This window comes from Pteronotus mesoamericanus, unplaced genomic scaffold, assembly GCF_021234165.1.
Source record: "Pteronotus mesoamericanus isolate MK-2021 breed Mesoamerican mustached bat unplaced genomic scaffold, CSHL_Meso_final scaffold_31, whole genome shotgun sequence".
Taxonomy (NCBI): domain Eukaryota; kingdom Metazoa; phylum Chordata; class Mammalia; order Chiroptera; family Mormoopidae; genus Pteronotus; species Pteronotus mesoamericanus.
In genome coordinates this window covers 21,937,842-22,082,020 of record NW_026555312.1, presented here as the reverse complement: position 1 = coordinate 22,082,020, position 144,179 = coordinate 21,937,842, and the positions used below count along the sequence as shown (strand labels likewise).

Genomic DNA, 144,179 nt, shown 5'->3' with positions numbered 1-144,179 from the left:
TGGTAACCACAGTGTGGAGAGGAGGGAGTACAGTTGGGTGGGTGTGTGTGTGCAGAAATAAAGTGGGTGGGGTTGTGGGCTAAGTTGTAAGGGGCTTATTTTTCTGTGGAATGAAGTGAAGGTATGTGATTCTCTAAGGGTTCCCACAGGGACACAAGCCTGTGTCAACTGAGTGAAAGTTTAGAAATATTGTGTTGTGGTATACAATCCCAAAGTCTTTTGTGTTCAGAGTAAAGATGAAGGGAAAGGGAAAAACCTTCTTCTGTCTGCTTATTTCTCTTTCACTCTCCCAACTAGTCAGGCTGGCCTAGGGCAACTCTGGATGGAATGGAAGTGAATTCTCCTCAAAGCAGCCCATGTATCCTACTGAGGTACACACAGCACCACCCTCACCACCACCACCAGTTTTCAGCAGTGTTTATACAAGAGACATTGCAGGTAGGAGAAGGACATGCCAGAGGCCATTGATTGGATCAGGAGTTAGGGAAGAGGGAGGAGACAGAGACAGAAACTCTCGAGGCTGAAGGTACTGTTTAGAAGGTTGCGTGGCCTTCAGGGAAGCAGGGAGTTCAGAAGGAAGAAGAGATTTCATGTGGATGGGGTGGGTTTTGTTTTACACATGTAGAGCTGACAGTGCCAGCAGAATACTTGGGAGGAAATGCCAGTTTGACACAGTAAATGTGGGTCAGAACTTCAGAAGAGGACTAAAGATGTGGGTGTTAGTGGCATCTGCTTAGAGGCGAAAATTGAGAGTTTAAGAGGCGATGAGACTCCTGAGAGATTGTGATTAATCATAAAATTTGTATCTCTAAAATTCATGTGGACATTTTTAGGATCTATCAATCATCTAGCTATCTATTTATCTATCCATCCATCTATCTAGTTACATACGTTATGAACTAAATTGTGTGCCCCCAAATTCATATTTTGAAATCCTAATACCCTACTACATCAGAAAGTGGCTATATTAGAAAATAAGTTCTTAGAGAGGTGATTAAGAAATTTGGACACAAGAGACAGAGACACATGTGCATAGAGGAAGACCAGGTGGGGACTCCGGGAGAAGATAGCCATATACCAGCCAAGGAGTGAAGCTTTAGAAGGAACCAACCCACCAGTACCTTGATATTTGATTTCTATTCATATATAGAAAATCTTTTTGACTACAGCAGAACAAAAAATACCTAATAGTATAGTTGGAAAGGAGGCTAAATAACACAGGCTCAGAGGAACTACCTGGAGGCAGGTGATCTAACAAAGGTATCATATTAACACTGATGAGTTTTTAAATACAAAGAAAATTTAGATAACCCTTTTATATTTTTCATGCTGAGGAAGTTTTGTAAGGCCTAAGGAACAGATTAGAAAGCTTGGTAGATTGTTTTGCAAACTGCAAAAGTTTTGTCAAAACATTAAGAACTCTTTTATCGTTGGTTATAAATATATTAGGACATTTTAAAAATAGCAAAACTAGTATTTATTTAGCATATTATAAATTAAAACATTAGACATATTGATAATTAATGTTTTATTTCTTTGTAAAAATTTCAAGAGTGCTTGCCTACTTCTTTTACTGTAAAGCTTATAATATAGACCAAGTATCTTTCCTATGCCTTGGTGAATTGTCATACTCCTTTTCAAATTTGGGTCAGCTTCTAATATTTTGTTTTTTTTGCATTTATAATACTATAAAGTATCTGTAAGAATTCCTCTAATTTGAAATTTTTTTTTGCAGCATCTTCATCCTTTTTTGTCACAACCACTTTCCTCATCTATTTCAGTAGGTTCACTGTGTTCACATGGCTGCATATCTAGAATCTCTCGAACATCAGCATTTCTATGGCTGGGTGTTACTCTTGAACTGTTTGAGTCTGATTAAACTTTCATTTCCAGCCTTGTCACTTTTTGTTTCTTCTTTTGATTATCCATTTCTGTAAAATGTTATGTGGGTTTATCACTGGGGGACAAGGAGGCCACACTGTTGCGTGCTTTGCTGTCTGTGCGTGAACTGATAACAGATGCACAGTGACCAGTCGCTGACAGACTCTGAAAGATGTAACATGATGGGTCCCTGGTCCCAACACACATCTGTAATTTATGTAGTGATCTATGGCCTGAGAAGCACGCAGCAGAGTTGTACTTGATGAATTACTCACAGTTAAAGTATGGTAATGACTGATATTGGAACTGTGGGAGAGCTGGTGTTATTTAACTTCCGTTACCGTGGAGCAACTGAAATCCGTGCATGTGGGGAGTGTGCCAGGGGAGGTCTGCCTCTGTATTCCATAATGTGATGTGTGTCTGATAAAACAGGGCATAGATTATCAGTGAGCTTTTTTGTTATTCCTGACCTTTAATTTATAGATATTCTTGTTGATGGCATCATGTGTGAATGAGCTTTTCTCCTCCAAGAAATGGCGTATTCAATCCTTCTATTGAATCCATTGCTCAAAAGGTATCTGAGGGGAATTTGCTTGCACGAAGCTTCCTACAGAGGCTAGCTACCATGCTGTGCTCCTCAGAGTATGTTTCTGATGGTGACTGAACATGGAGAGCAAGTTAAAGAGGCTGTGGCTTTCTCAGAAAGTTTAATATGTTAATATGCATTGCAACTCTCCCTGAGACATATCATGTTTCCCAGATTGTGAAATGCTATCATTTTAACAGTGTCATTGGTTAATAACAGCTTTATAGGAAATATCTTAGTCTCTGGGGTTGCCATAATAAAGTTCTACACACTGGGAAGCTTAAACAACAGAAATTTATTTTCTCACTGTTCTGGAGGCTGGAAGCCTAAGGTTAAGGTGCAAACAGGTTTCTCCTGAGGCCTCTGTCCTTGCCTTGAAGATGGCTACCTTCTCTCTTTCCCTCCTGGTTTTCCCATTGTACACATACATCTCTGTGTCCAAATGCCTTCTTTTAAAGACACAAGTCAGACTGTATTAAGGCCATACTAACAGCCTCATTTTAACTTAATCAGCTCTTTAAAGGCCTTATCTCTAAATGGAGTGACATTACAAAATACTGAGGGTGAAGGCTTCAATATATGAATTTTTGGTGGGGAGGAACGTAATTCAGCCCATAAAGGGAAGTTAAGGGAACACAGCACACTAATTATAAAATGAATTCTGATTTATGAAATTTTCCCGAGCTAGAAAAAATGTGTGATAGGTTCAAGGAAATGTGGTAGTATACACTATTTGTCAAATTTGTTTGACCCCAACATACTTTTTTCATGAATCATGTCATTCAATGGCATTCTATGGATCATACTTAATATAAAATGTTGAAATGGCTGTTAAATAGGCAGTAGAAAATGACTCCCTCATTTTTATAAAATATAGATAAGTATATCTACTAAAATAAGATTTTGTTTGGGAGTCCCTGGTTGTCTAAACATGTTCATAGAAAATTTACCACAACCATCAGAGGCTTAAACTCTTGGTCTTCAAGTATAAGTTTAAGGGGCTCCTTAGCTGTTATCACTTGCAAAATGGTCCTGGCCAGTGAGCGTGATCCTTCCTTTCACAATCCTTACTCTGTGCTCCTGCTTAGTGCTCCTCACTTAGGATTCTTTGGGCTGCACATGCGCCTCCCCTCAGCTTGGGCTGCCTTTAGCTTCCCAATGCAGTGCTCCTAAACCCTGGTGAGGGGTATGTGCAGGACATCCCCCCAGCATTCAGATATGCTCAACCTGGAATTAAGGGCCAATGGGTAAATGCTCCTGCCACTCATCCTCAGGCAGATGATTCTGAGGTGCACTTCAAATACCCTAGCAAGATCTTTCTTCAGGCACCTGCCTTGGTGGCCCACTTTGTAACATCTCTTTGTATTATTGCCTTTTCCTCCTTCCCTCACCTGGCTCTCTGAACCCTCTTCCCAAACAAACTACTGCATGCAACACTCTGCTTTCAAGGAAAACCAGGCTGAGGCAGATGAGGTCTTCTAACTAGCCAGGCCCAAGTCCTGAGTCTTTGCTTAGGGTCCTCACATGGAAGTGGGCTAAAACAAGGTGCTACGGTTAGGATAGGGAAGGCACAAATGCCCAGTGGAAAGGAGTGCTGTTTCCAGGAGCAGGGGAGAAACAAGCTGCACAGACCAAAAACAGGAGAGAGAGAATGAGGCCATCCACTATATATAACGCCCTTGAGTAGCAGTTGAAACTAGACTCTTAAGAACACGGTTTCTGGAATGTCAGGCTGGAGGTTCACCCACAATGACGCCAACGTGGTATTTAGCATGCCTCCTCTGTTCCACCCATTAGAGGATACAAAACAGCTACATTTCCCAAGTTTTTTACCCCCCAAACACACATGTAGAAGAGGTAAGGCTATAGTTTTCATTATAAAGATGGAAAAACCAAGGTGAGTGATTAATTGATCTCCCAAAACCAGAAAAGAAAGTCTCTGCGGAGTTTGGGATTCTCTTTGGGCTTACTGCCCATGCCACTGAGCCCCACCTTTTACTGGAACTCCAGGGAAGGTTTGTTGGCTTTCGTGGAAGGCAGAGGTTTGCATTTGCATGCCCTGTGCTGGAGCCTTTAACTGGGTGCAGCCAGGAGAGTGTTGCAGTTGGTGTGCCTGAGGAAAGGGAAGGGAGGGTAACCATTCTGAGCAAGACAGGCTTGGTAACGGCTGTGTCATCACTAACCAGCTCCCATGACAGGACTTGCCACTGCCAGAGAAGTCTCTGACTACCTATGGACACCAGAGGACAGAATGGAGCTCATTTCTCTACAGACTTGAGTCACGCGAACATACTATTCGGTAAAAACAAAAAAACAAAAAAACTTTTTGTAGTGAAAGGCAAAAAAAAAAAAAAAAAAAAAAAAAAAGGACTGACTCAGTAGTTAGCTGTTATTTCTATGTGTTGGTGAAAAAAAAAATGATTTGCAGGAGGAATTGTGTACACTCAGGAATTCTGTGAAATACAGACAAAAACAGGCTTCATTTTTGTTGTTTTTTCTTATGGTGGTTCTGATTTATTTCCAGGCCTTGGTTTTGATGCCTGGGTCTGTATATTTAAGGAGGAATAAATACGGGACCAAAAAGTACTTAACATTTATTCATGGCATTTACATAGGTTACTTTATTTACTCCCATGAAACCCTGTGAGACAGGCACTATAATTACTCCTTTTGCAGATGAACTACCTGGATCTTAGAGGGGATCTATGACAAGAGCAGCACTGGGCAAGCTAACCCCAGTGCCACTACCTCACTGCGCCTGCCAGGCTTCCCGACTGCGCGGAGGCTAGCTTCCCGCTTCCCATGCTGCTGACGCACACAGTGACCAAGCTGCAGGTTTTCTGGAGTGTCTACTGCTACAAGGATCTCAAATCATGAAATCATGGGCATGGCCTGTTTTTTTCAAATGTATTTCCCCCTACTTTTTATTATAGGTGTCAGATTTTTCTCTTTCCTCAAAAGTTTTTATCTTTACTACACACACCCACACCCACACCCACACCCACACCCACACCCACCCCCACACACACACCCCATATCTGGGTGGGAGGAAGTGGAGACCCGACACAGCAAAAGTATATGTTAAATCCAAGTAACTGCATGCCTTAGGTTAAAATAACAAAGTACCATAGACTGGCTGGCTTATAAACAACAGAAATTTAGTTCTCACAGGTCTGGAGGCTGGAACTCTGCGGTCAGGGAGGTGGCAGGGTTAGGTGAGGGTCCTCTTTTGGGTCTCAGACTTCTCATTGTGTCCGCATGTGGCGGAAGGAGGGTGAGGGAGCTCTCTGGGTCCCCATTCATGAGGGCTCTACTCTCATGACCTAATCACCCCTAAAGACCTCACCTCCTAATACTATCATACTGGGGGGTAGGTTTCAATGTGTGAATTTTGGGAGAGACACAAACATCCAGCCCATTGCACCGCATTTCATCGGTTCTGGGAGGAACACTCTCTCATGCTTTGACTGTTCTGAAATCTCCTCATCTTATGCTCACTATCGATGAAGCACCCTCATGCCACAGGTGTCATTGCCACTGTAGGAGCATCCGCACCTGGCGAACGGATATCAGAGGCTTGGAGGAAAATCCCAAACACAGTAGTGGAGCACTTTTAAAGGAAATACAGCCTTACCAGAATGCTCCTGAAAGTTCCTGATGACTCACAGGATAATGGTGTCTGGAAAAATATGGAACAAAGTCTTGCATGAAAGAGTGATTCCAAAGAGGTAGATTCTGAATGAGAAACCATTTTAGTCACATCTTAACCAGTCTGTTTAGCCTATATTTCCTTTTTGTGTATGCATGCCAGTGACATATGATTTAAAAATTCTATGTGCAAATAGGTCTCAAAGAGCTCTTTCAATAAATTTAAAATAAAAATTCTAAGTGCTAAGAAAGTATTGTGATGCAGTTAGATACCAGCATTCTCGTGTTCTTAGTGTTTCTTGAGATAACAATGTATCTTACACAAGTGAAGTTTTAGATTCTATGAAATACGGTAGTATTTATGTTTGATGTTTCAGTACTCTTCAATCTGTTTCTAATGTATTCATGGAGAAATATGTGAGCCATCTTGCCATTAAACTGTTTTCAAAATCTCATGGAAACCTGCCAATGTTTTTTAAATTTAGCTAAGAAACTATCTTGGTCTTGGGAGGGGACGTTCCAATATTGTCTACTTGGGGGTAAGTTTTTGTTAATCCTGGCATTTTTTAAAACTCTCACCTGAGCACATGCTTATTGATTTTAGAGAGAAGGGAAGGGAGGGGGGCAGAAAGGGAGAGAAACATTGATGTGAGAGAGACATCAGTTGTTGCTTTGCTCTCCCATTCCCCCTGACTGGGGACCGAACCCCCAACCCTGGTATCTGTCCTTACCAGAAATCGAACCCATGACCTTGAGATTTACAGGACGATGTCCCAACCAACTGGGCCACACCGACCAGGGCTAATCCTGGCATTTGTCTAAAATAAAAATAAATAAAATAAAATAAAAGACAAGCAAAATGAAAATGTTTGCATTATAAAATGTAGAATCTAGAGAACAAAAGCTCAGTTGTAAACAGTTGGTGTGGCTTTGATGAAAGCATTTCAGTTCAAAAGCCTTGCCTCTTTGCTCCTGCACTGACAAGCTCATGGTGAGAGATATGTGTGTCCTTGAGTTGCCCTGGTCGTGCCCCATGGGTTTATTTTATTAATGTATTTGAACAGAAAATTTTAACCTTACCATTGGAGCTGAAGGTGTATTTATTTACACTATCTTTGCTTTTAGAAAAACACTAATATCGTAAAAATACTTTGACCTTACATTACTCCCCACATGCTTCAAGTTTCGTGCCGTGCATATCTAGGCATAAAGAGGAATCAATAGAGTCTGGCTTGAAGGGCATAGACTTCAGCTTTGTCACATGTTTAGAGATAACAAATGTCTCACAGAAAATAGATCTATTCTTTCCATTTTGCACCATCCTTTCAGTGCTGGCACTGCCATGCAGTCATTGTGTCTAGTTCACAGCTACTTCTAGGCCAGGAGGAAACTGCCTTTCCAAGAAAACAGAATGCAGAGCCCCCAGTTTGTGTGCACCTGCATTAGACACAGCTCCCACCTAATACCAGCTCCCTGATATGGGATCTGGTGCCATGTTCGCCCTTTGAACAAGCCACTTCTCTCCCTCCTCAACCCTGAAGTTGAGGTCCTGAGGGCCCCCCTCCTGCCCACCATGGCAGGAAGCCCAGGTCCTTCCTTCCATGGGCACTGTCTCCCTGCTGGCCTGGAGCCTCTGGGGTTCCGGGCTGGGGCCAGAGTTTGCTCCCAGTACCCCAATACCTTGAGAGGGAGAAGGGCTTAAGCCTTTGTGATCAGGTGGCTTCCCAGCTTAAAACCTTTTGACGGAGCCCCGTTGCCCCCAGGGAGAAGTCCAAAGTCCAACAGCTTCCAAAATCCTTCATCATCTCCTCTGGCTTCTGTGCATCTACTACATCAATCTCTGTTCCCTGGCCCTCTGCATCAATTCTGCCACTCTGACCTTGGTTCAGTGCCTCCAGACTCCTCAGCTTTCCCCCGTCTCCTGGTCTCTGCACAAGGCCTAGAGTGGGTTTGATTACTTTCCAGGGAGTCCTGCAAATGCACTGCCCCAAACATAATCGTTTCGATGGGAAAGCACATTTCAAACCACTTCAGACCAACATTTAGAGCTGGGGCCTGCACAGATTTTGTTAAACAAATCCAGTCGCCACCTCTGCCCCCACCCCTGCCCACATACACACATAGGGCCCCTTTTTAGAGCTTTGGAAGCTTCCACTCAAAAGTGTGATCCGTATGTGCCTGGCTTGTTTGGCATGGGAAGGCATTTGTAATAGATCTGGGCAAATGTTGAACTCCAAGGTGGCCCCGGTAAAGAGCTCAGGCTCTTCTGGGACTGCTGGCAAGAACAGTCAGCACACTCAGGCCCTGAAGCAAGGGTGAGTGACACACACACACCCAGTTCACCTGCAAAAGACACTGGGGGCCAGTGCAAGCCATGCTCAGGGGTCAATAGGTATGTAAATGGTATTTATGGGTAGTGCTCTTCACCGTGGGGCTTCTGTGAGTTCTTACCTTCTTTCTAACCTTGGCAGGACATTTTGCTTTCCTATAGTTCAAATATGTGCCAGAGCCTTGGCTTTGTCTCAAGGTTTCTGATGCCATATAAGGAAACATTTCTAGTCACTCTTATCAAACCAACAGGTGACATTTCTCTGGCCACAGTAAAAGCAGAAAACTCTTTGGGTGAGCCCTGGGTGGTGGGCCAGAGTCAAGATCACTGCCAAGTACAGCATCTGAGGGGTTGAACTGCAGGTTGGGCCCTCTGGAAGCAACTTCTGTGGATGGAAAAGGAAAATCTCCAGGGCATCTTGGCTAAAGCAATACTGTGACTAGGCCATCCCCATGACTTGTGGAAAAGATGGAGGAGGGACTCCCCACTGGTGTGTGTGTGTGCTTGCAGGGGTCTTTATAGCTCAGTGGGTAAGATGAGCTTCAGGGCTGGCTTAATTCTCTTTCATGACCATTTTCAAGGCAAGTCGCCGTGATACCTACTGTTTATTAAGCACTAACTACAGCTCAAGCTTTGTCCTAAGGATGGATGGATATGTGTGTGTGTGTGTGTGTGTGTGTGTGTGTGTGTGTGTGTTCCCATTTAAGCCTTACATCAATCCCTGCACCAAGTACTATTTCCTTATTTAACACATGAAGAAACAGTTTTGAGAGCAACACTGCTTTCTAAATCCTAAAGCCAAGTCCTTCTGACACTACAGCCCACAAGTATTCTGCCATCATTTGTCTTCCTGGGGACTATATGGAAATGGGGGCTGCTTCCCCTCTGAAGTGACAGTAGAGAAACTAAGAACACATTGCCAGAATTTTCCTCAGCATTCTTAAAATACGTTATTAGAAATACAATGAAAGTGGCTGGATGCTGAGATTCGGGGATAGAAAACCTACTTAACTTGAGACCTTCCTAGTCTTTTCTTCTTATTGCTGCTTCTAACTTCAGTTAGTCACCTTGGTCCCATGGTCCACAGGGACAGAGGTCACTCCTTCGGTGGCTTCCCAGGTCCTCCAGAACCCTTCACTGAGCAGGCACACCGCAATGGGGCAATGACACCATTTTAGTGAAACCTGTCACTGGAAACAATGTCAGACCTGTGTCTGCGTGAGCAAGACACTTGGGTGTTGGTGGTGGGAAAGCCCGTGGATGGAGCAATTCAGGACTTGGGAACAGAGTAGTTATTCTGCTTGTTATTTCCTGCAGAATCTTTCAGCTTGCTCAGCCTTCCTGGAGCTGGGACCAGCCTAAGCAGCTTGGCTGGGTCCTTCTCCTTTATATACCTTCCCAGCACCCTGATGGCCTAGCTAATCAAGTGCGGGGCTTCCCTGCAGGGGAGTGTGCCCACTCTGCTGTGTAAAAAGCGCAGCTGCGTTTTGCTGCTGGAAAAATATTTATTGAAGGTCTGGCAACAGCTGGGATAGTATGACAACTTGTGGGGCACAAACATTCTTTATCTGCAGGATGAGGTTAGTTTCTGTTTGGGCCTGATGTTTTTGTAAGAAGGAAATCGCTTTCACAAGCATCAGATTAGATCCAGGAAGCATCCGCAGGACAGCAAAAAGCTGATAGCGACAGAGCATCAAGATTTCTCATTGGTCACTACTGCCACCTCCTGGATGAATCTGTTAACTGCACAGTATGGGTTTAGAGAAACTAAGATTATAGTGCATGTTCTAATTTCCTCCCATTTTTACAAACTCAAGAGTGGTGCAAAAGAAAAAATAAGAAAAATTATTTAGGCACAGTATTTATTGGTATTTTTCATGTTAGAATAATGATAAAGCACACACAACGATGGTAAATAAAAACATTTGAGGCAGTAAGGAAAAAATTCATCTGAGCAATTTATTACATCTTCTGACTTAGCTTTGTTGAAAGTAAATGTTCAGCCTTTATTTGAGTTTCTAAAACCTCCTGCTTACTCTCTAAAGCTGCCATCTTAGCAACTTGAGGGCAATTTTAATAACCATTTTAGAAAATAGGTGCAAAATTAAGGGCATCGGTAAAATTACAACATAAAAATTACTGGGTCTAAGGCATGCCTTTAAAATATGCATTAAAATATTAGATTTGGTGTAAATTTGCAACGTTATTTCATATTGTTTTATTCTTAGGGTCTTGCTCTCTAGAAATTTAAATTCTAAGTTAGAAAAAGATTTACTGTAGCACACTTACAATACACATATATTGACAGAGGTAGAAGTTTTTCCTGTTATTTAAGTTATATTTTTTACCTTTAATATCAAATATGCTGAGATCACAAGCAGGCAATTTCAAAACTGTGTTAATGATTGCGGCAGAAACTTCTCAGAATCCTCTCTCTCCTTCTTCCTCAACAACAGAAACTGAAGATTCTCAGCTGGCCCATGGCCACTGTGTTAGTCTGGGTGTTATTAGAAACAGATGCTAAGAAGGAATTTTACATGCAAGGAACTTATTAGGGGGACCATCTGCTAGAGAAGATGGGAGGGAGCTAAGGAAGACTGGCAGGGCTACCAGACTACAGGGCAGGTCTGACCCCAAGTGCAGAAGAGAAGGAAGGAAGGAAGGAAGGAAGGAAGGAAGGAAGGAAGGAAGGAAGGAAGGAAGGAAGGAAGGAAGGGAGGGAGGGAGGGGGAGGGAGGGAGGGAGGGGGAGGGAGGGAGGGGGAGAGAGGGAGGGGGAGGGGGAGGGAGGGAGGGAGGGAGGCAGATCCTTAAACTCCACTGTAGTTCTAAGGAAAGTTCTGCAAAGCCGTAAGGCAGGGGTCCCCAACTCCCGGGCCAAGCACCACTTAGGAACCGTGCCATACAGCAGGAGGTGAGCAGCCTACGAGTAATCGAAGCTTCATTTGTATTTATAGCCACTTCAGATTGCTCACATTAAAGCCTGAGTTCTGTTTCCTGTCAAACCAGCAGTGGCATTAGATTCTCATAGGAATGCAAACCCTACTGCGAACTGCACATGTGAGGGATCTAGGCTGCGTGCTCCTTATGAGAATCTAATGCCTGCTGATCTGAGGTGGAGCTGAGGCCATGATGCTGTCATTGGGGAGAGGATGCAGATTGTCATTAGCAGAGTGGTTTGACTATATGAGACCACAATAAATCAATTGCTTGCAGACTCATATCAAAACCCTATCAGTGAGTGGCAAGTGACAATTAAGCTGCATCTGGTGGCATACCCTTCAGTCCCTGGTCCATAGAAAATTTGTCTTCCAGGAAACTGATCCCTGGTGCCAAAAAGGTGGGGGACAGCTGCTGTAAGGGATCCTTGTGACAGGCAGATTTCAGAGATGACCCCCAATGACCTCTGCCTCCTAGTACCCATGCCCTCATGAAATTCCTTCCCTTTGAGGGTGGACCCGATCTAGTGACTAGCTTCTAGTGACTAGAATATAGCAAAAGTGATAGGATGTCACTTCTATGATGTTGTTACAAAAGACTCAGACTTCCATCTTACTGGACTCTCTGTTTTGCTAATTTTGATGAGGCAAGTTGCTGTGTTAGAAAGCCCCACATAACAGGGGACTGAGGGCAGCTTCCAGCCAACATCTAGGAAAGAACTGAGGCCCTCGGTCCAATAGCCTGTGAGATGCTGAATCCTGATAACAGCAACTAGGTGAGCTTGAAAGCACATTCTTCCCTGGTTAGGCCTCAGATGAAACCACGGCCCTGGTTGACACTTTAATTTCAGCCTTGTGAGTGTTCTTGAAGCAGGGGACCCAGGTAAACTGCACCTGAATTCCTGGCCCACAGAAACTGTGATGCAATAAGTTTGTGTTGTTTTAAGCCACTAAATTCTGCTATAATTTGTTATATAGCAACAGATACTTCCTAGAATTCTCAGCCAATGCTGCCCATCAGTGAAGTCTTACGGACTTCTAGAAATGAGCCTGCGTTAGTTAGCATTCTGGATGTGCTCAGCACTGGCTGGGCACTGCCTGTGGAAAGCAGGATCTCACAGCAAATGTGGCGGTGGATTGAACAGTGCAGTAGGTGGGGCGTCTAGGACAATTATACTCCCTGCAGTCAGAGATCTGAGAGGAGCTTTCTCATTGCTGCTAAAGACACTCAGAACAAAGATTATGCTTCCCATCCTCCCTTGAAGCTTGGATGCCATTGTAATTGTGTTCTGGTCAATGTGGTGTATGTGCCAGCAATATATTCAGCTTTCAAGAAGGGTCTTTTAAAAAGAGTTATTTCACCTTGGCCCTTTCTTCTCTCTTGCTGACTGGAGTGTGATGAGATGACTGGGCCTGGGCAACTGTTTTGGACCATGAGATAGAAGCCATCTATGGAGGATGATGAAGCTATAAAACAAAGCAAACCCAAGCCCCAGTGATCATGAACTGCCTAGGTTCACTGGAGAAAGCAATAAAAGAAACTTTTAACTTGTATAAATCACTGCGTATTTTTCTATTCCTTGAAACAGAACTTAATTCTAATTGAAAAAAATCTACTTTTTCTATGTAAAGTCTGAAGGTTAAAAGAGTAAATATTCCCCAGAGGATAAATCATGGCACAAAGAAAAGTTTAATTACCTAGGACTATTACTGGAAGGTAATATTTATCCCTATGGTGAGGGGGACAGTAGACAGATTTCACCTTCCTGTTAGGACGGTTTCCCTCTTGGCAAGAAGAGAAAGAAACCACTTACGTTCATCATAGAGCAGTCTTTGAAAATGGCATGTAAGAAAGCAGCTGACCACCTCACCCCCATTCTGTGTGCCAGGCCAAGCACATTGCCTTCAGAGGTTAACAGGTTTGTTGAATGAAGGGGCAGAGAAAGGAAACTAGCTTGATTTTAATTGTCTCCCAAATCTGTTGAAAACTAACCTCCTCTAAACTAATTCCTTTTGAAGCTTTCAAAGATTGAGGACACTGTAAATTTTACCCTTTGCCAAACCTGTCATTGATTCACCCCAGAACCACGCTTTGGCCATGGCACAGGGGCAGGTATTTTCTGGAAGGATATGGTGGTTTTCTCTGAGGACTTTCAAAACATAAGTTTACTCACAAAAACTTTTTGGTCATACTATTTATAGCATTTCTAGCCCTCATTTGTATTTTTGATGTGTGGCATCTGAGGGTTAGCAAGTACCATGTTTGCTAGGTGTTGATAGGTTAGGAGTCAGTCAGTGTGGGGGATGGGTGAACACATGGGCCTGGAGACACACCAGCCCTGTCTGGCCTTGACTCTGCCACGGAACTGCTTGTGTCACCTTGGGCAAGGGCTTGATCTGTGAGACTGTTTCCTCATTTGCTACATAGAGTTAAAACAGTCCCTAGCTTATGGGCTTGCTGTGAGGATTAAGTTTAATAATGCATGAAAAGTATTAGAGGCTCTGTTGAGTGCTGGGCATGTTGTAAATACACAGTAAGCATCAGCTATTACTATTAATATTAACACCCAATCTCTAGTCACGTGTCATCCAGCTCAGTACCCACTGGTCACATGCAACCATTAAGCACAGGGAATGAGGGTAGTCCAAACTGTGCTGTGCTGTATACAATACAGACTGGATTTTGAAGACTTAGTATGAAAACAAGAATGTAAAGTATTTCCTTGATAATTTTTAAAAATAGTGATTACATGGTAAAATGATAAAATTTTAGATATGTCATGTTAAATATATTATTAAAATTAATTTCACGTGTTTCTTTTCCTTTTTAAATGTGGCTACTAGAGAATTAAAAAAATATATATGGCTTGACCTCAGACATGTTTTGGGTAGCCTGGGTCTGGGCAGGCAGATGGGGTGAGTGGTAAAGTGAAGCAGGAGCCCATGGTCCACGGGAGCCATACCTGGTAGTTATCAGGGGCTTGGACAAAAAAGACAGAGGTTCAGGAGAAGAAATCTACTTCCAGAGACACTGTGGATACTGATACAATTCAACTACACAGATGCCAACTGAGGTGAAGGGGCGGTCATCTGAGGAAGCTGCACTCAGTCAATGTGGGTCTAAAGACTGGCTGAAAATCCAGGGGCCTGGGCATTGTCCGTCTGGAGAGCTGCAAACTAGGATCCAGGGTGGAGCCTCAGGTTCAGGGTGGAGCATATTGTCGACAGAACGTAAAATGGCAGGGAGTCAGCGGGGACCCCGACCAAGGGGGCAACAGCTTAGGGGTAGGAAGTCCACCTCTCGCGGGTGCTGTTGATACAGACACAGTTCAATTCTGCAGATATTGATGAGCATTTGCTATGTTCCACACCCTCTGTTAGATACTGGAGAACACACAGTGTCTGCCTGCAAGGCACTAACAGTCTAGTAGGACAGGCAGTGGAAGGCAGGTGGACAGGTCACTGCAGCACAAGTGATAACCTGCTGTAATAGAATGCAGTGGGAGCTCATTGCAGGGAGAGTGAACCCATTCTCCGGGGAAGGAACAGTGTCCCAGAGAAAGCAACATCTCAACTAAGGTGTATGGGGAAGTAGGCAGGAAGGATGGGGGCGTGCATCAGGGTAAGGGAGCAGCATGTGCAAAGGCCGGGGGTCAGGGGAGCTCTGTGTCTCCCGGAGCCGCAAGGGGCTCAGTGTTGCTTCAGAGGAGAGTGAAAGGTGGGGATGGTGGAAGCCGGAGTGGGGAGGAGAGGCCAGGCTACGAAAGGAGTCTCACAGAGGAGGGATGTAAGGGCACGAGTTGGGGGCTTTAAAGAAGTTTAAGGAGGGGAGTGACAAGCCAGGTTTGTGCTTTAGAAAGATCTCTCTGATTTCATTGTGAGGAGGGGTTCTCTTCTGGGTAACATGAATTAAACACACTCCACCTTGCCTCTCCCACTGAATGAGTTCGCTGGGAAACCAGAACAGAAGGCACGAGCAGCTATTTGAGGACTCAGAAGGGTAAAGAGTAGCAAGTGGATTGGGGGAGAGGGCCGGCGTCTGACGTGTCCCCAAACCAGCGGCGAGTTTACATTTTCCTCTCTGGTGTTGTCTAGACTCAGCAGAGCCTGAAACCTGCAAAGTTGGCATCAGCACAGAAACAGGTCCAAGGGAAGCAGCCTGGGTCAGGTTCAAGGAGTACAAGAGGGGTCTTCTGGTGCTAGAGAGAGGGAACCTCTCATGGTACTTTTCCTTTTCTCCATTCTCTTGCATCCCAGCCCCTAAGCAGGCCTGAGGTGGCCGCAGGAACAGTGACAGCAAAGGGGACCCTAAAACTCTGAGGGTGGAAGACTTCCCCTCTAACTGGAGGAGCTATGGGCCCAAGGGCATGGGCTGAATACTTGTATTTCTTTCAGTGTTTAGTTCCAGGCACAGACTCAGTTGCAGCAACTGTGTGGCAGAGTGAGTAAGTAAAGCCCCAGCCTTATGGTTGGAGATGGAAAAGAAGACCCCAGGGGACCAGAAATAATGGGGAGACCATGGAGAGGGAGGAGCTCGGGAAAACTACCTCATAAATGTGCTTATGACCCTCAGGCTCAGCCCTGCATTGCACAGCATAGATCTGACCCTAGACAGTGTCAGAGGCCTTGAGAACTGAACTGTGACATAGACCACACAGTCCAGCACCCAGGCCACCCGCTGGGTGACACACATGGGGGGCACACCTGAATATCACTGTAAAAGCTTTGAAAATGGTATCAACATTTAAAGCACATGGACAGAAGGCTGAGTAGCACTTGCAGCCTGAACCCAATAGTCTGCTAAATAAAGCAGTTTTCCTGCCTAAACAAAAGCATCAACGTTGTCCATAGGTTTGAAATAAAACCTTGTTTCTTATAATTTAATATTCAAAATACCTAAGAAATAATCTAGCATTACTTAGTCTAGAAAGAACCAGGAGCACTTTAACTTGTATGGAAGAAGAACCAACAGGTGCCAAAGCGAAAATGTCACAGATGTTGGAAGTATCTGAGAAAGACTTTAAGGCAGCAAGGATAAGAATATTCCAAGAAGTAAAGGCAAATCCTCCCCAAATCAGTGGAGAGACAGGAAGTCTCAGCAAAAAAAAAAAAAAAAAAAAAACCCCAGAAAACACTAAGTAGAAGGAAGAATCAAATGGGAATTTTAGAAGTGAAAAATATAATAACCAAAATTCAGAAAACTGATTGGGCTCTGTGGAGATGACAGAGGAAAGAGTCAGTGAACTTGGCAATAAACCAGTAGAAATGATCCAATATGAATAACAGAATGTTCAGCTTCTGACATTCAACATTGATTTTTACAGCCGGACAATAAGCTTTGGTAAAGGAAAACATTTTCCTAATATATTTAGCCCCTGTTTAGCATCTTAAAACCAAGCCTAGGGGCTCAGATGTTAGAGGTCTTTGCATGGTATAGAGAAGATGCCTGTATTTGCTCTGAGGTTTACTGCTCTGCGTATAGGAAGGGAGAAAAATCCAGCCCTGTTTAAACTGGGAGATGATGGGAGAAACAAATAGTGAGAAAGAGGCAGGAGAGGTAGCTGGTTGGAAGTTTGTTGCAACTCTTATCGTTATGTTGGAGAGCATTGAGGGTGTCAGAGTGTCAAGGTGTGTTGAAGCTGGCTTGTACCAGCTCTCGAGAGTTGATTATTAAAATTTCAGGAATTTTATAGTCTGATTGTCACATACGCTGTTGACTGCTTGAAATTTGACCTTGTGGGAATATTTGTAACTACTTCAATGCCCTAGAGAGCTTGTCAAACTACCAGCACATCTCTGGTGACAGGCCCAAGGGAGGATGGCAGGGGCCTGTTCCCCCTCCACACCATTGGGAGACTGGGGGAAAGTGCTGAGCAGGGACTTGCGCTGGCAGGGGGCTAGCCAGTCTGGCAGGCAACGTGGCTGGAGAGAGAGTGGGCCTGGCTGACACTCTCAACCCCACCTCGTGTCCCACATGGCGTAAGTGCTGAGCTGGAAGCCACTGCGTCAGCCGTGGGGCCGGCTGTGGTGAGGCTGGGGGCCCTCCACAGGGCCTGGCCAGGCAAAGAGGGGCCGGGGTGGGTGGAGGGAGCCTTCTCAGTGTTATGAATCTCAAGAGGGCCAAGAGCTTCGCTTTCTGTATTTCTCTGATAAGAGATACTTTCCTGTCCCATTAAGAGAGTTTGAAACTGTTCCCAGCCTCTGTTAAAGGGACTGATACCCTTACAAAGAACAAAGCTTTTTGAGAACAATTTAAACAATGCCTCCGAACACGTTTTTATTATAACATCGATGTCTGCCAAAATTTTAAGATCAAAGAATTCTGAGTAGATTTATACAATGCTTTGCAAAAAAATTTAGTGAACGCTTTGCAAAAAACTTAGATTTTTTTGGAAGGGCATGTCCAGGATTAAATGTTCATGGTTCCATTTTTCTTCCTTGCCCACTAAGGAAAATAGTTTCAGGATAAACTTTTTTACTTAAAAAAAATTAAAAAATATTTTGGTAAACTCTATGTAACATAACATTAACTTTCACCACCATTTTGCAGTTTTCAGTGGCATTAAGTACATTCACTTTGTTGTGTACCCATCACCACGGTCCATTTCTGGGATGTTTTATCATCCTAAAAGCATCTTTGCATTTTTTAAGATGCAAGTTGCATGAGAGAATTTAGAGCCCACATTTTCTCGTGGACTGTATTTAGAATTGTTCCAATGTTCTGTATAGACATCACATGCCTGTTTGAAAGCAAGCAGTTAAAAGTGACTAAAAGGAAAAGGAAGGGAAGAGGAAATATGTATCAAGTGCCACCAAACTCGAAGTGTTGCATATTCCACACAAGAATCTGTGAAGCAGAAACCGTGGCCCTGTTTTACAGATGAGGAACCTGAGGCAAAGAAGAATTAAGCAGCTTGCCCAAAGTCATGCAACCAGGAAGTGATGGAGCTGAGACTCATCCCCCATCTATTTTTCAGTGGGACCATGCTCCCAAGTTTAGGCAACTTTCAGCACAAAGGAAAAGGAGAAAGGGTTTGGGTGAAATGTGAACTTTAGGACTGTTGTGTTGCTAGTTACTGAGAGATACTTCTAGCAAAGTATGGCTTTTGCTTTGCTGGAAATTTTTAAGGATCAATAGTGAGCTCTTTTCCTGCCTTGTGAATCCCAGGACTGAAAGGACCTCTGAAGGATTTCTGTTTACATTAAAATTGTCCCATTGCTATATGTCTTTGTGAAATAGTGACACTAGGGACAAAGATACAGAAGAGACGAGTATAGAGAGCTGGTGGCAATGGAATTCCATGGCAGAAGGGTGGATGTCTAGATGGGCCGCTGCTCCTAGACACCCCTGTTTTGCTCAGAATATTATATCTAAGCTGGAGCAGGCGAGTGCTGAAAAGGAAGCGGTGGCTTCTCCTTGGATACATGGATGGGCAGACTTTGACAGAGAAGCCTTATCCTCTCCAGAGATAAACTGGAAATGTAGGCCTTAGGTCTAACTGAATTCTGCTACTGTTCCTGAGGCTGTTCTTAGGAAGATGTAGTTAGAGTTATATTATGATATGATATTAGATACTTTTTGTCAGCCTCTGTAATAGACATTATATGGTAATTGTATTGCTTGCATTGTATCTCCAGATGAGACAAAGACTTAACAGGTGAGGGGATGGAGGTCACATGGCCCAGGCGTGGTAGGAGCAGGACTTCAGCTGGAGCCCAGCTGTACTCCACGTCCTTGCTCGTTTCCACCATGATGCTCTGATGTCTAGTGTTGAAGCCACATTCACGTGGGCACTAAACTTGCCTCCATAACTTACTGCCCTGTGCTCTCTCATTAAGTCTCAATTCTATAGCATCATGAATAATGGGAATTGTATTACCTGCTTCCCTGGATTGCTAGGAGGATTAAGTAAAATTATCCATATGAAAATGTTGGCTAGATTGTAGGTACATATTATAGGTTGAATTGTATCCCCACCAAAAGACATGTTGAAGTCCTAGTTCCCAGTACCTAAGAATGTGACCTTATTTGGAAATAAGGGTCTTTTCAGCAATTATCAGGTTAAAATGAGATGATTAGAGGGGGTCCAAATTCAATATGACTGATGTTCCTGTAAGCTGGGCGCACACACAGACCTGCCCAGAGGGAAGGTGGTGTAAAAGACAGCCAAGGGGAGGCTCTGTGGAGGTGGAGGACTGGAGTGTTGCATCTTCCAGACAAGGAATGTCTGGGGACACCAGAAGCTAGAAGCTAGGAGATGCACGGAATAGTTCTTCCCTGGCACCTTCAGAGGGAACATGGCCCTGTCAATACTCTGATTTTGGACCTCTGGCCTCCAGAACTGTGAGACAATACACTTCACACTTCTGTTGTTCGAAGCCACTCAGTTTGTGATGCTTTGTAACGGCAGGCCTACCACACTAATACAGCGCACAGTCAATGCTTTTGTTCTTCCTTAGACCATTCACTTAACAAATATTTAAACCAGGTGTTGGAGGTTTGTTCAAAGGTGAACAAGACCTTGTTTGCGCTCTCAGGATGCTTAGGCCCTAAGAGGGCAGACAAGAAGTAACCGATTGCAGCAGCCGAACGTGGTTGGTGTCATGCTTCAGTCAAGGCAAGGGGAGGGTGCTAGGGGAGCCCTGAAGGGGGACCTTGACCCCAGCCTGGGCATCAGAGATGGACAGCTTCTTGAGAGGAGTGATATCCAAAAATGATGTCATGGTATTTCAGATAAGAGCAAGGCTTTCATGGAGCAAGGTTGTTAATGACTTCTTGTTGTTCTAATGGAACATGCTCAGTTCCAAGTTGATATGAAAAATGACAGGGCAAAAACAAGATTAGAAGGAAGCCTGTGTGTTTGGCTCACTTAGCAATTTTGACTCCAGAATACATTTTAGCTAGGGTGTCTTCTTATGAAGTTTGGTTGGTTGGTAATGGTGGGTGGGAATTGGGGTAGGATAGGGTTAGAATGAGATCGGGGATCACCAACCAACAGGCAGAAAACAATGTCTTCCTGAGGCAGAATATTTAGCTTTCTTCAACATGTACCACGTGGAGGGAGAAGACCCCAAAGCTTGACCTGGGCACTTGGGGACTATTTTGTGGGGTGTGGACTGCACAAAGAGAGACAGGGGACTGGAATCCAGCATGTACTCACATACCAAGCAGTGTGTCTAGTCATGGGCCTGTCTACCCAAAGGACCAGTTTCCCTTTGCTTTCCATAGAGGTGTTACCTTCTTGCCAAATCATATGCTGCCAATTCTGGTTCCACTCAGAATTCTGGTTTCCGATTCACACAAAAGTATCATCAACCCTGGTGGTGGATCCAAGCATGGCACTTGGTCTGGCTGTATGACAAGGCATTCATTTCTTTGAAATTGAGTTTACTGTGAATGTTGACAGGCTGCCCGAGGAGTCCTTATTATGCAGTTAGAGACTGGATCCACGGCAGCTCCATCTCGTCAGCTAAATTACTACTTGCCAGTTTACTAGTCTGAACATTTCCTATATGGCTTTGGCTCATTCCCCTGAAGTTGAGACCATACCTGGTTTTTGTGGAGCCCAGAGAGTAAAGGACACAAGAAAGCTAAAGCAGTTGGTTAAAATGTGAGTTATACATATTGTCTGTGTAGCTAGGATGATCTCTAAAAATTTCATTCTTGTCATTTATAATAAAGAGGTCAATACTTTGCAGAGTACTCTGAGATTGGAACTTTTCCTCTTCTGGATTGCTCCACATATTTGCTTTGAGTAGGTGACTGGATATGTTGTGGGATTTGAGGGCTGAGCTTCAGTCCAGAATATAAACAGACAATGGGTCCTAATCTTATTGTCAGGAGGATGGTGAGGAAGAGACTCTGATCACAGCAGGAGCAGTACATCCTGTCTGTCTTCAAGCAGAAGGAAAAGCAGTATCCTGGGGACAGTGTAGAGGTTACAAGTGGGTCCCAATGGACGTCCCGATGTCAGTGGGGAAGCAGAAGGAGCTGGGGTGGAGCTCTTGTGAGGAAATGGGATTCCTGTTCTGCTGTGGCGCTGGGGCAGGAAAGTCCTGCTCAGCCGCAAACCTGGAATTCCTCATGTGCCGGTCTGTGGGTTCACAGGGATGCATTCTACCAATGACAGCTTAATAAATGTCCCTACCTTATCACTCCACTTGTGTATTACAGAATCTCTTCAGTCTCCTCTCATATTCTCCTCTGGTTATGTCTGGGCACCTTGAGTCAGCTCAAGAGCAGTTCTTTCCTATTTCATTCTGTAGCACGCTCCTCCCGGGCTGTGTGTTTGGGGTAGGGGAAGCACGGTGCTGAAGCCCAGGCCTGGCTCTCCATCCCCTCTTTGTACTGGGTCCCTTTTGGTTTATGGAACCAGGCAAGCTGTGCTGCCCCCTCTTGCCCCTGTGCCGCATTGCCATGGAGGCCCCACAAAACATCGCCCGGTGCCCTGGCATTTCTGGAGTTCTGTGGAAAGCCAGCTCCTGGCTCAGCTCCTGGCTACAGCTTCTCTCCCCTGGAGGCTCTGCCACACATCCAAGTGGCTGGGCGGGGACGTGAGATGCCAGGTCCTCCTCTCTGCTCCACCGCTGCCCCCAGGAGCTCACTCACAAGGCAAAGCCAACATCATCACTTCCACCCCAAAGTATCCAAAGAGATGACATGTGTGGCTTAGCTAAAGTAAGGACTGATTTCCTTCCAAAGCTGTGGTGAGTTTTAGTTCCTCATTTTTAGGGCTGCTTCTCCAGTCTGAAGGGCCTCTGGGAATGAGTTCCCTGGGAGGAAACACAAGTTCCACTGGCTCTCAGCAATGAGTTCTTGTTCCTTATATCAACATTCTGAAAGCCTGAATGTGACTGTGAAACACTGAAGTCAAAACACATAAAGTATTGAAACACAAAATCCAATTAAAAAATTGAACAACAAAACTAAAACAACTGCAACCAGATAGCCCTCAGGGTATGAAAGTGAAAGGGAGTTAAAACAACAACATGAACAACAAAGAGTTGGTATTGTGGGGGGCAACAGTGGCAAATCCAGTGTGATTATGAAAAATAGTGGCTGGCAACAAGGCAGGAGTGATAAGCACTTTTCTCTTCTAAGTGACTCCAGGTGTAAAGTCACCCAGCTGGTGAAGGGAGTCATTATGAAGAGCTCAGACTTGGCCAGCGTAGGCTTGACACCAGGTGACCAACAAAGGAATTTCTGCATTATGATGCCTTTCAATTCCTTTCATTTCATTACAAAAGATGAGCTGGAAAAAGAAATAGGAGGGAGGTATTTGTGTCCCCAAAAAGTCATATGTTGAAACCTAACCCCAATGTGATGGCATTTGCAGATGGGACCTTTGGGAAGTGATTAGGTCATAAGGGTGGAGCCCCCACAAATGAGATCAGTGCCCTCATCAAACACACCCCAGAGAGCTCCCTCCTCCCTTATGCCATGTGAGGACACCAAATCTGTCAACCTCTTGGACTTCCAGCCTCCAGAACTGTGAAAAATAAATTTCTATTGTTTGTAAGCTCCATACTCAATATTTTTGTCAGAGCAGCCTGAATGAACAAAACAGAAGGGGCAGTCATAAAGGCCCTGATCTGGACTCTGGTGAAAGTTATGGCTCCTGAGTATAATTTTTTTATGGAGCATCTCATCAGGCTCCGGCAAAGCAGTGGTGGGAAAGAGGCTGAAGGACCCAGAGGCCCAGTGGTTGTCAGCTCTGCTCGCCAGGCCTCCTTGCACTGGGCCCATGTTGGGGCTCCTGAGGGCTCCATGTCCGCTTGAATTTTTCAGCACCTCCTTTTCATCACCTTTAGAACAGCTCCTCCCTGCTCCCTGCCCCCAGCCCTCCAATTTCTGATCTCACGGAGCATTTGTTTGGGTTTCGATGCTGCCTCCTAGTTTAGACACCCTTCCCAGGCTGGCGTCCCCTCTCTCTCCTTCCCTGACTTGTCCCTTCCCTACGGAACCTTGCATGGACCCTTGCCTACCGGCTTAGCCCCACACCTTCCACCATGGGAGGGGAATCTGACTACTTGAGTCACAGATGAGAAAGGGTAAGGGGTGCAAAGGGGTTGTTCAAGAGGGTGACTAGTGGATCCTTTGGCAGGGGATGGACTTGGAGGGTGATCTGGGTCAACAGGGTATGAGCACTTGCAGATTTGTTGCATTTCAGGGATTGCATGTAAGTATTCACAAAAAGGCTTGTGCTTGGGTGAAAGTCTCTTTTATTATATGCTTTATTTAGTATAAAATGGAATTCACTATCTAATGGCAGGAGAAATGCAGTTGTACTGGTCCTTAGGAACAAAACGCCAAGGTTGAGAGGTAGGGAACTGCTGTGGGGCACTACGCGCATCACAGGCACCAGGACCTCCAAGGCGCCATCCATTCTTCGAGGTCCAGCACCGTGCACTTCACCTCCGAGCCAACACATCTGTCAGGCCCACAAAAGCAGTGTCTCCTTCTTCTCTTTTGTTATCTTACCATGTGCTACCACTATGAGAGATTTTTGAGACTTTCTTTCTTCTCTTTTCTTAAAATATAAGCTGATTTTGGGCAGGGATTATAATATATATTTTTTACTTTCATATTCTATGTTCTAGATTTTGTATTTTGTTCAATGCAGTAGCCAGCAAGTAGTTGGTACTGAACAAGTATGGAAGGAAGGAAGGAAGGAAGGAAGGAAGGGAGGAAGGGAGGGAGGGAGGGAGGGAGGGAGGGAGGGAGGGAGGAAATAGAAAGTGAGAAATACAGACTATCCCAGTCCATTCATCCAGGTGACTTTGGGAGCGAATGGTCCAAGGTTTAATAGTTGAAGAGCATTGTGGAGTTCTTCCAAATAATGAAACTCAAATCATGGTGGTTGTTTTTTTTCTGCTGTGCTCTCATCAGCGAATTAATCCCACCCCTTTTAGCCTATTTCGTTTTTAAGCCTGTTTGCTGCTTGACTTAAATTCTGCAAGCCCACAATTAAAACCATGAAGTGTTCCTTATTCTATAGCCTCCAATCAAACAGCCAGGACAGCCTCAGCTAGTATGAGCCTGGGACAGAGTCAGACTGATTTGAATCCCAGCTTGCTGAGCACAGGAGCCCAGGGAACCAGGGGGCCAGTCTCCTCCATTTGCTAACCCCACCTTCCTCTCTTGCACCTGGGGTCATTGTGTTACCCACCAGTGGGCTGTTAATGAGATTAAGTATTGAATGCAGGTAAAATACTTCACATAGTGCCCACACATAGCAAATGCTCAAATAATTGATAGCTTTCAAAAAAGAAAATTGTTGCCATTATTGTTGTTGTTCTGCCTTCTTAGATGTTGTCTTTCTACAGCTCACGCATCTTAATCGCTTTGGTCTACCTTCATGTGGAAAACATTTACTGTCCCTTAGATCATTTCAATAATCTCCTCTGGCTTCTTTTCAAATGTTCTCCCACCATTTCTGAGTGGAAAAGAGGCAGGGAAGCCACAATAAAGTGACACTGGGTTTCATGACAAGAATGTGTGTGTGTGTGTGTGTGTGTGTGTTTCCCTCCATCATTTGTTCAGTTTTTCGGGAATCCATAAAATTAGCCTGGGGAAGAACTCATTGTTTTCAGCTAAGATAACATTGATGCATACATTTTTTTCCTCCAGCAGTGAGGAGACTTGATATGGGAGGAGAGGATTTCATCTTTCACACATTTTAAAGAAAAGCTGGCTTAGAGGAAAGAAAAAAATTTTAGTCTGGGATATTTGAAGGCAGCTGAAGGCTTCAGTTCCAAAAAAGAACAACTGAAATTATTTACTAACTGGATATAGAAGAGCTCTTTCCCAGCTCCTCTGGAACCACTGTTTGCCAGATAGAATAATTAGGAAATTAGACAGAGGAACTTGCTTTGCTGACTGAGAAAACTGTACCTGATTTAAGCTTGAAATTGAACTGCTGAGTTGATTAGCTCTCTCTTCCTAACAAGTCCCCCTAAAATCAGGATGTGGCCCTTTCCATTCTCTCACTAGCTATTTTGGGTTATTTTTTTTTTTTTTTTTTGAAGGCAGACGTAATTGTTAAATTTGCAGATGTTACATTTAGTTCTTCATGTCTTGGATCTGTATCTTTTTTTTTTTTTAAACAGAAAACAAGTTTAATTAAATATTACACACATTTTCTTTTCTAAGCCCTTTTGGCCTGATTATAATGTTTCTGTTTTGGGGAAAACTTGTAACTGCATGTTTGCCTTGAATTCTGAGTTAATGCTCCAAGCATATAGCTCAGCAATGTGACCCCACCCCACGTCTAATAAAGCTGCACTTAAAAGAAATCAAGGTGCCAAGGAACCATTTCAGGACTTACAAAGAAATGTGGGCTTTGCTGGAGAGCAGGGCCCCTGGAACATTTGCCTGATAGTGCAGGAGACGTAAATAGGAAAGAGGGCTTCAGTTCCACCGGTGAACCACCCACCTCTTATGGACTGAACGCTTGTGTCCCCTCCAAATCCATTTGTTGAAATCTTACTTCCCAAAGTGATGGTATTAAGAAATGAGCCTTTGTGAGGTGATTCGGTGATTAGCCACCTTGTAAAAGAGACCCCAATGAGCTCCCTCACTCCTTTTGCCACGTGAGCACACAAGCAGATGTCTAGGAACGAGGGAGCAGGCCCTTGCCAGACACCACTTGATCTTGGGCTTCCCAGACTCCAGAACTGGGAGAAATAAATTTCTATTATTTGTAAGTCACTCAGTTTATGGTATTTTTGTTATAGAAGCCCAAAGAGACTAGGCACCACTTTATAATAATAATTCACTTTGGTTGAGTTACAAGACAGGTACCGTTTCAAACATTTCACATTCTTTTTTAAAATTTGTTTCTCACAGGATTTCTATAAGGCAGGTATGATTATTGTTGACATTAACAGATGAGGAAACTGAGGCTCAGAGAATTTAAGGCACTTGCTGAGTTAATATCTAGGGAAGTTAGAAATGAAAGCTGGCCTGTGTAATTCTAGATGTGTTCTGGACTCCTAGCTTCCTTCCCCTTTTTTCACTTTAGCCCTTTCACAGCCCCAGTTTCTGCTTAGGGGACTGTTGTGGTTCCAGGGGGACTAACTTGAATCCAGTGCTGGGGTGGGTCACGTGACCAAGGCTAAGACAATGAGGGCAGGGCCAATGTGATTGGTCAGGAGGGGTCATGTGACCCAAGGCATTGCACTCAGAATAAATGGCAGGGTTTTGAGATAAAGTTGTCTCTCATTTTTTGTATTTTACACAAGTGTGAAATTATTTGTAATTATAGAAAAGACTGTTTGTGGTTGAAGTCAATATTCAGGGAGGTGAGAAATAAAAGAACTGCAGAAAAATAGAGGTGAAGTGCTGATGACAGTGTGAACCTCTACAGCAAACCAGGGCTGATGCCTGAACCCTAAGGCTCAGCAGTCACTGGGATCAATGAGGTCCCCATATGCAAAAGCCAGATTGAGTTGAGTCTCTGTTTTTTATAGACCAAACATTTGAGTGATGATGTGATCACACTATCCCAAATGATTCTTCAGAATTTTGCCTGGACCCTAGCTGGGCAAAGGTTCCCATAAGCACTGGCATTTCCTTAAAAAAAAAAAAAAACACAGAGAGGTTAAGATTGTAGGGGGAGGAGAGTGTGTGGAGGTGGAAGAGGGTATAGATGTGATAAATGGTGATAAAAAAAATAAAAGTATATTGAAATAAAAAATTTGTGTGTGTGTATAGGCTTGGGGCACCAAATGACTGCAGCTGGCTGATTTCCCCAAGAACTTCTTTGGTTCTGTAGGCATAGTATAGTCTTGAACCAAACTGACTTTTTGGGGAGGGATTTTATTGAGGAGAAATTTTTAGGATATTTGATGATGATTTTGAAACAGTAGAAAACTCTGTTTATGAGAAAATGAGAAGTAAATTAAGTTCTTTTTCTGAGCACACTCACCTCCACCCCCAGGTGCACACACAGACAGGAGCGTGCCTGGCACTGCCCACCTCTTCAACACCTCCTGCTTCCTGCATGACAGTTTCAAACTTCATCCTAGTTACTATGTTCTGCCAGAGTGCTAAAGAAAGATAATGACTTGGCTATTTTTCCTACCAGGAATGTTTGTATTTCAATAAGAGACTTGTAAACAGTAAGCAATTTTCTTAACTTGCAAGAGTAAAACTCACAGTGCAATTAAAGGCCCATAACAAGATGCTAAGGACAGACGTCTTTGAGGCCAAAGAAACACTTTCTTTTTCTCTCAAATCATGCACCCTTAGTGAAACTGTTGTGTACTCAGTCATGGTTAAGTTTAGCCCTGTATGCGAACATCCTTGTTTAACTCAAACCTATGACACCTGAAACTCTGTCAATCACACACATACACATACACATAATGTTGAATTTTTAAGAAGAGGGCAAAGACTAGGGAAAGACACAGCTGAGCTGTAGAAAAATAGAAAGTGAGCTCATTCCCTCCTCCTCGCCCTGTTGTTGGAAGGCTGTGACAGCTGTCCTGAGCTGTTGAACAAGTGTGTGCCCAGAACCTATTCAGGGCCTTTAGTAGAATAGGGGGGTTTACCGAAGAGGGAGCAGGGAATGAGTCTTGCTAGAGGGAATGGTGAAGGATCAGAAACTCGTTTTGCTGTTTTTTGTTCATAACAGTATCACCCTGTGCGCAGTCAGAGGTTTGCTCCTGAGCTTAGCATGGCCACAGCTGGTCTTTTCTCCTGAGCACTTAGGAGCATAGGGGAGGACACTCCCATAATTTTGTCTGTTTATAACCCAGAAAACCTCAGATTCTGGTTTTAAAGTTTTGATTCACCAGTCATTTATGGGCTGCTATACTAGGTAGTTTAATTATATACAGACAGTAATTAACAGCAATGAACATTTTTAAACTATGCATGTTCCCCCTTCTTTTAATCTGTAATGCAGTGGCACGTTGGTGGGTAGAAAAGACCTGAAAATGTTAAAGTCAACCCAGTGACCCGATTCTAGTCCCTTAGTAGGAGCAAAAGGGCCAGACAGACATTGGGCCCCAGGGACACTGGAAGGAGAGGGGTGAGGAGGAGGGCACAGAACGGCAAAGAGGCTGTGGAGCCCACCACTCGATTCTGCACATCCTGGGAACCGGAGAAGGCGGGGCTGCCAAAATGGCTTTAACAGCAGACAGGCAACTGGCTCATTGCAGAGGGCATTAAGGTGCTTCCATATGTGAAAGATGTGTCCACTGTCTGGCGTGTGGCTTTTTACTATTTCAGGGGACCGCAAGTTCCATCATGGCGGGAACAGTGTCTCTTTTGCTCCCTGGAGTATCCTAGTACTGAGCGTGGGGCCTGGTTCATACTGTTCAGCAGTTATCCATCAAGTAAGACTCCGATGTCACTCTTTGTGAGCTTTTATCGGCTCTCCCAGCCTTGTGGTCCGAGGGTGCAGGGTTTGCCCAGAAGGAGGATGGGCAAGCGTCCCCAGCACTCTGACTTTAGCAAGACCACCATCCTCCTGAATCTCTTAATGTTATGTATGCTGTGCCAGCCCCTGGCCGTGTCTGGAGGAAATGACATGATAACCTTGGAAGAAACACGAGGAAGGATTTTGGGCCAGCTTTCTTTATTCTGGGTAAATGAGGAAGTGCTCCTAAGGAGCTGAGAAGCAGGGCGTTTGGTGTGAGGTGACCACTTAGAGAAGAAGGATGGACCCTCAAGATTGCTCAGTGAATACTAGAAGCCTCCTTAGAAGCAGGTAATTTCAGGTGCTTCGCTACACATGCGGAGCCTGGGGCCCCCAGTGCTGGGGATGAAGTCAGCATTGGCACCTTCAGCAAGCTCCTTGTGGAGGCTCTTTTTGTAGTCGACTGGTTCTTCTTACACAGTAGGTTCAGGCTGAGGAGCTTGCAGTTCTCACAAGACAGATCGCTGTGCTTTTGAGCTGCTCAGGAACAAATGACGGTAGCATTGGCACAAGCCACCATGGGATGGTTTTTATTATACAGTTTCAGCAAAACCTGGTATTCTCCCTGAAAGGGACACAGGGAAAGTGTGAGGTGCGTGACCGATAGAACAATCAACTGTTCAGTAAATAGTTATCGAGCACCTCCTATGCGCAGGCACTGCTCTAGACACTGCGAATAAAGTAGAACCCGGCAAACCAAATATCACCCCATGAAGCTTATGGGTTCACTGGGAGAGGCAAACAATGCATGTGACAATTAGCTGTGTTTGTGGTATGTCACATGCTGATGTTATAGAGAGAACTCAAGCAGGGGAAGTGTGGATGGAAGTGCTTGGCAGGGCAGGGCAGGGCAGGGCAGGGCAGGGCAGGATGGGATGGGGTTAGAGCCAGCTTGTGATTTTAAGTAGGGAGATCAAGGCAGGCCTGGAGGAGAAGGTGCAGGAGCTCGCCATGCTGCCCTGAGGGCTGCTGCTCCTATGTTTCAGGAAGAGTGAAGAGGTCAGTGGGGTTCCAAGGAGAGGGAACCGGAGGAGCAGGGAAAGGAGATGAGGTCAGGGATGGCCTCACTGGCCATGAGGATGCTGGCTTTGACTCTGAAAGGGTCAGAGGGCGTTGGTCAGTGTGAACTGTATTCCCATGCAAGCTAGGGCCTGGGAGAGGACCAGTAAGTCTTGGCTGGAACACTAGTAATGCGGAGGCAAGCAAGACCTGATAACGACTTCGAGGACCCCTGGGGGCACATCAGACTTAGAGGTAAATGACACTCCTTGGAGCATGCTTTGTTTCTCCCTCAAGCTCTGTTACTCTTATACCAGATAACCAGCTCAAGGCTGGGAAAGAAATTTATAAAACTCTTGGGCTCTGACCAAAATCCCACCTGGCATCATAATGTTTGCTCAACTTGGACCCAAAGCAGTTTGGTGTGTTCCTGCCATTGTCATCTTTAAACAACATCTATTCCCTGTAAACTTAAGCTACTGATGTAATTAGATTACCTATACATTCCTACTACTTATCCCCCACCTCTAACTCTCTCAATAAAAGCCACTGAGCACAGGGGCTCAGGACATTCTCCTTTAGAGAATCGGCTTCCCCTTTCCTTAACAGGCAAACGGTGTCTGGAACGATTCATTCTTTCATCTGCGCTGAATCGGAGGACTCCACAGGATGGAGTCCCCCATAAGTCAGGACAGTGTTTTCCCCAGAGGAGGACCCCTGTGGCTGCCTTTAACAGAAGAGAGAGAGGGTGGCAGCAGGAAGAGCAGGTAGAGGGTGACTTCAGGGAGACAGATGTGAGATGGTGAACACTTGGAGCAGATGGTGGAGAGGGAGTGGGGATTGGATTCTGGGTAGATTTTGAAAGAGTTGATATGATTTGCTGAGGAAACCCACGTGGGTGAGCGAGAAAGAGAGGGGTTAAGGGTGACTCCAAGGATTCTGACCTGAGCAACTGCAAGAAGAGTGTCATTTGCTGAGACAGAGAAGACTTCTGGGGGAGCAAAATTCGACTACATGAAACCAACATGCTCTATCGCTGTCTTTTAGGGTTCCTTTCTGGCAACAACACTTCACAATGGAATTCTGTTGTCTGTGCTTAGTGGCTGCTGCACAGGCCTCTGTGGAGTTGCAGAAAGAACCCGGGGGTTGACCATTTCCATTTTGTTCCCAGCAGAATCCTGCCCAGCCCTTAGGCCCAAGTGGTAAGTGTCTGTAGACTCCGCAGTCTGGAGAAGGAAAGCCCAGGGTGGGTGACTGTAGCGCTAAGCAGGGAAAAGGGCCCAAGAGAAAATGATGCACAAGACTCCTGGAACACTTTTGATGTGCCTGTCGCCAGAGAAAGGAAAGGGATTTCATCTGTGTAAGCCAGAGGGAAGAAATAAATCAGACAACTGGGTAGAAGTTGCATGAAAGGTAGTTTTTGTTAGAAGAGAACAACTTCCTAGCAATTAGCAGAGGTCCCAGAGCAAGCCGGTTCCCACCACTGAAAACTATATTCAAGACACCCAGGTCCTGTTCAGGATGGTGCTTAGGGTGTGAGGATTGATTAGAGCCCCGCAGGTACCATTTTCCTTTAGGACCCTGTGATGTGCAGGCTCCCGTGGGTCTGATTGCTCAAATGCCAAGCAGCTGAGGTTTCAGAAGCCGTGTTAGTTAACCAAAGAGGTGTAAAAGTTAGAGGAAAAATGATAAGACCAGCTCAGACTTGCATCTGATTATGTTTAATTATCATCATCATTGTCTATTTTTCTTTTAACTGTTCCCATGCATTTAAGTACATACTCTATAAAATTATTGAAAACAAAATGAAGTTTTTGTTATTGTTTTATAAGCCTAAGCAAAGATATAGTATTTAAAAGAAGGGTTTCTAGATTATGTGTTACAAGATATACATACTCTGGTTTAACTGGCAAGAGTATTGAGGTGACTGAGCCCAATTCTAGGCAGGTGGAAGGACATACTAGAAGACAGAAGGGGCAGAGTAGGGACAAGGGACAGAGGGAGGCGCCCTTTCTGCTGCCAAAATGAGCACTGAGTTTGTGAGTTAGGAGTTTGTAGTTCTTGGCACTTAGACAGTTCAGGCTGTTCCTACAAGTTGTGCGTGTGCTTTGGAAGCTCAAGAATCTCAAATTCTAATTCAGAAAACTGCAGTCGTAGATAGACGCAGCGCTCTAGGCAGGGCTGAAATCTGGGTCAAGGGGCTGGTTCTGTTAAGAAGGAAAGAATATCAAGACACTGAAGATTGACTGCTGAGTGGAATAGTTTTCAGCCAAGCGGGTACAGAATAAGCACAGAGCGTCTCTGGGGGATTTGATGGGAGGAGGGGATCTTTTAAAACCAAAAGGTCTTGCACTGTCTCTGTCCCATATTAGGAAGCAAAGTCTTTGAGCTTTGCTGGCTGGCCTTCAGCCAGGGAAGCCTGAGCTGCCTGCATTGGTCCTCGGCCAATATGGGAGCCCATGTGGGGATTAAGGCCTCCAGCTGCCTCTGCTGCTATGTGACAAGTTGCACGTGTCCCACTCGGGTGTCAGCAGGCTGGGGCGGGATCAGGGCTGGGGAGGTTTCTGCTTCCTGGGCCCAGACCTCAAAATGAGGAGAGGCAGGAGGATCAGACAAAGAGAGTCTGTGGATGCTTAAGTACCCAGACCCGGATCCAGGAGACCTGATCACATCTTTGCCCTCATGTGGGACAGCAATCTCATGGAGCACTGTTGTTGGTTGAACACAGGTACTGTGCTCACCCAAGCGTCCTGGCAATAAAGCTTTTTATATCTCAGGTAAATTTTCTCTTAAAGGGATTTTATGCCTATAAGAACTTCTTCCCACGCCCGCCCCCACGCTCCCACCCCTATTTCATAGCAGTTGCTACAGGGAACTGGTTTTTTTTTTTTTAAAAAAATTCAATAATGCAAGATGAAAATCAATAGTTTGCACATTTTAAGTCATTCTCCAGAATGTGTGTGTGTGTGTGTGTGTGTGTGTGTGTGCAGAAGGTCAGAAAGAAAATGAGGACAGAGAAACAATCAAATAAAGATTTAAAGAAAAGTCTATCTGGAGAATTTGGGCCCCACCTTCTAGAAGTGATGAGAATTTATAAAACTTGTACTGAAATTTATAAAGCTTATACTGCTCTTGTGGAGGAAACTCTGGAAAAGAACCCCAGAGGGGGAAGGGAAGGTAGGACAATTCCCAGCTGCTAGTCCTGGTGGAAGTCCCAGACGGTCCAGAGACATGATGGCTTTGACCTTAGGAGCCCAGAGGCTGGGATAGAAAGGAAACACATGCAAAATGAAACTAAGTTAAACAAATTCTTTATGGAGGAGACCCTTTTCCAGAGTCATATATGGGTTTTGGAAAATAGAAAGGATGACATTAAAAAAATTAAAATTATTACATTTTGTGATTATTTCTGCATTTTTCCATGAGATTCTCTCAGGAATAGCATATTGAAAATGTACTGCTTATATCAGAGCTGCTTGAATCCATCCATCTAATAAAGTCACATTATTTTGAGAAAAATGAAACTAGAGCAAAATTCAGCTCTTGGCTGTGAGGTTCACCAGTGAATGCTCAGGACGTGGACATTTTATTTACTCAGTGGCAGCCCATAAATAACAGTGCAAGGATGGTAACTGGGGGACGTTTAAGCTCTCATGGTTGTGTGTTTCCTCCTTTCTCCCTCCCGAATGGCCAGCCTCGCTGAGCGCTGACAGCAGCAAGCCTGTGCCGGCCTCCCACATGCGCGGCAGCTCCAGCCACATGGAGTCCCCGCAGACACAGTGATCCTGCAGGGACAGGATGCCTGCATCCCTCTAGGTGAGGGTGTCTACCCAGAGGATCCCCCCAGGGTCCAACATGACATAAAATGTTAAATACCAAAATGACAAGACAAATGCATCAACCATTTGAAAGTGCCCGCTGTGCGGTATCAGGTTTAAGGAGGAGCGGGTTTTCTTGCTGATGGCCTACGAAGGTTTAACTGTTTAGTTCCCTGTTCCTCCTCCTTCTCCCCCTTCTTCTCCTTCTCCCCCATCACCTTCACCTTCTTCTGCTTCAAGAAACTGCTCAACATAATACTTAAGTAACAAAAAAAATAGAAAACCAAAACCTTACCTTGGGAATATCAAATCCAGGATTATTGACAGGGCCAGCATAATAAATCTGTTCTGAAAAATATACAAAACACACATAGTGTTATTCAACCATTTAAAACAAAAATGGTGTCTTATATTTTCTGTGTTCACTGTACGCTGGGGATCCAGTGATGAAGAAAAAGCTCTCTCTCCAAACATTGTTGATATTCTAATGAGGAGACTGACAGTATGTAAAAAGATAAACAAAACAGTAGCTAGATGTAAAAAGTGCTAGAAGGAGACGCGCAGGTTATAAGAGTGTGTCAGACGGTGCGATGGTTAAGAGGCCAGGCTGGAGCTGCGCTGCGCAGGGTTGAACCCTGAGCCCCTCCCTGATAGTTGTTTAACCTTGGACAGCTCTTGTCTTCTTGGGCCCAGTTTTCTTGTTTTCAAGATGGGTATAATAATGATAATAACACTGCCCACTTAATCCATCTGTGAAAAACAAAAGAATTGATCAAGGTAAAGCACTAATAACAATGTCTGGGAAGCACTCAATACATGGTGAAACTATAAACTGGGGAGATGCCATGTTTGATAGGATGGCTGGTCAGGGAAGGTATCTCTAAGGAGATGACCTTGGAGCTAAACCTGAGGAAAACGAATGAGGTAATTGTTTAAAGAGCTGGGAAAAGGGAACTTCAGGGTACTAGAATAAAGATGAAGGCCCTAATATGGAAAGGAGTTTGGGAAGAAGGAAGGACTGAAGGGAGATGAGTAAGCTGAAGCACAGAGAACAGAGGAGCCTGTGTAGAGAAGGGACTGTGAAAGTTGAGAGCAGACAGATATTTCAGGACCTTGAGGACACAGTAAGGAGAAAGGCGGTAAGAGGCCAAATGACAAATGTGTGGCGAGGCCTATGGTGGAGGCGGGTGAGGTAAGTGATGGGCTGGTGAAGTGTGCTGGTGCTGATGGAGAAAAATTAATAGAATCATGACTATACCAAGAGATAGGACTTCTTGATGAATTGCATATGAAGAGTGAGGGCAAGGGAGAGTTTTGGCTTGAGCATCTGGGTAGATAGGTGTGTCCTTTACTGATATTGGAGCCTGGGGAGGAAGAAAGTATGTGTGTAGGGGAGGGGCAGTGATAAAAGAGCTCTGTCTCTAGGTTCTTGGGAGCAGTTGGATACACAAGTCTGGAATTTTAGGAAAGAGGTAAGAAAGAGAGCTATGAATATTGGAGTCATTAACATGTATATGATGATAATGCCATGGGACAGTATGAGACCCCCAACCAGGAAAATAAAATTAATAGGTAGAGAATGGAAAAGGGCCAGAACCACTCCTTTCAGGAGTGGAGTAGAGGAGGAGAAGCCAGCTGAGGCAACCAAGCAGGAGTGAGTGTGGAGAAGAGGGCAACCAGAAGTGGGATCAAAGACGTCAGGAGATGAATGTTCTTCGAAAAAGGAGGGCATGATCAACTTTGCTGAGTGATGCTAAGAGTTTGTTTAAGATGAGGACAAAAAAATGCGCAGTAGAGTTGGCAACATGGGTGTCATATAGTGACCATGACAAGATCATTGGAGAAGATAAGGACAAATGCCCATATGGGGTAGGTTGAAGGCTGCTTTGGAGGTAAGGAGGTAAGAAAGTTTTTCTATAGAGGGAAAGAGGGAAAAAAAAAAGAATGAAAACTAGAGGAGGGTGTGGGGCTGAGTGGTTTGTTTCTTTAAGATGAGAGATACTGCACCATGTTTGTCATTTGAAGGGAATGATCTTGTAAAAAGAGAGTAAAGATGCAGAAGAGAGGGAATAACTGAAGGAATGAAATGTTTAAGAAGATGGGAGGGGATGGGAGGGCAGGGATTTGCCTTTGAGAGGAGCACAAAGATTGCTCCCATAGTCATGGGAGAGAAAAATAAAGCAGAACAGGTCCAGAGGTAGATAGAGTTTTAGATTGGCCAGTGAAAAAATGACAGGACACTGATCTGTTTAGTTCTGTGTTCTTAGTGAAGAAACTTCACTGAGAAAATTTCAATGAAGAAATTTTCACAGACTCCGGGGCCAGACTGTCTCAGTGAAGGTCATGGGCAAAGACATAGGGGGAACTGAGGGTGAGGACTCTGGTCCTTTGAGGGGTGAGAAAATGGCATACAATAGTTATGAACAGTGGGGAAGAAATTTACTTGAAAAACATAGTAGGATTGCTAGGCAGTATTGAATACTTCTTTGAGGTTTGTGGGCATAAATTTAAAGACACTCTGATGATCTCAGATCTGTGTTTTCTCAGTGATATTTAGTAGTTTTGATGCATGATTAGAGATGGTAGATAGCTGGGTAAGAGTTTTGCTGGACAAAAATGATAAGGAGAGAAAGGCAAGGCTGCTAGGAACATATGCAAAGGAAAGCTTATAAAAGCAGGTCATGGAATCTAAGGACAGTAGGGAAGAAAATGAAGGCAGAATGAGTTGATTAATAGCAAAAACAGTGGTGGAGTTGGTTGAATGGAGTTTCCAGTATTGCAGTTAAGGTCCTGGAATAGGCAGCTGGAGAATATGGTGAAGCATGAGGGCAGAAGGCTTGACAATGAGATTTCAGAAGCGGTGCCTTTACTGGTGATGATAAGATGCAGAGTCGACATGGGAGACAGGGGTAGAGGTGGAATGATGGAAGTGGTTGTTGAAAGTAAGAAAGTTAAGACACTGAGGCATCATGGTCCTTGGCGAGCCACCCATGTCACTACTGACATCAGCAGAAAGGATGGAACCATGTCCAGCTCCTCAGATGGTGATGCCTCCTCTGTGATTCCCCAGTGCCGTGCACATAGTGTATTATAGGCAGAGGCTAAGGGCACAGGGGGCCAGACTGTCAGGATGGGCTTGAATCTTGGCTCTCCTTCCTACTAACGGAGCAAGTCATTCAACCTTTCTATCATAAAATATGTTTTTCCTATCATAAAATATGGGTGATAATAACATCTACTACACAGGGTTCTTGTGAACATCAGTGAGTGAGTTAATACATGTAAAACTTTTGTAATAGCACGGGGCACTTGGTAAGCACCGAGTAAGCGTTTGCTGTTAATATATTCATCCATCAATCCACACTACTGGGGTTCCATCTAATATGTACCAGGAACTCCTCTAGGTGCTGGATACAATAATAGTAAATGAGAATATTATGTGAGACTTTTGAACCATTGACCACTCAGAATTGTAATCATTTGTTACAGGGTTGTTTCCTTCACTAGACTGGGCTTCCGTGCCTTCTTGTTTGCATAGTTCCCAGTATATTGCACAGAGTCTAACACATAGCAGGGTGCAATGTATGGTTATTGAATGGGGTTATTGAATGAGGAGATCCAGGGTCAGGACATGGGTTTGCCAGCCAACTTCATTCTCGCTCCTCCTATTGCTGTCTTCTGCCAGCGGGAAGGGCCCGGGCCTGGAATGTGCTGACACCAGAGACTGTACTAAGGAATGAGCCAGTCTGTAATGAGGGTGGAGGGATGGTGGAGGAGGATGGAGCTGAATAAATGATTATTGGTGGCAGCTACTGAGCTCTTTTAATGACAGAGTGACTTCCTGCTTCACACAGCACCTGTTCAGTAAATATTTGGAGACAGACCAAACTCTCCACATTAAAAGGGGCTTTGGGCCAGGGGCAGCATGGTTGGTGCATGTGAAGTTGTCTACATAGAACAATACTAGGAGTTTGAGGATAATCTGTCTTTAAAAAGGCCTCCCCAGGTTAATCTGAGATGGAGCTTCTACAAGTAGACCATTCTCAGCATAGACTTTGGCTTCTGCTAAATGCCCGTGTATGTCCTCAACGAATCTATCCTTGCTTCCATGGTCAGTTCTGGGTACCTTGCAAGGACAACATGCAAACATGGTGTGTGCCAGATGGCTGGTGTTCCTATTTCATTGCATTGTGTATATCGGTCCATTCATTTTTAAAAGGAAATACATATTTGGTGGTGGATATAATGAGCTTTATTGACAACTCCTGCTCTGTATGATGTGGTGTTAGGAATAGAAATGTTAGCATTCTGGATTCCATCTTTAGGAACCTTCCAGTACACCTGGACAAGATGCAATAACTAAGCGATACAGAAAGTTACTTGTGTGAGGAGTGAGTGGTGTGTGTGGGCAGTGTATCTAACAAGTGTAAAGCATTCAGAGGGTCTGCCTGGGATTCATTTGTACTGCTGGTGTGTTGTACAACCTGAGGGCATGCAATTCACATTGTAGTCTATATGAGTGGTGTCCCCTGGAGTTGAGCAACACAGTGCCCCAGCTCCCAGTACATGATTTCATTTTAGGAAATTATCTCTTTCCCAATGGTTACACTCTGACCCAAACCAGGACAGTCTGAGCAGAGGGACAGAGACACAGAACCAATCTATTCTGGCAAGAGATGGTTTATTTCATTTCAACTCACCAGTCTCTAGAGTTGCCCATTTTTCTCCTGGCATAGCAGCCTTCCCACTGATTTTGTGACTCCTTTCGAGAAAATGCCTTTGCCCTTGTTGAGTGGAATAGATTTCTAACTCTTGAAACTCAGGGACTTTGACTGCTGTCAGCATGAACAGCATGGCTCAGGAGCAGAGTCCAAGGCTGGGAACTGGGTGTTCCCATCTGTGTCTGGCCTGACTGGGTTCTCTGGGACATGTGTTTTACCCCCTTTATGTTTCTACTTATTGTTCGAAGGTTGCATGGTGCAAATGACTTTTTCTAGGAAGCGCACAGACTTGGGATCAGGACCCACCTAGCTAGCTACTCACTAGCTAGGTGTTGGTGGGCAATGTGCTTAGCCATCCCGTGACTCAGCTTCCTGACTTGGCAAAGTAGAAATGGAAATGCCTGTCCTGCCGGGCATTAAGAGGACTTAAGAACTTGTCCTCTTAACTCACTGAGTGAACTCACTGAACACAGTGGGGTCCCCAGTAAGGGTAGAAACAGAAGTCATTAATTGTATTATTGTTCACTGGAAATTACATAGAGAAAACTCACTTGGCAGATGCTGAAGAACAGCCTGAGTCTAGCTTTGGGAACCTTTATGCCAAGCCAATGTGTACAACTGCTAAGATATGTTGCTGCCTTTTTTTTTTTTAAATTTTTGCTTAAGAAAAATGGATGAGTATGAGTCTTTGAAGAATACCACTGAAATGATATTGAACATTTTATTATGCTCATTTAATGTTCAAAGATGCGCTAATTTGTGCTCTTCCTTCTTAAGGGGCCCTTTACTGGGGTGAGAGGGTGTCATTAGATCAAACACTTCACATTTTCAACAGGAGCTATTCTGGGGGCCCATGAAGTTCCTGAGAATTGCTGTAAGCAATGCATGAAACTTTTTTTTTAAACCTGATGAAACAACACCTAAAATTAAATTCCTGCTCCTTCCTTTTTCAGATCCTCTCTGATTCTGAGATTTTCTTTAATTAACATTCTCACACTCCAGTACTATAAAAAGAGCGCCAGCATATCTGTACCCACTTCTTCCTTTCTTTCATTTAAAACTTTTATCAGTTTTTAATGTGCAGTGGATTAAAGAAACTCACCTTCTTGGTTCTAAACACATGAAGTCATTTCTGTGAACCAATTTTTTTTTGACCCAGATCTTTGTGTCGTTGGCACATAGTGTCTTTTAGAAAGGAAATTAAGTTAAAAATTGTGGAAATACAAGGTCCCAAGGGTTTTGGATTACACTGATGAGACTCAGGGCTGCGGCTCCTGCCCTCTGTTCTCGGTAGCCGGCACCAGAAGCTGGCCTGATCGAGCACACGGGTCCTGTGAGGCGTCCTTCCCATCGCTCCCTAGCCCTAGCGAGTGTGTTATTGAAATTTCCTCCGTTTTTCTTAATTTACTACATAACTGTCCAATTTTTAAACATTATGAGAGTTCTTTGACAGGATAACATAGAGTTTCAATTTATCATAAATAGGTTGATTAGTATATTCAGAACAATTTTTAAAAAAATGATTATCATTTATTTATTTACTCAGTATTTGACCCCTTTCCTAGCTGCCCTGTCTGGTCCAGTGAGGGGCTGGGGACATTTTTGATCTAGAAGAACAAAACGCTCACTCTGTCCTCCAGGGAGTGGGGCTACCTCAGGACCTGGGAAGACCCCATTACAATGGCTCCTATGGGCAGTGGTCCCACAATGAGGAGGGAGGTGGGGAGAATGTTCCAGGCAGACCATGAATGTTGTCTCTGGAGTGAGAGGGAGCAAGTGTATTACTTCATTTGAGTGAGCTCTAAACATAGTCTTCCTTCCTCTCCCTGCCTGATGGTATTTCCTTAGAGACTCAAATGTGGCAGGTGGCGAAGTTCCAGCACCCAGCTCCTTGTCTCCTCCTCTCCAATGTGAGCTCTGCTTTCTTCATTCTGACCCTGAAGGGTGTTGTATTCCTCATCCCTCAGAGCACAGAGCCAGTTGTTGGTTAGGGCATCATTTAAATTAATAATGAAATTGCCTACGGCTGAGGACTTGGAAGATAGTCCATTGCCTCCAGGGTGAATGTGCCTATAGACAGAATTCCCGTGGGGCCCGAAAACCTCGAGGTTTCAAGATTTCAGTGGATTCCAGGCAGTGTGAGTAAGGTAGCTCTAGGCTAAGTCCAGGCCTTGTTTTATTTTTTATTATTATTATTTTTTTAGTGTGTCCTCATTTGTCAGTTTCTTCATTGCCTGGGCCATTTTACCTGTTATTATCTAAAGCATCTCTTTTTTGTCTCTCCTGAATGGAGGCCACCGGAGGACTTAGTGTCATAGGTGTGCTTGTACCATCTTAGAAGTGATCCTGCAGCCACACTGCATACAGTCACACACCCTGGGCCTGGCTGAACCGGTGAATGGGGAAAGAAATCCAGCTCCTGCCCAACTGGGCCAAGTGGGGCCCCCGGGGGCTAGGCCGGTCCCACCTGCCGAGAGCTCTGATACCTGGGCACATCCCCTTGCCCACTGTGAAGTCACAGCTGCCGTGGTGAGCATCATCCCGGGTCAAGTGCCTGTCCCCTCCACACTTGCCTGTTACAAAGCCCCCATGGGGGGCAACCAAGTAGTATAGCTACTTGATCCTGTGGGGAAGCCCTCAACCTAGAAGACTTGGAATCAAATGCCACAGACTGCCACCTCTCAGAGGGACAACTCTGAGACACACACTTCAGATCTCCAAAAGTCTCAGTGGGGCAGAGCCCAAGTTCCCCACACTGGTCACCAGCTCTTCGATACCTCATTTCCCGGCTTTTCCTCTTGCCCTGAGTCCCTCTTGTTCACCTCTCACTCCTGCTTCCTGGCATCACATCTCATAGTAACTATTCAGCCCCAGATCTTTGTCTCCGACTTGGTTGGGGAGACCCTAAACTGAGAATGCTTCCTGGTAGAAGGTGCACCTTTTCTTGATTTGAATGAAGGTCCATATAAACTAGTGGTGGTCCTAGAAAGCAGCTGATGTATTTGGACCTGTTTCTGATGATGGAGCCACCCAACCAAGAAGGTAAATCTGAACACCCTGTAATCTGTTCTCTGAATTTTGCTCCAAAGAGCAGGAAGGAGAATGAATGCCCTGCATTGTCCCTGTGGGACAAGGAGGTGAAGACTACAGCGGTGCCCAGAAGGGGATGAATAGGAGTGGGTGGGTGGCAGTGAGGGAGGCAGTGAGTTTGAGAGGAGAGAGAGAGGGAGCAAAGAGGGGAGAGGTACACAGCTAGCCCCAAGGTCTGCTTTCTTCATTCCGCTGGGTGGAGTTTTACTGTCACTGAATAGTGAACCTGCCATAAATAGAGTATATGCTGATAAACGGTATTTGCAAACTTTGGGATTCCTTGCCTTGTCAGGTGATCCTTTTATTGGTAGGATTATTTCTGTTGCTAAGAGGATCTCAGTAGTTAGAACACGCTCAATTTTATTGCCAGTATTATTTCCATCTTATCTGGCCCCTTTCGCCATACATAGGGTCAGTGTGTTCTGGGAATCGTTGCTTTGGTCCTTTTCAGAATCACAACTGTACTTGGCAGCTCATGAGTATCTAATTAGAGTTCGGTTTACTACATGAATTATCTTAGCTTTGCCTTATGCTAACTTGTCCATTCAAGCAGGCTGGTGAGATCTTTTTATGCTCTTTCACTACTAGAGAAACTTCTGTAATTTAAAACATTCACTGTGTGCTTGTAATGGATCTTCCATAACTATCAAATGAGAATCCTTCCAGGCTTATTCACTCATGGTCCTGCTACTTCCACCTCTCCAGCATGATCTAGGGTTTGAACAAAAGGGAAGGTACTTGTACCTACAGCTAGGCTAGAGAGTAAAATTTCTGCATAAACATTCACATACAAGTTCAGGAGAGACTGTTAAAAAACATTTAGAGCAATACAGAAACTACTATGTGAGTACTGTCTAATGGAGCATTTTGCAAACATGGGCTCTTCTATACTTGCATTGTCAAATGTGGTGACCACTAGTCACATGTGGCTATTAAGAACTTTAAATGTAGCTAATGGGAGTGATAAACTGAATTTTAAATTTAATTTAAATGTAAATGAATAGCCACATTTGACTCGTGGCTACCATTGTGGACAGTGAAGTGTTAGGTTTCACTAATAGAAATATAATATGAGACACTTAATGTAATTTAAATTTTTCTAGGAGTGACACTTGAAAAATAGAAAAAAGAAACAAGTAAAATTCATTTAATAATGTATTTTTAACCCAAATATTATGGATATTATAATTTTAATAATGTAATCAATATAAAAGGTATTAGATATTTGAAAATATTGTTATACTTTTTTTGCACAGTCTTCAAAATCCACTGTGTATTCTACACTTAGAGTGCATCTCCCTTTGGACTGACCACACTCTTGGTGCTCAATAGCCATGAGTGGCCAGCGGCTACTGTATTGGAGAGTGCCTATTATTGAGTTATTGAAGAACTGAGGCTCAAAAAGTGAAATGATTTGTTTCCAACTTTTTTTCTCCTTCTGCCTTTACTGCCCAGGTTCCCTCCAAGAGATCCATAACTCTGGCAATAAGAAGGGAAAGAGAATTCCAGGTTTTGTTTTATTTTTTTTCTACCAACCTATTTCTGGATTTCTGTGTATAAACACTTACCACAACTCTCAAAATACAACTTGTGAATTGGTGGGTTGAGTGGATTCCCAGAAATGGAAATGAAGACGATGGCAATGGGAGGAAAGAGAGGAAATTGAACTGATCTCCAGAAACCTGGGGCAGTCACAGGAAAGAGCAATGTGATTGGAAACACTGAATTCATTGTGACAGAGAGTAGCCTTTTCAGACTAGGGGTCTCTGGGGCCCATACACATCAGAGCTCTTGGGATGTTTGCTAAAATGCAAATACCAGTGACCCTTAGGCTCAGAGTGTTGGTGTGATATGGAGGAGCTGGGAGTCGACCTCCTTAATTTGCTACCTAATGATCATTACACGTGAGTCATTGAGCCAGACTTATGAAATTCCATAGGAGGCCAAGAATTTGTGTTAAAAATTAAAAATGCTTCTGGTCCTAGGTCATAATTAGTCTCAATATGCTGAACTCAATTAAAATAGAGTCTTCATTGATGTCACAGGCCAGTTTCACTGTACCATTGGCTCTTACTGATAGGTTTTCATTTGAGGAAGGAGGGAAAGCTCCCAGGACAATACAGGATTCCTTAATAGGCAATGTGTTTCCTTTTATGTTGTTATTTTTATTTATTTATTTGTTTGTTTGTTTATTTAGCAAGAAGGTCCTCTTTTGCTTGGTCATTACTGGTGCCCTCTCTACAGTGACCATTGCTTCTAGTTCTCTTTTTTTGCAGTGGAAGAGTGGGTGTTTTCTGCTAATTCAATACTAAACCACTGTTTTTGTTGATTCTCCATGAATTTTTAGTAGTGGGAGTTGCTGGCAGCTGCCCAGCAGGCACAGGCAGGAATCCACCGCTGCTTGAAATAGTTTGAAGCATGCAGACAAAGAATAAAACATGAAGAGGAGAAAGGCTGCAGGCTGCGGAGCTGGTGCTTCCACTTTCCAAGTCCACAAGAAGTTGCAAATGGGGCTCTGCCCAGAGCTGCTAGTGGGCTGTGCAGACCCTGTTTCATCAGCCATCAGGGAATATGCAGCTTGGAAGAAAGTCAAGTTTCTGCTACTTCTGAGGAAAAAGGCCTCAAAAGCTCTATTGCCTCTTCAGGCCTTGTTAAAATGCAGACTTCCACTCTGAGATGGATGACTGCAGGGACTCAGTGCCCTTGCTTGAGAAATCCGTAATCGGCTGCATGAAGTAGCGACCATTTATCACGTATTCACTACTTACTGTGTGCCAAACTCTGTTCTAATGGCTTTACATATATTATCCCATTTTATCTTTATAACAATCCTCCAAGGTTATTTGTATTTTCCTTTTCATACAGATGAAGAAACTAAGGCTCAGAAAGATGGAGTAACTTGCCTGAGGTCACATAATAGTAAGTGGGAGTAAGGGTCAGCTCTGCAGGTCTAGCTTCAAACCCTGTGCTTATTGTGTGCTAGGCTGGTGGTTCTCAAAGTGTGGTCCCTGGACCAGCAACAGGAACCTTACCTGGGGGTTTTGTAAGAAAGCACATCGTCAGTCTCCTATCGAGATGTACTGAATTGCACACTAGGCGTGGGTCCGACAGTGTGTGGTCGAACCTGTCCTCCAGGTGATGCTGACCCATGCTCAAGTTTGAGAACCACTGGGCCAGGCTAGGCCCCTGCTTTCTGGGTGATGCAGCACTGCAGTGTGACTTGGCAGGCACCAGAACACTCTTTAAGAATAATACTGGTTTTGGTAGCATGCTGCCTACAACTACAAAATGACAGTGCCAATGGTGATGGTGGGAAAAACCCTGCAATTTCCCAGGTGACAGAGGTCCATCACTCCCCATCAGGTTCATTGAGTCACCCATGGAAAGTGAAGTCACAAGTTCCCAGCTAAGCCACTTTGTCATCGGGGCTATGAGCAATGGTTGATGGAGGATAGAACCAGAAGCTGGGATTGAGAGAGATTGAGAATAAAGTGTAGGGACCAGTGCAGCAGGAAGCCTGAAACAAATGAGCCTGTAGAAGCAGATGGTCTAAAATGGCCCAGAAATCAAAAGTGAACAAACAGGTAGGACTGAGGTGATACCCCCATGGAGATGCGCTTTAAAATTGCAGCCTCAGATAAAGCCGCTTATTCCCCTTCTCTTATAGCGGAAACCATGACCACACTCCTGGGGCATGCATTTGTTAATGTCTATGTGGTGGATGTAAAACAGATGAAAAGCAAGGCCCACTGTAGGGGTGTGTGGCTCTGGGTGTGCTTTATGGAGGTTGTCAGATTGTCGGCATGGATTAGCGGTGGAGCTTCTTCAAGGTAGCACTTGCCTGGAAGGTGGCTTTTGCCCTGTCTTTTACTAAATCACTGCAATGTGTAAGGCATTTTGCAGAGAGCATTTATGGGAATTTTTCCAATTCGAGGCAATTTCCCAATTTCCTCCATTTTATAGACCTGTAAAAAGGAGCACATAGGAAGAGAGATAGCTAGGGCAATAGAAATCTAGCCAATGAAATCTGAATTACTAGTAGGACTGAATTTTGAATAGTTACAGATGGCGAGATGGAGGAGGCTACACAATTAATGATACTTTGAGGACAGCCAGGCACATGTGTTCAGCATGAGCCAGGACAGATGAGAAATGCTCTAGCTAATAAAACGGAGATAGCCAACGTGAAGGTCCACTATGCCTTTATCTTTCTCTTATTTGTATATGTAAAATCAGTGAGTATTATTGCAGAGTCTCTTAGCTGCTGTCAGAGATAATATCTGCCTTGTGGGCAATGTCATGTCAGACTTTAAATATAGTTCTCAGAGGATCTACTCTGTCATATAACGAAATTCATTTAATTATGATATATTCCCCACTTTGGACACACACTTCATGTAGGAAAGTTCATATTTACACAAAAGATAAATCAGGGAGCAATTCTTTTTTCAACTAAAAAATTCTTCAGCCAGCAAAAATGCCACTGTAATATTTAATTACAGCCTTTCCAGAGTCATTTAAAATTAAGCCCATAACCAGTTTTTTTCTATAACTTACATGTTGCATGAAATGAAGTATATCAATATCTGGCATATGTATTTTGTAGTAGATTTTTCTCCTACTGAAAGTGGTTAGTGAACATGCACAGAGTTAGGTACAGCACACATCAGCAGTTCTCGTAGGGCCTGCTGTCTTCTGTATCTCTCTGGGATTTTGACACACATATAAGATCAAGTCCTCTCAGGTTTTCATCATGTTTCAGTCATGTCAATCACAGCTGTTAAGGGCTCAAAGAAGAGTCCTTGACCTACAGGTCTCCTGTACTCATATAGAGTATAATCATACTCTATATATCCAGTGTACACACACACACACACACACACACACACACACACACACACACACAATTTACTTATTTAACTCCTCCAAGCCTTTAATTTCAGTTGGTTTTGGCAAGAAGGTATGTACAATTGAAAGTCAATCCATAAAACAATAAATAAATCATTTGTGAAAACCAACTATTACTTAGTGCTGTGAAACCAATGTCTTTTGCCTCGGTTGACCTACCCTGGCTAGAACTCATAGCAGCTTGGGCAGAACCAACTTTAACAGTTGATGTATCTTTTTTCATCAAGAGTGAAAATCCTGTCTTCACTCTACTTGTTTTATTATCTTAATCTGGGTCTTTGCCCAAATCTCCAGATTCATTTCCAGTTGAGAATCTCATTTTTACATAGCCCTACACAATATATTCTAGACAGTCAAAACATGAGCCACCCTATTCTTTGAGCAATTCCCCCACCCTACATGTTTTACTTGGGTAGAGCATGTCCTGGAGGGCCTTGTTCCTACTTCCTAGGTTGTAAGTCCTACAACATTTTTTTTGTCCTATTTTGACCTCATTTTGTTGAGAATGGACATCAAGGTGTGTTGAACTCCTGATAAATCAGAAGAGAATAAAAGAGACTGGGGTGAACTCAACTCATTTCCCAGCTAGACGGGCCTATGGATGCCTCATTTGTGGTGGTGTTTAATGCTGACAAACCCAGACTTTAGGAAAAGTCCCTATGTCAGACTCTAATGGGATCATCTTTTTGGGGCCACGGGGATAGACCTCACCTCCATGGATAGATGTCAGGTTTACCTGAAGTGGGTGGACATTCCTATGGTCACTCATTCTGAAAGGCAGTCAAGCCAGGGTCAGAAACTGAGAACTTCAGGGGCTAACCTTAGACTGAGGTGAGGAAACAAAACAGCAAAGAAAGACACAAGAAAAAAAGACGTCAGTTACCAGTCAGGAAATCCCGGGATCCTGAGCAGGTTGCCAGAGTATTGGGCCAGCTGCCCCCTGGCTTCGAGTGAGCTGATTTAAGCCAATCCTCACCTCTGGCTTCTTCCCATGGAAGATCCTAGACCATGTTTTCAAAGCAGCTGTGGGTCACTTAACTTGCTCCGCCCCCTGTCTTAAGGTTCCTCAGACTGGGGAGGAAGCAGAGACACACCATTGCCATGTTTATTGCATGCTGTCTAACATGTTATATCTCTTTTCATGTTTAGTTTTCCACTATTACCCAATAAGGAATTACGGTTATTCCTATTTTATAGATGAGAATCAGAGATTAAGTGATCCTCCAGAAAGATGGGGCTCTGTCCCCAGCCTGTAAATGGCAGCTGTGGGGAGGGGAAAAGACCATCTATCCTGCTCTCTGGTTATTTCACAAGGTGCTCTTTCTTCCTGGCTAGGTGACTCTCATCAGCCTTTGTGTTAAGTCCACTTCCTTTGCTCCAAACCTCATTTGTTTACACTGACGGAGCGGAGTTAAAGCAAAGTTGTTACCTTTTCCTAAATAACCTCTGGATCTGAATTTTTCCTGAGCCTCAGGTTGGTGTTCACCAGGTAAAAGCCAGAGGGTACCTGCACTCAATAATTGTGGTTAAGAGCCTTGATTCTCGCTTACCTTAGAGCAGTCTTTCTCAGATTTAAGATGCAATAGAACCACCTAGAGCAGGGCTGGCAAGCTATGGCCCGTGGGCCAAATCCCACCCAATGCCTGTTCTGAATAATGAGCTAAGAATGAATTTTACATTTTAAAAGGTAGACAAACACTCAAAGGAAGAATAATATTTCAAGACATGGAAAAATGATACGAAATTTAATTTCAGATAATAGTGTTCATAAAGCTCTGTTGGTACACAGCCACACCCATTCATTTCCATATTGTTTGTAGCCCCGTTCACCCTGTAACAGCAGAGTTGAGTAGAGACTATACGGTTGGCAAAGACTGAAATATCTATTATCTTGCCCTTTGCAGAAAAACTTTGTTGACCAGTGACTTAAAGGACTCAGTAAAATACAGAATTCTAAGCCCCAAGCCAAGAGTTTCTAATTTCCTAAGTCTGGGTAGAAACTAAAATTTGCAGTTCTAGTAATTTCTTGGATGTTTCTGGTTTGGAGACCACACTTGGAGAAACATTGCCTTACATAATGGCTGGTTATGTCCAAAGATGACGATTTGATTTCTATAATTTGGCCATGCCTTTTAAGTTCTTTTTCAGCCCTGGTGTAGGAATAAAATAAATTATACTTCTCTAGTAGAATTTTCTTTGTGTTCAAAGAAAGCATGTAGCATACAAGTTAAGAGCAAGTGTCTGGAACCCAGCGTTTTGGAGAGAAACCCAACTCCACTGACTGCTGGCTGTGCGACTTAGGGTAAGTTACTTAACCTCTCTGCATCTCAATTTTCTTATTTGTTAACATGAGGCTAATAACAATAGTTTCTATATGTCATAAGGTTGACATGAGCAGTAAAGTAATTATTACACATTACATGCCTGGTAAGGTCCCTGGCACATATTAAGTGCTATGATAATACTGGTTGTCATTGTGAAATGCCTGCCTGGGGCTAAGGTCCTAATCCTTAACCTTGGCTGAATGTTGAAATGACCGGGCTTGAGTCTTAACCTAGAGATTCTGACTTGATTGGTCTGGGTGTGTGGTGTTGGGATCTTGGAATTTTAAAGGGAGATTATTATGCATCATTGCCCAATAGAAACATAATGATGATTACATGTATAATTTTATGTTTTTAATATGCATGTCCAAATAGGCAAAATTAATTTTGACAATATAGTATGTTTTATTGTTGATAAATGTATTAATGATATATTTTATTTAACTCAATAGATCTCAAATACTATTATTTCAACTTATAACCAACATAACAATTTGATTGAGATATTTTGCTTTTTTTCATATTAAGCCTTTGAAATAGAGTCTGTATTTTACACTTATAGTACATCCGAATTTAGACCAGTTATGTGTCCATGGCTGAGTAGCCACATGTGGCTAACTAATGTGTAACCACAACAATGACATGGGACTAGCTAATGTGTAACAAAGATTGAGATCACCTGGGGAATTGGCACAGCTGGTGATTGTGGACCAGGCCAAGGCTAACTAACCACACAGAGGCTCTACCAGCATTGCTGCTTTTAACTTGAATATTAAGGAAGTTTACTGCAGCTTTCTTCCTTAGGGTTAGTGATTAAGTGTGGTCATTAAGGACATTCAATTTAATTCCAATTTAGTCTTAAAAATTAATGTGGAGCTGATGGAGCCAGTTTAAAAGCACAAATATCAAGCAAAGCCAATTAATCTATATGACCAGAAAACAAAAGAAGAGACCTAAACTAGCACTAATGGAGTTGGAAGTACAACAGTAGCCCATTTTGATTCCTTCTCAGTGAACCAAGGTACAGGGGGCTGGGGGAGTCCCAGAGAAAGGATACAGAATGCATAGTACATGATCCCTTGACATTCTATGCAACTCTTGGATTCAGAACTTTGTTTAATTCCAAATATTATTAAATATTAAGTAAGTGATGATTTTTTCAGAACTCTTATTTACTCCAAAGAAAAAGAGGATTCATTCTCTCTAGTCTTCTCTACAACTATCAACTAATATATAAAGGAGTAACCACTTAAATTTATTATGAAAGCAAAAGAGATTTCAGGAAAAAGACAAGAATAAAGATCTGTAGTTCTCTTATCGGGAGATAACCAATATTGAGCACCTAAGTGTATACTATCTGAGAGGTGTTTTGGTATATACACTTACACACACTTAAGTAAAAACAGGATGCAATAGTGATTACTCTTTTATAGCAAGCTTACTTGATACTTAACAATATCCTTATGAGTTTATTTTCATGTAATTTAAACGCACAGCATATTGGACTTTTGTTCGGCTGAATAATAGTCTATTTAGTTAATCACCTATGACTGGACATATATGCTGTTACCCCAAATTACCAATTACACCATAAATGATAATACCAAAAGAATATCACTTGGCCTTCAAATGCAATGTGCTCATCATGCCTTAGAACGAGCTGGGGAAGATGCAGAAGAAAAGAGAACATTTTGTCCACACAACCTCACTAAACATGACTCATTTTGTAGTTCTATCTGGCTTGGAGAACAGCCAGTGGGGATACAGGTTGCAGAGGAGTGCATAGTAATGCTGTGGAAATATCAAACAATTCAAATAGGACTGACACCATAATGGGCTGCCCACAGTGGATGCCAAGTTTTCTCACTGCTCTGCTAAGAACGACCTGCAAACCCCAGAGGGACTTTGTTCTATGCTTAATATGTCAAAGGCAGCTTGTGCTTCAGTTTGGATTAACTTCAATTCTCCTTGGTGTTGTGTTTTTCTGTTAATTCTAATCTTAGAATTCATCACTTCTTTTCAATAGCATCATTCCTGCAGTAGGTTGGTAAGTGGGTTTAAAAAAATTTAGTAACCTAAGAAGCCTCAGAATTTAAGGTTTTAGTTTCCCTAGTTTAGTAGTTTATGTAATTATTTGTTCATGCAGCATTTGTATATCACTTTTCTGATCTTTTTTGCTATATGAAATTTCCTGGCAATTTCCCAGTTTCTGGCTTATCACTGCCTATGCAGCTATCAACTCCATAGCAATAAAGCAAATGAAGTTCTGAAGGGCTGTCCAGCATTTGAATAAGGCAAACAAGATATTTTTCAGCTGCTAGACTGAATTGGACACATTAATTTAGGTGGCAATATCTCTTCTCTTTTATTAATTCTATTAAAACTACTCACAGAGAAAAAAAATAGATTTTCTTAAACTCAGAGAATTAAGATAATTTACTATTTGCTGGGTTCTGATGTGCCTGTGTCTTTGTGGCACACATAAGCATCATTAGATAGTCGCTTTTGAGGTGGTATATTTGCATTCAATCTGTCACATGCAAATGCAATAAAACAAATTTTATTGCATCTTTACTCTGTGCCAATCTCTCTTTGTCTGCAGAGTCTGCAGACACAAAGAGGAGCAAGACATACTCCCATCTTCAAGGAGTTCAAAGTTTGAAGTGCCTGCTTTTAAGGGGCACACATGCACACATACACACAATAGAACTATAGAATACAAAATGTAATTATGGCTGAGATAGGTGGGAGTAGATGCTTCAGGGATATCCAGAAGGAACAATTCAGTGGCTAGAGGTTGGAGGAAGTTCTGAGAGAAAGTGATACTTGAGTGAGATCAGGATGGAAGAGAAATGGGGACCAGGCATTAAAAGCTAAGGGAAGCCTCAGAACAGCACCATGTGTTAAAACACAGGGTGTGGTCAAATGGTGGCAAATGACTTGATGAAGCTGTTGCTAAAGATGTGTGTGAGCCAAGATGTGGCTGGAGAAGCTGATTAGAGTTAAACCTGTAATGAACTTTGGCCACTAAAGAACTTTGGCTTTATTCTGTAGAAATGGGAATGCGTGAAGTCATTTGGGAAGGGAGGATGACATGATCAGAAAGGTGTTTGAGAAAACTAACCCCTTGCAGCAGTAAGGAGGTAGAAAAACCACTTAGAAGGTCATTTCTATCTTCCAGGAAGGAGACAGGGAGACTTTATCCAGAGAATAGAAGGAAGTAGGAACTAAGCTGGTAGTACTTTCAAGCATACCAGTTTGGGTTCACAAGTATTTATTTTGGGGAAAAGTTGAAAAGATAAGCACACACAGGAGATAGGACTGTAGATGGGGGCTCTAGGTGGCAGCCTGTGAAATTGTCAGTCTTTCTCAAGGATTAGTACTTAACTATTAACATGCTTGAGTTCCTCAAAATATTCTATAAAATCAGGAATGCATGCAGACCACCAGCATTATGATAATATACACAAATAAATGCTGAAAAGCCTGTAACAGGCTTTCAAATAGCTTTAAGGCAAACAGGAAAATAATTTTATATAATTTCCCAGGCTTTCCATATTCCAACAGGTTGAACCTATTGGGGATGAACTATACCTCTCAAGTTTCCTTGGCATTTTGTTTGTATCTTTTTAAAGCACATGCCATGCACAGAAACTTGGAAGAGTTGTTTTGTGGATCTTTGATCTCTTCCAGGCCATCATAAGTGTCCTTGAAGGGGGAAACTATTTTTGGTTCATCTTCAGATTCCCCAAAGTGCTTGACACACAGTGGGGACTTAGTGGTGAAGGAAGGAAGGAAGGAAGGAAGGAAGGAAGGAAGGAAGGAAGGAAGGAAGGAAGGAAGGAAGGAAGGAAGGAAGGAAGGAAGGAAGGAAGGAAGGAAGGAGGGAGGGAAGGAAGGAAGGAAGGAAGGAAGGAAAAAATGGCTAATTGTGAGGTAAGGAGTTTGGATCAACAATGGCTGAGGGCAGGTAGAAAAGATTAAATAGGGGCCAGCTAATGAACAGCTCACCATGTTGAGGAAATAAAACAATGAACGTGATTAATCGGAAGTATTTGCAGTAAGTTCAGAGAAGAAAACTTACTAATCATTCTACGGCAGGTTAGGTGGGGAAAAAACAATGTTCCAAACTGAAATAAAGTCAGATTACTGGTTAGAAAGAGTTTTTGAATAATGATTTTAAAATAAATTCCTGTCCAAAAGGCACATTCATCCATTTGTTGTTGTTGTTTCTTCATTGCGTGGAAGTTAAGATTATGGGCCCTGGAGCCAGCTTGGCTGGGTTTGGGCCACGGGTCTCTCATCAGCTCTTTGACTTGGTACAAGTTCTTAAAACTCTTCTTCAGTTTTTGCATCTATAAAGTTAGAGTATTCATAGTGCTAACTGTTAAATTTGGAGTAGAAAGTAAATGACTTACTGGATATGAAGCTCTTAGAACAGTGCCTTGTGTGAATGGTAATACTGTTAGCTTTTTTATTCTGTATGTTTGCTGTACTGAGCACTCCCTATGTGTCGAGTACATTCAAAATCCTGGGAATAAAAAGATGAGGATATGAACCATCTTCAAGAAGCTCATGGACTATTGGGAATAACAAGTGCGAATAAAGACTATAGATCAACATGACAAGTGCCATGATAAAGTTATACATATTTACTCGCTTCTGAGAGAGAAGGGTCAAGAGGGAGGGCTGAGCTGAACTTGGTCACCTATACAACACGGTAAGTCCATTTGGCTTCCTCCAGCCTCCATTTTCGCAAATTCCCTGTTTTCTTTTCTGGCACAGACAGACTTCCTTTGTCTGCATCTTCACTATGGGCAGGGGACCCCAATTTCCTCTAGATCCTTTGTTTTAAAAGCACAATTGGGTGATTTTCCTCTGACTGCCTTGAAAGAGGAAATAGATGAATATCTCTTGGGTGTGTGGTTAGGGACACATTCCCCTTAGGCCAGTGGGAATAGGAAGGAGATGCTGGGAAGGAGGAAGAGAACAATTTCTGGGGAGGAACAGTCACAGGTCAGACCCAGCTTTTGGATTAATAAACAGAGGTATCTCAGGGCCTCAGTGAAGACACTGGGTGAGGACAAGGAAGAGAGGAAAGGTGGAAACAGGCTGGAGTGGGGTTCCCATGCTCTTCTGAGGAATGTATGGCAGGAATGGGGAGCTAGGGAGTGCAGAAAGAGGGAATAACACATTGGGTATCATACTTCTGTCCTTTGAAGCTAGCCACAAGAAGCCCCATCAGTCACTAACTCAGATGAGAAAGACCACAGTAAAAACAATGACATTTAGAAATCTTATTTTTTAATCCCCTCTTTTTCAGAGTCCATTGCTCTATTGAGGAGACCCTGCGAGTAAAGAAATTGTGGAGGAAAAACTTGGAAACAGTTTGAACAGTCAGGGATTTGGGGATGCTACTGGATGCTACTGGCTTGCTCTGTTGCCAGTTCTTTTTTTTTTTTTTTTTTTAAATATAAAGACACCACCACTAACACGATGTTCTGTTTGTAAAATACCTCATATGCATGTTTCATTTGATTTTCACACCTACCTTGTAAAGTAGGCCCTGTGGATGAACGTTATGGTTATTTTTATGTAACAGCTTATGACACAGCACTTAGATGCTGACCAGTGAGGTGAAGCTTGTCCACAGGTGAGGGGCAGGACCAGACTTTGGCCAGAACATCCTGACCTCAGCAGCAAGCTCCTGTTCCTGGCTCTGAGCAAGCAGTGAGCCAGACAGCTTACCCCCTTTCTTTCTTCCACAGAAAGAAAACTTGGGTAGATCCTCTTCACATATGGGATAGGAGTAACTCAAAATGGACAGGCCTTCACTGAAGAGACTTAGGTCGAGAAACAACTCTTTGATGTCCTCTCCTAAAGGAAAAGAGAAGATCAGCTTTGTTCTCGGTGTGGGTTTTGCTGTCTATGAAAGCATTCACAATTTTAAAAAGTATGAGTCCAAAGAACTTTTATTTCCACAAGTCTGTGCTGTCTAGAAAATAGTTTTCTTTTTTTCTTGGCAAAATAGCATTGCTACAGAGCATTATGGTGCCAGCCCTGGGTATGAGATGAAGCCCTTTCACAAACACTATCTTCTTGGAGCAAGGGAGTTTATCTGCTCCCCTGCCCTGATGCGTAGCCTCTTAATGTGATGGCTGCAGGTCTGGCTTCTACCACTTTTCAGCCACATTGTATTAGATACCTCCTGATAGAGCTGGAGTGCGGGCAAGCCTGCATACCCCCGCTGTTGCTAGGCAGATACTGTAGCATAGCTACACAGGAAGTTACAGGGTGCTCTGCAGTGTTGGTTTTCAATTCTTTCTGAAACTTTTTTTCCATTCCTTCCATTTATGTTCTGCTTACCCCTCCTTCCATTCTGCCTTTCTCTCTTTCTTTCCAAAGCATTTTTGAGCTGCTACAATAGAGTCCAGATATTGTGTGAGGTTTTGGAAATACAAAGATGCCCGAGAGTTCTTGGATGCCAGGAATGCTCCCTCTGTTTCAATGGAGTGATTCCACATGCTAAGTTTATCAAATCCTTCTGCTCTTGTTTTAATAAAACCCTTTTAGGAAGGATACATTCCAGTAGCTATAGCAATATAATGACTAATTTGTAAGGGCATGGTCATATAAATATAAACAATCAGAAAGTATTCTAGCTCATTGATTGGGGTGTGTCAAGGTATGAGAACTTATATTAGCTATTTGAGAAATGAAATAACGCAAAGGCAAGTGATGTTGCTGGTAGTAGACTTGTTTGTTGCTGATAACTAAACAAAAACTCTCTCCTGAGAAGACATCAGTACTCAAGTTCAAAATTCTTTCTTTGCTAGACATACTGATTCCAGGTGTTTATATCATCCCAATGGGTGCCTAGAGTTTTTTCAGTACAAAAGGCATAGCATTATGTGAGAGTTTTACTCTATCTGGATAATACTCAAGGGGAGAACTGAAGAAGAATATAGAAATAGAGTTAATTCCCAAAAGTGATGGGGAGCAGTGGCTTATAGCCTGCCAGTGCAGTTAATACAAGTAATTAGGTTTGTGAACCAGGGAGAGGCTGTGCAATGTTTTATTTCATGTCAATAGTTTTTACTTACTCAGAATGATTCCAAATCTAATATTGAGATTTGATTTTAAATGTCTGGAACACTGGTCAACAGAAAAGCCAAAATCTTGTAATGGATCTGCCAAGAAGAAAACAACAGATTAGGTGTGAGTACCCTATATGCTCTGCAAGCTCATATTAAAAATTCACAGCAATTATATTATTTTTTCTATATGAACTCCTAAAATTGACACAAAAACATCCTGCCCAATACTCCTTTTCCATAGTGTCCATGGTACTGTCAACAGCTCCTCACAGTCTCTGCAAAAGTCAGCACTGGTCACTGTCATGTTCAGTCCGTAAAATGGGCCGTATTCTTGATGGGTGGGTTGCATCTTCACTTGTTAAACTTTTATCATTGTTTGAATCTTTTTATTCCTGGCTTAGATTAAAAATTGCTCATTTATTGCACAAAACATTTCACCAAGTATTTATTATTATAATTAAAACAGAGGGAAAAATATACAAGTTTTCTAAGTTAAGACCTGACTTTGCAGTTCTATCCCATTCTATCCCATCCTATTCAAGGTAATACTTTTTCCAAATATTTCATGCTATGTAAGGTATTGTGTTACAAATACCATATGATCTCACCCATAAGCGGAACCTAACAAACAATGCAAAGATGCAAGGAAAATATGACCAGCAACACTGAAAGGAAAAGAAATCAACAGAGACAAGAGGGAAGGGGGGGCAGGGAAAGAGAAGGGAAGGGGAAAGTCAAGGAACATATAGCAAGGACTCATGGACAAAACCAAAGGGGAAGAGCTGAGGGAGGGAAGGTGGGAGGGGGCAAGGGAAAGAGGTGGGGGGGAGGCAGAGACAAATGTATTTAAAAAGTAAATAAATTAAAAAAAAAAAGAATGATGAGGACTGCAAGGATAATTATTTTACATGTAATTTCTACTTATTCTAAAATTTTCAACAGGTCATCTATGCCTTCAAAGAGAGTCAAGAAACAGTCTACTGGCCCCATCTTCCATCCACTATATTACAAATCCACCCTCCGTTCCTTGAGATCAGGGCTGCAATGTAAGCACTAGGGAAGTTCCCACTGTGATTGAGTTGCTCCTGTGCTTCCTTCTGTTTATTATGGTCTCACTGCTTTGGGCCATTGTCAAAATACTAATACTTCCCTGATAGTCCTCAGAATATTTGTTTGCTTCTCTGAGTTCTTAAAACAGCTATGTCTGATTTAAAGTGTACAGGCATGTATGACTTTGTACTTTACTCTTTGACTTATCCTGTAACACTTTATCTAAACACGGAACTCCTAAAAGGCAGGTGTTTTGTTGTGTCTTGTTTGTTTTCCATTTCATTTTCTTTTAGGTTTCCCACTGGGCCTGAGAGAGGACAGCTGGGCCTATGTTGCACTAGTCACTGAGGTGTACACTCTAGTTATAGGAGTTTTCCTTTTAATTCTTCAGACTCCCAGTGTCTAGCAGAATGCCCCTCAGTCCAACACATAGTAAGCCTTCCATAAATGCACACAGGTTGAATGATCCATGTATTAATCTATTGTCTCTCAGCTCCAAACCAACTTATATACTTGCTAATACTCGAGAGTGTCAATGGGTGATGGCCTATCACCCTGGCAGTGGCAAGTGATTCCAGTGGCTCTCTTTTGCACCCTTCCAGAATCAGCAGTGGCTCAGCTTTTTGACAACAGTACTGCAGCTGCTGTGATGACAGTCCCTCAGAAGCTGTCTTCCCTTCCCTGGCAGTCTTTGTGTCAGCTCCAGAGGACTCTTTTTTCAAGCTTCTAGGTTCTAATAGCTCCAACCTCCCCACCGCCACCTCCCACCCCGTTCTTCCAGCCTTAGAGGGTGGTCGTTGCTCCCTCACTGTCCCTACTTTGCTTTTTGATTCTCTAACAATTGTATAAACAATTCCCTATGTTAAATTCTCTCTGCTAAAATAACTTACATTGTCCTGTATTTCTGACCAGACCCAGGCTGCTACAATAAGTAACGACCTTTTTTATGTGTATTATGGAGAATCTTTTTTTTAATTTAAATTCTATTTTATTGTTTATGCTATTACAGTTGTCCCTATTTTTCCTCCTTTGCCCTCCTCCACCCCACCCCTCCACACCCTCAGCAATCCCCACATCGTTGTCCATGTTCTTGGGTCATACATAGGTTCTTTGGCTACTCCATTTCTTAGGCTATACTTTACATCCCCATGGCTATTCTGTGATGACCTATTTGTACTTAATCCCTTCACCTTTTTTGCCCATCCCCTTGATCCTCCTCCCATCTGGCAACCATCAAGTATTCTCTGTATCTATGATTCTGTTTCAGCTCTGCTTGTTTGATTTTTAGATTCAATTATTGATAGGTATTTATTGCCATTTTATTGTTGATATTTTTTATTTTCTTCTACTTAGAGAAGACCCTTTAACTTTCACATAATACTGGTTTGGTAGTGATGGACTCTTTTAGCTTTTTCTTGTCTGGGAAGCTCTTTAGTCTGTCCTTCGATTCTAAATGATATCTTGGCTATGTAGAGTAATCTTGGTGGTAGGTCCTTGCTTTTCATCAATCACTTTAAATATTTCTGGCCAGACCCTTCTAGCTTGCAAAGTTTCTTTTGAGAAGTCAGCTGTCAGTCTTATGGAAGTTCCTTTGTAGGTTATTAACTACTTTTTTCTTGCTTCTTTTAAGATTCTCTCTTTGTCTTTAACCTTTGGCATTTTTATTATGATGTGTCTTGGTGTGAGCCTCCTTGGGTTCATCTTATTTGGGACTCTCTGTGCTTCCTGGACTTGTATGTCTATTTCCTTCACCAAAGTAGAGAAATTTTCTGTCATTTTTTTCAAATAGGTTTCCAATTTCTTGCTCTCTCTCTCTCCTTTTGACACCCTCATGATGCAGTTATTGGTATGCTTGATGTTGACCCAGAGGCTTCTTACACTATCCTCATTTTTTTTCTTGCTGTTCTGATTGGTTGTTGTTTGCTTATTTATATTCCAAATCATTGATTTGATTTTTAGCTTCATCCACTCTACTGTTAATTTCCTGTAAATTATTCTTTATTTAAATTAATGTATCCTTCATTTCTGATTGGATATTTTTTATGCTATTGAAGTTCTAAGTTCATTGAGCATCTTTATAACCAGTGTTTTGAACTCTGCATCTAGTAGATTGCTTGTCTCCATTTTTTTAAAGTTATTTTTCTAGAATTTTGTTCTGTTCTTGCATTTGGGCCATGTTTCTTTGTCTCCTCATTTTGGCAGCCTCCCTGTGTTTAGGTATTAGGTAGAGCTGCTTCATCTCACAGGCTTGGAAGAGTGGCCTAATGTAGTAGGTGTCTTGTAGGGCCCAGTGGCACAGCATCCCCTATCATCCAAGCTGGGTACTTGAGGTGTGCCCACCATATGGGTTATGTACACCCTCCTCTTGTAGTTGAGTTTTGATTGCTGTTGGCACATCCAAGGTCAGCCACCACCCATGTTCTGTCCACGGTCACCAGTCATAATCTACCAAGTGATCTATAGATGGCTTCTACTTGTTCTGGGCTTAGAGGAGCCCAGGAGAGGCTAGGCTGTGAACCAAGGCTAACTGCTGCTAGTGCCAAACCTGGGGCCACTTAGCAAGTGATATGAGCACACTAAGTCCAGATGCTGCTTGTTTGAGAGAATTTAGGAAAATCTGAAGTATGAGCCAAGACAAGCCATTCATATGTAAAAACTACTAGGAAGAGCTTGGGTGGGCCTGAAAATTGGGTGGGGTGAGGCCTCAGGGAATCACCAAGGTGGGGAAATAATGTGAGCCAGTCGGAGACTCAGATATGGCATCCATCTGCCATCTGTTGGGGGAGGGCTCAGTAAAAGAACAATGGCTCATAGCTCACTTGTGTCTAGGAGAAAGCTGCCTCCTCAGCTCTCACCCTAACACTGGACAACTCAGTTCCTTCCCATATGTCCCTGGTGCCTGTTGAGCTGCTGCCTGCATGCTGGAGCTCAGAGGGAGTGAGTCCAAGAAAGTCTGTGTGAAGGCCCTGTAAGTGCCACTGCCTGGGACAGAAGTTTCTTCTCCCATCCACAACCACAATCCACATTGGTTTTCACAACCATAATTTATGGGGAATTACCTTCCTGGAACTTGGGACCCTAGGCTGTGGGGCCTGGTCTGGGGTTGGAATGCCTTGCTCCTAGGATACCCATCCTGGTTTTTATCTGCCACACATGGGTGTGGGACCAGCCTGTTCTACGTCTCCAACCGGCCTCATGTGGTTTCTTCTTTAGTTCCATAGTTGTAGGACTTCCATTCAGCTCAGTTTCTGGTGGTTATGAATGACGGTTGTTCTATAGTTTAGTTGTGATTTTGATGTGGTTGCATAAGGAGGCGAGCTGTGTTTACCGACACTGCCGTCTTGACCAGAAATGTCAATAAATAATGATCTTGAGGGAGGTATAATTTTCCCCATTTCAAAGACAAGAATATATAGGCTCAGAGAGGTGGTATTAATTTGCAGCATTAAAGTTAAAACCAGACCTAAAAACAAACACATAAATAATTGCCACCTAGTATTGTGCAGAAGCATTCACAAAATAGAGCCTCAAAGATGTATGTTAATTATTTGATTTGCAAGAATGCCTGGAATATTTTGTGTGCAGGCCTAAGGGATTTGGTAGTTCTCTTTCATAACTGGTTTCAATTTCAGCTGAGCTATGAGCTCATGTTTGCCAATGATAGTGTTCCAGACAGTTTTATCACCCACATTGCTGACCTGGAAGATGCATAATTGTCTGTGGTTTCTGCTGTGGAAATGATCACTAGGCAATTTCTGCCTTGCAAATCTAATCTAGTGCAGTTTTGTTTGATTGAGCCCCCTTTAATCTGGTCACTAACTTTTTTGGGGGTGGGGGAAGCCATTTTATCTTATGCTCATTTTATTTCTTCATAAGCATCTTTGTGCTGTCCCAGGGCTTCTTTCAGCTTGAAAAATAGGAACAGAGTGTAAAAATACAACTGTTTTTGTTACATACTTGGCACTCATTACTGAAAGAGTCCAACTAACAGATGTTTAGGAAAGTACATCTCAAAATTGTGAATAAATTAGGTTGCTATCTGAGGAAAGATAAGAGAAGCTAAGGGTGTGATGCACAGCTATTTAACAGTTACAGAATTATACTATATGTTTCTCAATCTTCAAAGGCAGAGATAGAGAGAATAAACTAAGGGTGAAAGAAGGAAATAAAACATCTTTTGAATCTGAAAAAATATTGTTAGAAAAACAATCTTAATTAGAAACAAAGTCACAGAGAAGGCAGTAGGTTGCTTCTTTCTGAAGATGTTTTTATAAAAACAGAAAATTAGATTGCTTAAAAAGTGCTTAGGGTTTTGGTGATCTTTCCCAGCATTTATTTCAATTTTATATTTGAGACTGAATATGCAGTTTGCAGTCATCTTGGGAAAAGTGACATCAGTTCCTCCCATTCCCCAATTCCATCTTCACAAACTCATCTCCTTTGCCCTATTGATTTGTATTTGCACTCAGGCACTTAGCATGGCCTGTATTACATTACATTTTCTTGTACATCTCTGTCATTACTCTACTAGATGCTGTAAGGTGGGCTCCCCAGCGTCAGGGACCAACATAATGTCTTAAAATTATACTAGGTTCCAAGTAATTGTTTGCTGAATGAAAAATAAAGTTTACATGTACATTTTTTGTGGGGCTGTCCTGTGTATTGTAAGAGGTATCTTTGCCTCTACTCACTAGATACCAGCAGCACCCCTGCCCCCCGTTCACATTGCCACAACCAAAAATGTCTCCAAACATTGCCAGATGCCCCCTGCAGGAAAACTTGCCCCTGGTGGAAAACCACTCTTTTAAAGAATTGCTTTGATTACCAGATTACCAACTGCCTGGGAATCACCTGCCAAAATAAAAGATAGTGGATTGTATTTTTTAAATAGTTCTCTTTTTTTAAAATTAGAACTGATCAGGGGGTGAAAGGAGATGTTCCCCTGGACACTTGCCTCAGGCAATTTTTAATACATAAAAATTGGATTATCTGAATTTGGATATTTTGAAAGAATGAATTGGAAAGTTAATGAGAATTGGTGTTCTTGGGCTTCGAAGGCAGAGAAGAATGTTTCTTCCAGTCTCTTCATTGTATAAAAAGTGGCAAACAAACTGAGGAAAGATGCAAAGCTTCATGGTGAAATACGCAACCTGTTCACTTCACTATTCTTCTTTCCTTTCTGAGTTATATGTTGACATGCATGGCTCCCACCCAAGAGAAGATGGTACTTACAGTGAGTGAGCCCAGCATGCTCCCTAATCACCCTGCTGCCCTCACCAGTGCTGTGGGTGGAGACTTGGCTGTGTCTCTGTGAGTGTGGTCTCAGGCTAGGTGTCATTAAGTCCTGGAGTCCATGGCATCACTGGCCTGTGTTGCTGGTTGGGTGGCTTGAGGGTTAGAGGAGGAGCCAACTCTCATGTTGCTAGTGTTGTTTTTGAATTTCATGGTTCTGCTCGAGTTTTATTTTAAACTTCCTATTTTCAAAAATTACATTCTCACAGAAAGTTTCAAAGAGATAAAGAGAGATTTCAGGTATCCTTTATCCAGCTTCCCCCCATGGTAATATCTTACATGTAACGCAGTACAATATCAAAACTAGGAAACTAATATAAATATAATCCACAACACTTATTCAGGTTTTAGCAATTTTACATAAACTTGTATGGGCACACATGCTTATGCATGCTCACGCATGTGCACGTACATGGGTTATAGTTCTGCTGCTTAGGTTTTAAAAACTGTTACAAAGTGGGTGAAGCATTGGCTTTCTTGCTCCAAAGGGGAGAGTGGAATTCTATAATGGTGTCATCCTGAAAAAGAGCTGACCCTCCTCCAGCCTCACCTCCACTAACCTCCCCATGTTTGTATCCAAGTTCACTCCCAAGCTTGTTCATGTCCTTGCTGTTGCATGAAGTTTTCCTCCCTCTCTATTCTCTTTCCCTCTCCTTCTTCTTGTCTCTTTCCTCTCTGCTTCTCCCTTCTCACCTCTCTCTTTTTCTCCCTCCTCTCACTCCTGTTTTTCAGTCTCTCCTCCTCCTTTCCAAATATCCCTCCATCTCTCACCCTCCCCTCTCTTTTTCTTTTTCTTCTTCCTTACCTCCCTTTTCCTCTCTCTTTTTCTCTTTGCACCCTTCCAGTGCTTAGATGGATGACATCTTATGATCCAGAATGCTGACTTTTTCCCTAACATACCTTAATTTTGAGGTCCATTCCCTGTAACTCATATTACTTTAGGAGCTGGGATTGCTTCCTGCATGTTCTAAGAGCAGAATACAGGTTGATTCCAGGGTGTTAGATATTATAAAGGATGCTTCATAGCAGGCTTCCAATAGAGACATAGCTTGGGGGGAGTAAGGAAGCACAATAGAGAATGGGGAATGCTTTACCATTAACGTACAGCTTAGATGCACTTACAAGATAACTCCAACAGTTTATGGAGAGAAGAAGAATTTGAGCAACGAGAATGTGAGTGAAGCTGGTTTGCTTCTGGTTACTTAATAAAATAGCACCATGGAGCTTCTTCTTATTAATAAAATGGGGTATATTAAGGTTCTCCAGAGAATGAATAAATATAGACATAGATAGATATAGATATAGCCTATTGCACATGTGTAACATATGTATTATGTAGAGAATGTACAGAAGTCAAACCATTGTTAATATAATGAGAAAAGTATGCTCGACATCAATGTACCCTGGAAGCCAAGGAGAGCAGACTGGAATCTGCATGTGTGAACAATGACAACTTCACTGTATTAGTTAATGGGGGTGGTAGGTGTCACTGAGTGAGCATGTGTACTGTGTGACCATTGCATTCAAAATGATCATGTAGAGCAATGAATCTGCATCAAATTTTGTTTTAAGTGTGAACATTCCTCCTCAGAAACCATTTATGTGATTCAGAAGGTTTTTGGGGACAATGCAATAAGTGCAGCACAAATAAAAGTGTGGCACAAATGCTTAAAAATGGTCAAGAATCTGTTGAAAGTGATTCATGTTCCAGAAGGCCTGCAACAAACAGGACACCTGAGAACATTGAACATGTATGAGCTGTAATCAACAAAGATCAGAGATGGACAGTGTGAGAACTTCAAGCTGATCTGGGGATTCCAAAAAATACTGTATCCAAGATTTTGTCACAAGATCTTGGCATGAGATGTGGTATGGCAAAGTTCATTCTGTAGCTTCTGTTACCAGAGCAGAAAGAACATCGTGCTGCAGTTGCTAATGACTTGATTCAAACTGCTACCATTCCTCAAGAAGGTCATAACTGGAAATGAATTGTGGGTCTACAACTGTGATCCAGAAACAAAGGCCCAGTCATCCCAATGGAAATCGCCTGGCTCTCCATGCCCAAAGAATGTGCGGCAAAGTTGTGGCAAATTTGCAGCAAGATAAAGACCATGTTTACTGTTTTTTGATTGGGAAGCTGTTGTCTATCATGAGTACACCCCTCCAGGCCTAAAAATTAATAAGAAGTACTACCTCAGTGTTCTTCATTGGTTGAGGAATGCAATATGACAAAAACGACCACAGCTATGGGCAACTGGTGACTGGCAGCTTCATCACAACAATGTGCCCACTCAGGTGTCACGTCTCATGCAAAGTTTTTTGGTGAAACATCAAATCATCCAGGTGACTCAGCTCCCCTACAGCCCAGATTTGGCGCCCTAAGACTTCTGGCTTTCCCAAAAACTAAAATCACCTTTTGTAAAGGAAGAGATTTCAGACTGTCAATGAGATTCAGGAAAATACAAAGGGGTAGCTGATGGCAATTCCACAAAAAAGGATTTTGGAGACTGTTTTGAACAGTGGAAAAGACACTGGGAGAACTGTGAGGTCCCAAGTTGCCCACTTTGAAGAGGACCAAGGTATCATATCCTTACGTACAATATTTCTCATATCTTGTGTCTTCAGAAAAAGCTCTATTTTTCATATCACATGGTGGCTGGATACTTTTTGGACAGACCTTATATATAGTGAATACATATACTGTATCCAATATATCTATTTATGTATCTATATGAGAGATTTACTCTAAGAAATTCTTCACATGGCTAATGAGCCTGAAATCTAGGACAGGCCAGTAGGCTGGAAGTTTGGGTAAAAGGTGATGTCTACAAGGTAAGCCAGCAGGCCAGAAACTCAAGATTGCATGTTGCAGCCTTCAAACTGAATTGTTTCTTCTTCAAGAAACCTCTCTCTTTTCTCTTAAGATCTTCAACTGATTTGAGAAGGCTGAACACACAGTATGGAGGATACTCTGCTTCACTCAAAGTCTATTATTGTAAATATTAATCACATCCACAAATGCCTTCACAGCAACATCTTGACCAAACAGTTGGGCACCAGAGACTAACCAAGTTGATACATAAAGTTAACCAACACAGGAGGTCTTTTGAGTCCTATATTTTTGTCCAAATCCTCAACAGCTCTTCTTCTGTTCTCTTACATGGCCAATGGTTACAGCAAAATTTAAATGCCTCTAAGTGGCTCCATATGTTTGTGGGATGAAAATTTTGAGCTCAGTTTATGGCAGAAAATGAGCTGAGTGCTTGGGATATAGAGAAAAAGCCACCTTTGTTTTCAGGAATATTACGAATAGGGATGTCAAGGTCCTGTGGAAGCACAAAAAGTGAGCCAATAACCTCCTGGGAGCCAATGATGATTTTAGAGAGAGAGGGCTATATGATGTGATCTGTGATTTCATTGCCTGCAATATTGTCTCTCTTTTCTATCCAAAGCCTGACTTCTAAGGGACATATCACTTCATCCCACAAGTTTCTTTCCTTCCATTCCTATGAACTTAAGATCTATGCAATTATTTAGCATGTAAGAGACTACATTGTATAATTATTCAATATTTCCTATGATAATTCCTTATCTCCTCAACTGTCTGATCCTCAAGGGCAAGACTTTTCTATTATATCTTATTGCATTATATCCTCTCATATTTTTGATTAATCTTCCCCTTTCTCATTGTGTCTGACATGCACCTTCAATGGCAGGTGCTAACTCAGTGTTTGCTGAATAATGGTTCTTGCTTTAATTCTCTACTTTTGGAAAACATGTTTACCTTTATTTGTAATGTAAAGATCAATTTGGACAATTTCCAAGAAATGTGTTTTGAGAAGTTTAGATCTCATATAGGAAAATTTGATTGCTTCTCTCTGATGTTTTATACCTTCATAATCCCACTCAACCACACCCCTCTCCAAGATGCCATCTTTATTTTTCTCATCTGTCCTTCCTCTTGTCTCTCACAACATGCTATATCTTTATCATACCTTTATCATACCTTTATCATCATGAATGTGGTAAGTACTGCTAGTTTGCATCTCTCATAGATTATACTAGGGTAGGAACTATGTTTTATTCATCTTCAGATAACCAGCGTCTACTCTAGTGGATGTCAGTTGGTTGGATAAATAGATGAAAAGGAGAGAAGGTTAGATACTTGGATGATAGCAGAAGAGAAGTTGAACTTTTACTTGCAGCTTTGCTGGGTGCCAGCAATTATTTGGAAAGCCTAAGTTGTGAGGCCACTAATATTGATCACTCCTCACACTTGGAAGGCTCTCTGAGAAGGTGCTAGTGCATTAGCTTTGTCATCATAATAGTGGGAATTTGCTTTGGCACTTAGGATAGAGTTTCTGAGCATGGTTGAAAACCTAGTCACAGGCCAAATGGTAGCAGACATTCCTCTGTCACCTTTCAGATTTCTTTCTCAGATAAAACAAAATAACAAACAGACCTTGCTTTTGACATCTTCCTTTAGACGGGATGATTACCAATTCTGAAAGCTTGTACTGTTTACAATGCAGGTCTAGTTGTGCATAAATCTGAAAATTAGCCATCTTGCATGGCTATGTTTTAATTGGAGCATTTTAATTTTCCTTTGTGATTTATAGGATAACACCCAAGGGTCACTGTGAATCGCTAAAAAGAGGATGATGAGTAAGGCTTCAGTGAGATGCCATTGCTGGAAATTCATTATCATAGAAACAACAAATTAACCTTCCTTTTACCTGTCCTTGATTCCACTGTGGTGTGTTCCTTCTATGGCTTCCCTCATACTCATTCCCTGACTTTGAACAGAAAAAAATGACTTAAAATGTGGCAAACATATTCTAACTATGTTGTTCTGTTATTTCCTGATCTTTTCTCTTTTTTTCACCTGTCAAATCTTATCACTGTAGAACAGCACAGCCAGGACCTCTGATGAGCCACTATTTCAAATGAGCGGTTCCTTCCCATTCTAGTCTTTTAGGTCAGAATTTCATTGGGAATACACTCACACATTTAGGCCAGGTATGTGATTTGACTTCTTGTATGTTCAAAATGCTTAACTATGTTCTTGATAGTGACTACAACAAAAATGGAAAGGGCACAGTGGATTATCTATTGTTTGTAATGTAAGAGGGCAAGAACAAGAAAGTTTTGCAGGCTGTCTGGTAAGCATAGTGAATTCATTATCGAGTGCAAAGGTATGTTTGTGCTGCCAAATTCAAAATTCTAGATCCCTCACTTGTCTGTTTTTAACTGGAAAAGAAATGGAATTTGGTAGAACTCATTATTGAGGAAAAAGGGGTATTTACCTGCAAGACCCCCTTGGCCTCTGAATTCCACTCACCCAAGAATAACCTGAGCTTGGCTTCCATCGGCTTAGGAAGAGATGGTTTTTGTATCATGGTGTAAGCATTAGAGACCATAAAGAGATAAATGAAGACATGCTTTCATCCAAAATATCTCGCCAAATGTCTTTAAAGAAATGGGGACCCATTAGAGGCCGTTATGCTTGATTTTCTGCATCTTAGGAATAGATAAAAAACAAACACTAAATGCACAGTTGGATTGTGTGTTACCAAAGGGGCACCATGGTGCCACCTAGCACAGAATCTTAAAATGAGGATGAGAGAAAACTTGAATCTGTCTTATAGGTGACACATAGCAGCTTGAGAATGGAAATTCTAATTTGGCTTCTCATTCATTTTACTGAGTATCTATCCGACATTTTTCAGGAAAAGCACTAGGCCCTGGGAGTACAAAGACAAATGCTTCAAAAAATGCTTCTGCTGTCATCTGGATTGCAACACTTCCATCATCTAATTATAATACTATACAGTTGAATGATAGATACATTAAAAGATACTTGTATACTTCAATCTCTCATTTTAGAGTCAACCTATATGGTCTACTCTGTTCAAGGTGTCTCCCATGGACTCACTTCATTCTGCCTGGCCTGGTCCCTCTTCCATCTTAGTGACAGCGCTGCTATTCATTATTTCAATAGCTTTTATTAACTGTGTAGTATGTACCAGACACTACTAGCTACTATGGAACCAGCAGGGCAGGAGGCTCTTTACCAGTCCACTTTACCCAGAGCCTCAGAATTGGTTAAGTAGTGATGAAACTACCAGGTCTCCCCCAAGTCTAGAAGCATCTGGGGAAAATGCCAATTCTGTTTGGTATTAATGATTGTTTAATTTTCTGTTACTAATCTGGAATTAGTCTGTGTGGGATAGGAAAACTAAGAAAAGTTAGCTTGTTTTATTTGTTTTTTTGTTTGTTTTTAATGGATGAGAGAATTCAGAGCACATGTCTGCACTGCACTTCAAAGGGGGCAGGATTCAGTTTCACTAGCAGGCAGACCCCCTTACAAGGGAGGGATCTTTGGTGCCTCCATGACTCATGGGCTTAGGAACAGTGGGAACGATAGCAGTATTCGGTTGCATTGAGACATGACCAGATACACCTGTCATAGCTGATTTCTGCATTTCATGCAAATTTGCTCATCTTTTGACAGGGCCAAGAACTGGGCCATGATGTGCAGGGTGGTTTACTGGACTGGGTGTGGTGGTGAAGAAGATCTCTGGGGTGTTTTTGATAAGACTGGGGATGCTGAAAAGAATCCCCTCTTGCTTCTGCATGTTATGACCTGGGTATAGTTTAACACACACACACAAAGCTAAGGTATTAGTCCTTGGCATCTGGTGCTGTGGAATATGACACACAAGTGACAGACTCGTAGACTGGCTGGGAGGGAACATGTGACAAAGCAGCGCTGGCTTTGCTCATTTAGAGAACTGGGTTTGAACCCAAAGTACCTAGAGGTTCTAAAATGTGCTTGACACATCAATTCTCTCCCAATTCCATGAGTGGCCAGGACATTGGGTATTAATAATATCTCCATTATGTGAGGAAGGCGCTGAGCTCCAGGGCAGTGACGTGACTGTCTCGTCTCCACACTCAGCCTACGGGGGCTCTCAGCACTGCTCCGTGCCCCCAAGGCCCCGCCCCCCCGTCACGTGGGAGAGACAAAGGCAAGTGAGGACAAGACAAGAAAGAAGGAGAGCTTTGGACAGAGGCAAAATGAGTCTAAACGCCTGTGCTGAGCCCCTCCTTTTACGTTGCAGGTTGATCATGGAAGTAACAGAAACCCAGATTCCCAGTTTTGCTAGGCTGGCTAGGATCCTATACGTCACTGTTACTCTGCAAAGGAACAGCTGTTTCTCAACTGGCCTGGTCGACTGAAAGGCAGAGGCACTGGAAGGTTTTGAAAGGAATTAAGATAAGTAAATTTTGTAAAGCATCTAGGCCAGTGCTACACCAATAGTAGATACTCCATAGTTGGGTAGTAGTTTTTAAAAAAAGGGTGAATTTTGATAAAAGGGCAATATTGACTGTTTTCATTGCAGCTATGGAAAATGAAACCAGCTTCTTTTAGAAATTTTCTTTTAAGCATCAGAGCACTCTCAATTTAAAATAATTTAGTGAAGTTCAATAGATATGTCTGAAATAAAACCTAGATATCAGTGAGGGCCTTCCAATCCTTGAGGTATAATAAGATTGCATGGAGCACAATTTGTTGTTGGGGAGATTCACCCGCCCTGGTTCTCAAACTTGACTGTAGATTGAAATCACCTGGGCAGCTCTAAAAATACCGATGCTGGGGCCCTACCCCAGAAGTCTGGGCACTGCCTGGGAATCAAGATTTTTCAACGCTCCCAGGTGATTCTATTGTTCTGCCTCACTGGAAAACCACTGTTAATGAACCACACCAAGTTCTGTGCTCATTCCCTGGTGCATGAGATTGTCGGGGCTCCCAGATCTATGATGCATCTCTCCACGCAAAAAGTTTCTCCCCCTTCCGAGATTTCTTCAGAAGTCTGCTTATAAGCCTGTTCACAAGTTTCATAGCACCTATGAAGATTGGGGGCTTCAAGGAGGCATGCCCCACCCCCTGCCCCAAGCTACCTGTCACCCTATTCCTGGCTCCCTTCCTCCCTCTTTCTTTCATCATCTCTCTAATTTCTTTCTCTAGAGAAACAACAAAATATTTCTCCTGTCTCAGTGAAGAGAAGGAAACCACACCAGGCCCCCTGGGGCCTGAGCAGCTACCAGAGTGACTTGTTAAGGAATTCTTTCAAGAAAGCAGAGCTCTACTTAGTTAGAATTCTTATAACAGCCCCTAAGGGAATTTTTCTTTGTTTCATTTCAGAATTATTGACTTTGTGCCAAATACTAACCTAGGCACAGAAAGGTTTGAGATGGGGGTCCAGGCATGAAGAGGGTAGAGCTAAACGATGGACAGTGAGGGCTGTTGGGGGATGGCTGACAGGAAAACAGCACGGGCATAACACACTCCAAGTGAGGGAAGAGCATGCCAGCACCGCAGAGCCGAGTGGGAGGCCTGGGGCCTGGTGAGCTGGGCTGGAGGAGCCCTGGGGCCTGTGTGGGGGTGGTGCCCCTGCAGAGGCTCAGTCAGACCTCTGCACTGAGGTGCAGAGCAAGTACTTGTGGGTGGGATCAAAGCAGTCCCTGCAATTAAACTAGCACAAAACGACCTGTGATTGTAAACGAAAGACCTTCAGTCCCAATTAAGAATATAGCTGGACATTTCTTGCATAGGAAGTATTATTATTATTACAATAAGTTATTGCAATAAATTCCGTTTACTTTGGAAAAAAATAAAATAAAAGTATTAATCAAGGGAAAAAAAAAAGAATATAGCTGGAGACAGCAGTGTCTTCTGCAGCCTGGTCAGCTTTGTCTTCCTCTAACCTTTGTGTTCATGGAGGTGGCTAAGGTGCACAGTCTGGGACTTTGGGTGCCTTTCTTCCTCCAGTGGTGACTAGGGCAGAGTATGTTGTGTTGTGTTGTGTTGTGTTGTGTGTATCCAGTGTCTCCACAAATCTCCAGGACCTTTGGGAATAAAATATCAACTCATCCATCTACTATTTTTCTGAACATTATTGTACTTCTTGAGAGGCTGCCTCTGGTCCTGGACATAGGCACAAATAGAAGGCTACCCAGAAAGAACTACTTTTGAGAGAGAGGTACAAGGGTTTAAAGTATACATTCTCTGAAGGACAATTCCTAAGAGTTTGAGAATGGAAAAAAAAAAAAATCCAACACAGTCCTTTACTATTTCTGAATTCCCCAGTCTGACAATACCTTGTTTGGCTCATTTCACTGTGATAGGTGCTGGATAAATGTTTGTTGAGCAAATGAAGGAACATTGATCAACAATCGGATAGGGAAAGTTAGGGGCCATATCTTCTTAGCAGTGATTGAATTGACTTTGAAAATGGCCTGTGTCCTTCTTTATCTCCTCAAATATTTTGGTAACACATTTCCTTTTTAATAAGTCAATTAACCTTCAAACACCCTCTGTTTGCCCTCTGCTAATACAAGGGGATATAAAGATTACTTTTCATAGTTCTCGGTACTCAGATGGGGGTGGGGAAAATGCTCCTCCAGTTAGATTGTGTTTGGGACATGTTTGAAGTCAGAGCAGCAATCTGAGCATGCCGGCAGTTTGATTTTTCTTATTTTTGGTAAATGCTGAGGAAATAGAGTGGGAGATGCCGCTTTGACAGTGGAGACAAGAAACCTGATACCTGTTGTTAACTGATATCCGATCACAGGCGTGTTTTGAGAGCCCACTGTGTGCGAGCACTTAGCTACATGTGGGGATATTAGATGATTTAGTTTTAGGCATAGTCCCTGACTTTTCAGAACATAGAGTGTAGGAGAAAGAGAACATAAACACAATTGCCACAAAGAATACTTACGAGATGCCCCAGAACCCACGGGAGGCACACATAGCCCAACGTGGGCCATCAGGGGTGGCTGGTCGTGGAAATGACACCAGAACACAGCCCAGCAAGCTGCATAGTACCCAGGGGAATGTGAAGGGAGTGGTCACTTGTACAGTTCTGACCACATGCAGGTGCTGTTCTATGCACTGTACATACTTTAACTCAGATCCTCACAAAAGCCTTAAGAGAGAAATACTATTATCATCTCCATCTTAACAGTCAAGGCAACAGAGGCAAAGGGCGTTTAAAGAAATTGTCCAGGGTCACCCTTCTGGGGAGGCTGGAATATGGACTCTGACAGACCATCTGTCTCCAGGGTCTACACAAACTCTTCTCTGTGAGCCTTGGAGCAGAGAGAACAATGTACACAAAGACTGAAACTCAAAGAGCGTGTGATTTCTGGGAACTTCAGTTGTTGACAAAAGTCCTTGGTGAAATCAAGCCAGTTCTACACCTGTGGTGTTCACCTTGAATATTGTAAATGCAACCAGCTGAGGTTCTTCTTTGGAGACTTGAGGTCAGAGGTCTCCAACTGGTGTTTGCAGGGACATGCATGGGCCTTAAAGACCCTAGAGTTATGTCTTGAAGGATCCTGGTAAGACTTTCATGTTCTTTCTTCTACTGCTTAAAATGGCACCAGACAGGTAGATTTCCACTTTCTTCCTATATACTTTCAAAGGAGAGACTTCAGTGAAACAGTTTCCACTGCCATCATTGACCCACATTTTGCAGGTAAGCTCTAGCCTGCTCACCTTTTCTGACTGCTGATCATCTGCCCATCACATGGAATTAAATTACTATCTCATTGATGCTCATAGTTTATCCTTTGCAACCTTTTAATAAGCACACACATAGACTTCACAAATACAAAACAAGCCCAGCCCAGTCTCACTTTGGACTTCTAGGCTTATCATATTAGGATTGTCTTTGCCGGAGTGGTTCTAGGAATAGCTGTTTCCACGTAACTCAGAATTTAAATTAGGGTGATAGCTAGCAATCACCTGGCCTCATTGAGCCTCTGTTTCCTGATCTAAACAAGGAAACTGGTACCATTTTAAGCTTCACATTTTGTTCTGGTGCCAGCCCCGCAGATGCCCAGGGGCCAGGGCTGTGGAGGTTGGGGCCTGCACTGTCCACGGTAACCCTGCAAATGAGATGCAGGGTGTTAGGCTCAAAGCTAGAGGCTAGGACTTTAATTAACTTTTTATTTTGAAATAATAATGGACTTACAGGCAGTTACTAAAGGTACAGAGAGGTCCTGTGTGTCCTTTCCACACCTGCCCTCTTGGGAACATCTTACATAACTGGATATCAAAACTGGGACATCAACACTGGTGTGCTCTACAGACCACCTTCAGACTGCACCTTCAGCTTTTTGTGTGTGCTCTGTGTGTGTACATGCATGTGCATGAGTGTGCACATGCTCAAGTATACGTCTATGCAATTTTTTCACATGTAACTGCCACCATAATCAAAACACAGATACAGAGGATTTTTCTCATGCTGTCTTTTGATAATCACTCCCTACCTTACAACCCCCTTCCCATCTTGACAGTGTTGTATCAGTAGATCCATATAGCATGTAACCTCTTGAGACTGGACTTTTTTCATTTGTCATAATACCCCTGATATCTTTCCAGGTTGTGTGTATCAAGAGTTAATTCATTTTTATTGCTGAGTAGTAACCACAGTGTGAATGTACCACAATTTGTTGAATCATTCACCTGTTGAAAAAGGCATGGCCAATACAAATAAATTACAAATAAAGCTGTTACAATTTTTCACTTATAGCTTTTTGCATGAACATTGTTTTTATTGCTCTGGGGTAAATACCCAAGATTTGGATTGCTGGGTTATATGATGTGTGTTTAGTTTTATAAGAAATGGAGCAACTGTTTTCCTGAGTGGCTGTGCATTTTGCATTCCCTCCAGCAATGTTGGCAGGTCCTTTTAAAGAAAAACTCTTGTCAGAGAGACTTGTTCCCCAGGGAGAAATCAGGAGAGCAGCTTGTAGTCCAACGCTGGCTTGACAACTTTTATGTTCTCTCTGCCTTAGACATTCTGGCAAGACTCCCTCCATGACATGAGAAGAATCTTCCCATAAATGATTCCGATGCTAGGAGCCATGAAGTGCATAGCAGCCCTGTTTAATTGTCCTTAATGCCTGTACGGGGAGGGGGTAGCTCCGGTGACTGCGATGGGGGGTTCCTTACTTAGCCACCACCCTTCCTTCCCAGTGCTGCATTCAGAGCCCCTGATGTAATTTTGGCTACACTCAGCCATACATAGGCCTACAGAACAAGTGTCAATTCTTGATATTTGTTTCCCCAATGCCTTCTAGTATGAGAACAACCTAATATATTTTTCTTCCTCCCTGAGTACCGCTGTCCTGCACATGGTAATGAATCCTCCACTGCTGCTTCCCATCCTCCATCAGACTCACAAGAGGAAAAAAAGTCCATTTACACTTTTCCTCGGAAGAAAGCCTATAGGCAGAGCTGACGTGTTGTCTATCCAGCTGCCATAACAAATCACCCCAGTCAAGGTGGCTCAAACAATAGACATTTGTTTCTCACAGTTCTGGAGGCTGAGAAGTCTAAGTTCAACATGCTGGCTGATTCAGTCCCTTGGTGAGGACCCTTGTCCTGGTTTGCACAAGACCGACCATTCCACGTGTGCTGACTGGAAAGAGACGGAGCTCTGATCTCTTCCTCTAATAAGGACAGTAATCCTGTCATGGAGCTCCACCCTCATGACCTCATCCAACTCTAATTACTGCCCACAGGCCCCACTCCAAATGCCATCACTTTGGGTTTTAGAGCTTTAACGTGTGGATTTGGGGGAGACACAAACATTCAGTCTGTAACACATGTAAAGACCCTCCTCTCTGGATCAGGAAATGGGCCACAGAGTGATCCTGTGCCTGATTGTGACCACCCTGATTTAGGATGAGCAGAAAAGTGCCCCCACACAGAGGCACTGGAAGGAAGAGGAAGTGTTCAGGGAGGGTCACACACCTGTTTGTCTGGGGGCATGAAATCTACTTATCCTAAAGATACTGCAGAGATTTCCGGAGAAGGCTAAGGGGCACCGGGAGTTTCTACCAGGATATCTTGTACTAAAATCAGGGAAGCCGAATTCTTTATTCCTAAAACCAGCCCACCATTTCTTCCTGCATCTCTTACATTGTGAGATGGAGGCAGACAGGTGGAGTCTGCTGGGTGCCCAGCTCTAGTTGAACTCTCCCTGATTCCCTAATGGGAAGGAGAGAGGTGTTTCTAGGGGAAACTCAAACCTCTCCTTTGTCTTTTTCATTTGTGTCACATGGGCCACCTGGGAATAGAATCCCACTGCATGAATAATACCGAACTACAAGGTCTTCCCGGTGGATGCTGGAGGAGACAGGGACCAGCTTCCTGTGGCTTCTGCCTTCAGAAGCCTTCTCTTCCAGCAAATTAAATTCCAACTCAGGTAAAGGACTCATATCTCAGCTTTACAAATCAGCACGATCCTAGTGTTTTCACCCTGATTAAAGGATTAAAAATATTTTTGCAAAAAAATATAAAAAGAATTATATGGGAAGATAGCAAACTCACATGAAAAGTAAGATGAGAGACCTGACTTCAGATTAATAAATGGGAGTAGTGCACCTGCCAAATGATGACAGTCCCCTGCCCCCACCGACCCTGCAGGCCAGTTAAGCGTAACGCATGTGTTCATTGCAGCAAAATTTCAAGCAGACCCCTGACTCAATACTTCACTCTTCTGTTTCATGACATCATTGTCACCATTTGGATATTGTTCAGCCTTTTCTTGCCATCTGTTTGTGTTTTCAGAACACAACATTTAAGAACTGTTACAGTATGTAAACATTGCTAGACAAAACTGGTGATACTAAGAGGACTTCAGCTAAGTACCTTTGCCTGGGCTTAAGCTTCAGAGAACTGGGGGAAAAAAGTCTTGAACTAAGAAATTTTTTTTGATACAAGAAAACATATGTAATAGATGCTCACAAAAATTTGTAATTGTAAAATATTGGAAGTAACTTAAACATTCATCAAGAGGAGAATGGATACAATTGTCATCTATATACCTAATTATATATTCTGTAGCTGGGAAAAAAATTAATCAAAAGATACACATGCTGACTTCTGAAATGTTGAAATTGGTCCCAAAATAAATTGTTAATGCAACTCTTTTATTAATTCCAATACTTTTTAGATTAGGTTTTTCTATATAGATAATCATGCTGTATGCATACAATAATGTTGTGTTTCCTTCTTTTAAATCTTTAAACATTTTATTCTTCTCGTCTTACTGTGCTGGCTAGGGCCTGTAGTGCAGTGTTGAATGGAAGGGATGATGGTGGGCATTCTTGTCTCATTCTTAGTTTTAAAGAAATTGCTTTCAATATTTCACCAATAAATGTGATGCTCATTACAGATGTATGTTTTAGGTGCATTTCTGTAAGGAGCGGAGAGAACTAATTTTTAGAATTCAATATGGCATTCTTTTTATTGTCAGATTTCTTTAAACAGTTTATATTCATTAGGACTTTTAATATATTTGTAATTATTTCTCATTTATATTTGAGTTTTATTTCTTTTATGCTGGGTCTTTCATTGTTCTTTTCTCACCTTCTCCCCAGCATCCTTTTGGATTGATTGGAGTATTTTAAATTTTTTTCTTTTACTAGTTTGAAAGTTACATACTATATTTCTAGTTTTTAATGGTTACTCTTGAATTTCTAACATGAATGTTTTACTTAATAAAGCTTAAAGTTAAACATTATCTTTTTAAACATTTTTTTCCCTTGGCATTTATTTATTTTTTATTGTGGTGAAAAACATGGCATTAAATTTATCATCTTAATCATTTTTAAAGGCACAGTTCAGTAGTGTTAAGTATATTCACACTGTTGTGCAACAGAACTCTAGGACTTTTTCATCTTGCAAAACAGATCACTATCTTTCTGTTCTCCCTGAACGTTGCAAGGACAAAGACATCAGATACTTTTTGTTCCATGGTCAGCCCACCCTCATGTGCTATCGTTATCTTGAGGTTTTGTGCCGTATCATGGCCTGTGGTGAGGAGCCTCCAATACGGCCCCCAATGATCTCTCTTCCTAATTCACACTGTGTATGAACCTCTCCCCTGGAGACCATATTGCTGGTGCTGTTTAGAAGTCTGCTGTTCGTCTAAATATAATTTCCTGTTAGGTAATTTCTCTTGCCACTTATTCCAGTTGTTTTTTTTTTCTTTTGTTGCTACGTGGTTTTACTATGATTAGACTACTTGTGGAATTCTTTCTATGAATGTTCTGTGGAAATTGTGTTCACTGAATCTGAAGTCTCATGTCTTTCATTAATTTTAGAAAATTCTCCCATTTTTTTTCAGAAACTACTTTTCTTCCATTTTATCTGTTTTGTTTTTAAGCTATAGAACATATTTTCATCTCTTTATTTTCCTCTAATACATTTTGAGTATCCAGAACTTTCATCTAGTTCATTAGTTCTCTTTTCAGCTATTTTTTAAAATCTGTGTTTTAACCTAACAATTATTTTTTTATTTCAACAATTAAATATTTTATTTTAAGGGGTTCCATATTATCCTTTTTCAAACAACTTCTGATTTTTTTGATGTTATATTTTTCCTTGCTCATGTTTCAGATCCCCTCTTTAATTTCTTTAAACAAATGATATTTTTTTATTTTATATTTTGAATGTTATATTTTATAAATCTTAAATATTTATGGGTATAATTCTAGTGTTTGTTTTTTCTACTGACTCTCCCTCCTGGTGGTTTATTTCCTTGTGTTTTTAAATTTTGGGTTATGAGCTCAATCTTCGGAAATCCTGTGGATTGAGGGGGTGTGTCCCTCCAGATGACTTATATTTCCTTTGCCAATATTCCCCAGGTGTTCCCAATCAAAAACCACTTTAACTTAATTTCTAGGGCTGGAATGTTCTGGATCATGGAGATAATATACACATGGGTCCCAAACCTATGTGATATAAGGTCTGGAGCTACTATTCCTCAGGTAAGACTTATTTTCTCTAGAGGCTAGGTAGAGTTAGATAAATTTTCTTCCACTTTTGCTGAATAATATATATTTTTCTTACATTTTTTTTTTATTGCGGCTGTAACATGTTAAGTTTCTAGCTTCATGGAAGAATCAGTTTCCCATCTTGCACAGCACAGGACATTTCTGCCAGATTCCCACACAGCCGTCAAATTCTAAGTCATGGTTCATGAAGACACACATTTACTGAGGGTGGGCACAGTTTCAGTGTTGGCTTTCTTCTGTTTGGGGGTGTCCTCTTTGTTTTGGCTCCTGAAGACCTCCCATCCTTTTTTGCAAGCTCATCTAAGTATTTAAAAAGACTTGTGTCACACTATACCCATTCTTTTCAGATATTTTATAGCAAGGCAGTTCTTTATGCTCTGTAGACCATAAGATTGCCCACTCTGTACATTTTCCCTAGAAGCACAGTGTGCTCCATTTCAGTGTGCTCCCTTGGTCTGTCTTTTGCCAGTGTGCTGCATATGGATGCTTCAGTGTATATCAGAAATTCAAATGCACAAGGACACTGCAGCAGGACATTTATTCTCTCCAAAACCTTCATCTTGCAAACACCTATGGCTCTGCCTGAGGGCTGTGTTTGGATGTGGGCATGAGCTTGTCTTATCATGGTCAAGCCAGAAGTGCTGGGGAGTTAATGTCTCCAGGAACAACCACAACAGGTAAGAGCTGATAGATCAATACTCTAGTTTCTTTGCCCTTCGGATTTGACCACTCTAACTAATGTTTCATCACAGGGTCTCCCAGAGGTCCCCAGAAGGCCCAAGCCCCAGTTGCCCATAATGGTTACCTAGACTGGCTTCCTTTACTTCCTTGTCTCATTTCTTCACTCTATTTTGATGCTTCTTAGGATACTTTCTCAAACAAATTTATATTCAATTCCTGCATCAGAGACTATTTTTGAGGAAATTCTAAATTTAATATTTATAATGAGTATTGACTATGTATATGGTGTTATTAAATATTGTGGATTCAAAGATAAAGTCTAAGAAATAGTTTCATCTGTAGAGTGATATATACTCTAGGCTTCCTGCTTTCTTGCTATCTTTTAGAAATACACATTTTAGTGATATTTGTGGGTAGAGAGAAACATTTCAACAGATCTGAGTCAAAAATGGCGCAAAATCTAATTAGCAGTTCCTGGTGTTTAGATGATGGTGAAAATAGCATGAAGTGGACATACCTGAGTACTCAATCATTAGGCCTATAAGAGTACTCCACATGGAACAAGTGGATACCTAACTATTATATATTTGGTGGATTAATGTGGTGACATCACTTCCTGGGGAATCCATGTGGTGACATCACTTTGATGCAGAGGGTAGTGATGGTAAAACTGAAATGCAAGATGGTGTCCTAGAGGTGATTTGAGTGGTGACAAAACTTCCTCTCCCCTCTTCAGAAGAGGCTGCAAACTGCTAGCCCATGGGTTGCTTCTAGCTTTCAGATATATTTTGTTAGTCTGCATAATGTTTAAAAACACTTAGACTAGTTGCCATATTTATAAATTAGGAAGTTGTGTCTCTAGATTAGAAACTTGAGTTTCTTTTAAAAAATTAGACATCAAGACGTGGACACCAAAGGTCCCACAAGCCCACTTGAAGATCAGATGGAGAAGAAGTGTAGATTCCCTCTTGAGATGAGGCAAGTGCCTTAGTCTCTGTCATTTTCTATTGTATATTACAACTGACCACTTCATTTATAATTTGCCTTTTCCATGAGAGTATTTGAGATTTTGACCCAAGCTCTACATCTTCTGGAATGGATGAGAGGTAGAGGCCATGACTGGTTTTGGAGGAGGGTAACTGCAGCCTTCTCCCTCTTGATCGTTCTCCCGTCACTGCTTCCAGAATTCCGAAGGTCCATGCCCTGAGAAGGCAGCAATGCTGAGTCCCTGAGCGCTGGCAATATTTGCAGAGGAGTCTCCTGCTCACAATTTTAATCATTTGCTCTAAAACCTCAGACGCATTTTTGTTAGCAGCCTGTGCTCTGTTCAACCACTGGTTCAAATAGACCAAGAGCCTGGGAATTTTCTTCTCAGGTATTTTTTTTTTTTGAAATGTACACACTCACTTACATAATTTAGTTAGAACCAAAGCCAAGTGTGAGGCAGAAAAGCTATTGTTCATCCTGGAACAATAATCTTGCTGGTGACTTTCCATTCCACTTGGATTTCAAACAGCTCAGTGTAGGTCAGGCTGAACTTTAGCATCTCTGGAGAATTGAGCCTCCTAGTACTTCCCTTTTGAAAGATCCTCCATCCACAGACCAGACTGAGCCAGATGACCCTAGTAGTGGTGGTGGTGGGTGGAGTGGGGTCGTGGAAGGATTTGGTCATTTGGCTGATAGCTGATGTTTATTGTCCTTAGCAAGCTTTTCTACATATGAGAAAAGACCAGGAGATTAGGCTGCTGCCATCAAGCCTTAGGGCTGCAGGGGCCCAAGTCCCCTGTCATATTTTTGTCAGCTGTCCTCTATCATAGTTGTTTTCTAAACATTGTTAGAATCCAGAATGAGGCTCATACCACAGAAGAAGGCAGCTCTTAGTCTAAACAAGTTCTTGGTTTCACTGCTCTATGAAACTATGTCGTTTCCATGTAAACTCTGCCATGACAGTATATTTATGGAATTGTTGGTCTTCTCAGTGTTATCAATGAGCCCCCATAAAGCTTCCGTACATACAAAGGCTCTTGTTTTATAGGGGCCTGGGCAGGAAGGGATGTGGGCAGATTGCCTTAAGAGAAGCACTGCACAGAAAAAGGATCCTCTGCACTTTGGAGATGTGGATGTGGGGGGAGGGCCTGGTCTTGGTGTATGTGTTATCTTTGACCTGAAATTGTGTGAGGTCACTGCATGGCTTTTATGCTAAATAAAAGGAAGCAGAGTTGACCTGGGAAGACCCGATCAGGTTCTGCTGTCTTCTAGCTTTGGGGCTGTGGTTAGGCCACAGAGCCTCTCTGGCTCTGAGTTTCTTCTGAATAAGGAGACACTTGGACTGAAGTCTTGAGGTTCTGTCTGGCACAAATATTTCCTAATTCTGTAAGAGGTCCCTAGTCTATCCTGAGACTGTGGCCAGGGGCTGGTTTGATGCTGACTATCCCTACATGCCTGCAAATGCTGGGATTGTGGAGAAATAGATGGTTATGTGAGTCCCCCACCCCAGAACCAATTAACGCCCATTACCACAATAGGTGGCCACAAGGCTGACTGTCAGAAACTGATCTTTTGGTCTCACAAAGCATAATGATGTTCCCAAGAGCCATTCCAGCAACCTCACCCTGTGCTGGAACATTTTCCAGTCTCCTTAATTGCCAGCTACAGAGACACTGTGATCTGTTATCAGCTACACTGGCCATGGGATTGTATTGATAACAGACCGAAAGCCACATTAGTGTAGCCTGTTATGCTCGTCTCTGACTCAGAGGGGGCAGGGCAGGGGGAAACCACTGGAAACTTCCTTCTGTTTTGCTGGTTGGAGCAAATAGCATTAGCAATGTCAGGCAGAGACTGGGGATAGGAAGAAAGACATACTGTTGTTTTGAGCCCTTAAAGACCTCATCTTTCGTGATTCTGTTTTTAATAATTACTTAGCAAGCATTTCTGGGTGATGCAGCTAAACAATGACAGGAAGGAAGCTGGGTCACATCCTAAGCACTAGAGGATCACGATGCCTTGTTCTTAGTTATCTGGAGATCCAGAGTGTTTCCAACGTATGGATAGACCAGAGAGAACTACGCAGTTTTCTCTCTCTTTGTAAGTAGGTAGTGCTAAGGACAAAGAGTTGTGAATGAGCCAGAAAAAAATAGAACAGAAGGACTGAAAAGCTCAAATGGTCTCATATAAAAACCGGACAGAATGCTGAACAATAGTCAAATCAGCACCAGCGATCACATAAAATATACAAGTAGATAGTCAGTCCTAAGATGAGTCAGCTAAGTGTTAATCTATTTTGTAGACAAATTTTTTTTTAATCCTTACTTGAGGATATTTTTTGAAATTTATTTTAGAGAGAGAGGTTTGGGGGAATGGGGAGAGGGGGAGAGAGAGAGAGAGAAGAGAGAGAAACACTGATCATTTGGCTCAAACCTGTAACCTAGGCATGTGCCCTGATAGGGGATCGAACCCACAACATTTTGGTGTATGGAATGATGCTCCAACCAACTGACCCACCCAGGCAGGGCTGTGCAGATGAAATTTATCAACTCCTTTAAATAACATCTCTAATTATATTTTTGACATTACCATAGCAGGCATATGTTTCCAGCAATGCTGACAGACCAGGTTAGTGCATAATACCACTAGGACAATGATTTCCACTGCACAGGAATCACCTACTGGTTGCAGCCAGGTGGATATGCATGTGCTTATTTCCAGGTAAACCCAAGAGTGTATCTTCCAGTGATGTCCATGTGGATTCTCTGGGATCCCAGAACAAAACTACTAGATCAGGGGCCTGTGATATCACTTTATAAGGAATTTCAGAAAAGGACTGAACAACCCAGGTAACACTGAGTTCCTGGGCAAGTCACCTTTTTCTTTTAGTTAAAATCCTCACCCTACTGTTTGGGTTCTGGAGAGGAGTGCCTGCCCCTCACCTGTGTGATCCTGACCGCTGCCTCTGCTAAGGGCCCTGCACTGCTCTTATCAAGTTGCTGAGGGCTCTGTAAGTCGGATGCCCCTCTGTCACCCAGAGCCTGGTGGCTGCAGGCCTCTGCGAGGTGCTCCAGCTGCAGGAGCTGGGTCTGGGATGGGGCTCGCTTATCTTTGCCTTTCTTGGCCTCAAGGAAAAAATCTGCTTTGCTCCCTGGCATCCCCCTCCTCTCCCCATTGTGCTGGCCTGAATGTAAGGCCTAGCTGCCCAGGACCTCACACTGGCAGCTGCTCTGAAAGTGTGTTGTCTGTGCTGTAGTTTCTGCAAAAATAGCTGCAGACTTGGAAGACAGCCTTCCCCCATTTCCACTTCTCCAAAGATCCTCTTCCAAAACAGGAGCAAAGATGCCCATCGGGACTTTGCCTGAGAATGGAAAGACCTGGGAAGACATTTCCTGTCTGCATAGAAGAGGCTGTTTAGATTCACAGACTCTTAGCTTTTTTCCCTCTTTAGGTCCCTATTCATAAATTATTCAGCATCTCTTTTAAAAAATGCTTGGGAGAGTTAACAGGAAGGGACCCAGTGGCTTGGTAACAGAAACTTACCTGCATGCTTTGTTCTCTTCTAGGTCCTTTTCACCCTCAATTTTTTCCTGTTCCCATTTTTAAGAATCTACGTCTCGATGTTGATATAAATATACCAACACTGTATATATGTTGGTATATATATATATATAAAATATATAATTATATATGTATATAATTTTTTTGTCAACTTCTTGTATTTACATGTGGACTGAAAGGCCTCAGTCTGCTCAAGGCAGCTGGCTGTTTAATCCTGCATGTTCACTGTTAACCCTTTGGAATTGCATCTTTGTTTTTCTGTTTGTCTACTTTTAAAAAATTGCACTTTACTTATATCCCTATTAGCCTTGGAAAATAAACAGAGAGAAATACTTTTTATGTGCAATATTTTAAAGTACTGCTAAAGGACTACTTGGCCAGTGATGTTTTCCATTCCTACTGTTATTTTTCAATGTTGTTGCTATTTTGGGGTTTGTCTTATGCTCCATTTACTTCAGAATTATTAGGTTTTGGGAAAAGCAGCATTTTTTCCTCTCTCCCTTTGCTCCCAGGGCAATTTTGCAGAAATTTTCCTATGAACATTTTATCAACATGCCTGTTTGTTCTGCTCTGTAGCTAGGTCATTCGCAGCTTACCCTCTGTTTTGGAGGAGATGTTGCCAGTGTTGTTTTGCATTCTTAAAGTCTGATTAATTGTCCTCTTTGACTATCTTGATGGATTATTCAGGTGAACATGACCTGATTTTGACTTTGTAATTAAGGACTTTTTGGAGGTCAGGTAAAGTGCCTGCCCTGCAGCAAACTTCAGCAACACACAAAGACTGTTTACTCAGATATGGACAAGGCCACCTGCCTTCAAGGGGAGGAGAGTAGGTGTTCATTACAAGTTCAAAGCATGTGACAGAATGCCATGGTCCCCTGACCCTAGAACCTCCCAGGTGGTTGGCTGTGCCCCCTAGGGACTACCCACAGACCTCAACTTACTGCCAGGACAGGGCTCTTGCTCTGCACCCCATTGCTGCTCACTAATTTCTCCACAGAGGAAACTGCTATCAGGTGTGGGGGACATAGGGTTTCCTTATGCAATATGCATGCCAACTGTATGGAGGGGCCCTTACTGAAAAATTTGCTGTCACTAATAAGAGCATAGTAGTTGTCATTTTAATTTGGTAGGTGTTATTTCCAGACACCTTTGCAACAAGAGAACTTGGTATACATGGATGGATGAAAAATGTAGATGTGAGTGCTTCTTCCCCTCTATGGCTGCCGTTAGGACCCTGTTGCACACTGGGGAAGAACCATACCGGCCCAGCTCTGAGAGCATGAAGAGAGGGGGCCTGGAGTGGGCCAGGGTGGGCAATCCTTGAATCAGAAGATAAATCTCCTCTTTCACTTTCTCCTCTCCTCCTCTCCTTTTCCTCTTCCTTCCTATTCTAGTTTACAGAATACTTGCATTTTTTATCTCTTCATACAAAGACTTAGTTTTTGAAATGTGCCTTCTCTCTGTCCCTATCCTATGTTTCTGGGGTCAGATGGCATGAGTTGCTCACTGTTAGAATTTCACAGTCCAGCTTGAAGTCATTGGGTAGGGAGTCAGACAGTTAGGTTAATATCATGGCTCAGGTATGTTACTTAATTAAGATAGTTAATATGCATGTGTTTCAGCTTCTCTACCTGGAAAATGGAGATAAACATCCTGTATACCTCAAAGGGCTGTTAGTAAGATTTGAATGAGACTTTATAAATGAAGGGACTTTATAAATTGTAAAATGTTTTAAAGACACAGGGGTTTTTAGGGCAATAATAATTCTCTCAAAGGGAGCCTATAAGTTCCTTGCATTCATGATGGGTTAGGTGTCAAGTTCACTTGACCATATAGCCCCCCTGTGGCTTGAATCATCCAGAAGACCTAGAAGTTGGGGCTCTGGTCTGGTGAAGAGCTTGAGAAATTCCTTCCTAACCTTGACCAAGGAACAGAAAACTTTTTGTATAAAGGGCCAAATAGTTAATATGTTAGTCTCTGTGGGCCACATAGCCACTACCATACTCCTCAACAATCTCATTGTGGCACGTAGCAGCCATAGATAATACATAAATGAATGAGTGTGATTGTGTTCCAATAAAAACTTTATTTATGGACACAGAAATTTGAATTTCATAGTTTTCACATGCCACAAATATTATTCTTTCTTTGAAAATTTTAGCTATTTAAAAATATAAAAACCATTCTTAGCTCATGGGCCAGACAAAGCAAGGCAGCAGGTGGGATTTGGCCTGAGGGCTTCTCTTGCTGACCCCTGCCCTGCCCTCGTCCACTTACAGGACTGTGTGAATGGCCAGGATGACTGTGAGTGTCAGAGAAATTAAAAAGGGGACAGGAAGTCAATTAGGAATGTGTCCCATGTCCCCCTTACTTTTTATGACCTTCCTCTCTGCCTGGTTGATGTTAGAACATGTTAAGTGACAACAATGAGGTCTACACTCAAGGATCTTGCAGAAAATACAAACTAGATCTCTGCTCTCCAATCCTTGTCAAAAACCCTATAACAGCAACAACAATGGCAACACTGATGATATTTGTGGATGGCTGCTTGGAGTGCATGCAGCTCATCCGTGCCTATAGGCAGTCCCTCTGAGCATCCCAGACCTGCAAGTGCTGCATTTGTGGGAGGTTCTACTGTGGCCCATTGCAAAACTGATCCCGAGTTGTGTTTTAGTAATGAGTCCTTTGTCCATACTGAGGGGCACAATGAGAAATAACACACGTGAGTCACCTTGGCATCTCCTATTGAGATACTGTCCAGGATGCCATCTCTCCATGAGGAAATTTCTTTCATAGCTCATCCAGATACCAGGAAAAGCTGGGCATCTCCTTAAAAACTGGTTTTACCTTATAAATAATGCAATTTCCTTGTTTGATTTGGTATCAAGAAAGCTCAGAGTCAAATATACCTCTAGTGACCGTAAAATACCTTAAAAATGGTCAGCACCAAAGATTTATTGAGCATGCAGTACGTGATCAGCACTTTTCATGCAGTCCTTTGCACTTAATCCTCACACAGACCTGAGAGGTAGGTTAATTTATTATTCCTTTTGTATGGGAGGAATAATGACTTCCAAAGATATCCATGTCCTCTGTTGAATGGTACTTTAATTGGCAAAATAGAGTTAGCAATTGTGATTAAAGTAAGGATCTTGAGATAGTGAGATTATCCTAATCACAAGCGTCCTCCTAAGAGGGAGGCAGAGGGAGATTTGACACAGAGGAAAGCAATGTGACAGCTGAAGCAAGATGCTGTGTTATTGGCTTAGAAGATGGAAGAAGAGGCTGTGAGCCAAGGAATGCAAAGCATGCAGCTGTCAAAGCTGGAAAAGGCAGGGGAAGAGATTTGCCCCCAAAGTTTCCAAGACAGTGTGGCCTTGACCAGGGAAACTGACTTTGGTCTTCTGACCTCCAGAACTCTAAAAGAATAAGTGTGGGCCATTTTAAGTCACCAGGTGGTAACTTATTACAGCAGCTAAAGGAAACTCATATACCCTCTTTACAACCAAGAACTGGAGACTTAGAGAATATTGTTCAATTGTTGGAATGAGATTTGCTGACTCCAGACCCAAGATCTTATCCCATACACTGCCTCATCTGTTGTGTGTGTCCTGATTGCCCTGGCTTTACTATTCCCTTTGTTTTCCCTCCCTTTATCCTGCTTCTCTCACTACCAGTTCATCCTTCCATTATGAGTACTTTTGTAATCTACCTCATGTCTTGGTGTGGTAGATGCAGCATATAAATATCTTGGTGGACATTTGCGGCCTGTGCATGAACTTTTTCTAGGGCTTTTTCCTTGGGCTTTTTCTAGGCCTGAAAATTGTGTTATGATTTAACCAGAGAAAGATGCCTGACTACTTTTGTTCCCCTTTTGCTTTTTAAAGACTGTTGCTCTTTCCTTTACAGTAGCACTAACAATTGGACAGAGCAGGACTTCTGGTTTTTCAGAAATTTTCACTCACTTCCTGGTCATCATTCGGAGCCCAGTGAGTACATATGAAGCCCTTCGTTCTCAAGGATTTTTGTATTCAGAACAGTTTGTAGCCTAAGTGGAAGAACAGTTTGACCCCTTTCCATTAAAATTATAAAACAAAATAGAAGGGAAAAGTTAAATAGTAAACCTAGAAAATGATGAATCCTTTGTTTTGTCAGCTGACCCTCCCTTGCACATATTAGAATTCTTGAAGCCCCTAAACACCTAGGCTGGCCAGGGTATCATAACACATAGCCTTTGCACTATGTTATCAATGTGAAGGCCTTGGGGGGTGGGGAGGGACTGCCCTACTGTGCATCCAGCAGCTGACAGGGGACCATCTCCATCCAGAAAAGGTATGCAACCAGCTGAGTTCTGATGGCTCAATGGCTATCAAGACACGAAGCAGTGCCCATCTCCAGAGACACTCCCAGGACTCTGCTTTCCTTTCTGCTGACCTCAAGGTGTACCAAAGATGCCCTCTGCCACTAAGCCTCTTGAAATCATGCTGGGTCAGTCTCCCATTATTTCTTTCCTAAGTTACTGATTCCATAGACTACAAATCCTGCCTGAAGCCCCAGCTTTCAATCTAATATCCATGCTCCTGCCCATTACCTGAGGGACCTTTTCCGAAATGCATTCTCCTCATTGTCAAAGTGATACAGTGCAACCTTGTCTGGGTCTCCTGGTGTATTAGCCAGGGTCCTCCAGAGAAACATAATCAATGGAATTACTTAAGTAATATATGCATAATATAGATGCTACATATCACATATAATACATATATTTTAGAAAGAGAGTTATTTTGAGGTATGGGCTCCCATAGCTATAGAGGCTGAGAAGTGCTACCGGGGAGTCGGAGACACAGGAAAGCCAGTGGTGTAGATCGCAGGCTGGGGAACCAGGAGTATTGCAAGCAGGAGACAGGGCCCAGCTCAGCAGTCAGGCAGAGAGCAAACTCCCCTGCTTGCACCTTTTTGTTCCATATAAGCCCTCAAGAGCTAGGAAAATACCCATCCACATTGTAGAGGGTAACCTGCTTTACTCAGTCCACTGATTCAAATGCTAATCTCTCCTGGAAACACCCTCACAGATACACCCAGAAATAATTTTAACCATCTATCTGGGCATCCCTTTCCCAATCAAGTTGGTGCCTAAAATTAACTGACACACTGGGGCTCTGCCCACATCACCCACCTCATCTCTCACCTCTTCGTGTTTCATCCCTTCCACAGAGCTCTGAACTCTGCCTGGTCACATCGCCCTCCTTCACACATGCCATTCCCTCCTTCCCCATCTCTCTTCCATTTGCCTTCAGACAAAACAATAGACAGCAGGAGATTAAGAGCAAAGACTATGGAGTCAGACAGGCCTCAGATCAATTTATCTTAATTGCACAAATATTTACTTAGCGCCTTCTCTGTAGCCACCAGGGATGTAACTCTCCCTCTTTTGCTTGTGTGGCCTTGTAAAAGTTACCTGATATCTTTAACCCTCAGTTTACATATCTGTAAAACAACACAGAGAAAGCACTTGGCATGATGCCAGGCACATATAAATCTTTCAAGAACATGATGGTATAGTTATTATTTGTATCTTTCTTATAAGGTTAAACTCGAGCTTGGTGACCCTTCCTCAGACAGATTTAGTCCCCAGCCTCACTCTCTCCAACCACCATGTCCCCTGGTGCATGATGTATGCCTCTATTCCAGCCGTTTATACAGAACATTTACCCCGTTATTTAATGGTTTGACTCCCACTACTCTTGGAAGAGAACAGCATCTCCTCCATTCTTTTTTTCTGGGTGCCTACAGCAGGGCTTATGCCACATTCACTGACTCCCCAGAGCAGAGGGAGGAGTTATCCCCAGGGGGGTGAGCACCATGTTCCTGTTCTTTCCTTGATATATCTACCCCTCTTGCCTTTCCTGGTGGTGACTTGAAAGGCTGTACCAGGCTTGGCTGTAGGCTGAAGGCTGGTCAGGGAGAGGGACGAGCCATGGCAACTTTTATGGGAGGATAAATTGGGGAAACAAACCCTGAGCAGTCCATTCATCCCAAATCTTGCGTATAATCCTGCACCTAGAATGAATAGATACTAGCAGAAAGCATCCCATCCCCATGGGAAGAGCAAGAGTGATGAGATCAATACACCAACATTCAGCCATTCATTCTCTTTTGCATTAAAAAAAAACAATATTTTTGTGCACTTTACTGTTCCATGGTCCTTCTTTTTAAAGGAATAAAATTAAATTGGTGCTGTCTTCAGAGAGGCCCAGATAGTCAGCTCCTTGAGCGGTGGCTGGAGGGATTAGCTATCTGCTTGAGGGAGACATGTCCACTACTCTCCAGCTGAGAGTAAGGCCAACTTAGATGCTTAATATACATCTCCTTCCCACCTCCTTCAGTCCAAACAATATCTGGCCCTATGTCTATCTCCAAAATGTCGTATTTTACAATGCTATGTCTTTTCATGAGCCCGTCCCTCTAATTTTCATTCAAGATATGATCCTGTGGCTAGGCTCATTTCTCCCCATCCAGTCCCTCTTAGTGCACTGAATTGTGTCCCTCTACTAATTTATATGTTGAAGTCTTAATGCTCAATACCTTAGAATATGACTGTATCTGGAGATGGGACCTTTAAAGAGATGATTAAGGTTAAACGAGGTTATAATAATGGGCCTTAATCCATTATGTCTGGTGTCCTTATAAGAAGGGAGAGACACCCTGGGAATGTGTGGGCACAGAGGAAAGACCATGTGAGGACACAAGCAGAAGACAGCCACCTGTAAGCCAAGGGGAGAGGCCTCAGGAGAAACCAACGCTGCTGACACCTTGATCTTGGACTTTTAGCCTTCAGAGCTGTGAGAAATAAATATCTGCTTTTTCAGCCACCATATCTGTGGTGTTCTGTAATGACAACCCTAATAGACTAATAGAAACCCCAAAGTGTTCGTTCAGACACTGATTACGCCAGTTCCCTGCATTCTGTTCATTAGATTGCCATTTCTGTTGGTTTATCTGTTTGCCCCATTGGGATAACAACCAAGGCTCATTCCCTTTTGTTATGTCTAGCACTAGAGAAAAACCTGGCATTAATAGCTACAAGATAAGTTTTTGTCTAATTGATGAATGATGCTGCTGCAACAGAAGCTCTAGGAGTGTCTTAAGAAGGGCAAGACTGTTCTCTTTAGCCTAAGTGATCTTTTCATTCAACTCACAAACTAAATAAACTATCCAGGGATACCATTTTGCAGGGGGTGGGGGGTAGTGGATTGGAGCATCTTTTTCTAACTTTGAACAGATGAGGTTTCATGACTGGTAGGCACATTTGTCACTGTGTTCTTTTTCTGGCTGTGTCATATTAGTAAATTGCTGTATTTAGGTTCTTGACATATTTTTCTTGTCCTCTTTGTCACTCTATTCAGGCTCTACCCCCTCCCCTCCCTCTCCCAAGGGCTCCAAGTGGCCCTTGCGTACCTGCTGCAAGGGGAGAAAGTGTTCGGCCATTGGTCCCCACACCCTTTACCCACCACAACTAAGCTCTACTGTAGCCCATATTTGTGAGGCTTAATTTTCCCCAAAACACAAAATGATTTTGAAGGAACTTACCACAACTTTGGTAGAGCACTTCCAAGCCCCCGTCCTTGCAGACTGTGTGGGTGGGCCAGGCTTGGCTGCCACAATCCTCAGAAGAAATCAGAGTCCAGATGAAGAAGGCAGCGAACCCCTTCATGGTGAGGGCCTGTGTGTGACTAGCAGAAAAATAACAAGCCGGGTAAAAAAGGTCTTCAGGGTGGTTCTTCCTCTCCCCTCATTAACAGGGTGACATGCTCAGTTTCACTTCTCATATTTTATGCTCCTGGGAACCACGGGGAAAAGCAAAAGGCAGTTAGCAGAGGCATTTACATACTATTCCCCCAGGACCTTTGGCACTTGAATCAACAGTTGAGGCTAGCATGGGTTGGGGGAAGGTTGGATATTGACTTTCTGCTTTCACAGGGAGAAACTAGCAAGTGACACATGACCTTATGCCTCAGGTACACCAATACAGCCCTCCTAAGAGCCCCAACCCTAGGGGGAGCGGTGAACTCAAGAAAGGTAAGCCACAGGCCACCACTATGTTTTCCAGTGGCAAGTCCCTAAGTGTCTGCAGGCCTCTGTTGTGGGCTGTGCACTGGGGACCTGCCTGGGGCTGGCAGGCAGCATAGGGCATTGGGGATCTGGAATGAGGCTTTTGGCCTAGTGGCATCTGTCTCTCCTCTGGTCTCAGCTTCCCTCTCTGGATGAAGATGACAACAGCACCTTGTGTAGCTGCTAGCATAGTGCCTTTTCCTAGGAGCAGAAAATGTGGTCTCTGAAGATGAAGTGGAGAAGGAGCAGCCCTGCGACGTGAACTGTGTTCTACTTCTGGGTCCAGCTTGGTGGACAGGGTGGGGAAGGATGGGGAAGTGAGGGCCTTCCTTTTAAGAGTGGAGATTTAGTTATTTTGGTCATTGGCAGGATTGTTAATGTCATGTCTCACTTTCTTTTCAAAGCCAGGATTTTGTCTGCCTTTTCCATTGTTGCCCTGCCTCATGAGAGCAAGGTCTCTGAACTGTGATTCCACACTCCCACCCCAACTGCCCCTTAGCTGGAGAGAATGGGAGTCAAGGCCAAAGCCAGAAGATTTTAGGAGCAACGGAGAACACTCTTTCCCCTGGGAGGAAAAGCATTACCCTGAGCACACTGGGTAAATTGACTATTTCTGCCGATAGCTAAATAAGAATTAAAGTCACCTCAAAACTTTTTTTTTAAGTCAAATGTCATTGCCAATAAAGACAAACAAATATATTGACTTGATGGATGCTTTGCATTTCTTAAGAGACATCAGAGACTAGTCATTTGGAGAAGGGGCAGGAAGCCAGGTCTGGACTGATTTTTTTTTTTAGGTACTCATCTGCAAATAAGTATAATGATATTGGCTTTCAACAGTGGTTCTCAAAGTATGTTTCCTGGACAATAGCTTCAACTTCAACCAGGAGCTTTTTAAAAATGCAAATTCTTGGGCTACATGCAAAAGACCAATTGAATCAGAAACTCTGGGGTGGGGCCCAGCCAGCAATCTGTGTTTTAATAAGTTCCCCAGATGAGTCTGATCCATGCTCAAGTGTAAAAATCACTGGATTTTTTGGAACTCAAAGTGAAAGTTGAGCCCCAAAGAAGAGGTGAGTGAGTTGCTCTGAGGAGACAAGGTAGCATCATGTGGGTTATGTGAACAGAGGTGAGCAGTGCTGTGAACAAGAGCTCAGGTGAGAGCCAGAAGCTTAATGTTTAGAGTTGTGGGCTCTGGTGGAGCATTTAAGCACTGGTAGTTCATGACAAGGACATGGATCTTTCCCCTGGGACCTTTGAGCTCTCTATAAGTTGTTGAGAGAGCTCTGAACAGTGAGTGAGGAGAGCAATCTAGGCTTAAGTCATTCCATCCCTCAGAGCACAGCATGACCAGCAGATGGACTCAGCATTTAGAAATATTCAAAATGGATCATTGAGAGGCTCTGGAGGTGCACTGATGCCAGAGTCATAGTTAGCAGACTTGGGTGGGCATCAGCATCAGGTGCAGGCCTTGTTAACACACAGATTGTATGCTCTGCGCCTGGAGTTTCTGATTCACGAGGTGTGGGGCGGGGCCTGAGAACCTGCATTTATAACAAGCTCCTAGGTTGATGCTGATGCTGCTGGTCTGGGGCCACGGTTTAAGAATCTCTGCCATAGATTATGGAATTTGTGCCCTTACAGGGTGTATAATATTTTTAATCCTCTTATTAACAGAACATTCTTTTCCTATGTGATAGATAACAGTTTGTAAAACATATGACACACCCAAATAGGAAGAAGGAGTAAGCCACTTTCTTGAAGGAGTTTGGCTTACTGAGAACCAAGATTTGACTAAAATCACCAGTTCTGGCCCACTTAGTTCAATCAGTCCATGATGTCTTGAAGAGTTCTTTAGCTAGAAGCTTTGTAACAATAACAAAAGAGCTTATTGAAAATGTCCTATTCCATAACCATAGAATAAAATTAGAATTGATTTATGATAGTTACTTAAAATATTGTCTTATATATGTAAATGATAACCAAATACATTGTCAGTCTCTGATCCCGACTTTCAACATCTTAAAGAAATTGTGCTGTTCTGTCTTGTCCAGATTTCTCTTCTACTTTTTTGATAAATCTCTTCTTCTGTGCATCAAGCTGGTTTCTTTTCATAGAGTTTTGCTTGAGGATGGTGCCTATCTTTTTTTGAAGGGTAAAAATGTTATTATCAGGATGGCTGTCACTAAAAATATTCTTAAGAAGAAAACTCATGTTTAAGAAGAGACTTTAAGAATAAAGGTGAGATTCTGAGTACGAGTCCAACCACATAAGGAGGTAAAGATGAAGCTGCTCCACATGAGAAAATAAGTGGACTAGGTTTTGCTGCAGAGAACTAGCTGAAGAAAAGAGAAAGCAGTGGAGGAAAGAAGGAACGGGGAGCAAGGGGGTGAAAGTCCGCAGCGGGGTGGAGTGGCAGGTCTGCAGGTGGGGTGAGCCGAAGCTCTTCTAAGAACAAATTCTAGATTGTTTGTTGTGCAGTGTGTTATGAGACAGCCTTCTCCACTCTGTCACCCACAGTAGTTCAGTGGAGACTTACACACCCAAAAATGCCGTGTGTGTATGTGTTTGAGTGTGTGAAGTTAGAAAAAGGCAGAGTTTCATGTTTGCATCAAAGAGCCATAGGAACCTGGCTTTCTTGGAAAGTGATTCAGTTCTGGGGTGGGCACTGCACTTCTACAGCACATGGAAAGGACTTTTGGCCAATTTTATTTACATTTCATATGCCAGCTGATGGCATATCACCCTAATTGTTCTTTAACAGTGAACACTAATGACATGGCATTCTTTGTCTCCAACAACAGATGTGTTTTTACCATCTTCTGTGTTCAACTATGGCTGCTCTCCTTTACTGCCCCTCCACTATTTATTAGGCAACAATTACCCTTTGTGAAGTACTGCCACTTTGTGCCTTTGCTCTGTGGCCTGTCTCTATATTTCTGCCACATGACAGTGGGAAGAGGCAGGTTTGATCTCTTCTTTCTTCTGTTTTCCAGACTGAGTGCAACCTAAAAATAGCTCCCTTTGCATGCAGAAGTCAGGAAGCCATGTCCCTTCTTGTGTAACACCATTTAGCAGCCCCCCAGCAGACTGTGGAGGTTTTACTCTTCAATTACTTTCACACCTGCTGTTACATGGGCTACATGAATACCTGTAGAGTTGGTGCCAGCCTACTGAGCTTTTCAGTAGAATCATTCTATAATCTCCCAGACTTCTGGAAGATTCACCCCATGGAAAGAGTGAGATCCCCATAAAACCCATTAGATTTTTGGTATCATATGTTATGAGTATGTATCTGACAGAAGTATTGAAACAGCCTGCTTTCTACAAAAAACAGAAAAAAACTCATTGATTGATTTACCTGCTTCAGATTTATTCACTAATTTATTCAGCAAATATTTATTAAGCATTCCAAGCTGCCAGATATAATTCCATGCACCTGGAGTACAGCAAAACAAAGTCCCTGATCTCACAGAACTTACTTTCTAGTGGGAGAAGGCAATCAACAAATTTGTTTAGTACAATTGTTTAGTAAAAAAAAAGAACTTCACTTCTGGAAAAATTGCTTGTTTTCACATAGACAGTTAGCCGAAGATTTCTGAAATATTTTCAGCTTACTATTGCATTTATATACTAAACTCTTTTCTAAAAATTTTGTCCCAGACTAGTGGTTCATCAGGGCTTTGCAATAACTGTTTGCTCCTATAGATAAACTGTAGTAAGCCTATCTGAAATACTGCCTCTTTCAATTTACTTATTATTGACCCATTTATTAACATTAATATTTATTTATTTGGGGGACATAATATGCAAAGTACTGGGTTTCTAAATGTATCTATAAATTCTATGACAAACTACAAACAGAAATGATTTTTGGTTATTTGGAGAACACATAGGCTAGGTCAAGAAAGAAGTGGGTTTTATAGAACAGCCAGATCAATTTCCCAGTGATGAAAAGGGCAACGAATTGCAGTATCTGATAAAGGCAGAAGAAACTGATCTGAGATTCAGAGAGGGCAGGTCTAGTGTGAAATGACTCATGTGTAGTGTCTAAAATCTTTCTGCAGCATGGGAGAAATTAGCAACTTGTAGCTAAAACTCTCTTCAGATTGAGATGTTAAGATTTCATGCTATTAAGATTGAAGTGATTTTGATAAGCTGAAGAAAAAGCATTAGGGAGGAAACCAGAAGTGTGGTACAGAATGGGGAGAGCTCCTTTACATGGTATGAAGAAGGTTCCTAATTTGCTGTTGGAGCTTGAACTCTGTTGTAGCTTCAGGCTTCAGTATGTACCTCCAACTGTGGTTGGTACCAGATTTCTAGCTGGTCATTATGGGATTTGCAGTTGTCATATATGGGCCACATTTTTTGAGAGCATATTTTGCTGGACTGGCAGGTAGTGGTTGGAGTGAAATAACTTACCCATCGTTTGCATCAGACCCTAAGAGATTTTCTTGACTTCTCTCTCCTGGTGGTGGCTAGGGGAGCCACTTCGAATTTTTCCGAAGAAGTATCAGGGAGCGCTTTCTATTCCCTGAAGTAGTCAGCTTACTCAGCACTAATTTTCACATATAAATCATAATCTTTGAAGTAACCTGTGTTTCTTTTTCTTTTCTGGAACAAATAAGAATAGCCAAAATGTGCTGGATCCCTATTATGTGCCAGACACTTTTCTAAGCATTCAATACATATTCCTTCACCTATTTAATCCTCAAAGCAGCCTTACAAGGTAGACCTGACAACATGAATCCCCTGTACCACAGCCTTGGAATCCCAAAGTCATAAAAAGAGAGTTTTTAAAAATTCCTTTGGTGGAAAAATCTAATCTAGATGTTATGGTCTCATCAGTTTAATAGTCTTAATTCAGAGACTTAACTCATTACTTGAATGAATATTAATTTGTTCCACTGTAGAAATATTAATGTGATTGATTACTAGGTAATGGGTCCTATACTAATATATAACACCTCACTGGGAGTGTTATAAAATATAAACCTTATTACTTTTTTAAAATCAAGAAATTCTGAATTTTAGATACATCTGTACTAAAGATTTCAGTTAAGGAGTACTGGGCTTCTTCTGTGATGATCCTCATTATCAAAATGAGGAAACAGAGGCATAGCTGGTAACTAGTTTAAGATTGCACATGTGGTAAAGCCAAATTGAAATCGGGCAGCTTCTGGAACCCAAATTCTTGACCCCAGAGCAAACAGCCCCTTCACTACTGTGCCTCTGTGCTTGCTCATCCTCCTGTCTGGTGAGATGAAGGAAAATTATCCCCACTACTGAGAAAATCATGTCAGAGAAGATTTGCAACAATGGGAAAGTGGGTGCTGGCGCAAGGGCATGTAGAAGCAGTGCAGATAAAATGGGCTTTGTAGTCAGACAGGCTTGGCTGGAAATCTTGCCTCTACTGTGTGGTATAGGCAGGTCACATAACCTCTCTGACTGTAGGTTTCTTTACCTTTGAAAAAGTCAATAATAACCAACAAATGGTAACTGTTTTTATTAATATTTTTATTTTAAAGGAAAACAAGATACCAGGAAAGGCTTGAGTGAGACAGGCTGGAGAGTTTCTCAGTAACCTAGTTTATATACTTTGTTCTTTAGCCAAAGCCAGGCCCTTGACCCCATGGCAAGTTTACTAAATGAATGAGCTTATGTGGGACATAAATATCTTCTTATGAGGAACAGTATCTTCTCATCAGAAATGTGAAGTGGCAATGGGAAACAGGACCTTGATAGTTCAGAAAAGTGAGGCCGTGGACAGTGGACAGTGGCCAGTGGCCAGTGGCCAGCGAGAAGGGGAACCCCTGAGGGGTCTAATGATGGCACCTTTCCTTTCTCCCCTGGGTATCTCTGAGACAAAAGGTCAGATGACTTCACGGCAAGCCACTTCATATTGAGAAGTTGAGCTCTTTGCTTTTCCTTTAAAGCTTGGACATGTCAACTCCAATTGATGAAAAGGTTATTGATGAAAAAAAGCATTAAAAAAAACCCCACTTTGTACTTTTCAGGCAAACAGTGCTTTCCATGGCTGTGGCCTCTGCTCACCTGGAGTTTAATTGTGTTAAAAAATCCATGGCCGCGTTTTCACTTCTTGCTCAGAAAGCTGGTCTTTCCTTTGTTCATGCTCTTTGAATTCCAAGATTGGAGATGACCCATCAGGGAGTCAAAGATGAAGTCACTTAAAAACAGTCTGTCCATCACCATGTGCTTCCCATTTCACTGTGTGAGGATCTCATGTGTCTCTGTCTGGCCGTCCCTACTGCTGCCACCCTAAATGAGAGTCCTCATGATCTCACAGGACCCACCTTGGCTTCCTTGCAAATTTACTCCCCATTTGGCACCAGGATACCTGCTGTGATACAAATCTGTGAAGGGAAGCCCTGCCCACACCCTTCAGTGGTGCCCGTGGAGATGTCCACAGGCCTTGCCTGGTTTGGTCTCTCCTACTCCAGCCTCAGGCCTCTGTCAGTTCCTGCAGCACCTTGCTCTCTCCTGCCCAGGGATCCCCAGCATATGCTCCTACCTCTCCTGGAATACTCCTGTCCACTTCCTTGCCTTAATGCCTACACTTCCTTCAGAGCTCAGCTCAGTGCCTGCTTCCCAGAGAAAGCTGTTCTGCCAGGACTGGGAAACTCTCCCTAGAAGAAGCCTGTGCAGCCAGATGGAGCTCCTTCTTCCCAGCACTGCTCACAGGCCCTCATCAGGTAAGGTCAGATTCCCTTATAATAATCAGTAACTCTTCCGTCTGTCTCGCCTTCCCATCCTTCCTTTGTTCTCTCTCTTTTTTCCCCTGATGATTATATGTCCAATGCCTAGCACATAGAAGGTACTCAGTGAAACAATTTAGCCAGAATGGATGGAAAACAGAGGGTGGGTATGGCCTAACAAGTTTGTCTTCTTCTTAGCCTCAGCAAATATACCTCTGTGTTTAGTGGCCAGGACAAGTAAGGCAAAACAAGCAGCTCTCTCACGGGAGAGTCTATGATCCCGCAGGAGTTAACAAAGTATGACATCATATTTTCCCAGAAGTATTACAGTTTCCTTTTCTCTCTCTTTACTTCTGATTCTTAAAGTCATATATTGTATTTGAAGGACTTTGGTGTTATACAGGACGACCTGTTCTTGTAGGAAGATAGGACAAGGAAGCTGAAGAGGAAGAAAAAAATAACTTGTAATCTCAATATCCAAAGACAGCCACTATTGACATTTAGTGAAATATCTTTCTGGTCCACCCACGCACATGACAATACTGTGCAAACTGCATGTAGTGTAACATACTACATTACTTAACACTGGTCGTTTAGAATTCTTAAACAACATGATTTTTAATGACTGTATGGTATTCTACCATATGGATTAACCATGATATATTTAATCTTTATGCTTTAAACATTTGGATTGTTATTAACAGCAAAATAATAGGACATGATACAATAGCAAATTTCCTTATTGTTATATTTTTATGCAAGCATGATTACTTCCTCAAGGTGAATTCCTAAAAATGAAATACTTGATGAAAAGAATTACCAGATTTTTAAGTCTTTTGATACTTGCTACCATATTGTTTCCAGATATATTAATGATGTAACAATCCTACCAGCAGTTAGGCATTAGTATTTAAAAACTGTTTTTGTCAATTTAATTGATAAACAGTTGTTTCTCCTTACATTTATTTATATTTCTTTCTGCACTAATACAGTTGAACATTTGTTCATATTATTGTCATGGATCATTTGTATTTCTTCCTTTGTAAATACCTGTGCATGGCTGTTGCTTATTTTTCTATTATGATTTCAAATTTAAAGAAAAGAAACAGAAAGTGAGAGACTGCTGAATTTAGACCTTCATGAGACTAATGAACAAACATTTACTTTGGTGCTTTTCACATGGTGCTCTTTGTACTTGGATAAACCATGTTATGAGCTGGTGAAGGTAAAGAAAAGCCTGCCATGAGATTTGTTTGAGACTCAAGTTTACCAGGAGGATGATGCAGACTACTACTAAAATATACAGTACTTATAATGCAGATATAAATAAAAAGAATTCTTTAGATGAGATATTGTATTTGCTTGGGTAAATTCTTTATATTTGTAATTATTAACTTAGAAGCTGTGTGGGAATAGGAGATTTCTTTGGGTCCATTGTTCCACCATCGCTCTGAACTGGGAATACTGGGGTCCAGACTGCTTCTGCTGTTGCTACTGAGACTGGGAGGATATGACCTCCTTGGAGCACCTCCAAATGTTTGCTAAGAGCAGTTGAAGATGTGGGACAAATTCCTTACACTTTAAGCAAATAGGAAATACTATTGCTCAACAACTACTCTGTCCTAAGCACCCACCGGAGGAGGAACCATTGTAAGGGCGAGGTTGCATGGGACAAGTGGACTCATTCTTTCTTCTGACCCCACCACTTACCACTGTGTGAAATTGGCAGGGCACAGAGTTTCATCTGTAAAATGAAACTTGCCAAGCTCATGTTTCAGATTTGGAAAAGAAAACTAGAAGTAGGTATGGAAAGTGCTTGTTATATATTTGACACTAAAAACCTGGTAATCCTTATTAGGGAATAATTCTTTCATAAATTAGGGGCTGGGTTATGGACATAAATGACCAAAATACTTTTTTTTTGGTCCTTCTGTTTATTTCTTCTTCTTTTTTTAAAAAAAAATTATATTTCATTGATTATGCTATTACAGTTGTCTCAATTTTTCCCCCTTCCACCCTCCTTCCACCAGTACCCCACACTCCCTCAGACAATCCCCCCACCATTGTTCATATCTATGGGTTATGTGTATAAGCTCTTTGGCTGTTCCATTTCCTGTACTATACTTTATATCCCCATGGCTTTTCTGTAACTACCTATCTGTACTTCTTAATCCCCTCAGCAACTCACCCATTCCCCCACAACCGCATCCAATCTGGCAACCATCAAAATGCTCTCTGTACCATGATTCTGTCTCTGTTCCTCTTGTTTTCTTAGTTTGTTTTTTAGATTCAATTGTTGACAGATATGTATTTATTGCCATTTTATTGTTCATAGTTTTGGTATTCTTTTTCTTAAATAAGTTCCTTTAACATTTCACACAATAATAGTTTGATGATGATGAATTCCTTTAGTTTTTTCTTGTCTGAGAAGCTCTTTATCTGCCTTTCGATTCTAAATGATAGCTTTGCTGGGTAGAGCAATCTTGGCTGTAGGTCTCTACTTTCCATGACTTTGAATATTTCTTGCCAATCCTTTCTAGGCTGCAGAGTTTCTTTTTCAGAAATCAGCTTACTGTCTTATGGGAACTCATTTGTAGGTAACTAACTGCTTTGCTCCTGCTGCTTTTAAAATACACTCTTTATCTTTAACTTTTGGCATTTTAATTATGCTATGTCTTGGAGTGGGCCTCTTTGAATCCATCTTGTTTGGGAGTCTCTCTATTTATTGGACTTGCATGTCCATTTCCTTCACCAAATTAAGAAAGCTTTCTTTCATTATTTTTCCAAATAGGTTTCCAATTTCTTGTTCTTTCTCTTTTCCTTCTGGCACCCCTATGACACAAGTGTCAGACTGCTTGAAGTTGACCCAGAGGCTGCTTACACTATCCTCATTTTTTTGGATTCATTTTTCTTCTTGTTGTTCTGCATGGTTGTTTTTTGCTTCTTTACCTTCCAAATCATTGATTTGATTCTTGGCTTCATTCACTCTACTGTTGTTTCCTTGTAATTTCTACTGTTGTTCTTTATTTAAATTAGTGTATCCTTTATTTCTGACTGGATCATTTTTATGCTGTTGAGGTCCTCATAAAGTTCCTTGGCATTCTTATAACCAGTGTTTTGAACTCTGCATCTGATAGATTGTTTATCTCCATTTTGCTTAGCTCTTTTTCTGGAGTTTTGATCTGTTCTCTCATTTGGGCCATGTTTTTTTGTCTCCTCATTTTGGTAGCCTCCTGTGTTTGTTTCTATTTATTAGGTAGAGCTGCTATGACTCCCTGTCTTGGTAGCATGGCCTAATGTAATAGGTGTCCTGTAGGGTCCAGTGGCACAGCCTCTCCTTTTACCCAAACTGGGTATTTGAGGTGCACCCTCCATGTGGGCTGAGTACACCGTCCTCTTGTAGTTGAGACTTGATTGCTGTTAGCAGGTCAAAGGAAGGGAATCATCTAGGCCAGCCACCTGCATGGACTGGCTGTGACCACTGACTACCAACTTCTGTCCTCTGTGGAGGATCAGCTGTGTAGGGGCAGGGTGGTGGTGCTCTGATGTGCTCTGGAGTTGTCCACTGGTTACGCAGGCTCTGGGGTTTCCCGGGTTGTGCAGACCAAGGTCAGCCCCCACCTGTGTTTTGCCTGGGGCCCCCTGCCTGAGCTATAAAACAATGTGAGATGGCTGCTACTTGAAATGAACACAATATTTTGTAAAATGGTATCTCTAGGGAAGATATCAATAAAATGCTAGTTCCTAACAATATTGAGTAAGATTCAGAAGATCTGAGTTTCTCTGTGTATGATTAGAAATTACTCTTTTAGGTTAATTGAGAATAATTTATTCCCATTCACTGGTAAAATAAAGCCTATTAATTTTTGGAAACCGTGACTGGATCAGAATTATGTTCATAATTTTTCCAGGCTCTTTGGTTACTGTATTTTGCCAAGGAAAAAAGATTACACATCATAATATGAACACTGACATAGCAACATTTATATTTTTACCCTAGTGCTTCTCTTGGCTTTCTTACTTCAGCCTCAGAGCCATTTCAGTCAGCAGTCAGATACTGTGTCCGATTTCTCTGTCAAAGCAAAGGGCTTTGCCATTCACCTTTGAATTCTTGCTGCCTTGAGTGATGTCTAATCCATAGTCCATTGTCCTTAGAGTTTGTTGAGTGGATAGTACTACTACTATTAAACAACTAATATTTCTAGGGCTTCCAAGGTGACAAACATTGTGTTTTATGTGGATTTAAGGTAAGTATCATGTAATACCAATTATACAGATGAAGAAACTGAAGTTTAGAGCAATTCAGTAGTTTGTCCAAGGTCACATATGGTAGATCTGAGACTCAAATCTGGGGCTATTATCCAAGTCCGTTTTCTTAACTGCAATACTCTATTGCTCCAGTAAACAGATAAGTTATATGATAAATAAATGCAGGATGAGAAAGACTAGGTCTCTCATCTAAGTTCACAGAGCATACTAATGGTGGGTTTGGGACTGAAACTCTGCCTTATTCAAGCCTTCTTTTTTCCCTTGCCTGTGCTCTCTTCCATGTGGAGGTGATGAGAGATTACTGCTATACCTAGATATGTTATTCATTCTATTTATTCTTTGCCTTTTTTCTTCCATGCTTTCTTTCAGATTAATACGGTATTTCTTTAGCATTCCATTTTATCTCCTCTGCTGGCTTGGTAGCTATCCTTCCTTGTTTTATGTTGTTAGTGGTTGCTCTAGAGCTGTGCTGTCCAACATGCTGGCCATTAGCTGCATTAGCACTTGAATTGAAAGCAGGGACTCAAATGGATACATGTACATTAACGTTCATAGCAGCATTACGCACAATAGCCAAAAGGTAGAGACAACCCAAATATGCATTAACAAATAAATGCATAGATAAAATGGTACACGTGTAGAACAGAATGTTATTCAGCTTTGAAAAGAAATGCAATGTTGATACATGCTATGACAGGGATGCACCTCGAAATATTTTTCTAAGTGAAATAAGGCACACATTAAAGGATAAATGTATGATTTCATTTATATGAGGTTCTTAGAACATGAATTCATAGAGATACAAAGCACAATAGAGGTTACCAGGGGCTGGAGGGAGGGAGAAATGGGGAGTTACTGTTTAATGGTTACAGAATATCTGGGGTGAAGAAAAATCTGAAAATGGTGATGGTGGTTACACAACAATGTGAATGGAACTAATACCACTTAAGTGTACTCTTAAAGATATTTAAGTGGTTTAAAAATGAGCTGAATGAGTATTGATGACTTTCTATTTTGCAATAAATGACATAAGAAAAGAAATGCCAAATTAAAATCTACTATTGCTATAATTGCTCTTAAAGAAAGGATAGTTTACAATCAAAAAAGGAAAAAAAGGCATTCTTACATTAAAAGGAAGTTCTTTACAATCAATATCATTGGCAACTTTACAATGACATTAATATTGTTCTTATTTTGTTCATTTTGCTTGGGCCTGGTAAAAATGGTTCATGTACCTCCTCATGTCTGCAGGCAAGCATTTCAGAACCCCTGCTCATCACCTCAGAAAGGCTTTTTGAGCTGAATTGATGATACCAGCACTGTTTTATAGTGGCACAGAGTCACAGGTAATCCTATACATCATAGTCTAACTTGACACTATCCCTGAAATATGTACTATAAATTTTATATTGAATATTTACACGAAATTTTCCCAGCAGTATAACAACCTGTGAGAGATGGTAAAGGAAGGAATATTCTAGAATTACATTTTTATGACATTTGTATCTTTTACAATGACCAGGTAGCACTTGTACAACTGGAGAAACACTGTCTCCTGAGCATGCCCCAGTTACTGAATTTCCTCCAAGGACTGGGCTTCAGTTGGAGGAAATAAAGAATACAGATGTGGAAGCAGTATTATGATCACATTGTACTAGCTTAACCGCAAGTGTGACCATGGCCTGGCCCTTGTGGGGGAAAGGCAGAGTGACCCCTCTCTGGGAGTTAGGTATGAGGCCATGGGACTCCGGGTGGTCCTGGGTCTGCTCTCCTAGACTTTTCCTCACAGGGACAGAGAGGCCTGTTTTTGTTGCACATTTTTATTTAGAAGGTCAGTTACAACACAGAGGAAAAGCTGAAATAAACTGTTTTCTACAACCTTTTTTGCAATAGCTTTCATATCCAAGAGTGAAGACTCCATTGAATTCAAACTGGGAACAGATTTTTTAAATGTCAGGGACAGCTGTGGAGTGATTCTCTCATAGTCCCAGGGCTCAAAATAGTTGTCAGCCTGGAAGAACAAGGAGAAAGAAGCTGTCCTCCAGCTGCTAAGAAGTAGAAGATTCCTCCAAAAGATTCCAGTTACAACTGGCTACTCCTCTCCTTCCCCCACAGGCTCTTGGGCCGGCCTTTCTGGTTTCCATGCGAACACACTGAGAGGCAAGCTGTTTCCTGCTGCCTCCATCTCTCTCCTTCCGAGGCAGTGCAGGGCGTTGAAGGAGCATGAGACAGGAAACAATGTGCTCACAGGAACCCCCTGAATCCTGCCTGCCTGGTGGTATATTTACTCTGCTGAGCCCTGCTTTCCTTATACGTGTCATAGGGATGATGGCCTCCATTTTCCCAGGTTAGTTTGAGGATTAAGGGAAGTAGTCCATGAAAAAGCATATGCCGCATACTGGGCATTCAATGACACAGGGCAAAACGGAAGCCCAAGCAAGCCCCTCTCTCTTGCACTGTGCTTCAGTGCCACCTCCTCAACCCTGACCTGTGTTCCCTGCTCCTGAGCTGGTGGAGCAGGTTGCAGTCTGGTCTCCCTGGCTGGGGTCCCTCTTTCCAAGCTGTCCTCTGTGCCATGGGGACAAGGTGTTGTGTACCCCTCTGAACACTTGGCTTCCATGAACAGAACCCTTTTCATATTCTTTTCTACACTTAGCTGGTGCCAAGCCACTTGATCTGTTGGACTTCACAGCTGATTTTCCCCAAGTAGCCCCAAGCTTTCCCTTCAGGGCTTTTCTGTCTGACCTTCTTATTCACACCAACTGGTTGGCCTTCTGTCCCCTTTCAAGCAGGCACGTGTATTCCCACCTGCGTCGCTTGTCTCTCCCGCTCTTCCCCAACTTCTTTCTCCTGCTTCAGAGCTCCTTTTCCATGAGCTTGTCCCAAGCACATTGGCCCCAGGGGGTGTCCTTCCTCTGCCTCTCCACTCCAATGGCGCTTTGATATAGGTGTGTTCCCTCATCTGGACTTAGAGCTCCTTGAGGGGCTGTGATAGACATCTTTAGGCTTTCTGAATCTAGGGAAATGTTCTTCACAGAACCAATACATCTGGATTACTGAGAAAAAACAAAAGGGGCTGTGCAAAAGAAAGGTTCCTCCTGACCTGTCCCCTGTGTAGCCCTGTCTCAGATAATCGTTCACCATTATTCACTCATGGACTTACTTTTCATTTATTCTTTAAGAAGGTTTTATTAAGCATCTATAATTTACTAGGCACTGTGGGTACCATAGTGGAGAAAGCATTTCCTAAGTCCATTTGTTTATAGAAGCATTATTTCAATTCACATCAAAAATACTTTGAAAAGGGCTTGGGTAAAATTAGGTTTTATAGAGCCTAACACTTTCAAAATTTATGGGGCCTCTTGAAAAAAAATTGTAAACACATGAATATTTGTTACAAGTTATTTCTCAATATCAGAATAATTTCTACTGGCTATGTCGCTCATTTTTATGACTTTTGTTTTGTATTTCATTTATTTTTAGCTGAATTCAATATATTTAATGATAACTAAAATAAATACCTAAATTGGGACTCGCTAATTTGCCACTTGTTTTATTGATACATTCCAAAAGCTCTTGCCAAATTGCAAGTACAACAGTGTGTTCAAGCTTTATCAAAATATCTTCTCTTTAGAATAAGAAACAACACAAAAAAGAAAACGGTTTTGTTTGTATCATATTAGTTGAATCAAGCACATTTCTATAGGAGCCAACTTCCACTTTGACTATGTGTCTATAAGGAACTGAATCCCCCACTTACAACTATGAATGTTTGATGATTGAAAACATCCCACAGATTCTGTTTCAAAACTTGTTTTTCCCCTACAACATACATACTCCTGTTTGGTGCTATAGGCAGTCTGGAAGGCCACGGCCTCCAGCATGGAACCCTGTCCTCAGTGCCAGCTGGTCAGCTGCGTGTGTGGTGGGAGCACTCCTGATGCAATTCTTACACCAAAAACAACTGCAGTCTCTCTAGGCTTCATGTGACTGGAAACCACGAAGATATACCCCACTTAGGCAGCTAATGACAGCCCAGTCTCCAAAATGCCACTAGCCCTTCCATGCCAGCCAGCAAGAGGGGGAATGTGATAGGCATTTTGTCAGATTGTGGTCTTAACCAAACTGCTCCTAGGTTTTACAAGTTTTACCAATTATGACCTGTGTGAACACATTGCTGATGACTCTCCTAAGTCTCCAAAAGGGCCATGGAAATGAGGGCTCTGGGGACAACTTCATTTGCTTCATTGTAAGTCTACATGGCAAAGGACAGATGTTAGTGTTATGGTGACTTCCAAGGACTTGATTCCTTTAGAGAACAGTGTTTCTCAGAGTGAGATCCATGGACTAGCAGCATGGGGGTCATCTGGGCTTGTAAAGATGCCAATTCTCGGGCCCTATCCCAGACCCATTGAATCAGAACTAATAAGGTCTTTAGGCGCTTCTGATGCAAACTAAAGGCTTGACAACCATTGCTTTAGAATTATGCTATCCACTTGTGGCAGGCACTAGCTGCATTTCAAATTAATTACAATAAAGGAAACCTAAAATTTTCTAATGCTCAATAGCCACATGGAACTAGTTGCTATCATATTGGACAGTGCTGCTTTAGAATATGTATCATGTAGATTCCTCCCTATTCCCCACTCCTGCCTACTTAGAGCCCAGTTATATATCTCAACTATAGTATTTACACATTTTATATCAAAATTATTTATTTATGTGTGTACTTCTCCATCTATAAAGTGCATGAACTTCAGGCCTCTGTGCTATTCATCTTTACATCCACAGAGCCTAGCCTTGAGCCTAGTACATAATGGTAGTTTAAGAAATGTTTGTTTAATAAACAATAAGTGAGAAATACCAAGAAAAAGTATTCTTATTAAAGGGTCAAGACATTTTCTACATTTCTTCTGTAACCATAACTTGTGTGTTTATCTTATGTATGAATGTTCTAAATTTATTATGAATGCTCTGATTTGAAGAAAAGCAAATCTACTTTTCACTTGAGAAAGGCCACTGGCTTTACATTTACACTTGTATTCAAAGGGTAAGTGGGGGCACCCTCTATAAACATAATCTTCAATGAAATATATATATACATATATACATATATATGTATATATATATATATATATAAAATTTTTGCAGCAATCCCAGGTTGTTCTTGAAATAACGCAGGAGGGAAGAACATTGATGATAGTGCCATTCAGTCAATAATGCTAAGATAGCCAAACTACTCCACCTGTGTAAATAATTTTTATCTAGCTCATGAAAGAAAGATAATTTAATTTCAGAAGATTGGAAGCATTGATTGAGCTGTGAGTCCCTGAGGCGTTTATTAGATAAATGAGGCCAATGAAAAAGAAATGTGTTTTTCATCTTTAACTTCCATAAGAGATTTATAGCCAAACTTGGAGGAGCTGATTTTTAAAATACAACATTTCCCTAAAAATTGACATCCACAGACCATTGTAGATAAAGTTGTAGCAGTGGAGCTGACAAAAGGTGGCCCTTGGATTTGATACTGTGTCATCCCCTTCAAATCTGTAGTCCTTGTTATGAAGCCAAAGGCAGCAAAGCCTAGAAGCAGCCAGAGTTTATGTCTATTGTATTTTGAATTGCACAGGCCTTCAACAGATTAATTATAGCCATTAACACAGAGTGCACAAGCTACTCACAATTATTTTCCCTCTAGGATGGAAGAGATTTAAAACTTTTAAAAATTCACTTCTAATAAATGTCTCAATTTGGGCTTAGTGGAGATGAAGATGGAGGAGAATTTGTCTCACTGCATCTCAGCCTTTTTCTGTGTTTAACTATGAGGAACAAAACAAATGGCTTTATAGTATCAAGCTCCTCCTTCTTCCTCATTAGACTATATTTACACCAATGTAGCCACATCTTCATGGCAACACCACCCCATCTAGCTCTCTTCCAATTTCAACCACATTGATTTACCTGTATTTGCTTGCACCAAAGGTGAAGAATCTTCACTCTAAGGGTGGGCAAGGCTGGCAGAGGAACAGAGAGGATAACCACATGTGATGCCTGGACTGGGCTCAGTACGTGCCTCTAAAGAGAGGAGGCTGCAATGGGCAGGGTGAGGAGAGGGACTCCTGGGTAATACCCAGTCAGGTAGATTGCCTCATCTCTGCTCTTTGAAAGAAAAGAGGATTTTCTCATGCTTTGAACTTTTGGTCACACCTTCCCTGGTTTTAGTCCAGATGCTTCACTGCTACCAAGTTTCAACAAGGAAGAGAATATTAAAAGTGAGAAGTAAGGCCAATTTAGTTCTATTTCTAGGATGTGTGTCCTCCTGACTTCAAAGACAGAGATCTGGACCCATTCATAGGAGGTGGGACGTGTATTGGAAGAGGCATTCATTCTAGGGACAGGAAGACCTGGCTTCAAAGCCTGGGTCTGCCTCTCAGAGGCTGTTAACGAATCTCCCTGAACCTCCGTTCCCTTTTGGTAAATGCTGAAGTAGTATAATAACGGTTATTGAAGTTTATAACTCTTTCAATGTGATGACTCTCTTTTTCCTCTTAACTAAGGGTTTCCCATTCTTCTCTTGATCCACCAATCTATCCTAGTAACCCATAGGTCATGCTGTGCTATTAGGCCATTGGGTCACTTCTAATTCCTTTCTTTACTCTGTGAGATTTCTTCAATGTGTGTGCACAGCCTCCTATGTAAACACAATTACAGTGACTCTTCCAACCCATAGACCCTCAGTTTGGAGTCTGGGCATCCCTGCTTAACTCTCTGCATGCGTCCAAGGGAAGGTTGTCAAGGCGTTGAATCCCCTTTTTCTGTGCTCTTCCTCTGAAACACAACTATAAACTCTGAAAATAATGTAAGACAGAAGCAAAGGAACATTCTGAAAGAAAGAGATGTATGTGTTAACAATCCTGGGGCTGGAGGAACAACAAAGAGACAGGGCATTTTACAACTCCTAACCACAGAAAAACAGCTACCCAGACCTAGTATTACTCCCCTGCCCCTCAACCTAGCAATGGAAAGTGGCCCTGGGAGGTTGATTCCACCCCGATATAGAAGAGGATTCCCTCTGACTACATTCAGTGTGCCCCATACCTGGTCTTTAGGAGTCCACCAACGATGAGCAGCGAGAGAAACAGTTTACCCTGAGAGAAGAGAGAATCAAGGAGCTTGGGGACAGAACAATAGAATTCAGCCACTATGAACAACAGAGAGGAAAAATAGACTGGAAATAAATGAACAGAGCCTCAGGGACTGCGGGGCAATAAAAAAGATTCAACATTTGTATCATCAGAGTATGAGAAGAAGAAAAAGATTGGATGCAAAGAGAATTTGAAGGAATAATGGCTGAAAACTCCCCAAATTTGTCAAAGAACACAAAATGACAGATCCACAGTCATAAGAAACCCCCAAACAGGATAAGCTAAAAGAAATCCCTGCCAAGCATGCCATAATTAAATCTCTGAAATCTAAACAATTTTGAAAACAGACAGAGATAACAATACATCTATAGGGAAACACTAATTCAAATGAGAGCAGACTTGTTGTCAGGAACCATGGAGGCCAGAAGGAAGTGACACAGTATTTTTCAAGTGTTTAATGATAAAAACTGTAACCACAAATTCTTTATCTGGTGAAACTCCCCTTCAGAAATGAAGAGGAAATAAAGATATTTTGAGACAAAGGAAAACTAAAGGAATGTGTTGCTATTGGGCGCATTGTTAAAGAATGGGTAAAGAAAAACTTCAAGCAGAAATAATAATAATAAAAAAATAAATCATGAATCGTCAGGAAGGAATGGAGAATGATGGAAAGAGTAGAAATATAGGTGCATACAGTAAACTATCTTTTTTCTCATGAGTTTTGTAAATTGTGTAGTAAAGAATTAACCTTACCTAAAGAGAGGTCTGGCCTTTGCACGTGGCTCCTGGGAGATAATCTTTAACTTCTTGGAATGTCTTACCTGATAAGAGTGTTATTGTTTACCTTGGAAACTTGGATTACACCAAACAGTCTATTTACAATGTGGGCAATGGGTTGCTTAGTATCAGCTCAGCTTCTGGAGTGGCTGGAGACTTGGGTCAGCCATCCAGCTTATATAACTACACCCCAATACAAAATCTGGGTACTAAGACTCAGGTCAGTTTATCTGGTTGGTAATACTCTGAGAATATTGATACATATTGCCAGGAGAAGTTAGAACTGTCCACCACTCCACTGGGAGACGACAACTAGACCCCATCCCATGTACCTCTTCCTTTGGCTGATTTTAATCTGTATCTTTTTCCTCCAATAAACCATAGCTGTGAGTAGCTTTCGGTGAGTGCTGTGAGCACTGTAAGCCCACTCCTGCAGTCTTGGAGACCCCAAACTTGCAGCTGGGGTCAGGAATCAGGAACTCCTGAACTCTGCATAGATCATATTAGAGGACTGAAACAAAAATTAAAACCTATTACTCAAGGCATTTAAAAATGAGGAAGGCAAATGGGACAAAATAGTGGTGAGATTTCTGTATCTTACTCCAAGTGTTTATGCTGATAATGATAGACTGTTATAAGCCACATATTCAACATGAACAACACTCAAAGCAACCTCTGTGAAGAGTAGACAAAGGGGTACAATAAAAAACACCATAAATAAGTAAAGATGGAACTATAAAAATTAACTATATTACCAACAGGAAGATAAGAAAAGAGAAACAGGAATAAGAAACAAAACAAACAGAAAATAATTAAATGGCAACAGAAGCACTACCATATCAATATTTACCTTGAATGTAAATGATCTAAATATATAAATCAAAAGAAAGAGGTTGGCAGAATAGATTTTTTAAAAATGACCAATCTATATGTTGCTTCTAAGGAACTCACTTCAAATTTAATGACATAAATTGAAAGTGAAAGGATAAGGAAAAGAAATATGTTAATGAAAATATTAGTAAAGGAATCAGAAATGACTACATTATTACCTGATAAAGTAGACTTCAGAGTGAAGAAAATTACTAGAGAAAGAAAGGCATATTACATAACAATAAAATGATCAATCTATTAGGAAGGCATAATGATCCTAAATATGCATGCATCAGGGACTGAATCTCAAAATACATGAATTCAAATAGATAAAGTGGAAAGCATAAATAGAAAACCCACAATTATAAGTGGAGACTTCAACATCACTTTCTCAGCAACTGCTAGAACAACTAGACAAAAAAGCAGCAGGGATATATAGTATCTGGACAATACTATCTGATTGGCAGAATTTAACTGATATATATAGAGCACTGCACCCAATAACTGCAGAATACACATTTTTAAAAATCCCATGGAATATTCACCAAGATATATCATATACCAGGCTGTAAAACAAAACTCAGAAAATTTCAAATAAATTACACAAGGTGTGTTCTTTGACCATGATAGAATCAAACCAGAAATCAGTAGCAAAACAACAACAAAAACATTTCTAAATATGTGGAAATTGAACAGCACACTATAAATAATCCATATATCAGAGAGGACTCTCAAAGGAAAAAATTCAAAAGCACAGAATTGAATGAAAATGATAATACAAGATCCCCTCCAAAACGTGAGATGCAGCTAAAGCAGTGCTGAGGGAGAAATCATAGCATTAAATGCTCACATTAGAAGCGAAGAAAAGTCTTAAATCTGAAATCTACATTCCTACTACAAGAAACTAGAAAAAAAACCCAGCAAGATAAATCCAAAGCAAGCATAACAAAGGAAATAACAAAGACAAAAATCAATGACATTAAAAGTAGGAAATTAATAGGAAAAATTCTCTGAAAGAAAAAGCTGATTCTTTGGGAAAAAAAATCAATGAAATTAAAATACCTCTAGCATCATTGAAAAAATTAAAAGAGTGAAGACATCATTACCAATATCAGGAATGAAACAGGCTATTACTGTGGATCTTGCAGCCACTGAAAAAAATAACAAGAGAATGTTCGGAACACTTTTGCTTATAAACTTGAAAACTTGGCAGAAATGGATTATTCATTTTAAAACAAGCTACTCAAAGTTAACCAAGATAAAATAGATAATTTTACTATACCACATCCATTAAAGAAATGGAATTTATGATTAAAACCCTATCTGAAAAAGAAACCCTTAGGCCTCAGTGGTTTCACACCATGTGCTGGGAGTCCTCGAGGCTGCTTCCAGTTTCTGTGGTTCACTAGCTGGACGCTTAAACTCAGCATGCTGTTGTACTCATGGTTAGAGATTTATTACAGTGAAAGGATACAGAACAAAATTAACAAGGGGACAGACACATGGGGCAAAGTCTCGAGGAAATCAGGTACAGGCTTTCAAGAGTCCTTTCCAGTGGTGTAAAATAATTCCTCCAGCAAAGAGTTATGGCACCACATGTGAAGTGTTGTCTACAAGGGAAGCTTGCCTGAGCCTAGAAGTCCAAGGTTTTTATTCACCAGGATTGCTTACATAGGCACATTGTGTTTGTGCGGCCAACCAGTCCTAGAAATTCCAGACAGCCAGAAGGAAAGCCGTGGTTTAGCATAAACCACATTGCACTAACAAATAATTTAGGCACAGTGAGCCACTGTTAGCATTTAAGGAAGTGCTTTATCACTTTAAGGGTCTATTTGCCACCCAAATTTCCAAACACTAGCCCAGGGCCAACTTTGCAAGTAAGTTTGTCTTAGATCTGCAGTTAACTCTTTTCTGTACACTAGATAATTCTGCCAAACAGCTAAAGAAAAAATAAAACAAATTTTACAAAATATCTTTCAGTAAACACAAGGGAAAGCAATACTTCCTAACTTAGTTTTTAAAATATTTTTAAATTTATTGGGGTGACATATGTTAATAAGATTATATGTTTCAAGTGTAGAATTCTATCACAGGTACATCATGTGTGTTTCACCACTCATATGCAAGTCTCCTTCTGTTACCTTCTATTTGACCCCCCTTACCCTTTTCTACCTCCCGCCATACCCTTGCCCCTCTGGTAACCACCATACTGCTGTCTGTGTCCATGAGTTTTTGCTTGTTGTTTTCTATTTTGAAAACATACGAAAGCATGAAAGCATATGGTTCTTATCTTTTTCTAACTTATTTTACTTAGTATGACATTCTCTCTCATGATCTATTCATTTTGCCTCAAATGGTAGTATTTCATCTTTTCCTTTTTTGTTGTTGTTCTTGACTAGGGTACTTTTTTTCTAAATTTTTAATTTTTAAATCATGTTTAGTCTATTACACTTGTCTCAATTTTCCCCCTTTGCCCTCCTCCACCCGTCCCATCCTGACCCCCTCTCCCACAGTCAATTCCCACTCTGTTTTCCATGTCCAAGGGTCATTCATACATCTTTTTTTATTCCCTTCTCCTTCTTTCCACCATTGTCCTCCTTCCTCATCCCCTCTGGTCACTTTCAGTCTGCTCATGTTTCCATGCCTGTGGTTTATTTTCTTCATTAGTTTATTTTGTTGAATGGACTCCACTTATAGGTGAGATCATATGGTATTTGTCTTTCACCGACTGGCTTATTTCACTTAGTATAATATTCTCCAGTTCCATCCATGTTGTCACAAAAAGTAGAAGTTCCTTCTCTGTTTTTTTTTAAATGCAGATTGATTTTATTTATTTTTTTAAATGTCAAAATTCATTATAAAATATTAAAAAATTTAAATCCATTATAAAGTCTCAGCAATTAAAACATGACACCAGCACAGAAATATTTAAGTAGATCAATGAAATAAACTGAGCATTCTAGAAACAAACATATATATCTGTCTAACAATATAATATATGATTAAATTGATAGTTCTAATCAATTGGGAAAATAAGGCTTATTCAACAAATAAGGTTCATGGACCACTATTACTTGAAATAAAAGCAATATAGAGCCCTATTTCACACACTAGACAAGAAATATTCAGGTGAGTTAAAAATCAATATGTAAAATCTTTGAGTTTTAGGAGAAAATGCAAAATAATATTTTTGTATTTACCCTGAGGTAAAATATTCAAACTCAGAAGCTATGAAGTAAAATATTGATGATATGACTATATTAAACATTTAAGACTATAGAGTAATGTACATATAAAAAGTTAAAGGACAAGTAATAGAATAAGAAAGTATTTGCAACAGATCTAAAAAAGGGTTAATAGTTTTTTGTTTCTTTTTTAGTGAAAAAATTCTATAAAAATTTAGTCAAAAAATGGACAAAGAATACCAAAAGGTCATTTAAAGCTTTTTAAAAATAATAGAAATAGGCAAGAAATATACAAAAACAGGTTTAGTTTCTACAAATAGTAAAGGAACAATTAACATCATTGTCACAATCAGATTAATAAGTATTAAAAATATTGGTAACATCAAGCATTGGTGACTGTGAAAAGAGCTGGGTATTTATAGACTCTTTTTCTTCATCTTCTTAAAGCAGTCTTTTTAGCATATTTTACAATGATGGTTTGGTGGAGATGTATTCTTTCAGCCTTCTTTTGTCAGGGAAACCCCTTATTTCACCTTCCATTTTAATTGAGAGCCTTGCTGGGTAGAGCAACCTTGGTTGCAGGCCATTGCTTTTCATGATTTGGAATACTTCTTGCCATTCTCTTCCGGCTATTGTTTGCATTGAGAAGTCAGCTACTAGCTGTATCAGGGCTCTCTTATATGTTACTACCTCTTTCTCCCTTGCTGCCTTAGGATTCTCTATTTGTCTTTGATAATTCCCATTTTAATGAGGATGTGGCTTGGAGTGGGCCTCATTGGGTTCCTCTTGAATGGGATCCTCTGTGCTTCCTGGACTTGTGTGACTTTTTCTCTTCTCCAATTAGGGAAGTTTTCCATCATTACTTTTTCAAACAGGTTCTCTATCCCTTCCTCCTCTTCTTCTCCTTCTGGTATCCCTATTATACAGATATTACATTTCAGGTTGTCCTGCATTTCCCTAAGTGCCTCTTCATTCTTTTTGACTCTTTTTTCATTTTCTTGCTCTTTCTGGGAGCTTTTTTCTACCTTGTCCTCTAGCTCGCTGATTTGATCCTCATCTTCATCTAGCCTGCTTTTGATTCCTTCTACTGTGTTCTTCAATTCAGAAATTGTATCCTTCATTTCCTCTTGTGTCTTATTGATAATTTCTATGTCCTTTTTCATGCTGATATATTTTGCAGTAAGTTCCTTATAGTTTCCCCATAGTCTTTTGTAATTCTCTCTGAGCTCACTGAGCTCATTGAGCTTCCTTAGAACTGTTGATTTGAACTCAATATCTGATAGTTTACTTGCCTCTGTTTCATTTAGTTCTCTTTGTGGGGATTCCTCTGCTTCCTTTGACTAGGGGGCATTTCTTTGTCTTCCCATTATGTGTGAGACTCTTCTGTTTTGCTTCTGCTTCTTAAATTGATCTGTCTTGGTTTCTTGACTTTGTGGTGTAAACTTATATGGTAGGAGACCGATGTTTTTTCTTTCTGGATCTGATGATCAGATGTTGACTCTGTGTGACCTTAAGCAGTTTGTTTGAGACTTCCAGGAATCTACTGTCTATTGTTGTCTCCTTCAGCTGTTAATCTAGTCACTCTGCACAGAGCAGGCTGGCTTAGACACTACAGGGTAGGGCAGAGTCCCTTCAGGGGGCAGGGTTATTGGGTCCTCTCACATTGTTGACACTTGGGCAAGTGGTCTGCCTGAGCCAGATGGCTGCTGCAATATGGGAGATGAGCCAGCACTGGGATCCCATTGGCTACTGTCTCCATTCTCTCCCCAAAACCTCCTTCCCCAGTCTCTCCTCAGGCATCTCTAGCCTATTCTGTTCCTGTCTTTGCTGGAGACCAGGGTAAGTGGATGCAAAAAAAATTTATGCATTGACCCTTTGAATGGCTCTTTGCATCTCCAGCCACTGATCTCTGGCAGAGAGCAACCCTGCCACTTCTCACAGCTGGCTGTTATCTGTGACTTTTTGGGTTCTGGTGCTGTAGGCTGGAGATCCCCACTTATGGTTTAGACCCCACTCTTCTCAGGGGAATGCAACTCGCTGTTTCAATATCCTTCTGGTGCTGCCATCCGTGGGCACCCTGCCCACCTCCTCTAGTCTCTACTGCACTCCTTATAAGGTAGGTTGTGTTAAAGCTGATTCTTCTGTCTGTCCAAGGTTATAAGGCTCCTCTCTCACTGTTGTTCAGTTGTTTGTTCCAGGTGGTTTCTCCACAACTTAGTTGTAATTCCAGATTGGTCCTTGGAGAAGGTCAGTGTGACTTCCACTCACTCCTCCACCATCTTGATTCCAATCTTTTGTTATGGCTGAGTGGTACTCATTGTATACATGTACCACTTTTTTTTTTTTTTAATCCAGTAATCTATTGAAGGACACTTCAGTTGTTTCCATATCTTGGCCACTATGAATAATGATGCAATGAACATAGAGGTACATATATCTTTATAAATAAATGGTTTCAACTTGGGGGTGGGGTAGATACCCAGAAGTGGGATTTCTGGGTCATATGGTAGCTCTGTTCTTAATTTTTTTGAAGAACCTCCATATTGTTTTCTTCAGTAGCTGCACCAATTTACATTCCCACCAGAAGTGAGTGAAGGTTCCTTTTTCTCCACAACCTCTCCAACATTTGTGATTACTTGTCCTATTGATACAGCCATTTTCACAAGTGTGAGGTGATAGCTCATTGTGGTTTTGATTGCATTTCCCCTATAGCTTGTAAAGTGGAGCATATTCTTATATATCTGATGACCATTTTTGTGTTTTCTAGGGAGAAATTTCTGCTCAGGTCTTCTGCCCATTTATTAATTGGATTGTGTTTGTTTTTTATCACTGAGCTGTATGAGTTCTTTATGCATTTTTTATATTAGCCATGATTTTTTTTATATAGAAACCCCTAAATAAACCTGTTGGAAACAATAAACAAATACAATGAAGTTGTATGAGAAAAATCAATGTACAAAAATTTATTGTGTTTCTGTATAGTAACAATGAAATTTCAGAAATAGGAATAAAAATCATAATTCCACTTGCAGTTATAACTGAAAAAATAAAGTAGCTAGGAATAAACTTAACAAAGGATATAAGGGCCTATATACACTGAAAACTACAGGGCATTGTTAAAAGAAATTGAAGAAGAAACAAAGAAATGGAAAGATATTCCATGTTCATGCATTGGAAGACTCAACATAATTAAAATGGCTGAATAATTAAAATATTCATACATATTTAATATAATTCCCATCAAAATCCTAATGGCATTTTTCAAAGAAATAGAACAAAAAAGTCATTAACTTTGTATGGAACCACAAAAGACCCCAAGTTGCTAAAGTGATCCTGAGGAAAAAGAACAAGGCCAGTGATATCACACTCGCTGACTTCAAACTATACTACAAAGCAAAAATAATCAAAACAACATGGTACAGGCAGAAAAACAGACACACAGATCAATGGAACAAAATTGATAGCCCACAAATAAACTTACACATATATGGGCAAATAATTTTTGACAAAGGAATAAAAAATACATAATGAAAAAAAGAGAGTCTCTTCAATATGTGGTGGTGGGAAATTTGGGAAGCCACATGCAATAGAATGAAACTAGACTACTATATCACACCATACACAAAAATGAACTCAACATGGATCAAAGACATAAATATAAGATCTAAAACAATAGAATATGTAGAAGAAAACATAGGTACTAAGCTTATGTACATTGCTCTTACAAAAGATTTTGTGAAGTTGAGCCCAAAGGCAAGGGAAGTAAAAGCAAAAATAAATGAATGGGACTACATCAAATTAAAAAGCTTCTGTACAGCAAAAAACACCATCAATAAAAACAAAAAAGCAACCTACCAAATGGAAGATATTTGCAAACAATATCTCTGGTAAGGGGCTAACTCATTTTTTGAAGCTAGTTTTATCCTGATACCAAACCAGAGAGACAATACAAAAGAAATAAAACTACAGACCAATATTATTTATAAACTTACATGCAAAAATCCTCAACAATATCAGCAAAACGAATCCAACAATGTATTAAGGGAACTATATACCATAACCAAATAGGATTTATTCCAGCTATGCAAGGCTGGTTCAATATTTGGAAATCAATCTGCATAATCTATCATATCATAATTAAAAATCATATAATCATATCCATTGATGTTATAAAAAGCATTTGAGCCCTGGCTGGTTGGCTCAGTGGATTGAGCACCGGAGGGTGAACCTAAAGGTAGCTGGTTCGATTCCCAGTCAGGGCGCCTGCTTGGGCTGCAGGCCAGGTCCCTGGTGGAGGTCGCAAGAGAGTCAACCACACATTGATGGTTCTCTTCCTCTCTTTCTCCCTCCCTCCCCCCTCTCTAAAAATAAATAAGTAAAATTTAAAAAAAAATTTAAAAATAAAAAGTATTTGCCAAAATCCAACCCCTTTTATGATTAAAAACTCTTAGCAAATTAGGAATGAAAGTGACTTATCACAACTGAATAAAGAAGATCTACAAAAGACTATGGCCCACATCATAACCAATAACACTGAATGTTTTCCCTGTAAGATCAGAAATGCAGCAAAGATGTCTGCTCTTACTACATTTATTCATAACACTGGGAGTTCTAGATACTAGAATAAATCAAGGAATAGAAGAAAAAGAAATAAAGATGAAAAAGAAACTCTTTGCAGAAAACATAATTATTTATGTAGAAAATCTCAGGAATCTAAAAAACCAAACTCCTACAACAAATTTGAGCTCAGTAAAGTCACCAGATAAGATTAACACACAAAAGTCAATCACATTTCTTTATGCTAGCCATGAACATGTAGAAACTGAACTGAACAGTACAATATCATTTATAATTGTTCCAAAGAAAATGAAATGCTTAGGGATAAGTATAACAAAATATGTATAGGATCTGTGGAATAAAAAATAGAAAATTCTGATAAGAGAAAGAAAAAATGTTCATGGTTTGGAAAACAACATAATAAACTGATCTATAATTTTAAGAGAATCTCTATCAAAATAAGCAAAGTAATTTTTTATAGATAGAAATAAACAAGCTTATTCTAAAATTTAAACAGAAAGACAGGCCTTAGAAAACTAAGTAAAATAATCTTGACAAAGAGGAATAAAGAGAGAGGAATTTGCTTTATTTTTTTTAATCTTTTTTCACTGCTGTTAGAGAGACAGGGAGGAAGGAGAAAAATTGATGGGAGATAAAAGCATGGATTTGTTGCCTCCTGTAGGCACCCCTACTGGGGATTGAACCCGCAACCTAGGTATATAACCTGACCGCAATTGAACCTACTACCTTTCAGCTACAGGATGACACTCGAACCAACTGAGTCACACCAGCCAAGGAAGGAATTACTCTATTAAAAACAAAAGATTTTATTTAATTGTTTTTAGAGAGAGGGGAAGGGAGGGAAAGAGGGATAGAAATATTGATGTGAGAGAGAAACATTGATTGGCTGCTTCCTGTATGCGCTCCAACCTGGGACCAAACTCACCATCCAGGTAAATACCCTGATCAGGAATTGAACCGGTGATCCTTTGGTGTACAGGACAATGCTCCAGCCAACTGAGCCACAGGGCAGGAATTAGTCTTTCCGAGAGTAAATTTTACTTAACAGCTACAGTAATTAAGATTGTGATATGGGTGGAGAGAAAGACATATTATAAATCAATGGAACAGAATAGAGGCCCTGGAAATAGAGCCACACGTATGTGCCCAATGATTTTGAAAAAGGTTCAAAAGCGATTCAATGGAGGAAAAAAATAGCTTTTCAGCAAGTGGTAGTGCTGGAACCATTGGATATAAGTAGCGTCCTCTTCTCCAAAAAAGATGCCTTTAAAGTCATATCTTAAAAGCTAACCAGGATAGGTCACAGACTTAAAGGTAAATATAAAACTATAAAACCTTTAGAAAAATTGGATAACACTTTCAGAATTTGGAGTTTGCAAAAAGTCTTAGGCTTGACGTTAAAAGCACAGTTCGTTTAAAAACATTAATAAGCTGGACCTCTTCAAAATTATAACCTTTTGCTATATGAAAGTCCATGTGAAGAGGATGGAAAAACAAGCTATAGATGACAAATATTTGACAAATTATTAGTATCCAGAATGTACAAAGAATTCTTAAAACCCAACAGTCAAAGAATAAAAAACTAGAAAATAGACATACAAGATGAACAGCTATTTCACCAAAGAGGATATAACATTAGAAAATTAGCACATGGAAATGTTTAACATCATTAGCCAGCAATGCTAAAAACACTACCAAAAGCTGACAGCAGTTTTTTAATAGTCAGATCCTGGGTCAGCAGAGATGTTCGCTGAGAGGTGAGTGGTTAAGCACACTGCTGCACATACAAACTGCGACTCGGAGGAATCTCCAGGGAATTATGCTGCGTTAAAAAAAAAAAAATCCAATCCTGTAAAGTTACATCCTGTATTATTCCATTCATAACACTTTTGAAATGACAAAGTTTGAAATGGACAGATTAGTGGCTGCCAGGGCTTGGGCGGTTATGAAAGGATGCCCTGAGGGATGGGGGGGGTGGGGATGCCGGGTCTTGACTGTGGTGGGTGATGCATGAACCTGCAGGTGATAAATTTGCATAGAAGTAAACACACACATGTACAAATAATATCGAGGAAATCTAAAGATCTTAAGAAATCAGATCACAGGGTTGTATCAATAGCTGCATCCTGGTTGTTACATTGTACTATAGTTTTGAAAAAAATGTTACCATTGGGGAAAATTGAAGCACGCCAATTTACAGTTATCTCAATAAAAATTCCATAAAAAAAAGAAGACGCTTGGTTCTTCCCTACTGAGATATTTTGTTTGGGTAGCTCTAGAAAAACTTCCCTGCCTTCATGGATATGTGCCCTATGTTTTGGATTTGAGGGCAGTCTGGCGGCTTTCTTGAGAAAGTTTGCTGCGGGTGCCTTGCCGCCCATCCCCACCCCGTTTCAATACTGCTGGTCAATGTTAAATTTGTTTTCTTTCCAAAAGCAAATGAAAGTAAGACAAAGTTTCTCCTCACGTGTACTGTGCTCACTATTATTGCTTTCTACGCAAAGGAGAAGCTAGGGACTGAGCCCTCTGGCTTTGACAAATGCTGGTAGGGCACCCCCTCGTGGCTATCTGCCTGGTCTGCAGCTTCTTGCAAAAGCTCCTGAAATTTGAGCCACCTGCTGGAGGGTCAGAGACGAAATAATTCAGACTTTTTAATGCGGGCCTCTCATTAGTCCAAATTTAAATGTAGTATGGTGGGTCACCTTGGTGCGACCAGGGCCTATGTCCTTGGTTTAGTATGCACACAACAGACGTCGTGAGGAGCCTACTCTGTTCTGCACCGGGGGCGTCTGTGTGAGCTGCTGCAGCTCTTATCTGGGCCGGTTGGGTACATATAGCCCATGTATAATTTTGCTCAGTCAGGCAACAGTATGGGCATTAGAATCGAGGCAACCCAGCCGTACTGCTGCATAGACGATGGGGCAGGTGGGGCGGAGTGGGATCAATACATACAAGGTCAAACAAAGGATTCTGATTCAGAAAAGAACTGCTGTTATTTTCTGTTCCAGAAAATCATCCGAGTGCCTCCGAAGGGGCTTCACTATTCTGTTTATTCGTTCTGGCATGTTCTAGGACAGCATCCCCGACTGCTATTTTGGCCACGGGAAGCCAGATGGACCTGGCACAAGATGGAGGGGAAGTGTTGGAAGGGAGCGACCAGCCTCTCAGCATTTCCTCAGGAGGAGTCAGGAGTGCTCAAATAAAGAAACACCCTGGAGCCAGCGTTTTCTAACAGCTCCAGGAGTGGAGCGCCTGTGTCCGGTGCCATGTGTGGGCCACAGTCTGGTGTTATTATGCTGGGAAAAATCATAATTAGTGTACTGTAAATTAAAAGTGGAAACCAAATAGTCCTTGAACTTTTAATACAAAAGTCCTGTGTGTGTGAGAGACATATAGTCACCATTCTGTACATCACATCCCCATAACTTATTTTATAACTGGAAATTTATACCTTTTGAACCCCCTTTATCCATTTTTCCCACTGCACCCCTGAAATTATATTTTTAAAAATATTTTAAACAAGTTTCCCACTTCAGTCTTCACCCTCCATACTGTTTAAACAAGATAAAAATTGCCTTTCTAACCCAGTATTCAACAAGGGACTCACTCAGTAGAAACTAGTTTATACTTTGGAAGGATTCTGTGGGAATTAAAAAGAAAAGAATAGAAACAATAACGTGTAAAAGACATGGTCTTTACCAGCAGAAAGTTACAACATCATCGAGAAGATGCTTCATGTACAAAAGAAGAGTCACTGGGGAAGTGGAAATGCCACTCATGACAAAACCAGCGAACAGTGCAGAGCAGACAGGGAGGGATCACTGTAGGAGGGTGTGGGTCTGCAATGGGACATAAAGAAACCAGTCAGCTGAGGAGAGAAAATAGAGCAGTTCCGATGGGGTAACTGCTTGAACAAAAAGGCAAAGGCAGTGGATTCGTAGGAACTGCTTTGGCTACATGTGACGAAAGCTCAGCAGGTGGCTTAACCCAATCATTGTATTATTTTTCTCTCATAACCTAATGTCTCTAAGTAGGCAACCCAGGGTTCGTATGAAGGCTCTTTGATGCCATCAAGGCCCTACTTTCCTTCTATCTATATTCTCTTCAGCCCTCCTGGCCACATGGCTTTAGTCATCATGTATTTCAAGCCTTGTAGTCATAAGACAATGGCCACTGCACATTCTTTGTAAGAAGAGGAAGGAAAAATGGACACCTGGGGAGTCTTCCCCTTTTCAGAAAGTCCCCAAAAAAGCATCACCCAGAGACTCATGGGTCCTCCTAGAAATGTGTCCCATGGCCTTCCCCAACCCTGCAGACTTGCTGTGCACATTACCACCCAGAACAAAATGGTAAAGAAGATGCAGAGACAGGATGGTGGGTAAGCACAGGTAAGAAAGTACAAGGCATGTTGGGAGGCTAAATGTGAGTGAGGCAGAAATCTGTACAATAGTTTCTATGTGGTGCAGATAATTACTTTCCAATTCTTTGCACATTTCTTTTTACTATGATAAGAAACTGATCTACAACAGATGGGGTGCATGTTATTGGTCAGAAGCTTTGGATCGCTATTAATGCCTCCCTTCCCCTGTCCCAGGGCTACAATGGCCCCTCTGGAATGCACTTTCCAATGTTTGCAATGTACACAGCTTTGGTGTTGTCTGTCACAGTCTCGTAAACTTTGGGCAAAGGCTCTGATGATTTCTTGACTGAGAGTGAGTGATCTCAGTGTATTGATACTTGGACCTCAGCTCTCTGCAGTACTTCCTACCTCTTCCAAGTACCTCTGGGACATGTGGGGAGAATTTTCAAGTGAGCTTATGAATAAATATACTCCCATGGTCTCTACTTTGCAGTGACAGGGCTGCATCTTCTATCTTGTTTTTCCAAGTGGCCAGCATGTTTTTATCCATCTTTGCTCTTCTGGGTACTATAGCTTCCCATGCTTTTATGACAGTTGACCCAAAACTTGAGGCGCTAAAGTTACATGGTGTTATGGCAGCACTTATGCTCCACTGTGGTGGCAGGAAGCAGCCCTTTGTTTTATGGTCCACACTTAGGACTCAGACCTGTGCAGGACACATTTTGTCCATCAATGCAGAATCACAACTTCTCTCTGATGCCTAAGGTGTTATTATGAGCTCAATCTTCCTAAACCTGGCTCCTTCCCCACTTAGAGTGAGTTTCTTATGAGAAATCCCTTGGTGATGCCTGGATAGAGACCTTGACCCTTGCAGTGTGTAGTGGGAGGGTACAGGTCACTCTGAGATCTCTAATCTACAATAATGCCTGAGATCTCTAATCTACAATAATGCTATGTCAGTTGGAATCAATTTACTCTCTCACTCAATAACTACTTTTTGGTTGGTTCCAGGGGCTAGTCCTTATATTAGACATCGAGGGAGGATAGATAGATAAGTAAACATTTGATCATGGACTTCAAAAAACTAAAAGATTGGGGTCATTATTCTCCATACCTGCTCTTCTCTATTTCTTCCTTTGGTTTAGTTTGTTCTTCCTACTGGGATTATAGGAAAATACTAATGTTGGGTTTGGAAACTCTTCACTTACCCTAAAATAGACACTTTTCATTTCCCCATGCTTGAAAACTTGAAAACACATCACCTCTCTTTTAACCCTCACATCTAATTCATCTTCAAATCCTTTTGAGCTTGTCTTTTGGATTTTCTCTCTCCTTTCTAAACCCCAAACCACTATCCCAATTCATGATTTTGCAGTTGAACCATGCATGGCACTGTGTCCCAGTTGGTCTTCTTTTCCCACCTCTATAATCTCTCTCTTTTCCAGGTTATTTTGTATCAAACTCTTTAAGTAATTCTCCTTAAATGGTCTATATCACTGGCCTTCAGAGTCCCTCACTGATTTCTCCCTTCCCCTCTGTCATCCTTTTCATCCCCCTTAAGGATCGTCCATTCTATTCACGCTCATCTTCTTGTCTCCTATACATTCCCTGCTCTCCTCTGCACTTCCTCCTGTGCCATATTCTCATTGGGTGTATATTCTTTTCATCTTTCTATGCATACTCATTTTGGTTTCTACAAAGCCCAACTTGAAACATTGTCCCTCTGAATCCTCCACCGAGCGACTTCTCCATTCTCCTTTGTTCTTGGTTTCAGCACAAACATGAAATTTGAAGTATATTATTGTGTGTTTTTTGAGATACTATTGTACAGAAATGTTTAACAGTGTTTTCCCATAGTGGTCCTTCTTTTTTGTTTTGAGGGAAATAAAGGTATCTCCCATTCATTTTTAGTGTTATGTTGTACTCAGCTCAATGACTGAAGTCAGCAGAATTTGAATTAATGTTATTTACTTATTGATTGAAATATTGGACTCAGTCTAAACAGTCTAACCCTTTTAGTTGTCCCCTTGGTGAGCTGTCAGTTAGCTAGAATATAATGGCTGTTTGGTTGTGGGTTCTGTCCCCTCAAAGTTAGGTAAGTTCATCCAGAGAAAAGATCTGTAATGTGGCCACCTGCTGTACTTCCCTCCCCCAACAACCATCTTAAGAAAGCTATCTTAGGAGCCTTGTGTAAAGAGGGTGTGTGGGACTCAGCATAAACTCATTGCTCTTATTAGATTCATGGCCTAAATAACCTGGTGATGGATTTATGATGGTGAATCAGTAAGTGAGCTTCATAAATAGCACATATTAAATGAAACAATACAAAGGAACATTTTGTCAGAATAGGTTGGATTACGTTTCAGTAATAGATATGCGCCAAAATCTCAGGTGTTTAAAATAATAAAAGTTGATTTCTCAAGGCCACTGAATGATAGGTGATGCAGAGGATAACCCTCCTCCATGTGGTCACTCAGTGATTCAAAACACTGTTGCCATTTTGCGACTCTCTTCCCAATAATCACCAGGCCTGGGCGGGAGGAGGGCTGGGAAGCTGAACACTGACCCCTAAATGCTTGGTCAGAGGAACACAGGTCACCTCCACGTATAGTCTACTGGCCAGAATGTCACAGGGCCCTGTCTGACTACAAGAGGGTAGGCATTTGGTGAGCAGTAAGTGTCTCTATTCCAGATACAATTTAGCTCCGATGAATTGACATAGATTTCAAAGTTATCCAACTAAAAATCTTGGTATGGCTGATAGTCTGAAATAACATGCTCCATATTATCTTTCCAAAACAGTGTTTGTAACCACAGTTGCTCATCCAAAGAACAGCTAGACTTATATGCATTTAGGGTAAAGAATGCTGGGTAAGGGTAATAATTAGTTCCTGCTCCGTCAATTTTGCCTTCCATAAGTAAATCAGTCCCCTCAGTGTTGTCAAGTGTTGCTTTCCTATGACAGTAATGGCACTTTCTTTTCATCATTACCGTAACTTTGTGTACACAATACATGCTCTATGAGTAGTGGAGGGTTGGCTTTTTTTAAGGAGGGCAGAGTGTTTATGAAATTAAAAACTTATTAAATTTTATATTTTTTCAAAGAACTCACCATTAAAGCAAATTATGTAATTCACTAGGGCTTATCTCCTCAAACTGAAGTGCTATTACTCCATTTCCCATGCCAGATCCTCACTCCCTATTTGAGCTACTCAGTTTTTTTCTTTGAGGATACAGATAAATAACCAACTTAAAATGCTATTTCTTGACTTTCTCCCCAGGTTTGAAGTTATGTGTTAAAAGAGTGCCATGGGAGATGACAATTTAGAGCTAAAATTCACCACCTCTTTTATGTACTTTTTTACTTATTTGCCCATCATTCCAATAAAATTATACACCATTTTGGGTAAATTAATATTCAGAATGTATCTTATTTATTTTATTATGACCATGGAAACATTGTCCACAGCTAGACCAAGTAGTGCATTGTAACCAAGTAGGAAAGTAGTATTTCCTTTATTGTACAACTTTTGGTTTTTTCCTGGAGTTTGTAACTGATTTATTTAAAAATTTTTATTGTTCTCCTAGTTTTCCTTTTCACTACCAATGATTCATTCATAGTCAGCCAAAGACTTTTCTGCTAGTGCTTTCAATTACATTACCAGTTTCATCTTCAAGAGGAGATTCTATAGGTCTCTGTGCCTCCTCCTGCTACCCTCTCCTTCTCACCTCCGGGACTGGAAGCTTGCAAACTCTTTAATACATTTTTAGACTCCTTTGACAGCTCAAGTCTGCCAGTTGGAAGCATTCACAGACATTAAGGAAGTGTGAGAAGATAGAGCCTTACTGGACAGCGCAGTTCTAGCTCCATGCAGCTTTGCCTCCTACCCCTAAACAGCATAAATGGCAGTGATCTTGTGCTTGAAAATTATGATCAGGATTCCTCATGTTGTGGGTTGATGAGGTCCCTAAACTATGAGGAACAAGAGAGGGACCTGAGAACAGTTTCCATGCACCAGTCACATGCATGAACTACTGTTATGCTGACAACATGTTGACATGTTGAAATTCTCAATGCTTTTTAAACAAAGGACCCCATGTTGTCATTTTGTACTGAGCCCCTCAATTTATGTAGTTGATGCTGCCTCTTGTACTAACTTTCCAGTTTTCTTTTTCTTTTTTATAGATTGTCTGTGTTTCGCTATTTTGTTCAAGTTTCTGGAGACGTCTCTAAATTTCTTTTCTAATTCTTCTCTTGAATCTTTTGTTTTGCTCCCATACTTTTTAATTTCCAAGAAGTCTTTCCTGTTATCTGAATATTATTTTTCTTGTGGCATCTTTATTTTTTCAGGTAAGCAATATCCTTCTTTCCATTCTCCTGAGAATGTTATTAATAGGTTCTTGAAGTTCCCTTTCACTTTTTGTATTTTCTCTTTTGAGTTCTTTTTTCTTTTCCTGTTTTTTGGGGAGGGCTCAGTATTTTATGTTAGAGGTAAAAGTAGATGCATTTGGTTGGGAGAAGACAAAGTATTCTCCCCTCCCCCATGCACAGGACAATGAAAAAAATAAGCAACCATTGCAAACATTTTAATAGGAAAGAGGAGATACTGAGGAATCCCACCTGAGGCAAACTTCACTTCTGGAAATTAGGAGAATTTGTTTCTCCAACTGTGAGTTATCAGTAAGAGCAAAAGCTAAAGATCAGAAGGGAACATTTGGAATATCTGCAATGCAGAGCAACAAATGTTGAAAGCACTGAGATGCAGTGAAGACTCTTCTGAAGTCCAAAAGCCTCACTTTACTTCTGGCCCAGGCTCCAGTGGGGTGACCTTGGCCAGATGAACGCAAGGAAACAGCTCAAGATGTTGGCCAGGGTTAGGGTACAGGGCAAAATGGAGAGTGACAGTGGAGGGAGGGGAGTATTCAAGAGAGAACCTTGTTGAGATGAAGCCCTGAGGGAGCCCCTGGGGGAATCTATCCCCCAAATTTTCCAGGCAGTGAGGAGCCAGCATTTCAGTCCTCACAGAACAGAAGAGCTGGTTGCTGTCCAGAGAGCATAGGAATATAAAACAATTGTGCAGTTGGGAATCAGAGGCATGGATTCAGGTCCTGGCTGGGCTGGACCTGGGAAAGGTCACATAACCAGCCCTTTGCAAGACTGTGAATCAAAGAGGTTGGACTTGGGTCTCCATGTCTCCTTCAGCTTCAAATCCAGGAGCTCTTGAAAAGATTTCAGTCAAAGATGGAAATTTCGGTTACAACATAAACCCTGGTCCTGTGGAGAAACCACTTGTACAATAAAGCATTTACAGGGAAAACTGAAGTATAAAACGCCTGGTGTTGCAGAGCCTGCTGCAGAGCCCTCAGAGGAACTAATGTGGACCATTACATCACTTAGCTCGTCTCCCCGCACCTATTGATTATAACCACCAGATGGCGCTGTTGGCCTAAGAGCTAGCGCATTTCTAGCCTAGTGGTCCTGGGAGAGCCTGACCTGAATCTAAAACCTCCTTAACCACCGCATTTGATTCAAAAAACAAAACAGCAGAAAAATGCTGCGCATCCCAACGAGGTCAGAATATAGCACCTCACGGTACTGCGTGGCCCTTAGGCAAGTCATCCATGGTTATTTAAAGTTTGATTTTAGGAAAATGACTTCAAAATGCAGAGACTTGGGAAGCAAGCGAGCAAGGCCCGCAGCATACCTCCCTGCAGTCCTCGACGTGGAGCTTCCCTGTAGCCGCAGCAGCGTAGCTGGCAGCGCGGTGCGGAGGTGGTGAGCTCTGGGGACCCACGCAACGTCTGTCTGCATTGTGCCCAGATGGCAGGGGCTGCAGAGGCCTCCAGGGCTCTGTTGTATGTGTCTAATGCTGGTCCCCCATCCTCTCTCATTACTCCAGCTCCAGGGCTGCAGCCCCGGAGGACCAACGCGGCACCCCTAAGCTGGTGCTCTCTGGTTGAGCATTAGCCAAGGTAGCTGGTGGCAAGGGAATAAGGGCCCAGCTGGCAGGCCCAGTCACCAGAGCCGGCCTATTTGCACACTCGAGGGGTCCTGGGAGCCCAGGGCGTACTTGCCAATAGCACTTTGGAGACAACTATGGCTCTCAGCCTTATGGGACTAGCCCTCTGCGCCTCCCCGCGGCGCGTGTGCTCCTGGGCAGGTGGGTGCTGCAGGAGGCAGGCTAAGCCCGTGCGGCTATTTCCCGCTGCGAGCTCGGCCTCCCCTCTGCGGCAGTGGCTGCCTTAATTGCTCCCTGGCTGCTGCTGAGGTCACGTGTTCCTCGCGGATCTGGGCCGTGGAAGAACAGAAGCTGATGAATTTTTCATCGCAATTCACTTGTCTGTCGATCTGAAGGCAGCCTCTGGGTCGGAAGCCATTAAGGACCTGACTGTCCCAAAGGCGGCCTTCCTCCGAACACGCTAATTTCTGACCTGGAAGAGAGACCGCATTTCTCTCTTCAGTGCGCTTCTTTGTGCCTTTTGGCATTGTTTGATTCCCCAAGGAAAACTGGGGACTGGGAATTCCATGGAATGGGGCCCAGCGTGGGGCAAGCCGTGGAAGGCAGAGTTAGCAGAGGTGCCTGTCAGTTTAATTGAATTTGGGAAAAGCCCCAAACTGGCTCAGCCTAGGGAAGGAGCGTGGGCGTAGTCACAACCCTGCCCTCGAGGATCTCCTGAGCTGCTGGGGAATTGGGACTCACAGAAGAAGGCAGAAATAGCTGAATGAAAACGTGAGACGATGTTAAGAGGGACCGACTAAACAGCAGAGCGGCCCAAAGGAGGGAAGGTGCAGTGAGGGGGAGAAGGTAGTGGAGAGAAAGGAAAAGGACTAAACACGTGGCCGCAGGATAGGCAGAAGGAGGGCTGGTCTAACTTTGACTTTGCAGAAGGAGGGAACACTGCTGTGTACACTTCAGAGTCCCCAATATACAGACCTACCAGATGTCTGGAACTGGCATTTTCTTAAAGTCCCCTCCCCGCCTTATATAACAGTTTGAAAATAGATAGATAGGGGGAAATCTCTATCCAAAGAAAAACAAGATTGGTTTCTTTTTGCGGGGGGAGGGGTGTTTCTATCCAGGTTCCCCCCCCCAAAGTGGTTAATTTTTACATAGTTATATGTTAAAAATGTATACATAGTGTATGTTAAAATTTTTATAATTAGGTGTTTTTAAAAACAGTGTATCTAATTATAAAAAGTAGTATGTTTTTGTAAATTTTGGCAAAATAAGGTAATATATGAAGACAAAAATAAAAATCACCCAGATTCCAAGTACAATAATCCTTTTGGTGTGTATTCTTAAAATATTTCTTCTGGGCATGTTTGATTTAGTTGAGACCATACGGTATTTGCTACTTTTTAAAAATGGTCAGTATACAAACGTTAATAGAAGACTGTGTGAAAAGGATTTCCTTATCTCAAGGTGGGAATCTTCTCAAGGATTCCAAGTGCCCACTGAACTCCCCCACCCACCCACACTTGAGGGGAGAGTGCCGGCCACTGGTTGGGATTCACAACACATTCCAAAGACACCTCCCAAATCCTCTTCACAAATCATCCCAGCTCCTCATCCACATCTTCTGTAAGGAGAGCTCAGATTGTGAAATCTCTTCTCAACCACCTACTTGGAAAACCTACGCAGACATGGCTTTGTAGCTATCATCCTTTTTTGGTATCTTGCTCCAAACATTAAGCAATTTTAACACTTGTTACAAAGGAACAAAAAGACTCATGTAAGAGCTATCTCTGAAAAAGTAAATGCAAAAAGAATATGGAACAACATTTACAGAATTTTGAGGAAAAGGTGTTTGTGAAGCAAGAATTTTGTTCTATTTCAAATTATCTTTCATATTTAAAACCAATAGAAAGACATTTTCATTAAATAAGAAAATATGCCACCTGGTACATTTCTTGAAAAAAAAAAAAACTTGAGGGAGGAGGATTTCCATTTCTGGCTGTGAAGGAGTAGTTTTTATCAGAATAACCCTAGTGCTGAAGAGCTGTGAAAGCTGAATAAAATATAATGGAAAAATAGTCTGAGCCTCAAAGAGCAGTAAGAGCTGCCAGGATTGGAAGGGCCGAGATGCTAGACAAAAGAGAAATTCAGCAAAGTGATTCCTTTCTTTACACCTGTTCTTGTGTCCTTGGAGCAGCTGCTAATTTGGGTCTTGGCATGGGGTGTGGAACCCAGAGAGAACAACAGTCAATAGCTTATCTCAGTCAAAAGAGAAAAAAAAAAGAGTTAGAGCCCTGGCCAGGTGGGTTAGTTGGTTGGGGCTAGTCCCATACACCAAAAGGCTGGAGGCTCAATTTCCCATCAGGGCACATACCTAGGTTGCAGATTTGATTGATCCCTGGTCCGGGCATGTGACAGAGGCAACTGATTGATATTTCTCTCTCACTTAGATGTTTGATGTTTCTTCTGTCTCTTTCCTTACCTCTCCCTTTAAGATCAATAAACACATCCTCAGGTGATGATTAAAACAAAAAAAAAATATTTAAAAACGGAGTTACAGATACAAGGTTGTGGGACTTGATGGGCCAAGACACAGAGAAAAGAGAATCAAAGAGAATTGAGTCTGCAGGCAATTTCTCCTCAATTTCCTAATTTCTAAGATGTGCATGAGAAAAGAGAAAGGCCAAGAAATGAAACCAAACCAAAGCGAAGCAGCTGCTAAGAAGGTAAAAACTGAGCAAAGATGCTGCCTGTTCACAATGTGGGCTGGCCTGAACTTTTAGTTCACACCCTAAGGAAGAGGGTTCCTGTAAACATCTGGGCTGTCAGTTAAGACCTGCCCCTCCCCCAACCCTGCCAAAGAGAAAGCGGAGTCTGAGGAGTCCAGGAAAAGAGCCAGAAGGCAGCCCTCATACCATACCCATCATGGGCTCTAAAGGCCCCATTTCCTGTCAGTATGCAGCCACATTGCCTCCTATAGGGCTCTGTCTTCTGCCATGGGCAAAAGGGAGGAAGAGACTCCATTGCCACACAAAGTTTTGTATTTGTCCATATTTATCAGGTAAAAAAAGTCAGACAGGAGAGACACAGTAGTTGGCAGGATGGAGCAATTGTGTCACATTGTGGGGGAAGGGGCTGCCGCCAGTCCAGTTCACCCCTGTCTCAGGAGTTGCAGTTGGAAAAATACAACAGGATAATGTCTCCTGAACAGGATAATGTCTCCTGATAGGGTGCCACTGGCAAGCAGTACTTGGAAGCAAATGCTGGGAGTAAGGGAGAGAAGAAGGACAAAACCCAGATTTCCCTCTGCAGATGATGAGAGGAGACTAGAGTTGACATTAAATCAAAGGGCTTTGATTATTGTCCGGGGCTGAACTGTAGCTGTGTATGTGTGTGGAGACTGACAAGTGTATGTCTAAGAGTCTCCAGGCACCCTGCAGAAGCAAGCATATCTCATTCCTTTGCAAGCTCCTCTGGATCCCCCGGCTGAGATTCAAGCGCATGAGTTCAAAATAAAAATTACCAGCACTCATGAAAACAAGCCATAGTTAGCAAGAATTCACAAAAGTAAACAACAGAATTAGATCATCAATTATTTTAGATAGTGGACTTTTCAAATACAGAGTATAAAATATGATGTTTTTTATAAATAAAAAAATTATCCTGGCCAGTGTGGTTCAGTTGGTGGGAGTGTCAGTGTGCAGGTTTGATTCCCAGTCGGAGCACATGGCTGGGTTGCAGGTTTGGTCCCTGTCAGGGAACGTAGGAGAGGCAACCGATTGAAGTTTCTCTTCTTCTCTCTCTCTTCCTCCCTTCTTAAAATCAATAAGAATGTCCTCAGGTGAGGATAAAAGGGAAGAAGAAAAGAAGGGAGGGAGGGGGGGAAGGAGAAAAAATGTAATCACCAAAATTACTTAAGAGCAAGAGACTACTAACAATGAACAGTCATAGTGAAAATGAGCAAATAGAACTTCCAGAAATAAAAAATATAATGGTTGATATTAGAGCTTGATGTATGTTTTGAATAACATGTTACAAACAAATTAAAAGAGAATTCATAAATGAGGGGAAAGTTTCTATTGCCCACAAAGAGCAAAAAGAGGGAAGAATATAGAATAAAGAGGATAAAATGAAAAGGTCTAACATATATCTGACCAGAGTTCAAATGAAAGAACAGAGAGGATAGGAAAGGGACGCAATATTTGAAAAGTATTCGAAAGTTAAATATTTTCCAGAATAATAAAAGCTATTTTTCCATGAATATAGGAAAAACAAACAGGGCAAGTAAAATATATTTAATTATAGCATTTCACTAGTACACTGTATTATAAAAGACAAAAAGATCTTAAAAGCATTCATAAAGAAAAAATAGGTCACTTACAAAATACAGAAAATGATTAACATCAGAATTTTTACCAGCAACAAGAAAAGCCAGAGGACAGCAAAAATAAAATAAAATAGAAATAAAAATATTCAAAATGACATGAGTAAATAACTACATAAAATACTAAACTTACTAAAACTATGTCTGAAAAGGGCAAAATAATGTTATTTTTTGGACAACTGAGAAAAGAGACCTGAACTTCTGAAGGATGTGCTTTAGAAAGAAGAAAAGTGATGCCAGAAGAATTTCAGTAATGAACTGTTTAGAGTATAATATTAATGTCTTATTTGTGGGGTTTTAGAAAACTAGATAAAACTAAGATAAAAGAAAGCAGTAACATATACTTTGAGAGGGAGGTGATTGAAGTAAAAGTTTTTATATTTCTCAAGGGGAGAGTAGAGATTTTTTCCAGCTTTATTGAAATATAATTGACATATAACATTGTATAAGTTTAAAGTGTACAACATGAAGATTGGTATTGTATATATTGCAAAACTATTATCACAATAAGGTTAGTTAATATTTTCATCTCCTCACATAATTATAATTTTTTTTTTTTTGGTGAAGAAAATGTTTAAGGTTTAGTCCCTTAGAAACCTTTAGTACATAGTGCTAGCCAACCATAGTCATCATGCTGTATGTTTAGATCCCCAGATGATTATATAAGATTACTCATCCTATAACTGGAAGCTTGCACTCTTTGACCAACATTTCCCCTCTACCCTTAAACCCTAGCAGTCACCATTCTACTTTCAGTTTTTATGAATGTGGCTCTTTTTTGATTCTACATATACTGAGATCATACAGTATTTGTCTTTCTCTGTCTGACTTGTCTCACTTAGCTTAATGCCCTCAAGGTTCATCCATGCTGTCACAAATGGTAGGATTTCCTTATTTATTATGGCTGAAAAAATTCTATTTCGTGTGTGAGTATGTATGTATCATGTTCTCTTTATTTATTTGCCCATAGACACTTAGGACACTTGAGTTGTTTCCATGTCTTGGTTATTGTGAATAATGCTTCAATGAACATGGGACGCAGATATATCTAAGATAGTGATTTCTTTTTTATTTGAATATGTACCCAGAAGTAGGTATACTATATCATATGGTAAATGTAGTTTTAATTTTTTGAGGAATACCCATACTGTTCTCTTTAGTGGCTGTATGAATTTAAAATGCCACCAATAGTGCACAAGGGTTCCTTTTCTCCACATCCTCACTAACACTTGTTATCACTTGTCTTTTTGATATTAGCCCTTCTAACATGTGTGAAATAATATCTTACTATTGCTTTGGCTTGCATTTCTCTGACGATTAGTGATGTTGAGCATCTTTTCCTATGTCTATTGGTCTTTGGAAAAATGTCAGTTCAGGTAAGGGAATAGAAATTTTACTAACTCTTGTCATTATTAAGTTTACATGGTAAAATATCAAGAGTGATCACTGAAAAGAATAAAAATAGAGTTTACAACTTTCAAATTAGCAAAGGGAATGATAGCCTAAGGGGGGGATGGCAGAAAAGCAAAGTTCAATCAATCCAAAAGCATAAAGGGAGGGAAAAGAAGCATGGAAAATGTGGGATAACTAGAGAGCACAGGTAATATGGCAAAAATGATTGCAGTAAGTCCAAACATTTCATAATTGCAATAGATATAGAGAATTAAACTTACCAACTGAAAGACAAATTTAATCAGATTAGGTTAAAAACAAAATCCAGCTATTTGACTTTAGAAACAATAAATCTACAAATGAGGGACATAGAAAATTTAAGAGTAAAATGGTAAATCAGGCCAAAACACAAAACAAAATAACTGCAAACAACAACAAAACAAAGTACCCCATAGTACCTATATTCAAATCAATCAAAAGACAAAAACTATTAAAGATATAGAGGTTAAATATGAAATATTAAAAGATTCAGTTCACCAGTAGTACATAACAAGTATAAATTTACATGCACTAATAAAGTAGATACAAAATATAGAAAGCAAAATCCACACAAGTTCAAAGAGAAATAGGTAAATCCTCTGTCATATTGGGAGATTTCAAACTACCTCTATAGTATTTGATTGGTTAAGAAGACACAAATAAGGGTAGAAAAGTTTTGAAAACATAGTTAACAATTTGACTAAATGGTATATATTGAATCCTGTACCCATTAACTGGAGAATAAATTCTCTCCTCAAGAATAAGTGTAGCATTTGAAAAAATTGACATGTATTGGTCCTTAAAGCATGTCTAGAATAATGTCAAAGAATTACTCTCAGAGAGACATAAACCAGAATCTGAATGAAAATAATAAATACCAAAACTAAAGAATGAAGTTAAAGAAATAATTTCAGGAAAATCGAAGTGATTATATGAGAAAAGAACAAAGGTTAAGAATTAATGAATGAGAGAGCCTACTTATGTTAAAATAATGGAAGCCCAAGAGAGTAGCAGAAATGAAAAAAATAACCAAGATACTCCTGCAGAAGAAAAAGTTTAGGGTGGGGGAAACTGCCTATCAGACACCAAAATTTAGTGTAAAGCTATAATCACTATTGTAATGCCAGTGTTGGCTCAGACATACAGAAGAATAGGCCAAAGGAACAGAGAATTGAGAGCCAGAAACAGACTGCACTTACAGAAGTGTGATTTCCTCAGTAGGATTAATGACATGGAGGTAATTGTTTATTATGTGAAAAAATGAAATTGGTTCCATTTGTTACACCATATACCAAAATCAATTCCAAGTGGATTAGAAGAAATTTTAAGGAAATGCCCTTTTGTTCTTGCAGTAGGAATGGTTTCTTAAACAAGATACAAAATGTGTAAAGGAAGAGGTTAATGTATTTAACCATGAAGAGAAATGCAGGCCCAGATGAAGCAGGTCGCCGTGCGCTCTAGGAAGAACTTGGTGGTTGTCTTGAATCTCAGGCAAAGACACTGGAGGCTTTGGTGTAGGAAATTACTCTGATGTGATTTGTGTTTTTAAAAAGGTCCTTTGGCTTCCTTGTGGATAATAGACAAGGGGCAGGAATAGAGACAGGAAGTAGTAAGGAGGTTATGTGAGAAGTCTAGTCACGATACCACGAGAGCTTGGATGGGGTGGTTATGGTGGACGTAGAAGGGGATGGACTCAGAATGGATTCTGAAAGAGGAGCCCAATCAAACAGTTTTTTGATTCAGGCCAAATCAAAGTCTGAGGATTTTTGGCCCGAGCAACTGGACAGTTGTGATGCTATTGATATTTACTGAAATGGCGTATCTGAATAAGGAACTATGTAAGGAAACATATGCCAAGAAAACATTCAAGGATTCCGTTTTGCCTGGTAGTCAACCAGTCAGCTTGGCTGGTAAAGAAAGCATTTAGTGCACGGGCATGGAGTGTGCTGCAGAGGTCAGGAGTGGAGATGCCTAAATGTGCGAGTCATCAGCATGTAGATGGTCTTTACTAGCAGAGGTTAGGAAAGGTAATTTGGGACCATGAACCAGAGAATCTAGAAGCCAGACAAAGACATTTTACTTAATTTTGAATCCTTGATAACAAAGTTGACATTTAGCATAAATATGTGTTAAAAAACACTTCAGGATTAAAAGTTTCTGAGACTGGTTGTGTATTAAATGTCCTAATTTCTTGCAATGCACTAAATAAATACATAGAATTTAATGCTTTCCTCCACTGGTTAATGTCAGTTAATATTGAGATGTTTTGGTATTTGTGCCAGTGATGGAAAACACAACAGACAGAATCAGAAGAATGGGGTCTTCCTGCTAGCTGTCATTTCTCAGGTGTGAGGCTTTAGAGTCACTCATTTAGGCTTCATTTTTAGGGATTTCTCAACTGTTAAGATAAAAGTCTTGGTCCAAATAACTTCTGAGATTCTATGACTAAGATTGAAATGGCATTATAAAAACACTTTTTAATAGAAACATTAGCATTCCTGTCGAGGGAAATGTCTTTGTTTAAAACATTAAATTACATGAGGTTGACAGGAGAAAAGAGAGTAAAAGAGCTAAATATTCTATTGTTCACTAGGATCATAAGCTAGAAGTAAATCCTTCTTAGCTTAACACTGAGAGGGGTTGAGAGGAGAGAACAAAGAGAAGGAAGTTAGCAAGAAGCGGAGGGGCTGATACTTACATATGTTGGTGTGACCAGTGAAGGATCCATGACCAGGTGACCAAATGTGGTTTGGGAACAAGGTAATACTCTATTCAGTTTCTGTTGTTTGCATTACTGTGATATAATTTCCTTTGATTTTCCTCAACTTCTAGTAAATTCTGCCACATCGAGTATTGGTGTGACATAGGTTTTACTTATCTGCTTTCTTGGTGAGTTTCGTTTGTATTTGTGAAAATGAAGGAACACAGGGTGGTTATTTCCATGTCTGAATTGATTTGGTATAGGATGGGAAGAGCACACACAGACTATTATAGGATTCATATTCACAGTGAATTCAGCAGAAATGAGGGCTTACAGCCAGAAGTCGCCATGGGAGTGGGATTCCCCTGGGAAGTCACTTAAACCTTTGGCAGGATATAAGGCAGTCCACAAATCTTGATACTGTTCGAGCTAAAGGAATGAGAAGATCAGGGTGACCCTAGCTCTCATCAGCTCTCACAGGCTCTCTATCCATCAAATTGGCAGATTTTGGGAAATACTGAAAAAACAGAAGAGTTCCTGATATAATACCTTTTTTGTTATGACAAACTTCTTTGCACTATCTGAAGCAATTTCATCTATATATTTTTATCCCCCTGATATTAATAAAAGATTTATAACACCTTCCACTGGTAATTTATGTTTTTATCTAACTCTTAATGAGAAGTTGTGGAGAAAAATAGCATGAATTACAAACATGCACTTGTATTTACAACTGAGTCAAAAGTTCAGACAAGATCCTTTCTGATACAGGAGAAATGATTGTTAATCGTGATTTTGTTATCCAATGTGTTTCTTATTGGTCTCTACAACAAAGCAAGGGACTATTCCACAAGACAGGGGAAAGATGCAAAACTTGGATTTCTTTTCAAAGTTGCCTGAGCTTTACCTGAGTTCTTTTACAATTTCCTCTTAGAAATCACATCCACTACCCAATTTTTCCCCTAATTACTCTAAAATGAAAAGAAAAATTAACCCTTGAATAACTTTTAAATTATGAATTTACTGAAAACATTTTTGTGAGGAATGTAAAAAAAAATATGTTTCATAATAACTGTTATTCACTGACTCATTGCAATAATAGCAGCTGGAAGAGGAGAGCAAAAGAGGGCCAGAGCCTGGAAGTGAGCTCCCCACCACTCTAGCGGGCTGACCTGCTGGCCCGGAGAAGTCCCACCTCAAGGAGCAGGGAGGATGCTGGAGGGAGGCATTGAAAACACTGGAGAACAGAGAGGAGCCTGGAGACTGAGGCAAATATGGCCTTGGTTTTCTTAAAAGGGGGTTAAGGTGGATTTTGCTAATTAATACCAGTGGGCTCATCATATTACTTTCTCATTTCATTTTGAAAAATGGTATTCCATGTTAAGACATGCCATGACTTTTTAATCAACCTAATCCTAATGCATTGGTTATGAGTATAGAGTGTGGGGCCAGGATGACTACTTTGGAATTTCAGCTCTACTGTATTTTTGTTTGTGAAACCTTGAACAATTAAACATCTTTGCATTTCAATTTTCTCATCTATAAAGTAGGGAGAATAATATCTTCTTCATAGAACTGTTGAGGAGAATACATAGCAGTGACTGCCATTTTGAATACTATGGAAATATTAGTGTAGAAAATTTAAAGATTTTTATTGGGTATTTAGGTATTGACCCAATTTTTTTGTAAGCATAATTTATGTTTTGATCAACACATTTGCAAAAGTCTTCGAAAACATTTCTTGTTGTTTCCTTAAGATAAATTCTTAGGTGTGAAAACATTGGTGGGAAGGTATGTATAGTTTTAAGCCTTTTGATTCTTACTTCCAAATGGACTACCTGAAAACATTTTCCCACCCTACATAAGCACTAGGCATTTCCATTGAAAAAATAAATACATGTGTGTGTATAACTCAGTTTGCTGCAGTGCAGGAATGTGGAAATAGTATTTCACTATTGTTTTAATTTGCATTTATTTGACTAGGGCTTTTCACTTGATTAATGTTCTAAACCATTCTTCCGTAATTCCTAGTCCCACTTGCTAACCACTCCTATTGTTTTAGGCAGCTATCTTATTTTCCTCACTGGTGGATATAGATCACCACTTCTTTCAACCATTTATCATATGAAATAGTTTGTAGAATAGGTTTCCCTAGTCTGAATGTATTCTAGTTTGTCATTGTCCCTCTTAAAATATGGTTCCAGGACAAACATAATACTCCATGTGAGGTCAGACCAGTTATTTTGTGTGCCAAGGAATAAGATGGTTCAATTATAACATGGTTTTTTTTTTTTGAGAATCCATTAGTGTATCATTCCCTTTGAGTTTCTATTAAATCTTGCAGTGATTTAGAGCAGAATAGTTTTTAACTAAAGAACCATTTTTTAAAATTGTATCTTAAATGTTTTTCCCCCCTCCTACCTGTAACACGCCTCTCTAGATCACCCTGTATAATTATTATCCTTTGGGCTCTGAATTCTATACCTCCATTTGTGTAGCACTGGGTTATATTAGCTTTTTTATCAGACATCTTACACTTTGCATCTTATAAAGCTGGTGGCTAATGAGTTCTTTCTGTACAGACTGCTTGAGGCACATATAAGAGGATGAGTGTGGCTGGATCTGATTCTGAGAGATTGAGTTCAGCCAAAGAACAACTTTGGAAAGGGGAAGAGAGGACTTTTTAGAGTTTTTTTGATTACTTCTCTGTTTCACCAAACATCCATAGTTATTATCACTGTTGTTTTAAAATCTCTCAGAATGGGATTTACTGTGGGAGTGGGGGGTGGACTGTACAGAGTAAGGCAAAGGGGGATAAATTGGGACAATGGTAATAGAATAACAATAAAAAATAAAAAAAATGAAAACTTTCAAAATGCATATACCCTGTGGAAATTAATGTCCTATGCTCATTCATTTTATTACCTGAAATACTTAGGGAAGAAGGGGGTGGGCAGATGAAATGTTTTGTTAGAAGGTAACATTGCATGTTCATGTGTGAAGCTGACTTACAAATTCTATATATTTTATTCCATTTATTTGAAGATCCGGGGCTATTGTCACCTTTGAAGAGGATTTAAGGAGTGAGATAGTGTTTCAAAACCAAGAACTGACATAAATTTGAGTGTCATTGGAGCTAGGTACTGGGATATACAGAATATCAGACCTAGAAGCAGTGGTGGAAAGGTAAGGATTATGAGCAAAGTGAAAACTATTTACCGAACCAGCTATCTATCTTGATTCTGAGGACTAAGACTTTAAGAGCTATCTAGGCTATTGAAGCAGAGAGAGCACAACTGGAATAGATAGATAACTTGCTGGGTCCAGTGGGCTCTGCTACAGAGGGATGAAAGAGGAACATGAAGGCAATGAAAAGCTAATTCACTTGGATAATTTCCTCTATAAGCAGTAACCACTGTCTGCCTTTTTTGACCATGTCCTCTTCTATCTGAAAAGCTGTTGAGCTACCTGTTAATTTTGTGATTTTATAAGATGATGTCTACCAGGCATGAATCTGGAGTGAGATAAGTCAAAAAGATGGACCAGTGAAGAGGAATGGGCATAGCAATGGAGAATATTGACCTCACTTAACTTCACTAAGTGAAGTTAGGATGGGTTACTCTTACATATTATACCTGAAGGAATTCTGTCATAATATGACATAATTAAAATACTAATCTAAATGGTTACTTATAACTGAAAAATTATAGTTTTAGCTTAAAGAAGAGACACAAGTTTAATTTTCATCAAATGTTACACCAGCCGTGATCTTTAGCTAGAACTTTCATGACATTGATGAGCTCTTGGATCCACTCATTCCATTGCATATTTTTCTAATTGGCACTGATATTTTAAGCTCCTTGGTATGAACAAATGTCTTACTCATAAAACTCAATTGCTCTATTCAGCAACTGCAAATGCCATTTTACTTGGAGAATATGAACTTGGAGATGCCAGTTTTCCCTCACTGGCCATGGAGTCCAAAAAAGTAAAATGGCTCCTTCATATTTACAGTGATTTATCTTAATTTTGTAAGTTCAAAGATCCAAAATGTGCTATAATATAAAATAAAAAAATGAAGGATGGTAAAGGAAACAAAGAGAAGCTAATGTAATTGTCACAGTGCATGAGATACACACTCTACACAGGAGCTTCAGTTACACATTGTACTTTCCTAAGGCAGATCTGCTTGGTGTTGGGTTTGCCAGAACATTCTTTTAAAAGGCACTATCTTCCCTACTGAACAGAGGTGTTAATTTTTCATGGACTCACACTGTGATGAAGAGCATAAAAAGGATGAGAGAGCTTTAGGAAAATAGTGTTGAAACAAAATAAAAGAAGCTTTGCTCAGGTTTGAGAAAGAACATGGAGACTGTTGTTGAAAGTTTGCTTGTTAGCAGAGACAGAACTTAAATATGGAACAGTGCAATGCAGTTAACTCTTTGTTGCAAAGTTCTTGGGAGCAGAAGGAAGGTTGTGCCAAGGCTAGCCCATTTAGAATCTGATCAAAGGCTGTTTGAGAGCCAGAACAATCACATTGTCACTCTGGCAGGAGAGTCTGCCCAATAAAGAATTGCTTGACCAAAGGCAGCACTGACTGCCATGGCCTGAGGTCAGTCACCAGCCATCTGGGCCTCTAATTCTCCACCTGTTAAATGAAAGTTAAAAGTTTCCTCCTATTATAAAATTACTCAAATCTCCATCAAAGAGTTTTAGTACATAAAATAGTATTTTAAATCTAGATTGGAGCTGCTCTTTGCAATAGAAGCTATACTGATAGGCACCTTTTTCCTTCTATCTCTTTATATTGATGTTATGTAATAAAGCTGTGATTTTTTTTTTCTGTGCTTCTTAATATTTATATATTTAAAGCCAACATTTTGACCTAAAAAACTACTCAGCCTGTTAGGTATTATTTAATGTGAATTAGCCACAACTTGATCTCCAAGTATACAAATGTCAAAGCCACAGTGGCTTTATTTTCCCACTAGATTTTACTTTCATTTTGGACCTCAGGTATACAAAGTTGAATTAATCACACTCTTCAGTTCATGGTAAATGATGAGCCCTAGGTACTTAGGGCTGTGGTAGAGAACTTCTAGAATGGTCCCTGTGATCTCCATCTCCTGGTGCTCATGCCTTTCTGTAATATTGTGCCCTTAAATATGGGTAGGACCTAGTGACTTGCTTCTAATAAGTAGAATATGGCAAATATGGGACTGTGACTTCCATCTTGGACACATTTTCTTCCACTCCCTTCCTTCCTTCCTCCCTCCCTCCCTCCCTCTGCTGTGCTGTGAGCTTCCTGCTCTACAGAGAGACCCAGATAGCAAGAAGGCTTCTGTGCTACAGCCGAAGAAGAACTGAGGCCCTCGGTCCAAAAGCCCACAAAAAACTGAATCCTGCTAATAAGCATATGAATGAGCTTGAAAGTAAATCCTCCCCACTTAAGAATGTACTCTAATGTTTTCAACATTTATTGGAAAATTTGAAATTCTATTTTATGTGTTTTCATTCTTTGTATAAATGTCATTGTGTTATAGATCGCATTTCATTTTTTACTTTTATTTCTACAGTCTTTGTTTTTGAGATTTACTCAAATTTCTTATGTAAATATAGTTCACTACTTCTAATTATTGTTGTAGGCATTTTACTTGTTCATTTTCAAGTGGTGACACCTCAGAGGTCTCTAAGTATTTGCTACCTCAAAACAATGTTGTAATGAACATAATACCTGTCATTGGGTCAATTCATGGATAATTAAGGATGTTTTTAGCATTCTTACTTAAAAGTGTCTTAAGCCTTAAGAACTTAAATTGTTTCATATAACAAGAATTCTAGAGAAAGCATTAACAGCTCGGTGATGTAACCAAAGACCCAGGTCGTGTTCCTTCTTTCTGCTCTGCCATCATCTTCAAGGAGTGTCCAACCCATGGCCCTGGATGGCTATGAATGTGGCCCCAAAAAATCATAAATTTATTTAAAACCTTTTTTTGATCATCAGTTTTTTTTAGTATTTGTGTATTCAATGTGGCCTAAGACAACTCTTTATGCCGGTGTGGGCCAGAGACACCTAAGTTGGACATTCCCTGCCATGAGTTCATGAGATTGTCCCCAGTGGTTACCATTGATTGTAGCAGCTCTGGGTATCACATGCAGTTATGATCACATCTGTGAAGGAAAAGAAGGTGAAGCCTCCCATGCATCTATTTTAGTATAGAAGAATACTTTTACCGCAAGTCCTTTAGTAGATATTCCCTTGGGTCTGGTTGACTAGCATTCATTTATGTTGCAATAGAGAGTAGGAAAGCTAATGTCTTCAGTTCTTGTCCCCAAGATGGGGAGAAGTGAAAGTTAATTTTATGAGTCAACTTGACTGAACCGCAGGGTGCCCAGATATTTGTTTAAACATTGTTCTGAGTGTGTCTGTGAGGGTATTTGTGGAGAAGATTAATGTTTGAATTAGTAAACTGAGTAAA

The 144,179-nt window shown here is 41.3% G+C and overlaps 1 protein-coding gene across 1 annotated transcript; it reads right to left on the bottom strand.

Annotated features, from left to right (window-relative positions):
• Positions 1-28,978: 28,978 nt before the first annotated feature.
• On the bottom strand, positions 28,979-90,929 carry LY86 (lymphocyte antigen 86). Its single transcript, XM_054592088.1, has 5 exons — positions 90,806-90,929; positions 55,772-55,858; positions 54,417-54,545; positions 33,921-33,973; positions 28,979-29,373 (listed from the first exon to the last, which is right to left on the bottom strand). Exons 1-5 carry the CDS (start codon positions 90,927-90,929, stop codon positions 29,290-29,292), a joined length of 477 nt encoding a protein of 158 aa, XP_054448063.1. The 3' UTR covers positions 28,979-29,289.
• Between the last annotated feature and the right edge of the window lie 53,250 nt (positions 90,930-144,179).

Excerpts from the sequence above, each read along its gene's own strand:
- LY86 (XM_054592088.1), bottom strand. The coding sequence starts at position 90,929 with ATGAAGGGGTTCGCTGCCTTCTTCATCTGGACTCTGATTTCTTCTGAG. Across the intron at positions 33,974-54,416 it reads CTGTGGAAGAAAGAAAGGGG|AACAGATTTATTATGCTGGC; the intron begins GTAAGCTGTCTG and ends TATATTTTTCAG. Across the intron at positions 29,374-33,920 it reads CTGGATTTGATATTCCCAAG|GGAGAATACCAGGTTTTGCT; the intron begins GTAAGGTTTTGG and ends TGTCCCTTTCAG.